This window comes from Schistocerca cancellata, chromosome 10 (genome assembly GCF_023864275.1).
Source record: "Schistocerca cancellata isolate TAMUIC-IGC-003103 chromosome 10, iqSchCanc2.1, whole genome shotgun sequence".
NCBI classification, from domain to species: domain Eukaryota; kingdom Metazoa; phylum Arthropoda; class Insecta; order Orthoptera; family Acrididae; genus Schistocerca; species Schistocerca cancellata.
In genome coordinates, this window is record NC_064635.1 from 25,554,562 (window position 1) to 25,698,740 (window position 144,179).

The 144,179-nt window shown below is 44.9% G+C and overlaps 1 protein-coding gene and 1 pseudogene across 2 annotated transcripts; both read right to left on the reverse strand.

Moving 5' to 3' along the window:
- Positions 1 to 779: 779 nt before the first annotated feature.
- Positions 780 to 89,164, reverse strand: LOC126106584 (cytochrome P450 4g15-like). 2 transcript variants are annotated; one of them, XM_049912930.1, is made up of 7 exons: positions 89,056 to 89,164; positions 88,101 to 88,350; positions 83,625 to 83,826; positions 66,950 to 67,177; positions 49,167 to 49,322; positions 29,114 to 29,314; positions 780 to 4,589 (listed from the first exon to the last, which is right to left on the reverse strand). In XM_049912930.1, the coding sequence occupies exons 2-7, from the start codon at positions 88,313 to 88,315 to the stop codon at positions 4,161 to 4,163; spliced, it is 1,431 nt and encodes a 476-aa protein (XP_049768887.1). In that variant the 5' UTR covers positions 88,316 to 88,350; positions 89,056 to 89,164; the 3' UTR covers positions 780 to 4,160. The 2 variants fall into 2 exon arrangements, with proteins under 2 accessions (XP_049768887.1, XP_049768886.1); XM_049912929.1 differs by having other exon boundaries at positions 49,167 to 49,397.
- A 20,043-nt stretch (positions 89,165 to 109,207) lies between these two features.
- On the reverse strand, positions 109,208 to 109,325 carry LOC126107176 (5S ribosomal RNA; annotated as a pseudogene).
- Between the last annotated feature and the right edge of the window lie 34,854 nt (positions 109,326 to 144,179).

The following is a 144,179-nucleotide window of genomic DNA, read 5'->3' on the forward strand; positions in this document are numbered from 1 at the left end:
TGGGATGGCTATTAACAACCAGGGCAAAAACATTTCGTGTAATGCTTTGTCTTTTACAGCAGGAACGCAATTTATCTTTGCAACAGGATCATTTATTGCACTTATAACATTATCTTCTTCTTTTTGATTATGAATACCTTCCTTAGAATTGCCACTGATAGTCGGCAAGTTTGCTAAATCATCTAGAACACTAATTTCAGTTTTGCTATATCTCACAGTTAAGACTGCTGGTGCTACAATTACAGTTGTATTTGTAACTTCATGAAATGAACTGAATATTATTTTTGCTTCTTGAGCCAAACTTTCGAGCTGCTGTGTAGAATTGTGTAATGTTTTTACGTCTTGACTCAAATTTCCAAGGTGTTGTCTCACAGCTTTAGAATTCTCTTCACTTTTTAATACGGACTGATTATCTGACTGTTTGATAACCACATTTGGCAGCTCCACTGCTTGACTCAGCTTTATAGATTGGTTAACTCATTTATTCAGTGTAATTACCAGCTTTTTTTAAATTCTGAATATCCCTGTCCTTCAGTGATTTTTGAAAGTTTTAATTACGCACAAAGTAGAACAAAGAAAACAATATTTTTATGTTTCACATGCCTATCTGCTGCAATTGTTGACAGAGCCAAAAGTCTGTTTATTGTTCATTGCAAATTCCTGTCCACCATTTCTGATTGTTAGGTGAGTATCAATCTGTCCAGTTTTTGCACTGGCGCTGCTTTCTATGTAAATTCGTTTGAACTGCGATGATGAAATGAATAACAACACAACACAGGTCTGTATAATATACTTTATTAATGAAAGGAACATACACGTCAGAGACATCTTAACAAATTTCTAAGGCAGACTAACAATTAAAGAGTTCTTTGTGATGTGCCGGTCAAGAACCAGCGACAATGGTGGTCGACACAGTGTTTCCACAGAGACCAACCCCCCCCCCTCCTCTCTACCCCACAGTGTGGAGCACTGTGGGGTAGTCTGTGTGAAGTGAAGTGTGAGTGAGGTCAGCAATATCGATGTCGTGTGGTACTTTGACAGGTCTGCAGATGAGCCATGTGATGGGGCCGTTTGCAATCTGGTGGGCTGCGAGGTGACCTTTGTATGAGAATGCCATTGTCTTTTTCTTTGGGAGGACGACTTGGGCGTCCAGTCATAATTCAAAGGCTGACGGTACAGCGTCGATGGTGGGAGGGTCTAAAGGTGTAGCAGAGGGGAGAACTTGGCAAGTGTTATCGGCTGGTGAGCTGTCTTGTTTCAGTCTGTTTACAGACAATGTTGTAGGTTTACCATTCAATAATGTGTGGAAGGTACGATCGTCTCTTCGAAACGTCTTGTGGTGGCCCGAGTATGGTGGGTGCAGGAGAGGTTGTACTGTGTCATCTCGTAACATTGTGAAATAACACTCTGTAAGTGCCTTATGTGGAAAGATTTTGTCCACCGAGAAGCGGCTGAGGCATATGGAGGTGAGCAACGTGTGCCCTGACACAAGAGACTAGGTCAGGTTATTCTGCGGGCATAACTGACGGCTCTTGGAGCGCAAAGTCCAATAGCAAGGATATAGCTTCACTATATGGCATTTCAGCCAATGAGGCTGAAACGGCCTGTTTTTGTGCTGTGTGGACTCTCAAAAGTACCCATGGTGGTGGCTGAGTAAGTAGTCTTTTGTGGGAAAGGAGGACTGCCTTTAATGTGTGTTGCCACCGGTCAAAAAGACCACTGCTTTGTGGATTCTATGAAATATCCTAGTGCCTGTCATATGAGAAAGTTCCAGGAAGATGGGAAATTCGACTGCCAGCCCTTGTCACTGAAGCAGCGGAAGTACGAGACCTGTATTTCAGTGAATGCTTTGGTGGTAGATTGAGTCATTACCTCTTTTAGCAGTATAGCTTGAACCCATCACACAATAGATCGCCAAATGAATGTAGCGATAGCCATCGGAGACAGGTAGTAGGCCGACGAGATCGATATGTAAGTGTTGAAAGCACTTTTTTTGTGTTCCGAAGCGACCTTAAGGTGGTTGTGTGTGATGTGGTGTGATTAGTTTGTTGACACAGGACACATGCGTGAGCCCATAGTTTACAGTCTTTCTTTATGTCAGGCCATCCTAATCAGTCTGACACCAGGTGAATGGTTGGCCGAGTACCGGGCTGTGCCAAATTAGGAAGTTTTTTTGAAGAAGACAGTGGAATTCTTGAGCAACAAGGGGGCGTGTCCAATTTTGTGAGACGTCACAGGGTGAGTCGCACCTGGGATTCATCTAATTCCAATGCATAGGTTTGTGGACAGGTCATGAATGAGGCCTTGTAACTGTTGATCTTGTTGTGCCTCAGCGAACTGTTTGTAGTCGAGGTGAGAGCACAAAATGCTGATATGCTAGAAATAGTCTGTCACAATGTTCTCCGCGTCTTTCAGGTGTGGTGGACAGCCATTATAAACTGAACAACGTATTTTAAGTGCTGAAACCATTGGTGGCTTTGGTTCTTCGGCGGGTTTGGAATAGAGCCTGCAAGCATATGATGATCAATGTAGTAATTAATCAGGGGATGCCCTTCTAAACCTTGCCTGAAGTGGTGCATTGCTTCATAGAGTGCTTTTAGTTCCCTGTCATACGCAGACCACTTGTTTTGTGATGGCTTGAGCTTCAGCGAGGAGAAACTTGAGTGGCTGTTGGATGACCCCCGTCTCTTGTTGCAGCATAGCACCAATAGCCGGGTCACTTACGTCTGCTGTTAAGATCAGCTGTGCATCAGGGAGAGGGTGTGCCAAGGTAATGGGCTGGATAAGGCCCTCATTAATAAGTTCAAAAGCGGATTGCATCTCTATCTTCTACGTGAGTCTGTGTTTGCCATTGGTGTTCTTGCTGCTGAGGGTTTGCATTAGCGATACTTGGAGGGAGGCTGCTTGTGGAAGACATCTTCTGTAGAAACTCATCACGCCTAAGAACAAACATACGTCCTGGTAGTTTTGTAGTGCTGACAGCTGCTGAATAGTCTATGCATTTTGGTGTGGGACAGGTGCTCAAAGCATTTGCGATATGTCCAAGGAAGAGCGTGTCAAGAACTTGCTTGAGGTGTAAGTCGTGGAAGACATCATCCAGTGATAAAATTAAAATATCGTCAAGATAAATGTAATAGAATGGGAACTTGAATAGTAAACCATCAATAAAGCATGTTTGTCTCAAGTTCATATGACATATGACCGAAAAACGTGATAATGGCCATTTCGTGAATGTGTCCTGGACACACAGATATTTGTAGGTATGCCTTCTTATCGTCAATGACACTAAAAACAGAGTTGTTCTAAACCTCAAAAATCTACATGGCTATCTGTATAGTCATCCAAAAACCACCTGCAAAAAGTGAAATTACAAGAACAGAAAAATCAAAATGCCCATAAGATAGCAGACCTCTGCAATGCTAATGGGATGAACACACGTCGACCATACGTCCCTGTATAGAGGAGCTTGATAGCAATTACTATTGAAGTTGCTAGTGTGCCAAATGAAAAAGAAGTAATCTGAGGTCGCGATGTATTTAGAGGATGTCATTTTGATTTTGGAGGCAGTACTTTGATAACTGCAGCGATTTTTGCGGAAATTTATGCAGATTTTGGAGGTTTAGAAGGATTCTCAGGCAGAGATATTACAGCATGGAAGACACACATGACCATAGAAAGTCGTAAGTTGTTCATACATAATGGTCTGCAGCATGGTGGAGAGAACATTGTCCTCCATGTCCTTTCAGCAGCCCTGCAGAAGGAAGCTGAAGCCTCTCGGGGTATTGGCCTTTAAAACCTTCAGCTTCTGCAGTACAGAGGGCGGTCCTGTGCGCTGGACCCATGCAGGATCACGTGGTAAACCAATATCGTCTTGACAGTGTGCTGGCTGGTGGGGAAAGTGTTGACCTCCACATCCTTCCAGCACCTATGTGGTAGGAATGAAAACGGCCTTGTGATATTTGTCAGTAGTTCTGTTGAGGCTGGTCCGATGTGCTGGGCACTCACAGAGGCCTGCCAGAGACGTGATCATCTTGACTGTGTGTTGAATGATGTAGAGTGCATTGTTCTTCAGATCCACAAAGTGTCCGTGTAGTAGGAAGCAGTAGCGCCTCATGGTAGTGGTCAGGAAGACCTTCACTTCAGCAGTGTGAAGGATATTCTTATGTGCCGTGTTCATGCAGGGGCACGCAGGAGACCTTGATTGGCTTAACCGGCTGATGGCTGACAGTAAGTATGCATTCCTCCAGATCCTCCCGGCAGCTCTGTGGCAGGATGCGGAAGCGCCTCAGAACATTTGAAAGGAAGACCTTGAGCTGCAGGCGGGCGTACTGGGAACCCACGCAGTTGCGTGCACCTACCCCAAATGGTATATAGCTACACACGTGCTCCTTGCCGCCACGGTTCTCCAAGAAGCGTGAAGGGTCGAACTTCTGTGGGTCCGGGAAGAACTCTGGCAGGCGATGGGTGATGAAGGGCATGAAAGTCAATGTGGTGCCCTTGGGGACCAGCACCCCCACCCTCGATAGCCAGAGGTCCTCCGTGGCGTCCCGAAGCATCATCGGGACGGCTGGGAACAGTCGCAGCGTCTCCTGTGGGTCACACCAGAAGAGAGTTCAAATGAGATTTCAACTTTACATAGTGTTCGCACTTGTAGAGTTAAATAAACTCCTTATATGTAAAACAAGACTTTAACTGTAGATATTTTAAATGTATAGTCAACCGCCAGGTCACGTCTTTGAAGTGCTGATGGTGTTTCAAGAGCACTACTGCCCAATGTCTGCAGGTTCCCGCAGCTGTCGATTACTGGACAGAAAATACTATAGCAGGCAGCTCAAAAGAATGCTTGTGAGGGCTGAGGTGCGGGAAGGGGCAACAATTGTGGCCATCACTCCCTTTCGCCATGCAGCTGACCGTGGTCTGTGTTGTTAAACCAAACTCCGTGCAAACAGACCGTGAAGGCCCAACGGGACTGACCGGCCGCCATGTCATCCTCAGTCCACGGGCATCACTGGACACGGATATGGAGGGGCATGTGGTCATCACACCACCATATATCAGTTTACGAGACTGGAGCCGCTACGTCTCAATCAAATAGCTCCTCAGTTCGCCTCACAAGGGCTGTGTGCACCCCGCATGCTAACAGCACTCGGCAGACCGGACCCATTGGGCCCACCCAAGTGCTAGCCCAGCCCGACAGGCTTAACTTCGGTGATATGACGGGAACCGGTGTTACCACTGCAGCAAGGCCATTGGCGGTCTGCGTTGTTGCCTGTATAAAATATATTGTCTTCCTAATGGACTACTATGCGATAATATTCTGTGTCGTTGTTACCTGGTATAGTCACCAATTTTCTGTTGTTTTTCAGAGCCTAAGGAGAAAATTGTCGTGCATCATGAAATCGGACATCAAGCCCCGTTAATAAACTTGGAAAAGTTGTAGAAACACTGTAACTGACGATGTTTTCACTAAAAAAGGAAATGTGTATCATAATGAAAAAAGCATTTTAGGAATTCCACACAAAATAATAAGCCACAGCTGCAAAATACTAACACGAATTCTTTACAGACGAATGGAAAAACTAGTAGAAGCCGACCTCGGGGAAGATCAGTTTGGATTCCGTAGAAATACTGGAACACGTGAGGCAATACTGACCTTACGACTTATCTTAGAAGAAAGATTAAGGAAAGGCAAACCTACGTTTCTAGCATTTGTAGACTTAGAGAAAGCTTTTGACAATGTTGACTGGAATACTCTCTTTCAAATTCTAAAGGTGGCAGGGGTAAAATACAGGGAGCGAAAGGCTATTTACAATTTGTACAGAAACCAGATGGCATAACAGTCGAGGGGCATGAAAGGGAAGCAGTGGTTGGGAAGGGAGTGAGACAGGGTTGTAGCCTCTCCCCGATGTTATTCAATCTGTATATTGAGCAAGCAGTAAAGGAAACAAAAGAAAAATTTGGAGTAGGTATTAAAATCCATGGAGAAGAAATAAAAACTTTGAGGTTCGCCGATGACATTGTAATTCTGTCAGAGACAGCAAAGGACTTGGAAGAGCAGTTGAACGGAATGGATGGTGTCTTGAAGGGAGGATATAAGATGAACATCAACAAAAGTAAAACGAGGATAATGGAATGTAGTCGAATTAAGTCGGATGATGCTGAGGGTATTAGATTAGGAAATGAGACACTTAAAGTAGTAAAGGAGTTTTGCTATTTGGGGAGCAAAATAACTGATGATGGTCGAAGTAGAGAGGATATAAAATGTAGACTGGCAATGGCAAGGAAAGCGTTTCTCAAGAAGAGAAATTTGTTAACATCGAGTATAGATTTAAGTGTCAGGAAATTGTTTCTGAAAGTATTTGTATGGAGTGTAGGCATGTATGGAAGTGAAACATGGACGGTAAATAGTTTGGACAAGAAGAGAATAGAAGCTTTTGAAATGTGGTGCTACAGAAGAATGCTGAAGATTAGATGGTAGATCACATAACTAATGAGGAAGTATTGAATAGGATTGGGGAGAAGAGAAGTTTGTGGCACAACTTGACCAGAAGAAGGGATCGGTTGGTAGGACATGTTCTGAGGCATCAAGGGATCACCAATTTAGTATTGGAGGGCAGTGTGGAGGGTAAAAATCGTAGGGGGAGACCAAGAGATGAATACACTAAACAGATTCAGAAGGATGTAGGTTGCAGTAGGTACTGGGAGATGAAGAAGCTTGCACAGGATAGAGTAGCATGGAGAGCTGCATCAAACCAGTCTCAGGACTGAAGACAACAACAACAACAACAACACAAAATAACAATATTAACAAACATTGTATCCATGTAAATAAAAATCAGCTTGCGCATGTACAGGGTTACCATTATTGAAGTATATGAAATAAAATCGTCATAACTTCTGAACGGTTTGCGTTAGGAGGTTCAAACTGTGTGGTTGGCCACGGGGCATGCATATTAGTATATGCATGGATGGTTTGGTGTAGCGACGAAATCCACTTTCATTTGTATGGGTCCGTCAATAAACAAAATGGCCGCATCTGGGGAACTGAGAACCCGCATTTCGATATTCAGAAGTCTCTTCACCCTCAACAGATGACTGTATGGTGCACAGTGTCCAATCACGGAATAATCGGTATGATATTCCTTGATGGCACGGTGACTACCGAACGGTACATGAAGGTTTTGGGAGATTATTTCATCCCCATTATCCAAAGGACCCTTATTTCGACAAGGTGTGGTTCATGCAAGACGGAGCTCGACCCCATCGAAGCAGGAGGGCGTTTGATGTCCTGGAGAACTTTGGGGACGGCACTCTGGCTCTGGGTTACCCAGAGGCCACTGCCATGGGCCTCGATTGGTCACCATATTCTCCGGATCTGAACATATGCAATTCCTTTTTGGGGGGCAATATTAAAGACAAGGTGTACAGCAATAACCCCAAAGCCATTGCTGAGCTGAAATCAACTATTCACGAGGTCATCGACAGCATCGATGTTCCGACACTTCAGCGAATCATGCTGAATTTTGCTATTCGTCTGCACCACATCATCATCAATGATGGCAGTCATATCGAGCATGTCATAACCTAAATCCGAATATCTGTAGTGACATTTACATGTTGAATAAAGAGTGTGCACGCTGTAGTTTGTAACTAATTACTTTTTTTTTCATTTGTTGAATAATTGTCACCCTGAATGAAAGATCATCACTTGCGAAAGGCTCGGCCGTTTTGGCTGACGTTTTTGTGACCACAAGTGTCAGGACAAGGTTTGTATGGAAGAAAATTTTTGGAAAATACATCAGAAAAATCGGAAATGTGGATAGCATTTGTGTATGAAAATCTCAATGAAAGAAATGTAACGGTCGGTTTGAGAGATCTGCTGTCACGTGTTATCGTAACAAAAACAATGTGACGTTCTGGCTGACAGCTCTCCTATTCAGTTTGACAGTTCTGCTGTCGCTTGTTTACATAAAAACAAAAAATTCCGCATTGAATATTGATATTTTGCGAAATAGAATACGATTGAAAGCGATGTTTGAGTGTGTCATCGGCGGTGATCATATCTTTGGCGTATTGCAAAGATTGAATTGATGTCAGTTCGTGGTAATTTAGTGTGTCGCAAACATTCGGTTGGATTCAGTTAGTGGTTTATTTCTTCGGAACCAGTGAAGTGTTGAAATATTGGTCGACATGCGAGGTTTGTCCGGAAAATACGTATAAAAGTTGAATAATGTCTTTATGTTACAAGTTGCAGTCATCGCCAGGTGGGACTACTGCTGTAATTAATCCCATCAACGCTCAGTTCGAGTCAGAGCACTCGGCGTGAAGCTGGGAGTGTGCGGCAGCTTGTTGACAGTCACCCTTTTTCACCTGCCGTCGGCATGGAGCTATCTCTCTGATTGAGGAACAGCGCGTCAACATCAAGTTTCTTGCAAAGCTAGGCAAGAATGGCCGTGAGATTTTTGAGTGTTTGAAACAAGTTTACAGAGACAATTCTCTGAAGGAACCAACCGTGAACAAGTGGTTAAAAAGGTTCCGGGATGGCCGAGAAGAAGTGAACGATGACCCTCGCCCAGGACGCCCGTCGACATCGAGTTCCGATGCAAATGTTGAACGAATTCGGGCTTGTGTTTTTAAAGACAACAGATTGACAGTCAGAATGACTGCTGACGAGCTGTCAGTCCCCAAAACAGTCGTTCACGAAATCCTGTCGCAAAAACTTGAAATGAAGAAATTGTGTGCGAAAATCGTACCGAAGCTCTTGACGCCAGAACAGAAAGCAAAGAGGGTTGAGTGCTGTGAGGATTGGTTGGAAGCAGAGGAACGAGGGGACTTTCTCAACCGAGTCATCACTGGAGACGAGTCCTGGTTTTACGAATTCGATGTGGAGCTCAATATCTCAAAGCAAGGAATGGAAACTAGCAGGAGAACCGAGAACAAAAAAGTCGCGAAAATCAAGGTCCAATGTGAAGACAATATTGATTGTTTTTCTTTGATTCTAGGGGCATTGTTCACAAGGAATTTGTCCCTCCCGGCCAGAGAGAGAGAACGGAAATTTTTACGTTGAAGTTCTGACACGTCTCAGAGCTCGTGTGGCCCGAGTTCGACCGGAGTTGGCAAAAGGGGGCAGGTGGATCCTTCATCACGACAATGCGCCCGCTCACACGTCGCTCGTTGTGCGCGAGTTTTTGGCCCGAAGCTCAATCACCGTGACAGACCACCCGCCTTATGCAGCCGATTTAGTCCCGTGTGACTTCTTCACGTTCCCGAAATGCAAAATGGTGCTTCGGGGGCGGCACTTGGGAGATGTGGAAGCAATCAAGGCGGAAACGACACGGCAACTGAACAACATCACAACTGAAGACTTTCAGCAATGTTATCAACAGTGGAAACGGCGTTGGCAGAAGTGTATCGCGACTCAGGGCGAATAATTTGAAGGAGACCATATTGTAATACCTGAATAAATGTAAAATAAAGTTATTATTGAACTTTTATACGTATTTTCCGGAGAAACCTCGTACGTGCAACGCGAGCCAGCTACATGATCGTCGAGTGAACGAGACTGAGGAAGAACGAAAACAGCATTTGGAGGCAAATCGATTAAGAATTTTTCAAGAGCGTTACGTTATGACTCTGGAACGATAGCAAAAGGTCAAAGACAAGGGGGGAGAAGGAGATGGACAGAAAAGGGGGAGCAAATGGGTATAAAGGAGGGGAAGAAGGAGGGAGGAGGAGATGGAGAGATAGAGAGAGAGGGTTGTGAGATGTACAGGAAGTGGGGTTGACAGAATTAGGGACGATAAGGAGGAGATAGAGACAAGGAGAGGGGGGGGGGAGAAGGAGGGGTTTAGTGAGAGAGTGGAGAATTAGATTAGGATGCATATCCAATTTCCATGGATATTAAGCAATTACGAAGCATTGCCTGGTTCGCTAATACAACTTATAAATGAAGAATATGACTGATACCATTTCTGAAGTGGCAAAATGCTGAAATTGTGTGATGATTTAGTGAATTTATATCGGTCGAAGCTGATCTAGTCTGCCAGAGTTGCAGTGTTAACGTAACTGCCTACATGAGAATGTTTTCAGAATAACGCTTATTATTCTGCGTTAGACTGTGTGACAGTGCACACCCGACTCGCTACCACATTCCTGCTGCACATATTCTTCTTAACAGTGGTTACTAATCGTCATTATCAAACTGATATTGTGAACAGAATTCATGTGTTCAAGCGAATATAGTCGCCAGAAATGTAAAGGACAGAGCTGTAACGATCCTTACAGATCGTAAACGATTTTTATTTTTTTTCCTTTGTATACAATTTTTTAAGGTTTATACTCATGGTGTAAGAGACGGCGTGTAGCTAGTTACAACCACGGATAGCGGTTATAGCTGAAAGAATTAGTTTTCGGTTATACTGATTTTCTCAAAGCCAGTTTAACAAGACTATTACAAGCGCTCAGAATAAACTGTTTCTGAAATAACCGATTTTCGTTTCTTTATTCCTGTTATTTTCTGTAATAAACTTAGAAACCGAACAAAGATTGAAAATTTTGGCCGCCTTTGTTTCAAGACTTATAGAATCAAAATAAATTAACAAAAGCTTTAAGGGGCTCCGGAACGCCCTATACTTGCAATATTAAAATAACGCTTGTTGAACTTTTTACAGATTATTTATTGGAATATGGGCTACAACTTAACACAGGGATTTTACAAAATTTTAGTTCAGTTATTAAAGATGATTTTTTTTTCAATTGTAATGAAAATTCACAACATTTTTTTTGCAATTTTTTATTTATATATTCAAAAATATACAGTTTTTTTGGAAAAAGGCTGTGTTAAATTATGCAGAAGGTACTGTGTAACATTTACTGAAAGTTTGAAACAAATATGTTTGGAAGATCCTTAGAAAACATGTAATTAGTATGAGAAAATAAAAGTTTTGGGAATCGAGCGACAAAGATTGGATTAACTTTTTAGTGCATTCCAGGTCCATAGGATGGATTATCTTCATCCTCTGCAAACTCCTCCTCCAGCTTCCTCTTGTTCCTCCTCCTGTTTACTCTTGCTTGTATTTCTAGACTCTTTACAGCCCTGTCTGCAGCCCGAAGGCGTTCCTTGTCTAAAGCAAGCATCGCTCGTACCATGTTAGAACCTATCTTCATTCCCATATTTCTAAATACCTTGCACCTTACAATGTTGCCATCATTGAAAGTCGCAACAGCATCATACACACCAAAGTGAAGTGTTTCTATTCCAACAAATACAGTCTTGGGGATTCTCGACCGTATAACACTACTTACACTTTCATTGGGGTTTTGAGTTTTTCCGTGAATACACTTTTTCAACAGCGATATATATTGAACCATCACAGGTTAGCCACAACACATACTTTACCTCACATCACTAAAATGTACCTGATGAACACGGGCGTTAATAATAACACCATTTGACAGCAGTTTAACAGCGCCACAGTGGGTCACGCCCATGTAGAAAACATTTCAAAAAAAATTTAAAAATAATTGTAGTCTTCGGAATTAAATAAATTATATATCTATTAAAAGGTAATAGTCCGCAGATTCAGAAAATGAAAAAAAGTAAAAATTGAACTTTTCATGATTTTGAGCCTTTCCGGAGCCCCTTAACCATCCGTCGTTCACTGCTTTTCTCGAAAAGTGATAAATGTTTGTGTGTGTGTGTGTGTGTGTGTGTGTGTGCGCGCGCGCATTGTGTATTAAACCGGGGACCTAGAAACGACAGAGAGGCTTCGTACTGCCTTAGCCCTCAGTGGTTCACAGCCCCACAACAGGTCACAGCAGTCCACCCACCCCACCGCCGCCCCACACCAAACCCAGGGTTATTGTGCGATTCGGTCCCCAGTGGACCCCCACCCTCGGGAACGTCTCATACCAGGCGAGTGTAACCCCAAATGTTTGCATCATAGAGTAATTAAGATGTACACGTATGTGGAGACAGTGTTTGCGCAGCTATCACCGACATAGTGTAACAGGTGAAATAAGGGGAACCAGCTCTGATTCCCTTAGGCAGATGGAAAACCACCTTACAAACCATCCACAGACTGGCCAGCACACCGAACCTTGACACTAATCCGCCGGGCGGATCCGTGCCAGGGACCGGCACGCCTTCCTGCTCGGAAAGCAGCGCGTTAGACCGCGCGGCTAGCCGGGTGGGCTAAGTGATAAGTGGTTAACTACCACAAAAAATATTCTTCTATCGATTCTAGTTTTTTGAAACTCTGCTGAAAAATCACGTCGCAATTGGGGACCATACCACTATATAGACATTAAATGTAGTCAGAGCTAAAGGACGAAAAGTGAGGTTGAATAACTTGTAATGTCTCTTAGCAAAAGTCATATTATGTAATAAAGAGAAAACATTGTGTGTCATGTTTTGTTCTTGTATAAAATTATGTACTGTTTTTTTTATTTATTTTAGATAATATCTGTGTCGGCGAGTACTGAAACCGCCACAGACGATACTTATTAAATATCAAACAAAGATGAGAATATGTGACTAGTATAAATAATACAGAACGAGCATTAATTTCTCTGTCGTGTTCTTGGAGTTACGGGAGTAGGATAGCCTGTGACGTGATAGTGTACGCTAGCATAGCATTCTTTTGTCAAGATCGAGAGATGTACGCCATTACGTACTCATTGTAAAGGTGTGTAATAATTAATATACACTCCAGGAAATTGAAATAAGAACACCGTGAATTCATTGTCCCAGGAAGGGAAAACTTTATTGACACATTCCTGGGGTCAGATACATCACATGATCACACTGACAGAACCACAGGCACATAGACACAGGCAACAGAGCATGCACAATGTCGGCACTAGTACAGTGTATATCCACCTTTCGCAGCAATGCAGGCTGCTATTCTCCCATGGAGACGATCGTAGAGATGCTGGATGTAGTCCTGTGGAACGGCTTGCCATGCCATTTCCACCTGGCGCCTCAGTTGGACCAGCGTTCGTGCTGGACGTGCAGACCGCGTGAGACGACGCTTCATCCAGTCCCAAACGTGCTCAATGGGGGACAGATCCGGAGATCTTGCTGGCCAGGGTAGTTGACTTACACCTTCTAGAGCACGTTGGGTGGCACGGGATACATGCGGACGTGCATTGTCCTGTTGGAACAGCAAGTTCCCTTGCCGGTCTAGGAATGGTAGAACGATGGGTTCGATGACGGTTTCGATGTACCGTGCACTATTCAGTGTCCCCTCGACGATCACCAGTGGTGTACGGCCAGTGTAGGAGATCGCTCCCCACACCATGATGCCAGGTGTTGGCCCTGTGTGCCTCGGTCGTATGCAGTCCTGATTGTGGCGATCACCTGCACGGCGCCAAACACGCATACGACCATCATTGGCACCAAGGCAGAAGCGACTCTCATCGCTGAAGACGACACGTCTCCATTCGTCCCTCCATTCACGCCTGTCGCGACACCACTGGAGACGGGCTGCACGATGTTGGGGCGTGAGCGGAAGACGGCCTAACGGTGTGCAGGACCGTAGCCCAGCTTCATGGAGACGGTTGCGAATGGTCCTCGGCGATACCCCAGGAGCAACAGTGTCCCTAATTTGCTGGGAAGTGGCGGTGCGGTCCCTTACGGCACTGCGTAGGATCCTACGGTCTTGGCGTGCATCCGTGCGTCGCTGCGGTCCGGTCCCAGGTCGACGGGCACGTGCACCTTCCGCCGACCACTGGCGACAACATCGATGTACTGTGGAGACCTCACGCCCCACGTGTTGAGCAATTCGGCGGTACGTCCACCCGGCCTCCCGCATGCCCACTATACGCCCTTGCTCAAAGTCCGTCAACTGCACATACGGTTCACGTCCACGCTGTCGCGGCATGCTACCAGTGTTAAAGACTGCGATGGAGCTCCGTATGCCACGGCAAACTGGCTGACACTGACGGCGGCGGTGCACAAATGCTGCGCAGCTAGCGCCATTCGACGGCCAACACCGCGGTTCCTGGTGTGTCCGCTGTGCCGTGCGTGTGATCATTGCTTGTACAGCCCTCTCGCAGTGTCCGGAGCAAGTATGGTGGGTCTGACATACCGGTGTCAATGTGTTCTTTTTTCCATTTCCAGGAGTGTATTTAAATGTTTTGAATAGAGTTACTTAGTGAAACCTTGCATTATGATTTATGATAAGCTTGCCTGGTATTTTATCCCATCCCTTTAAGACATTTTCCGGTATTTAAATATTATTCGTGGTGCAGAGCTGCGCTACGAACGAACGAGCCGTTGCCGCGGCGCATTCAAATTTCATTGAATGAAATCTATCATACCGCAAAGAAGCGGGCAGGTAATAGTGAGGTAAAAATTATTTCTTTCAGCTTTCGAAGTTGCAGTGCAGAGCAGCAGATTTTATGATGTGTTTTACAGGTTGACGCGGGCTGCTGATAATATATTACTAACAGTGCAAAAAGATAATTTACTTTCATCACATAAAAGAAATCTTGCTGTGCGTAGTTCTGGTCTGGCAACCTTATAGTAAAAACATCTTTTTTCTCCGATAATAGTCTCATGTTCTCGTGTTAGTCGTGGTACTTATTGTTGTTTTACTGTTAACAAAAATCCACTGCAAAATTATGATGTTGAACAATCATTGCGTACTGTAACATCAGTATTGATAACGAAGTAATTTTCATTAACCTTTTCGATAACTATAAAGTAAGGAGGATAGGTTGAACTTTATGGCGAGTTACAGTAACGAAAAAATGTTCCTTTAATAGAAAACCGGATCCAGAACAATAAGAACATAATATATTTTGTTTTGTTGAAAATTAATGATCCAAAGAAAGGCATAGCACAGCATCACTAAAAGGTATTTCGGGTCTCTTTTCGTAGTAACATATTTTATCTCATACGTTAGTTGTTACGCGAATAATAATAATAAAACAAAACAAATAGAAAAGAGACGAAGCGAAAAACTCTATTTCTCACGTTAATTTGTCCGTTTTCAAGGGCTACAACCAGATAAAGGCATATTATGGAGACGCAGGCAGCATATCAGTAACTTTCAATTTTTATTGTAAACTGTGAATGGAACCAGTTTTTACTTTTAAAGTGGTGGTGGTGGTGGTAAGTTCCTATGCGACCAAACGACTGAGGTCATCAGTTCCTAGGCTTACACACTGCTGAATCTAACTTAAACTAACTTACGCTAAGGACAACACACACGCACCCATGCCCGAGGGAGGACTCGAACCTCCGATGGAGGAAGCCGCGCGAACCGTGGCACTTCTAAAACGAATGGAGAATAATACTTCACTATTACCGAAGTTCGTAAAATACTTCCAGACTAGAGGTGCCGCCATTCTGCAATACCACTGATGTCTGACGGCGACATTGAGAAACTGCCGTACAGACCAGACGGGGCAGCTCTTGAACACTACAGGTGCACTCGTATCATCTAAGAGACCACATAACATGGTAACCGATCATTATTGTCTCAGAAAAGTTGTACCTGTTCTTAAGCCACAAGTTGTTGCTCGTTTTTGTTAAATAGCACTGATCGCTTCTCCCATTTTCTATAATAACGTAATATTTCAAGGCAACGCAAATTCCACTTATAAAAATTACTCGTTCTTTAAAAGAGGATTATTTAAAAACGAAAAATTTTCGTACTTCTGCTATGGCTAATTGATATTTTGTTTTTTTAGCCAGTTATTAGTAAAAAACAAAAACACTTGCTGTAACCAAGACCAAACAAATACCGAAACCGAAAAATACCGGTTATTCAGAACTAAAAAACCGATACCGGTTTTAACCGGTCGGGGTTTTTCCTATTCCTAGTTGCAACCTTTGCTGACTCATGGAACGTGCAACGAGCCCCTTCTGAAAGTGTCGTTCGTGGTTCGAATGTAATGATGTATATTGAAGAAATAGAGATAAGTTATTACAACTAAAAACTGCAATAATTTTATGTTAATGTTGTAAGAAACACTAATCGGCCAGTCTACATAAATTAAAAGAATGGATGAAAGTGAATGAGGGATGCCTCACATCTTGCAGTTAGCCAGTGTCACATTCCCTTCCAGCTGCGAAGTAGTCCCCTGGGGCAAAAAGGAATAACATACCACGTCTCTCTCTCTCTCTCTCTCTCTCTCTCTCTCTGTGCGCGTGTGTGTGTGTGTGTGTGTGTGTCCAGTGATCAATTTGACGAAATATAGGCGTTAAGCGCTAAGCATGAATGACACAAATCGCTACTAACAAGGAAAACTTCCCATTGCACCCCCCTCAGATTTAGTGGTAAAATGGCCCAGTGGGTAGCCCTTCAAAATCTGAAAATACATCAAGCATGAAAACAGGAAGAAGATGTACTGAACTGTGAAAAAAAAAAGAAGCAAAATAGAAACAGTGGACGGTTGAAGTTCAAGATGTGCACCATCTAAAGTGCGCGTCATTTATGACGGCGGCCGAGTTTAGGTTCGTTCTGCGCATCTGACGTCACAAAACACAGTCAGCCAATGAACAGAGAACGACGTTGCCAGAGCTCGACTGCAGTGCAGAGCACGGACGAGTGCCTTCAGTTTTAGAAACGTTCAGTCATAAATAAAGTAATTGAACAAAATCAGTGTCTTGGTAGCAGACATTCTTTTATAGAAAGTTTGGAAAAAGCATTCTTTATACCAATTGCTTCATATTCTATTAATTAATTAAACCAAACAAGCAATAAGCCTCCTAATTCAGGCGATAGCAAGGAAAGGTGTTTGTATCATTCTCACTAACCGCTTTGTCGCAATAAAGAACAGCGGTAATTGTTTATTTCCTATTGTTCTTCGACGAAACATGAGTAATTCATAGTCATATCAACAGTGTTTGTCGGTATTTTGCGTGACCTTTTAAAGTCCTCCGGGAGATATAATGAATGACAAGCTGCGTTAGCGTAATGGTTAAAGTGTATGGCTGCTAAGTGAAAGGTTCTGAGTTGAAGCCTCGTTCAGTGCTTAATAATTTCTTTATTTAAAAACAATTTCGAAGTGTCTTCATGAATTTTATTCGTTTGAATGTAATTTTTTGAAATTTCTAGTGGCAACTAAAATCGAGCATATAGATACGCTATGCACTTTTACCTCTGCAAACTCTTCAAAATTTTGTGCAATGGTTTACTACATCTAATGCTGCACAATAACTGCTTTGAACTTCGAAACAAAATTAAAGTCATATATGGGGGGGGGGGGGGGGGAAGGTATCGGTCAAGAAGATGTGTAAAAATCAAATTTTTGGACCAAATAGTTTTTGTGAAATCGAATGATAAGATGTGTCAAAGCAGACGGAACACCGTGTGTCTGCACAGGCGAGCAGAGCAATGATGACAAAATCGCGCACATCGCGGAATGCGGGCAGCACGTCTCTGTAGCAGCGAAAGGGTTAATGCGGCTGTGGTGGCTTTACTTCATAAACTGCGCGCTCCCCCCTAAAAGTAAGATTGCGAACTACACAGGGTGATTCAAAAAGAATACCACAACTTTAAAAATGTGTATTTAATGAAAGAAACATAATATAACCTTCTGTTATACATCATTACAAAGAGTATTTAAAAAGGTTTTTTTTCACTCAAAAACAAGTTCAGAGATGTTCAATATGGCCCCCTCCAGACACTCGAGCAATATCAACCCGATACTCCAACTCGTTCCACACTCTCTGTAGCATATCAGACGTAACAGTTTGGATAGCTGCTGTTATTTCTCGTTTCAAATCATCAATGGTGGCTGGGAGAGGTGGCCGAAACACCATATCCTTAACATACCCCCATAAGAAAAAATCGCAGGGGGTAAAATCAGGGCTTCTTGGAGGCCAGTGATGAAGTGCTCTGTCACGGGCTGCCTGGCGGCCGATCCATCGCCTCGGGTAGTTGAACCAATTTCAGATGATAAGGTTTCATAACTAACCTTTTTCGTAGGACTCTCCATACAGTTGATTGTGGAATTTGCAGCTCTCTGCTAGCTCTGCGAGTCGATTTTCCTGGGCTGCGAACAAATGCTTGCTGGATGCGTGCTACATTTTCATCACTCGTTCTCTGCCGTCCAGAACTTTTCCCTTTGCACAAACACCCATTCTCTGTAAACTGTTTATACCAACGTTTAATACACCACCTATCAGGAGGTTTAACACCATACTTCGTTCGAAATGCACGCTGAACAACTGTCGTCGATTCACTTCTGCCGTACTCAATAACACAAAAAGCTTTCTGTTGAGCGGTCGCCATCTTAGCATCAACTGACGCTGACGCCTAGTCAGCAGCGCCTCAAGCGAACAAATGTACAACTAAATGAAACTTTATAGCTGCCTTAATTCGCCGACAGATAGTGCTTAGCTCTGCCTTTTCTCGTTGCAGAGTTTTAAATTCCTAAAGTTGTGGTATTCTTTTTGAATCACCCTGTACTATGGCGCTGCTTCTCTTGGTGCATACAACTGGCAACACAGCAATCTCCCACGTCTGGGCGCGCATGCGCAAACCGCCAAGATAAAAGAATGAAACTACAGCAAATCGCAGGAACAGAGGCTTCGTGGCTGTGTGGTTACGGTGTTCGCTTCAGAAGCGACAGATCCGGGTTCAGATATCCCTCGTGGCGAATGTTTTGTTTACAAAATGTGAACTTTTCATCTGGTCATTTACGTATCTGTTTTTCTTTTGTAGTGTTGGCAGTTTTTATACTGTAAATTGGTTATACAATGTGAGTCATGTAGTAAGAATGTATTACTGTCCAAGGAAATGTGATTAATAGTGAGAGCAGGCGAGATGCAGCATAAACCTCTCACAAAATTGAATAGAACAAATAAACGGATTTGAACTATGTTTCAACAAAGGACTTGAAGGGCGAAACTTCCAAAATGGAAAGCAAGAGTTATTACATTTGGTACTTGTGTACAACAAATAGGGGGTACGTATGCCTGGGGGTCCCTTCCTTATATCCCGCTGTTGCAAATGGACTTTACACCACTACACTGACCCAAATTTGAATACGGCCAACAGTCACGTCAGTGACTGGATGGACAGTTCATAATTTTCTGAAAAAAAAGGGCCACGACGAAGATTTAAACACGGACTCCCCTATTGTAGTACAACACCGTAGCCACACAACTATGACGTCCCAGCTAGTCACATTTGCTCGTTGTTGCACACCTTTTGAGCTTGGACCATTCACTGTTTCTATTTTGCTTCTTTTTTCACAGTTCAGTAGAACTTGTTCCTGTTTTCATGCTTGATCTGTGCTCCGGTTTTTACAGGCTATCCACTTAATCTGAGGGGGATGTGATGCCGAGTTTCCCTTTGGAAATGGGAAATTTCTGGTAAATCCCTATGGGATCAAACTGCTGAGGTCATCGTTCCTTAGGCTTACACAGCACTTAATCTAACTTAAACTAACTTACGCTAAGGACAACACACACACCCACGCCCGAGGGAGGACTCGAACCTCCGACAGGAGGAGCCGCGCGAACGGTGGCAAGGCGCCCCAGACCGCGCGGCTACCCTGCGCAGAGTTTCCCTTGTAAGTTACCTCGGCTCTTAGAGGCTGTAGCTGACATCTACACTTCGAGAACCTTACTCTGAGTCAGTAGCCATATTCAAACTAGTGTTACTAAGAACAAATCATCTGCCAATTTGTCGCACTTAGTTCTCGAGAGAGAGTTTAAGGAGATGGCAGAGATGTCTAAGGGTTCAAATAGATGTTTGGAGCTGTCCTGCAGATAAAGGATTCAAATTCTTAATGATTAACAGTACACAATGCCTGACGAAAAAAAGCGCCACCATGAGCGAATGGGGAAACGAAATGAAACTTCGCCGGCTGGAGGGCTATGTAATTTTATTTCAGAGTTTACAGGATAGGAAGGACTCGACAGTATGAGTCCACTAATCAATCACAAATTGCACACCATGTGACCTGGGTGCATACGCTGACTAGATTTGGAATGGTATACTAACTCCGTTGTTCCTTCTCCCGAGCAAGCTATACCACAGCATTGTGGACGCTGGCCTGGTCAGATGAGTCCCAATTTCACTTCGTTAGAGCTGATGGTGGGTTTCGAATGTGTCGGAGACCCCAAGTTGTCAACAAGGCACTTGCAAGCTGGTGGTGGCTACATAATGGTGTGGGCGGCGTTTACATGGAATGGACTGGGTCCTCTGGTGCAGCTGAACTGATCATTGACTAGAAATGGTTATGTTCGGCTACATGGAGACCATTTGCAGCCATTCGTGGATTTCGCGTTCCCAAACAATGATGGAATTTTTATGGATGACAACGTGCCATGCCAAAACTGAGCCGTGGTGCGCCTTTTCTGGCACACCAGCTCTTTGGCACGACGCTATCGATTACCCGGCTGTACTAGCATCTTTGCCCCTGTTGTGATCTCGCGGATGTTTCGCGCTCGCGGGAGTGGGTGTTGGACTCGCTACGAGGTGCAAGGACGTGCTTGCGTGGACGGAGGAGGAAAACAAGCGTGCTGGGCCAGCAGCGACACGGCGTGTTTACCTCGTAAAACGGTCGGGAGTTTGAGGTGGACCTGCCTGATTTCAACTCCGGGCGCTGTTCGTTGCATTGCCTCGGTGCCTGTTTCTCGGAGAGACCCATCCCTGGGGACCATCTCGAGCAACGTTCTCCATCGACGGTGTAAGTGATTTTGGTGCCTTCGTTTCGTTGAGCCATTTGCGTTGCAGCGAGTGTACTTGTTGCTTGGTTGCCCTAATGTACGCGTTGTTGAAGCAAGAGCAGCCGGCAAAGTGTGTGACCGCATGGAGACGAGCAGTTACTACTTCTTTTTAAAAATCCGCTGGTTGGATTGCTATCAGGAAGCTGATTAGCACGAAGGTGTGTGTGTTATATTTTGGGTTTTTGGGACAGTATCCAGAAGTTTATGTATTGTCTGTATGAGATTTTCAGTATATACAGGGTGTCCCAGCTATCTTGTCCACCCAAAATATCTCTGGAACAATAACAGCTATTGGAAAAGGACTTTCACCGGTATCAATGTAGGACTGGGGCCCAAGAATGTACATATTTGGAAACATTCTAAAACGAAAGCATATGTGTTTTTTAATTCAAACTTATGTTTTTTTAAATTGACCTCCTATATTTTTTCTTCAGCAATCCATAGCATGACAAAGCACATACACAATGGCGTTAATTGCATCGAAATATTCCCATTACATCCCGAGATATTGAGACGCGAAGTTGACGCTTGAAACACCCGACATGCGCTGCTAGCGCACGTCCTGAGGCCCAGATATGCTCAGTAACGTTCATGTCTGGGGAGTTTGGTGCCCAGCGGAAGTGTTTAACCTCAGAAGATTGCTCTGTAGCAATTCTGGTCGTATGGGATATCGCATTGTCCTGCTAGAACTGTCCAAGTCCGTCGGAATGCACAATGGACATGAATGGATGCAGGTGATCAGACAGGATGATTACGTATGTGTCACCTGCCAGAGTCGTATCTACACGTGTCAGGGGTCACATATCACTCCAACTGCACGCGGCCCACAACGTTACAGAGCTTCCACCAGCTTGAACAGTCCCATGCTCACAAGCAGGGTCCTTGGATTCATGATGTTGTCTCCATACCTGTACACGTCCATCCGCTTGGTACAATTTGAAACGAGACTCGTTCCAGCAGGCAACATGTTTCCAGTGATCAACAGTCCAATGTCGGTGTTGATGGGCCCAGGCGGGGAGTAAAGCTTTGTGTCGTACAGTCATCAAAGGTACACGAGTGAGCCTTCGGCTCTGAAAGCCCATATCGATGGTTTGCATGCTGACACTTGTTGTTGGTCCAGCATTGAAACCTGCAGCAATTTGGTGAAGGGTTGCACTTCTGTCACATTGAACGATTCTCTCAAGTCGTCATTGGTTCCGTTCTTGCAGGATCTTTTCCCGGCCGCAGCGATGTCGGAGATTTGATGTTTTACCGGATTCGTGATAGTCACGGTACACTCGTGAAATGGTCGTACGGGAAAATCCCCACTTCATCGCTACCTCGGAGATGCTGTGTCCCATCGCTCGTGCGCCGAATATAACACCACGTTCAGACTCACTTAAATCTTGATAACCTGCCATTGTAGCAGCAATAACCGATCTAACAACTGTGCCAGACACTTTTTGTGTTATATAGGCGTTGCCGACCGCAGGGCCGTATGCTGCCTGTTTACATATCTCTGTATTTGAATACGCCTGCCTATATCAGTTTCTTCGGCGCTTCAGTAGAGTATCCTTTGGTTTTAATTTGTACAGTTGTTCCTTAGCGCCGCCCAAAAGGAAGAAGCCGAATAGCATTTGATGAGGACTGTGTGCAGGCCATTCTTTCGGTCCTCGGTGGCCAATCTGTCTGCCAGAGAAACCGTCATCAAGCCATTCTCTCAATGGAATTGCGTAGTGGGGCGTAGATCCATCTTGCATCAACAGCAATTCCCTTCCATTTTCCCATTCTTGAATGGCAGGCCATACGTTTGAAGCATCTCCAAGTATCGAGCACCATTGGTAGTGTCACGTAGAACATTTTTTTCAACAGTTACGTTTGAATCCAAATTTGACGAATAATGACAAGTGTAACGGTTCACGAACCCTCCGACGTGAAATACCACAGTATATTGTCGTTCAGGCCGCGCGGTATTAGCCGAGCGGTCTCAGGCGCTGCAGTCATGGACTGTGCGGCTGGTCCCGGCGGAGGTTCGAGTCCTCCATTGGGCATGGGTGTGTGTGTTTGTCCTTAGGATAATTTAGGTTAAGTAGTGTGTAAGCTTAGGGATTGATGACCTTAGCAGTTAAGTCATATAAGATTTCACACACATTTGAACATTTTTTTATTGTTATTCAGTTTGGGATAATCATCTTCCCAATCTCGCAAAATTCCATTCTCCCCGTCGCAACCTCATCGAGCAGTTGTTGCACTTAATGTGGCTTCCAAGGTCGAAAAAGTAGTTCACTTTTTGAAATGGTCGTTGCCGTGTGACATGAGAATTCCGTTTCCTTAGCAGGTTGTCTTGTTGACTTTGAAGAGCCCTGTTCAGAGATGTGCAGAACAACATTCCAGTTGTCTTCCGACTTGTATGTTGAGAGTCTTCCATACCGCCTTGCATTTTCCACACTACCGGTTGTCATTAGTTTCTTATGCTAGCTTTTTATGGTCTTGGGGGTTAAGTGTTGCATTCCTACCTCGCTCTTGGCTCAACTACATCTGAACTTGCTCCACTGACCACCAAACTTCGTACCTGACAGCAGTCAGATTAGAGGTGAAAATTTGTCAGTTCCAGGAGAAGCCCATACTGACAATATTCCCCCGGCACCGGGTTAAGGCCAGAAGGGTGAGCTGTCCACCAGCTCATATCAAAGGGCCGTGAGTGCGACCAGAAACCTTGTCACTTTGTCGTTTGCGTGAAGGATTTCAGGGCGTCCTGGCAGGGGCCACGTGAAGAGAGAGACGTCTACAGACGTTAAAGTAACCTCTGGCGTGCCACAGGGGAGTGTTATGGGACCATTGCTTTTCACAATATATATAAATGACCTAGTAGATAGTGTCGGAAGTTCCATGCGGCTTTTCGCGGATGATGCTGTAGTATACAGAGAAGTTGCAGCATTAGAAAATTGTAGCGAAATGCAGGAAGATCTGCAGCGGATAGGCACTTGGTGCAGGGAGTGGCAACTGACCCTTAACATAGACAAATGTAATGTATTGAGAATACATAGAAAGAAGGATCCTTTATTGTATGATTATATGATAGCGGAACAAACACTGGTAGCAGTTACTTCTGTAAAATATCTGGGAGTATGCGTGCGGAACGATTTGAAGTGGAATGATCATATCAAATTAATTGTTGGTAAGGCGGGTACCAGGTTGAGATTCATTGGGAGAGTCCTTAGAAAATGTAGTCCATCAACAAAGGAGGTGGCTTACAAAACACTCGTTCGACCTATACTTGAGTACTGCTCATCAGTGTGGGATCCGCACCAGATCGGGTTGACGGAGGTGATAGAGAAGATCCAAAGAAGAGCGGCGCGTTTCGTCACAGGGTTATTTGGTAACCGTGATAGCGTTACGGAGATGTTTAACAAACTCAAGTGGCAGACTCTGCAAGAGAGGCGCTCTGCATCGCGGTGTAGCTTGCTCGCCAGGTTTCGAGAGGGTGCGTTTCTGGATGAGGTATCGAATATATTGCTTCCCCCTACTTATACCTCCCGAGGAGATCACGAATGTAAAATTAGAGAGATTAGAGCGCGCGCAGAGGCTTTCAGACAGTCGTTCTTCCCGCGAACCATACGCGACTGGAACAGGAAAGGGAGGTAATGACAGTGGCACGTAAAGTGCCCTCCGCCACACACCGTTGGGTGGCTTGCGGAGTATAAATGTAGAAATGTAGAAAGAGGTGGCTGAGAAAATTCAGCACAGGACGCGACTGCTGGAACACTCTCTTGCTCGCCATGCTGCCTTGTCTTGATAGTGCCTGAGTGCTGAAGCGTGCTACATCACACATGGATTGTACCAAGTGTGTACACCCCCACGTGGGATGGAGTGTGATGGACTGTGAGCAAGTGTGGTGTTTAACAGTAATTGGCCCCCTGTGTGGTGCGTCACAATGAATGGAAGGCGGCTGCTGGATGGGCTCTAAACTCTTGTGACGTGTGTTTCACTGATGATCTACTGGAATTTCATCGACGTAACTGGATCATGTAGAACCTGTTGAATCTTTATTTTTTACATCTGTGTCACTGGTTTCGATCCACAGGAGACCCATTCTATTGTAATGTACCCAGCCGCACTTCGCCAAACTAATAAAATAGGAGTAACACAGCTAGAGCTTATCAACGTGGTTTATAAGGGTTTTTCGTGTGATCAGGCCAATTTGTGTTTGGTTATTTCCCGAGAAACTCATTAGTTTTAAGACCATGCATTAAGTCTTGTCTTCGGTATTACATGGACTTCCCTTGTGTACAGGAACTGGTAAAAATTATGTATAATGTCTTCCACGCCCTGTGGCGTGCCAAGTGTTGATTAGCCTGTAATTATTTTCGATACATTTTTCCTGTTCCGTGGCTGTGTACTGCTCTGACGAAATTACATTTATGGCACGTGTGTAACACCGACTTCTTTGCTGTGGCGTAATGTACCCAATTAGCGCAGGTAGCCTTCATAATTTGTAAATTACACGCACACCTATACCCAGCAACCCTTAACTGATGGTTTGAAACAGCGAAACAGTGAAGCAGATTGGAAATCTGTCATTACTTTTAATCATTGAAATTTTGATTATGTCTCTTAACTCTGCTGATGAAGGGTTTTACTTTATTGAAGACTGCTTTTACGAGGGTTGTTTTTTTAAGTAAGGGCCGCTTTTATTTTAAAAAAAAGATACTAATACTTTTGTAAAAAAACTTTTATTTTCTGATTCTACACACTTTTACCTATTTTTCTACATAGTCGCCTTGTTTATTTCAGCACTTGTCATACCGTACAACTAAGTTTTTAATTCCCTCTTCAAAGAATTCGGCCGCCTGCTCCGACAGCCAAGAGTTCACGGCCGCTTTCACTTCATCGTCGTCATTGAAGCGCTGCCCGCCAAGATGGTGTTTCAGGTACTGGAAAAGGTGAAAATCGCTAGGAACAAGGTCGGGGCTGTATGGTGCATGGTCCAAAACTACCCAGCCAAATCAATCAATCCCGAGTCTTTTGAGAGGCGTGAGGCCTAGCGTTATCGTGCAGGAGCAAAACTCCTTTTGTCAGCATGCCGCGCCTTTTGTTTTGAATTGCTCTGCGGAGCTTCTTTAGAGTTGCACAGCAGGCATCTGAGTTGATTGTCGTTCCTCGTGGCATAAAGTCTACTAGCAAAACACCACGCTGGTCCCAGAACACAGTTGCCATAATCTTGCGCTCTTTGACAGCGTCCGTTTGGCTTTGACCTTGACGGGTGAGGTTGTGTGTCGCCATTCCATCGATTGTCGCTTGCTTTCGGGAGTGATATGGGATACCCATGTTTCATCTCCAGTGACAATTTGACTCAACATGTCATCCCCTTCTTCCTCGTAACGAATCAAAAAGTCCAATGAAGTGGCAAATCTCTTCCCTTTGTGGTCCTCTGTGAGGAGTCTGGGTACCCACTGAGAACACAGTTTCTTAAAGTTTAGGTTTTCAGACACAATTTTGTACAAAACCGATTCCAAAGGAAGAGTGGAAATTGTGAATCTTCTGTCCTCACGAATCTTTGTTTCGACTGCAGCCACCAAATCATCAGTGATCACAGAGGGCCGGCCTGAGCGTTCTTCGTCATGGACGTTTTGACGGCCATTTTTAAACTCTCTAACCCATTGACGCACTTTACCTTCACTCATTGCATTCAAGCCATAAACTTCTGTTAACTGACGATGAATTTCTGCAGCTGATAGGCTTCTCGCGGTCAAAAAACATATCACTGACCGTATCTTACACGCGGCGGGCGATTCAATAATCATAAACATTATAAAGTAGCACAGCGATGCGTACACGTCAGCTACAGAGCTGCAACTTGCATCAGTGTGAACGGGAAGGACGCCGTCAAGTGGCGCGGTTGCTTGTTGCGGCGTCCGCGCGAACTACGGGACTATGCGCGCGAACGGCCCTTACTTAAAAAACAACACTCGTATAAATGTAATAAATTAATGGAAGAATATTTGTTGAAGTTATTGTAAAATTTCTTTCAATATTCCTTTAACTGTTAAATTGGTTTTTGCTTGTAAATTATTTTTCTTAACCTGTTTTAACATGGATTATTGAATATCTTTTTTTAAATTATGCCGAATTCCGTTGTTAGTACCTATGCAGATTGTGAAAGAACTTTATTTTTCTGGAGATCAGTACCTCGCCGCTCTGTGCTCCATGCATTGGTACATCTTACCACTTAGGCTGCTACTTAGTTGGAGTCAATACCCTGGCAGCACTGCCAATAACGACAAACAGAAGTGAATTCTCTAAAAGGTGTCCACACTGGGAACCTTGGGGAGCATTCTCACATGGCATGCCTTCTGAGGGCAGTCTTGGGAAATAGTAGCCGAAATGAGTGATTATTCACCAACATTTTGTTATTCGCCACCACCACCACTAACAGCAACAACAACATCACCACCGCCGGCCGGAGTGGCCGAGCGGTTAAAGGCGCTACAGTCTGGAACCGCACGACCGCTACGGTCGCAGGTTCGAATCCTGCCTCGGGCATGGATGTGTGTGATGTCCTTAGGTTAGTTAGGTTTAAGTAGTTCTAAGTTCTAGGGGACTGATGAACTTAGCAGTTAAGTCCCATAGTGCTCAGAGCCATTTGAGCCAACATCACCACCAGCATAATCATCAGTATCACAAAAGAACAGTGACAACAATAACAAACTAAACGGAAGTCCCGAAGACGTTGTTCGCAAGCCGGCCGGAGTGGCCGAGCGGTTAAAGGCGCTACAGTCTGGAACCGCACGACCGCTACGGTCGCAGCTTCGAATCCTGCCTCGGGCATGGATGTGTGTGATGTCCTTAGGTTAGTTAGGTTTAAGTAGTTCTAAGTTCTAGGGGACTTATGACCACAGCAGTTGAGTCCCATAGTGCTCAGAGCCATTTTTGTTGTTCGCAAATTGAAATTGAGGGCACTATTGTGTACCACACCTTAGACTGTAGTCTTCGGATGCAGCAGCGTGAGGGCAACTTCTCTCATAGATATTCGTACCCAACCCCACGAACAAACCCGCCACTCACACCTTCAGTAACAGCAATAACATAAAAATTGTCATGTGGCTAAGCCATCGCCCTGCAGGATCTTGATCGATTTAATACCTGAAGCACATATTTCACTTATAGGTTTCCTGCTGTGTGTGCCTTTCCCATGACATCGCTGTGCTACTCTGCTCTGTGCGTGGAGAAACTGATATGTTGTTGCACCCATCCAAGAAATGAGCCATCTGGCAGTTTTCTTTGGGGATTTTCATTGTCACTTCAGAGTCCTGCAGCTTGCGTATTAGTTTGCTGCACACGTAAGTAACCCTCCCATCCTAAGGGCAGAATGAGACTGACAAGTAAGGATTACTCTGACCCTGACATGTCTAATGTAAAAGACAAATTAAAAAAAAAACTACGTACAGTGCTGCAAATGCTTCTGAAGCTGATACTCAGCTTGGCTCTAACACTGTGGCATTATCAACAGAAAACACCTCCAATGAACTCACTCACATGCAGTCTGCATACAGAATCTTGGACTTATAGTACAGCAACCTGGCTCATGATTACAGTCTTGGGGCACAGAAGCTAGTTGGTCACAGTTCACATAGATTTTGGTACCCAACGCCACAAACACAATCAACAGAAAACACCTCCAATGAACTCACTCACATGCAGTCTGCATACAGAATCTTGGACTTACAGTACAGCAACCTGGCTCATGATTACAGTCTTGGGGCACAGAAGCTAGTTGGTCACAGTTCACATAGATTTTGGTACCCAACGCCACAAACACAATCAACAGAAAACACCTCCAATGAACTCACTCACATGCAGTCTGCATACAGAATCTTGGACTTATAGTACAGCAACCTGGCTCATGATTACAGTCTTGGGGCACAGAAGCTAGTTGGTCACAGTTCACATAGATTTTGATACCCAACGCCACAAACACAATTACCACCACCACCGCCGCCGCCGCCACCACCACTAGCACACTGTCACCACCACTAACACTACCAAAAGTTCTAGTTCTCATACATAATCTTGGTGTTTTTCTATCACACCTCACCTTATAACTGCAATAGTGAGCCACTGCAGATTGTGGGAGAAAGTTCGGCTTGTGTTATTATGCATTACCCCTGTGGCACACAACAATCTAAACTGTAGCCTTAAAGAAGTTGTGGTCCAGATACGGAACCTTAAGGGCATCTTCTTAGTATGCCTGGTGCCTGAAGGTGTGGGACACAGCAGACACAGACCTGTTACCTTACTGGTGCTATGCTACCTAGTATCATCACCACAACAACAACCTAAACAGGTCCCCTCTATGCTGGTCCACAAATGGAACTGTAGAGGCACTCTCTCATGGAACTCCTCTCTAGCACACCCGCTAGGCCTCGGGTAGTGGCTCACCTTTACGATGCTCTCCAACACCTTGAGGCAGCCCAGGTCAGCGGCGCTGGCAGCCCGCAGGAAGTCGCCGCCCTGGCCGAAGACTTCCCTCAGCTCCTGCCGGGCTGCGTCCTGCCACTCTGGATGGAGGGCCAGCAGAGCCAGCACGAAGCCCATTGTCACGGCCGTCGTCTCAGTGCCGGCCAGCGCCAGATTCATGATCTGAAAATCGTTTCACTTAGATTAGCCTGGGTGCACTTTTCATCCTGTGTGCTAATTAATCGGAGTTCCACATCTAAATCTACATCTACATCTACATTTATACTCCGCAAGCCACCCAACGGTGTGTGGCGGAGGGCACTTTACGTGCCACTGTCATACCTCCCTTTCCTGTTCCAGTCGCGTATGGTTCGCGGGAAGAACGACTGTCTGAAAGCCTCCGTGCGCGCTCTAATCTCTCTAATTTTACATTCGTGATCTCCTCGGGAGATATAAGTAGGGGGAAGCAATATATTCGATACCTCATCCAGAAACGCACCCTCTCGAAATCTGACGAGCAAGCTACGCCGCGATGCAGAGCGACTCTCTTGCAGAGTCTGCCACTAACCCTGTGACGAAACGCGCCGCTCTTCTTTGGATCTTCTCTATCTCCTCCGTCAACCCGATCTGGTACGGATCCCACACTGATGAGCAATACTCAAGTATAGGTCGAACGAGTGTTTTGTAAGCCACCTCCTTTGTTGATGGACTACATTTTCGAAGGACTCTCCCAATGAATCTCAACCTGGTACCCGCCTTACCAACAATTAATTTTATATGATCATTCCACTTCAAATCGTTCCGCACGCATACTCCCAGATATTTTACAGAAGTAACTGCTACCAGTGTTTGTTCGGCTATCATATAATCATACAATAAAGGATCCTTCTTTCTATGTATTCGCAATACGTTACATTTGTCTATGTTAAGGGTCAGTTGCCACTCCCTGCACCAAGTGCCTATCCGCTGCAGATCTTCCTGCATTTCGCTACAATTTTCTAATGCTGCAACTTCTCTGTATACTACAGCATCATCCACGAAAAGCCGCATGGAACTTCCGACACTATCTACTAGGTCATTTATATATATTGTGAAAAGCAATGGTCCCATAACACTCCCCTGTGGCACGCCAGAGGTTACTTTAAGGTCTGTAGACGTCTCTCCATTGATAACAACATGCTGTGTTCTGTTTGCTAAAATCTCTTTAATCCAGCCACACAGCTGGTCTGATATTCCGGAGGCTCTTATTTTGTTTATCAGGCGACAGTGCGGAACTGTATCGAACGCCTTCTGGAAGTCAAGAAAAATAGCATCTACCTGGGAGCCTGTATCTAATATTTTCTGGGTCTCATGAACAAATAAAACGAGTTGGGTCTCACACGATCGCTGTTTCCGGAATCCATGTTGATTCCTACATAGTAGATTCTGGATTTCCAAAAACGACATGATACTCGAGCAAAACTCTTGCACACTCTAAGCCTGAAATTAGTATAGTATGCTACGATGCATCAGCACGGCTTTAGGAAGCATCGCTCCTGCAAAACGCAACTCGCCCATTTTTCACACGTTATCTTGCGATCCATGGATGAAGGGTATCAGACGGATGCCATATTCCTTGACTTCCGGAAAGCGTTTGACTCGGTGCCCCATTGCAGTCTTCTAAATAAGGTACGAGCATATGGAATTTGTTCCCAAATATGTGAGTGGCTCAAAGACTTCTTAAGTAATAAAACCCAGTACGTTGTCCTCGATGGTGAGTGTTCATCCGAGGTGAGGGTATCATCTGGAGTGCCCCAGGGAAGTGTGGTAGGTCCGCTGTTGTTTTCTATCTACATAAATGATCTTTTGGATAGGGTGGATAGCAATGTGCGGCTGTTTGCTGATGATGCTGTGGTGTGCGGGAAGGTGTCGTCGTTGAGTGACTGTAGGAGGATACTAGATGACTTGGACAAGATTTGTGATTGGTGTAAAGAATGGCAGCTAACTCTAAACATAGATAAATGTAAATTAATGCAGATGAATAGGAAAAAATATCCTGTAATGTTTGAATACTCCATTAGTAGTGTAGCGCTTGACACAGTCACGTCAATTAAATATTTTGGGGTAACATTGCAGAGCGATGTGAAGTGGGACAAGCATGTAATGGCAGTTGTGGGAAAGGCGGATGGTCATGTTCGGTTCATTGGTAGAATTTTGGGAAGATGTGGTTCATCTGTAAAGGAGACCGCTTATAATACACTAATACGACCTATTCTTGAGTACTGCTCGAGCGTTTGGGATCCCTATCAGGTCGGATTGAGGGAGGACATAGAAGCAATTCAGAGGCGGGTTGCTAGATTTGTTACTGGTAGGTTTGATCATCACGCGAGTGTTACGGAAATGCTTCAGGAACTCGGGTGGGAGCCTCTGCAGGAAAGGAGGCGTTCTTTTCGTGAATCGCTACTGAGTAAATTTAGAGAACCAGCATTTGAGGCTGACTGCAGTACAGTTTTACTGCCGCCAACTTATATTTCGCGGAAAGACTACAAAGATAAGAGAGATTAGGGCTCGTACAGAGGCATATAGGCAGTCATTTTTCCCTTGTTCTGTTTGGGATGGGAGTTGTGGTACGAAGTACCCTCCGCCACGCACCGTATGGTGGATTGTGGAGTATGTATGTAGATGTAGATGTGGATGTAGACAATTGTTTTTGCAGGTCTTAATATACAGGAAGATTCCGTGATGATATTAAAAAACTTTCACAGATGACGCGCAAGAGTATAAATGTATCAATTTGACGTAAGGAACTCTAGTCCGGAAACGACCGAAACGAAAGGTATAAGCGGAAACATATTGAAGTTCCGCCTTATTTAAGTGCAGATTTCAGGCTAAGGGTTCCAACTTCTCAACACTGATCATTACTTACAGAAGTTCCAGCCCACCCAGTTAGCCGTTTGGTCTAACGCACTTCCGGGCGGGAAGGTGTGCCGGTCCCTGGCACGAATCCGCCCAGCAGATTAGTGTCGAGATCCAGTGTCCTGGCCAGTCTGTGGAAGATTTTTAAGGCGGTTTTCCACCTGCCTCGGGTGGTTCCCCTTATTCCACCTCAATTACACTATGTCGGCGATTGTTGTGCAACCACTTTCTCCAAGTACGCTTACTCCATAATTACTCTACCATGCAAACATTGGGGTTACACTCGTCTGGTGTGAGACATTCCCGGACGAGGGGGGGGGGAGGGGGGGGTCCACTGGGGACCGATCCACACAGTGACCCTGGGTTCAGTGTGGGGCGGCGGTGGGGTGGGTGGACTGCTGTAGCCTGTTGTGGGATTGTGAACCACTGAGGGCTATGGCGGGGACAAAGCCTCTCCATCGTTTCTTGGTCACCAGTTCCATATAATACAATACAATACAATACAAATACAGAAGTCATACTGAATACTCTCCAGTACTTTCAGACAACTACATCTACATCTACATGATTACAGTTCGCAATTAAGTGCCTGGCAGAGGGGTTATAGAACCACCTTCAAGCTGAAACTTCCTGGCAGATTAAAACTGTGTGCCCGACCGAGACTCGAACTCGGGACCTTTGCCTTTCGCGGGCAAGTGCTCTACCATCTGAGCTACCCAAGCACTACTCACGCCCTGTACTCACAGCCTTACTTCAGCCAGTATCTCGCAGGTTCGCAGGAGAGCTTCTGTAAAGTTTGGAAGGTAGGAGACGAGATACTGGCAGAAGTAAGGCTGTGAGTACCGGGCGTGAGTCGTGCTTCTGTAGCTCAGATGGTAGAGCACTTGCCCGCGAAAGGCAAAGGTCCCGAGTTCGCGTCTCGGTCGGGCACACAGTTTTAATCTGCCAGGAAGTTTCATATCAGTGCACACTCCGCTGCAGAGTGAAAATCTCATTCTGGAAACATCCCCCAGGCTGTGGCTAAGCCATGTCTCCGCTATATCGTTTCTTTCAGGAGTGCTAGTTCTCCAGGTTCGCAGGAGAGCTTCTGTAAAGTTTGGAAGGTAGGAGACGAGATACTGGCAGAAGTAAGGCTGTGAGTACCGGGCGTGAGTCGTGCTTCGGTAGCTCAGATGGTAGAGCACTTGCCCGCGAAAGGCAAAGGTCCCGAGTTCGAGTCTCGGTCGGCCACACAGTTTTAATCTGCCAGGAAGTTTCATATCAGCGCACACTACGCTGCAGAGTGAAAATCTCATTCTGGCACCTTCAAGCTATTCCTCTGCTGTCCTATTCTCGAACAGCGTGTGGAAAAACGAACACTTAAATCTTTATGTGCAAGCTCTTATTTTTCTTCCTTTATTACGATGATCACCCCTCCCTTCGTAGGTGCGTGCCAACAAAATACTTTCGCACTCTGAGCAGAAAGTCGGTGACTGAGAGTCTATGAGAAGATCCTTCCGCAAAGAACAACGCCTTTGTTTTAATGATTGACACCCCAATTCACGTTTCGTATCCGTGGTACTCTCTCCCCCATTTCGCAACAGTAAAAAATGAGCTGCCCTTCTTTGAACTTTTCTGATGTCCTCCGTCGATCCCATCTGATGCAGATTCCACATCACACAGCAATACCCCAGAATATGACTTATTACATGCGTGGTGCAGGCAGTCTCCTATAGTAGACCTGTTGCATTTTCTCAGAGTTCTGCCAATAAATCGTACGCTTTGGTTTACTTTACCTACAACATTAGCTTTGTGATCGTTCCAACTTAAGATATTCGTGATTGTAATCCCCAAGTATTTAGTTGTATTTATAGCCTTTAGATTTGTGTGATTTATCATGTAACCGAAATTTAGCGGATTCCTTTTGGTACTCATGAGAATAACTTCATACTTTTCATTACTGAGAGTCAATTGCCACTTTGCGCCCCGTAGAGATATCTTATCTAAATCGTTTTGAAATTCGTTTTGATTATCCAATGACTTTATAAGATGGTAAATGACAGCATCATCTGCAAACAACGGCTCAGTGCTACTCAAATTGTTTCCTAAATCGTTTATGTGCAACGGTAACAGCAGGGGGCCTATAACACTTCCTTGGGGAACTCCAATTATTACTTCTGTTTTACTTGGTGGCTTTAGGACGACTGCTACGAATTGTGAAATTTCTGACACGAAACCACGAATTCTGTGGCACTAGTGAGACGATAATACTTATGCACGCAATTTGAGTAGAAGCTGCTTGTGAGGTACGGTGTCAGAAGTCTTCTGGAAATCTAAAAACATGAAATCAATTTGACTTCCTCTGTCAACAGCACTCATTATTTCGTGAGAATAAGGAGCTACTTGTGTTTCACAGGAACGATTTTTTCTGCTTCTGTGCTGGCTGTTTGCCAACAGATCATTTTCTTCTGGGTAACTCATAATGTTCGAACGCAGTAATTGTTCCATAATCCTACTGCAAATCGACGTTAGCGATGTTGAGCTATAATATAGCAGACTACTCCTAATTTCTTTCCTTGAGTGTTGGTGTGACCTGTACAACTTTCCAATCTTTAGGTGCAGATCTTTCAACGAGAGATCGGTTGTATATGATTGCTAAACATGGAGCTATTGTATGAGCATACTGTGAGAGAAACCTGACTGGTACACAGTCAGGACCCGAGGCCTTGCCTTTAAAAGTGATTGAAGTTGATTTGCTACACCTAGGATATCTACATGTAAGTTACTCGTTTTGGCAGTTGTTGGTAGGCTTGTAACAGTGCACGTAACATAAAGTCAGAGAGACTTAAAATCCTAAGTCTACTGTATGGTAATAATGAATTCCACTTACCTGCGCAAGTTTCAAAACATCCTATATTTTCAACAGTTGTTCAAAATGGCGTCCCCCAGCGTCAACGTAGGTATGTCACCGTTGTACAAAGTTGTGTCGTAACTGTTCTAATATGTCGTCAGAGCAATGTCACAGATAGTAACAATTCTCGCCTGGAGATCCATTCAGTCTCAACAGGTGTCTCATACACAAGACTTTTGACATGGTCCCACAAGAAGAAATCAAGTGAGTTGAGATCAGGTGACTGTGTCTATCCAGTTTTCAGGAAATGTCTAATCCACGTGTTCACAAACCCTCAGTCGAAAGTGAAGTGGGGCTATGTCACGGTGCAACCACATCCGTTGACGAAAAACAAGTTGGATATTTTTCAGGAAGGTAGGTAGTATGTGTCAGAGGAATATCGTGTACACTGGCGGATTTAAGTAGGGAAGAATAAGTTATGGGCCTGGTATGTAGTTGATGTCTATTCCTGCCCATACACTGACGAATAAACTGTGTTGATGGCTCTTCACAGCTGTTGTGTGCTGCTTCTCATGACTCCATTTGGTTAGGGCTGTTTGATGTTGGTAGTTCAACTTGGAGTCTACTGAAGTACAGACATTGTATACATGACTACTGCAACTATTTAACAATCCGTATCTACTGTAACAGCTCCGTCCGTGTAAAGTGCATACGCAGGAAAGTGAGGATCGACTGTAAAGTGTTGCAAGAACCATTGGCTGAACACAACATGAGATCAAAAATCAGTTGGAGTCAAAATATGCGATGTGATGGAGGGGTGTAGCTGCATCTAGCTTAATACGCAACAGACAGTACTCTGTGAAAAGTTCATTTGGCATGCAAACGATCGAATGCTGATTACAGATGCCTCAATCACTCGAGCAAGCACGGGATTTTCTAATTTGGGAGTCCATGTAGTTCATCGTCCTCCTTGGTTCTTGTAGTGTGGTACCAATTACGTGGTCCACTTAATCGCTAGAGCAGTCCTGGAAACATGGTGTGTGCCAGATGTCTTCTACACGGGCATTTGGTCCTGTTCAACCATTATACTTCTCTCCTGCTTCCATTTGCTTGCCCATACACGAAAATGAAGCCTGCAAGTTCCGTCACCAGGCACATCTACATTTGTTAGGGCTGGTCGATTGTTAGTACCTCATCTTACAGTCTACTACAGTACAGACATTGTATACAAATGCTGCTCATGTCAGTACACAGTTCGCCATCTGCATTGGATTAGTTGCGTTACCATCCCAACTTCTACACCTAAGTGCTCATCAGGGTTGCCTACCCAAATGCTTGCCAATGACAGTACCGATACATGTATTCCACTGTCAGAGGTATCAAAATGATTTTTGCTTACAGCTTTCGACTTGGTCGTTCCAAGACCGGGGTCCCTTACCTGAAATTGGTACATTTACCCTCTCATGCCTGAAAGTTTGTAACATCACAGAATCAACCTGTATACAGGGTGTCCCAGTATTGTTGCGACAAACTTAGAGGGGTTGAAGAGGGATAAAAACCCTTGTTTGTAAATTTCATCTAACGACGCTACAGAGCGATGAGGTTATATAGGTGCTGGTGCCTGCTTCTAGGCCACCCTTTCGGCAGCAAACGTACCTTATAATGCTGATGGACCATAGACAGAACGTCTCGCAATGTTGTTTGTTATTCAGTGATCGCTGCTGACTGCCATGAGGGCGGTTTCCCAAAGGCAGAAGTGTTAAGTAATTGATCGATTTAATTAAGTAGATAATTACTTTGATATCAAAAGTGTGTTTGTATCAGTGAGGGGGAGGGAGGAGGCTTGGAGGTTTCCAGAGGGGTGTGAGGAGGAGGAGGAGGAGAAGGAGGAGGAGGAGGAGGAGGAGGAGGAGGGTTAGTGGGAGGTGTGGGGGAGGTTTTTCAGAAAGTTTATCCCCAGGGGGTCATAATCCACTTAGCAGAGCAATATGTTAAGGACCTGTCAATCAAAGGAGAACAATGGGTTTGCCGCTGATTGTATGCTAGCCCCTGATGTAGGCCACTTGCATTAACAAATCGTCCTGGTGCCCTTTTGCCCCACTACTTGTCTCCTACGAATGTGAAGCTCAGTTACCTCGGTGGATGACAGTTTCAGATACGGGTTTTGATCTGCAATTTGTTTTTCTCCTGGAACCCTGTAAAATCTCCAGTGATTTTCGGTGTACAGGAGAAAAATAAACTGCAGAAGGAAACTCACGTCTGTAACCACCATCCATCACGGCAATAGAGCATTGCATTCATAGCAGATAAGGATTGTCTGCAAGCAGCTTACTTCATCTTCTCTTACCTACTCTAGAGTCTCGACAACAATGGTACCGTTACATGTATTTCACTATCAGAGGTTACAGAACGATTTTCGTCCCTTACGACAAAGTGATATATCTACTCTTTTGCATCATCCCTGAATAATCTACAACATCACTACAGGTATCACCTTGTATACAGGTTGTCCCAAAATGTTGCGAAGAACTTCGAGGGGTTGTAGAGAGTGTCTTGAGGAACAAATCGAGGACAGAAAACCGTGTCTGGAAACACGTGTCCAGAACTGTTATCCATTAAGGCAACAGAGCATCGCATTCATAGGAGACAAGGGCTGTCTACTCAGTACCTAGCTCCATCTTCTCTGTCCACAGCTCGTGGTGTAGTGGTTAGCGTTGCTGCCTCTGGATCAAAGGTTCCCGGGTTCGATTCCCGGACGGGTTAGGGATTTTCTCCTCCCGGGCACTGGGTGTTCGCGTTGTCCTCATCATTCCATCATCATTCGCGAAAGTGGCGAGATTGGATTGTATAAAGATTGGGAAGTTGTACGGGCGCTGATAACTGCTCAGTTGAGCGCCCTGCAAACCAAACATCATCATCACCCAACTCCTCTACTTAGGCCAGCCGAACAGACAAAGAAACGCTCTATTTTTTTGTTGAATACCACATCTGGGTGCAGTATCCAAAATAGTAGGCAGATCTATGAGAAGTAAAAGCATTATTCCAGCGTATTTTACTTTTTCGTACCTAGACAGTAAACTAAGGTACAAGAAAAAAGCTGTGGTAAGTCGATATAATGAAGCAGCTGTATACTGCATTACATGCGATGATTTCCGTCAGAATTATACAAAACAAACCGATAGGTTATTTCGAATAAGATTTGAGGAACTCAATTTAAATAATCCCCGATCTGCATTAACAGCGCACTAATGCAAAGAGGGTCACAGCATCATAAGCCCTTCAGAAAGTTTAAAAATACTTCATAAAAAGGAAAAAGCTGTATTCTGAAAGTGTTAGAGAAAGTAGAAATTTTTAGATATAAAAAATAAAATGCACAGTTCACATTGAATAACCAGTTGTAATTAAATCATCATAGCATTCAGGCTAATTTTAATTGTTTATTCGACCAGATATTAGTACGTAATAAAATTCTGTGTTATTCTCGGTTATGAAGGTAGTGATCCAGCGCTCCTAGTCGTGAGTATATGACGTCACACTGTCCACATGGACAGCTTCCCTTCAGCCAGCCAGCTAGTCTCCCTTACTTGTTCGGGCGGCCCCCTTTTACTTTGCCCAACACTGAGTTGCCTTGCTGTCACACTTTTAAGGCACTGCCACCTGATACATTCCACACAGTGATATGCATAGTGCCGCTAATAAGTACACTACTGGCCATCAAAATAGCTACACCACGAAGATGACGTGCTACAGACGCAAAATTTAACCAACAGGAAGAATATGCTGCAATATGCAAATGATTAACTTTTCAGAGCATTCACACAAGGTTGGCGCTGGTGGCAACACCTACAACGTGCTGACATGACGAAAGTTTCCAATCGATTTCTCATACGCAAACAGCAGTTGACCGGCGTTGCCTATTGAAACGTTGTTGTGATGCCTCGTGTAAGGAGGAGAATGCGTACCATCACGTTTCCGACTTTGATAAAGGTCGGATTGTAGCCTATCGCGATTGCGGTTTATCGTATCGCGACATTGCTGATCGAGTTGGTCGAGATCCGATAACTGTTAGGAGAACATGGAATCGGTGGGTTCAGGAGGGTAATACGGAACGCCGTGCTGGATCCCAACGGCGTCGTATAACTAGCAGTCGAGATGACATGCATCTTATCCGCATAGCTGTAACGGATCGTGCAGCCACGTCTCGATCCCTGAGTCAACAGATGGAGACGTTTGCAAGACAACAACCATCTGCACGAACAGTTCGACAACGTTTGCAGCAGCACGGACTATCAGCTCGGAGACCGTGGCTGCGGTTACTCTTGTCACTGCATCAGAGACAGGAGGGCCTGCGATGGTGTACTCAACGACGAACCTGGGTGCACGAAAGCCAAACGTCATTTTTTTCGGATGAATCCCGGTTCTGTTTACAGCATCATGATGGTCGCATCCGTGTTTGGCGACATCGCGGTGAACGCACATTGGAAGCGTGTATTCGTCATTGCCGTATCACCCGGCGCGATGGTATGGGATGCCATAGGTTACACGTCTCGGTCACTTCTTGTTCGCATTGACGGCACTTTGAACAGTGGACGTTACATTTCAGATGTGTTACGACCCGTGGCTCTATCCTTCATTCGATTCCTGCGAAACCCTACATTTCAGCAGGATAATGCACGACCGCATGTTGCAGGTACTGTACGGGCCGTTCTGGATACAGAAAATGTTCGACTGCAGCCCTGGCCAGCACAATCTCCAGGTCTCTCACCAATTGAAAACGTCTGGTGAATGGTGGGCGAGCAACTGGCTCGTCGCAATATGCCAGTCACTACTCTTGATGGCCGGCCGCGGTGGTCTAGCGGTTCTGGCGCTGCAGTCCGGAACCGCGGGACTGCTACGGTCGCAGGTTCGAATCCTGCCTCGGGCATGGGTGTGTGTGATGTCCTTAGGTTAGTTAGGTTTAAGTAGTTCTAAGTTCTAGGGGACTTATGACCTAAGATGTTGAGTCCCATAGTGCTCAGAGCCACTACTCTTGATGAACTGTGGTATCGTGTTGAAGCTGCATGGGGAGCTGTACCTGTACACGCCATCCAAGCTCTGTTTGACTCAATGTCCAGGCGTATCAAGGCCGTTATTACGACCAGAGGAGGTTGTTCTGGGTATTGATTTCTCAGGATCTGTGGACCCAAAATATTTGTCCAATGAATACCCATTTATCATCTGCATTTCTTCTTGGTGTAGGAATTTTAATGGCCAGTAGTGTACGTTAGGAGTGTCAATTTTGATCGCCAACTGGGCCCTTTTCAAAAATATTTTTTGGGCGCTGTCACCATCAAATAATTATCTTCCTTTTAGATGTAGGCAAATTTCAAAACATGGCTCTGTAAACACAAGTTTTACCTATCAGAAATTTGTCCTACATGAATGGAGCATGTCTTCATTACCTTTCGTTTGGCATAGTGTTGACAATATTTGCTGAACAGTAAATTTTGACTAGGAGCGATGGGTATGTATACGGCCTTTTAACATTGTGCGTATATTTCAGACATTCCTTTATTTTAATGTCCACAAAGTGGTGGCACTGTACAATGCTCCTTGTCGTGCAGATTGCACCTGATGATCCTGCTTTAGGCCGCAAAGCTGGTTGTATTTCATGAACAACCATTTTACCAGCTGTTTGTTGTTCCTAACATCATGCTTTTCAACAGCTACTGATGTCTGGAATATAAAATAGTTCCATCTTCTCCTCCACTGGCGATCGTTGCAATCATTCGCGATCACTGAATAACGAAAAACATTGCGAGACGTTCTGCCTACATTCCATCAGCCTACTAAGCCACAATTTCTGCTGGAGATGTGGCCTATTGGCAGCCGCTGGCGCCTATAACTTCGACACTCTCGAATGTCGTTGGTTGATGTGTCTGGACATGGTTTCCTATTAGCGATTTGTTCCTCAAGACTTCCTCTAAAATACCTCGAAGTTTGTCACAGCACTTCTTGGACACCTTCAATAGAAAAAGTTCTTACAATGAATAGAATATGATGTTCCTTCTGCACTTTGCGCGAATTTGTCAACAGTTCTGACAGGTTTAAGAGAGGTAGTAAACTATCAAAATGACGCCTATGTAAGACACTCGTTGCAAGCAACATGCTGTAATTGAATTGCTGGTTGTGGAAAAAGTAACTGTGGCGAACACCCCAAAATATTTGTCTACAGTGAATGGTAATGATATAGTTGATGGGAATACTATTAGGCGACGACTAAGGAAGTGCAGAAAATGAACTCCATGGTCAACCGCACTTGGGATGTCCTATCACAGCCACTGCTCCTGTCATGGTGAACCGTGTGGATACCATAGACTGGTGCGTCACTGCTCGACAACAGGCCGGTATATTGATACACTCCTGGAAATTGAAATAAGAACACCGTGAATTCATTGTCCCAGGAAGGGGAAACTTTATTGACACATTCCTGGGGTCAGATACATCACATGATCACACTGACAGAACCACAGGCACATAGACACAGGCAACAGAGCATGCACAATGTCGGCACTAGTACAGTGTATATCCACCTTTCGCAACAATGCAGGCTGCTATTCTCCCATGGAGACGATCGTAGAGATGCTGGATGTAGTCCTGTGGAACGGCTTGCCATGCCATTTCCACCTGGCGCCTCAGTTGGACCAGCGTTCGTGCTGGACGTGCAGACCGCGTGAGACGACGCTTCATCCAGTCCCAAACATGCTCAATGGGGGACAGATCCGGAGATCTTGCTGGCCAGGGTAGTTGACTTACACCTTCTAGAGCACGTTGGGTGGCACGGGATACATGCGGACGTGCATTGTCCTGTTGGAACAGCAAGTTCCCTTGCCGGTCTAGGAACGGTAGAACGATGGGTTCGATGACGGTTTGGATGTACCGTGCACTATTCAGTGTCCCCTCGACGATCGCCAGTGGTGTACGGCCAGTGTAGGAGATCGCTCCCCACACCATGATGCCGGGTGTTGGCCCTGTGTGCCTCGGTCGTATGCAGTCCTGATTGTGGCGCTCACCTGCACGGCGCCAAACACGCATACGACCATCATTGGCACCGAGGCAGAAGCGACTCTCATCGCTGAAGACGACACGTCTCCATTCGTCCCTCCATTCACGCCTGTCGCGACACCACTGGAGGCGGGCTGCACGATGTTGGGGCGTGAGCGGAAGACGGCCTAACGGTGTGCGGGACCGTAGCCCAGCTTCATGGAGACGGTTGCGAATGGTCCTCGCCGATACCCCAGGAGCAACAGTGTCCCTAATTTGCTGGGAAGTGGCGGTGCGGTCCCCTACGGCACTGCGTAGGATCCTACGGTCTTGGCGTGCATCCGTGCGTCGCTGCGGTCCGGTCGCAGGTCGACGGGCACGTGCACCTTCCGCCGACCACTGGCGACAACATCGATGTACTGTGGAGACCTCACGCCACACGTGTTGAGCAATTCGGCGGTACGTCCACCCGGCCTCCCGCATTCCCACTATACGCCCTCGCTCAAAGTCCGTCAACTGCACATACGGTTCACGTCCACGCTGTCGCGGCATGCTACCAGTGTTAAAGACTGCGATGGAGCTCCGTATGCCACGGCAAACTGGCTGACACTGACGGCGGCGGTGCACAAATGCTGCGCAGCTAGCGCCATTCGACGGCCAACACCGCGGTTCCTGGTGTGTCCGCTGTGCCGTGCGTGTGATCATTGCTTGTACAGCTCTCTCGCAGTGTCCGGAGCAAGTATGGTGGGTCTGACACACCGGTGTCAATGTGTTCTTTTTTCCATTTCCAGGAGTGTATTTTTTCTGTCGTCATATAGTATATCGATAGTTTTTTTCTATATATTGGGCGCTGATAATGATACTTTTTTTAAATATCGATGTATCGGATTCCCGATTTTTTTAAAATGTCAACAGTCCTACTTGTTACCAGGCACATCGGTGGATTAGCCGCCTTGATTCAACCTTGGGTCTGGGAGTAACAACTATTCGGCTGACTCTTTCTGCAGGGCGCCGCTCGCTGTACGGCTGCAGAGTCATCTGCTTGGTCGGTATCGGTGGCATTGGCGATTGTTACAAACATTAATGTTATATGTGTACTAGTTGGCGTCGATAGTTAAGAAAGCTTGCATGCTGGTGACCGAATTCGGTAGGCGCTGCTGAATGGTTTGGCTGATCTTTCGTATGGCGACTGTGGCCTGTTACTGTACGTAGTTAGGGGCCTATGGTATCTTATTGCAAGCCATGTTGACTGAGGTGTAGCTGCATAAAATTACTGAGGATGGAGGGGAGGGTAGCGCGTTTTCAAAAATGAGAACGATGCCAAATTGTAATATTCTACCAAGTAACGTTGTCTGTATTGCTGGGAGAACTACTTGTTTCTTGCATGGATAATAACATACTGGTTAGTTGGGTGTATCGTGAAATACACTGAGGCGACAAAAGGCGTGGGATACATGTGAATATCGCTGCGGACCACTCTTTTGGCCGGTATAGTGCAGTGACTTGGTGTGGCGTGGACTGAACAAGTCGTTGGAAACCCTTGCAGAAATAATGAGCCATGCTGCCTCTACAGCTATCTATAACTAAGAAAATATTCTCAGTGCAGGATTATGTCCCATAGATGTTAAATGGTTGGCCAAATCACTGTCTAGAATTGTCCAATGTGGTATTCAAACCAATCGTGAATAAATGTGATCCAGTGATATGGTACAATGTCATCCATAAGAATTTCATCGTCGGTGGGCAACATGAGTTCCATGAATGGCTACAAATGGTATCCACGTATCCGAAAATAACAATTTCTAGTCAATTATCGATTCATTTGGACCAGAGGATCCACTTTAGCCGGCCGGAGTGGCCGAGCGGTTCTAGGCGCTACAGTCTGGATCCGCGGGACCGCAACGGTCGCAGGTTCGAATCCTGCCTCGGGCATGGATGTGTCTGATGTCCTTAGGTTAGTTAGGTTTAAGTAGTTCAAAGTTCTAGGGGACTGATTACCTCAGAAGTTGAGTCCCATAGTGCTCAGAGCCATTTGAACCATTTTTGATCCACTCCTTTCCATACAAACACAACCCACAACATTGTTGAGCCATCACCAGCTTTCACAATGCCTTTTTGACAGCTTGGGGTCCATGATTTTGTGGTGCCTGCGCCACACTTTAACCCTGGCATCAGCTCTTACCAACTGGAAGCGGGACTCTTGTGAACGGGCCACGGTTTTTCAGTCGTCTACGGTCCAACCGTTACGGTAACGATCCCAGAGGAGGCACTGCAGGGGATGTCATGCTGTTGGCAAAGGAACTCGCGTTGGTCACCCACCGCCACAGCCCATCAACTGTCCTAACGAATACGTTCCCTCCTACGCCCCACACTGATTTCTGTGGTTATTCCACGCAGTGTTGCGTGTCTGATAGCACTGACAACTCTACAGAAACGCCGCTGCTGTCGGTCGTTAAGCGAAGGCCGTCGGCCACTGCGTTGGCCGTGGTCAGAGGTATAACGTCTGAAATTTCGTATTCTGGGCAAACCCTTGACACTGTCGATTTCGGAATATTGTATTCCCTAATGATTTCCGAAATGCAATGTCCGATCATTCCGTGTTCAGAGTCTGTTAATTCTCGTTGTGCGGACACAATCACGTCGGAAATTTTTTCACCTAAATATAGATGACAGGTCCACCAATGCAAAACCCTTCCGTACATTGTGTACGCGACAATCCCGTCATCTGCATGTGTGCACGTCGCTATCCCATGACTCTTATCATCTCAGAGTACCGCACGCTGTACCTGCTATACAGTATTCTCACGCCAAAACCTCTTCAATGAACCTTTTCCTGGTAGGTGTAATGTTCAAATTCCTGTTTCTAAATAACCGCGTGGTAGGAAAAATATCTGTACAAAGTGTACAGAGTAAGTTTAACCTCTCGTTTCCTCTGAAAGTAAAGGTCCCACGAGCTCCGTAATTTCAAACAGAATACGTAGGGACGGCGTATTCTGATTTTATGGTTTTCCATGCTCGCTCTCTGTGCTATGGTGCAAAGTGCATATTACGTGTAAGTGGCAGTGCTGAGCTAGTATTAGTCAGAGTCGTAGGAAAGGGGAATTTCGTTAAAAATTCAGCAATGGCACGGTTGGGTGGCGAAGTCTGGCGTCGCTGGCAGTGTGTGGAAATAGTCAGCAGCCAATAGGCCAGGCAGGGTAAATGTGGGGTGGAGGTGCAGCGGCGTATTGCACGCACGATTTGTTTGGAGTGGAGCAACAGCAACGCAGGGAACTGCAGCATTGCTTTAAGTTACTGTGATGTATGAGGCGAGGCAGCAGGTCAGAGACGGGAGTGGCGATATGTAAGTGGCTAACTTTTGGGAATTTACCCCTGCCACAGTTTCTGTCTCCCTCTGACGCTACGTCAGAAGCGAGGGAAAAAGCAGTATAAATAGTCAGGAACTTTAAGCTTGAGGTAGGTGTGTGCCAGGTCAGTCGAGAGTCGGGTCGGACCTGTGCTGGTCTACGCTTATAGGGGCCAGTCTGGCAGCGATGTTGTAAATATTCTGTGTAAACCTGTACTTTGTTTCTATGTACTTAGATGGGTCGATCACGTAACTAATGACGAGGTATTGAATAGAATAGGGGAGAAGAGGAGTTTGTGGCACAACTTGACAAGAAGAAGGGACTGGTTGGTAGGACATGTTCTGAGACGTCAAGGGATCACAAATTTAGCATTGGAGGGCAGCGTGGAGGGTAAAAATCGTAGAGGGAGACAAAGAGATGAATACACTAAACAGATTCAGAAGGATGTAGGTTGCAGTAAGTACTGGGAGATGAAGAAGCTTGCACAGGATAGAGTAGCATGGAGAGCTGTATCAAACCAGTCTCAGGACTGAAGACCACAACAACAACAACTTGTTCGGTCTGTATGCTGCCTCCAGGGGCACAACACCAGGGCAGGACAGAACGGCAGCTGGGCTTTGGAGATTGCACGGAGAAGGACGGCAGTGACAGCAGTTTGCAGCGGGTTCAGGATGGACCCACCTGGCGTACCAGGGTCTGGGCGAGTCATACGCTGTGGGAGGCACAGCAGCGCTGGTGCAGCGCCAGGCTTGGCGGTGCATGTTGCCGTCCGGCAAGCACCACTAGCAGCAAGTTGTGGCACTGCATCCAGGAGGACGGGGGTTCGAGTCTGGTCCTGTCCTACGAGCAGCAGCAGCCCAATGGCCACGGTTGACCAGTACAACCACCTTCATCCCATAGACTGACAGAGCAGGCCAAATGGGGCAGAGGGCGGCAGGGATCAGGGACTGTAACAGTCCCTGGAATTGCAGGCAGTGGAGCGCCGCCAGTGACTGTGCCTCGGAGGGTGGCGACTTAGTGAGCGCAGCTGACTTCCATCGTGTCAGGTGGCCTTGAAGACGGCAGCAGTGGTGTCAGCAGTCCAGGAGTGCTGAGGCAGTCGGACTCACGGAACAGCGCGTGAGCGGTGCGCCGACATTATGCTTCTGTAAACCAGCTGAATAAAGGAATACTTCCAGATACCACTGTATCACTCTGCACTGCCCCTTGACGCTATTGAACTTGCTTGTCCTCCTGACAAAAAATGGCGCAGTGGGCCCCAGCTTCAGCTGTGCCAACTGGAGTCCCGGGCTCATCCATCGATGGGCCACAATAGCAGCATCATTTATCAAGCAAGAATTTTTATAGGCAACCTAACCTCCACAGCAAATTGTCTTAGTCGATACTGGATTCTGTACTTGCTGCTACGCTGATCAATTTCCTTTCCAGCTCTAAAATCTCTCGACGTAATGCACCTGTATCGAAGAAGAGCATACTGACTGGTGGCGTTCCTGTAATAAGGAGAGCAAGTGGATCTGATAGAAGGCAACTGGAAGCTGTGGGTGATTCGTGAACCTGAGGTACCAACAGCAGGCTAAAAATAGATAGCATTCAGTATTGACTATACAATTAAGTTCTCAGACAATCTTCAAGCTTTTGAACCACATAGAAAGGAAGCTATGTCGATGGAAACAGTTTGTAGCTGACACGGCAACTACATCACCTATAAAGTATTTCATAGTTATGGGTAATGTTTTCCATTCAGCAAATTCTTCTTTATTAAACACTCACATCCTGTTTGAGCATATTTCTAATTAATTCTGCAAGGTAATCAGATTTTCACTTCTATAACAATTCACAAGCTGTTGTAGTCAAATGATGTAGAACAAAAGGACTCCAGAGCTAAATCATACTTATTGTGTTTCAGTACTTAATTAGTGTGAAAGTTAAATATCACGAAGACATCACATTTTATGGAATTAATTGACATATTTCAGTCAGATTTGCTACATAACATTTCAGAGAAGAAGAATTAACAACCAACAAATCCTAGAGGTTCATCTTATGCCGTATTTTCCAGTAGATATACTGCTGGCAATTTATTGAAAATTTAATGTTCAGAATAATGAACATCTACTTGGACTAAAGAAAGAGTCTTCCTGTTTATAAGCTGATTGTTCTTATTCTAATAGTTTCATTAACCAACTCACATGTTACACACCAGAACAAAACTTTCTTAGGTCACAGGGATTGTGTTGATAAGAACGGAAAGATGGCTTTATTGACAGACCTTAATAAATCACAATTAGTAATGGAATCTACCGAGTGAAATAATTACATGGGCTTTTTATAAAACGTTTTAGTATTAACTTAAAAAACAACTCATTCACTGCCAAGCAGAGAATTTTTCAAATTACACATTTAGTTTGTAAGAACATATATTTTTGTGTATGACAAATAAAGAAGAAGGGTGAAATGAAGAGGTATAGTTGGAGTGGGAGAGAGAAAAAGAGGGAGGAGGAAAATGAGTAGGAGAAGCCAGAGCAGAGGGCTTGGAGGAGTAAGCAAAAATAAGAAGAAGAAATATAAGAAGACTAAAAATACTGGGAAGAGGAAAAGAAATATCTATGAATACATGGAGGGGGAAGTGGAGTAGTAGGAGAAGACTGACGAGAAGATAAGAAGAAGAAGAAGAAGAAGAAGAAGAAATAGAAAAGAGATCAGGAAAGAACTGGGAGAAGAAAGTTGATTCAAAGCGATAGCAGGCAGCAGAGAACTATAAAATGTGAGTAAGGGTTGAAAATGAAGCAAGGAAGGATGAGGATGAAAATTCAAGAAAGTATAATGTGAAGGCAGGTTGAAATAGGAAATGAAGAAAGGGGTAAATAAAGATGGTAATGAATCAAAGAATTAGGAAAGGGTGAAAATGAAATAAAGATTTGGGAAAAGAATACAGGATGAAAAGAGAAGTGGAAGAAGGAGAAGAATACATGATGAAAAAAGAAGTGGAAGAAGGGCAATGATAAAGATGAAAAAGAAGCGAAGTGGAATATAGTAAAAGAGGATGATGTAAAGGTAAAGGATGGGAAAAGGATGTGAAGGGTGAAGATAAGGTACAGGAGGAAGATTTTGTTGTATTGATGGAGGAAGAAAGAAAGAGAAGTAGCAACAGGTCAAGGATGAATTGAGGAAGGAGGAAAAGAGGTGATGATGAGGAAAAGGGAAGCAGAGTAGGGATATGAACAGAAGAAGATGAGTATGATGAGATGGGAATAGGGCAGTCGAGAATGAGCAGGAGGTTTGAATGAAATGGTGAAGGAGAATAAAGGAGAAGTAGAAATAGGAGAAGAATAAAGTGAGAGAGGAGGAAGAGAGGTGAAGTGGAAGTGTGGTAGATGTAGGCACTGAGGAAGATGAGGATGAATAACGCAGTGGAGGACGAGCAGAAGGAGCAACAGTTAGATGAAGTAACAGAGGAAAAATGAAGGAAAATAGAAGAGAAGGAAAAGGATAAAGTGAGTGAGGAGGAAGAGAGAGGAGGATTACGAAAAGGAGTTCGAGAGAATGAGGATGAAATGAAGCTGAATAAGGTAATGGAGGATGGGCATGAGGAGAAACATTTGGAAGGATTGGCGGAGGAACAATGAAGGAGAAGTAGAGAAAGAGCAAGGATAAGGTGAAAGTATGGGAGTAGGAATAGAGGTGCAGATGAGGTAAAGGAAGTGGAACAGAACAAAGAGCAGAAAAAGCTGTGTAGAAGTGGAAGAACAAGGCAGACTAAAGCTGAAGAAGGACGAGGAGCAGGAGGAGGAGGAGGAGGAGGAGGAGGTGAAAGAGGAGGAGGAGAAGGAGGAAGCTAAAGATGTGGATGAATTGAAAAACGAGGAAGAAGCATGGAATAATCGAGATGAAGAGAATAATGAAGAGGAAGCCTACTTGGCTGTCTCTGCCACTGACTCACCTCATCCCGAATCTCGCTGAGTGGCATTACTGGCTGCCCTCCTGGCTTAATTAGAGAGTCCACAAGGTTCAGGCGCTTGCTGGTAAACCCCTCCTCTGTGGTCGCTGACCTCATGGTGATGAAGTTCATGGTCGCATCCTCTAGCATCCGCTTCATCTTGAACACATGACGACCTTTGGAGGTCAGCTTCAACACGAACTTGCTATGTAGCCACGGCCGCGTCAGCATACTCTGTAAACACCAAACGCAATGCAGCACACGTCAATATTACACTCTCTTTCGAAGAGACTCAGTGCAACACTGGCCTCTGTTAATCAGGAGATACAAAAGTTACAAATACTGTCACAACGCCGGCCAGAGTGACCGAGCGGTTCTAGGCGCTACAGTCTGGAACCGCGCGACCGCTACGGTCGCAGGTTCGAATCCTGCCTCGGGCATGACTGTGTGTGATGTCCTTAGGTTAGTTAGGTTTAAGTAGTTCTAAGTTCTAGGGGAGTGATGACATCAGCAGCTGAGTCCCATAGTGCTCAGAGCCATTTGAACCACTTTTGAACTGTCACAACGCCCTAGGGAAAACCAAAAATATAAGAGCTACAGTGTACGTCATGACCAAAGTTAAAACATTAATCAAGCAAATAAAGAGGAAGATTTTGTTGTATTGGTGGAGGAAGAAAGAAAGAGAAGTAGCAACAGGTCAAGGATGAATTGAGGAAGGAGGAAAAGAGGTGATGATAAGGAAAAGTAGTAACATGTCAGACTTTTGATGTCATCAGTCCCCTAGAACTTAGAACTACTTAAACCTAACTAACCTAAGGACATCACACACATCCATGCCCGAGGCAGGATTCGAACCTGCGACCGTAGCGGTCGCGCAGTTCCAAACTGTAGCGCCTGCAATCAAATCAAAGCGACGTGGATTGCTGTCCGCAGGTGTCTTTTTGCAACATGACAATGCAAGGTACCACACTGACCGTCCAACAGTTGCAACAATCACAGCCCTGCATTTTGAGTGTCTTCCTCATCCATCATACTCACCAGACCTTGCCCCAATTGACTTCCATATGTTTGGACCACTCAAAGACGCAATGGGAGGAAAGAGGTTCCGTTCTGATGAAGAGGTACGCCACGCGGTGCATGAGTGATTGCGCGGACTACCTAAAGAATTTTTTTCTAAAGGAGTTTATGCACTCTGTAAGCGTTGGGGGAGATTATGTTGAAAATTGATACAGTTTTGTACCACTTCTGCACAATAAATAATATTTTAAAAATTTCATTTGACTCACACTCATATAAATCGATTGTTGTAATGACTGTGGTGCTTGTTTTTCAATCCAGTTGCAGGATCCGAGAGTTTTTTGAAAGTAGCTGGATTGTTACAGCACTCTGGGTTAGCGGTATAGAAGAAGTGTATGTAGTAGATGCCTTACGGACCACCTGTACATTTTTCTATCTATTCAAGACGACATGTAATAAGCCAACATGGTTCAAGATGGACAGGTTGAGCACAATCGATATCGTGCCCCGAAGAGCACCTGATCTCAGTTCTCTGTACTTTTCTCTCTGGGATCATCTAAGAAGTGAATTGTACTGCACTCTTGTTGATAGGGTTGAAGAACCAAAGCATCCAATTGTACAGACGTGTCAAGATACTTCTGATGATCCGGATGTATTTGTAACATTTTGTAACTCACTGCTGAGAATACAACACTACCAGTTATTACTGCGTAAGTAATCCCCGATAATGATACTCTTCTAAAGGAATTAAAAGTTTGACTGCGAATGTGCTAATGGGAAAGAATCGGACTACGCTTCGTTACCTGAAAGGTTATGTTTTGACAGGGGCACTAGTTAAGTCAATGGGGCTCGAACCAATGGTATTTAGGTTGTAAAGTGAAACTGTAGTTGCCTAATTAGCCAAAATTATTTCAGGCAAATGCACTGTTAATCAAGAAAACTGACTGTTTCATATGAGTTTAAGTTGGTTGGTTGGTTCATTTGGGGAAGGGGACCAAACAGCGAGATCGTCGATCCCATCGGATTAGGGAAGGACAGGGAAGGAAGTCGGCGCGCTCTTTCCAGTATTTGCCTGAAGTGATTTAAAGAAATCACGGGAAACCTAAATCAGGATGACCAAACACGAGTCTGAACCGTTGTTCTCCCGAACGCGAGTCCAGTGTGCCAACCACTGTGCCACCTCGGTCGGTGACTTTGCTTTAAACTGGAATCTGTTTTGAAACTAGATACCAAACTATAGCACAATCCAGCTAGAATTTGTAATGTAGTTAATCACGAGCATAACATACAGAGATTAAATATGCCCTAGTTTGTTGTCATCTCTCACTGACGCGCACTGTCTGTTTTAAAGTAAGAAATGTAATGTTCATTACACGGTACTGCTTCATAGAAAAGGAGCACAGCTAAATTGGACGTGAGGTGGCTATAACACTAAACAAGTGCAAGATAGTTGTTAAACTCTTATTCTCATTAATGTGACTACTCCGCAGACGTGACAAAAGTAAGGTTGATGATGAAATGATAATTAAATCGAAACCCTTAGCTGCCGACAGTTGTTGTTGATATTCATCAATGGGGACTTTAATGAAATGCATGAAATTTTTTCATTAGAGAATAATAATAATCAGTTACACTTTTTTTAAATTTTTGCTTTTAGTTAATTAATTTGCCTTTCTTTAACTTTCTTCTGTAAGTACGAACTTTGTTGTAGAACCTTTCTCTTATTTACGTGTGGTAATAAAAATTCATTTTCAAAAGAATTACGTACATTTAAAAATTACGTGAACTCATATTAACTGATTAAGAATATTTAGTTGAGAATTAAATCCTTTACATAATTCGGCCTTGGCACACATTTTCTAAATGCAGTGGTTTTTTTTTTAAATATTTACTGAATTCTTTCCCGGCGTTAGCTATGGAACACAAGACTGTCTCTATTAGCAGAAAATGGTTAAATATTGCCAAGCCGACATTTAATTCTCACTGATAAAACACACTTCGCTATTACATTGTTAAATTTCAACATTAACTATCCGTCTACGAATGCACAAATGTGTAACTAGTTAAAATTCATCAGTCTCAGGATCACTGTAAAAGAAGAACATTTTCTTAATTCACTGCTAATTTTTATCTGTTCCCGATTTACGGGTTTGGTTAATTTTCCTTTAGCGGAACAATTTTTTAAATGTGCCGCCGCTGCAAATCGATCGGTCGCGGCACAGCCCAGCAACACCGCTAAAAATGCTGAAAATTCTTTAAATAAATATTATAGATGACATGGGCAAGCTAATTTACATTAATAATACACACTTTTGATAAATTATGATATATTTAGACCCAACAATAATTCAACTCACATTAGTTTGTAATTTCTCCTCTAATGGCGGCTAAATCTAGATACAGACAAAAGAAGTCTACCCATTCATAAAACGCTTCGTCACAGCTTCCTCTCGCATTCAGCTCTACACGGAGATGACCAAAGAATACACAGTACGTGGTGCTTTTATACTACTGCTGACTATTAACATTTCTTTGTAATCTCATAACATTATTTTCCTCTGGCTGAATTTCACATCTCTGTTATCGCAGATATTGACGCATTTCGCAATTACATAATGAATATAGAAATATTACCATCCTAAATACAGAAAGAATATTACTACAAAAAATATTGCAATAATAACAAATGTCTTTTACACAAAATTCAATAATATTTTTTGTTAAATAATTACAGTATATTCAAATTGCTCAGAGCGGCGTATATGGTACAAATAAATTTTAGTTTATTAACAGCGTGAGTTAGCCAGGGAACGTTACAGGACAGCTGAAAATGTGTGCTCCGACAGGGATTCGAACCCGAGATCCCCTGCTTACATGGCAGACGCTCTAACGATCTCATTTTGTTCGTTTTTGTTCGTTGTATGTGGTCGGGGCGGACGTTGCAAGACACCCGTTTCAGTTCGTCGTTGATCCGTGGACTCAGTTTTTTTATTGCAGAGGGCAGCTAACCCTCTGACCGAACCCGCTGAGTTAGCGTGCCGGCTTCCAGGTGAGCCACCGAGGGCACAGAGGATACTGCGACTGCAGGGACTCATCCCGTGCACGCTTCTCGTGAGACCCACATTCCCAACTGTCCACAACCTACATTCGCAGTGTTCCTAATGGATATTTGCCCATTCACTCATTACTGTGTTTTGATCTTCTGATGACTTTATTAGTCGATAAACGACAGCGTCATCTGCAAAGAACCTGCGACGGCTGCTCAGAATGTCTCCAAAATCGTTTATATAGATAAGGAACAGCAAAGGGCGTATAACACTACCTTGGGGAACGCCAGAAATCACTTCTGTTGTACTCGATGACTTTCCGTCAGTTACTACGAACTGTGATCTCTCTGGCAGGAAATCACAAATCCAGTCACATAAGCGAAACGATATTCCATAAGCACGCAATTTCACTACGAGCCACTTGTGTGGTACAGTGTCAAAAGCGTCCCGGAAATCCAGAAATACGGAATCGATCTGAAATCCCTTGTCAATAGCGCACAACACTTCATGTGAATAAAGAGCTAGTTGTGTTTCACAGGAACGACGTTTTCTAAACCCAGGTTGACTTTGTGTCAATAGACCGTTTTCTTCGAGGTAATTCATAATGTTCGAACACAATATATGTTCCAAAATCGTGCTGCATATCGACGTTAACGATATGGGCCTGTAATTTAGTGGATTACTCCTACTACCTTTCTTGAATACTGATGTGACCTGTGCAACTTTCCAGTCTTTGGATACGGATCTTTCGTCGAGCAAACGGTTGTATATGATTGTTAAGTATGGAGCTAACGCATCAGCATACTCCGAAAGGAGCCTAATTGGTATACAGTGTGGACCAGAAGAGTTGCTTCTGTCAAGTGATTTAAGTTGCTTCACTCCTCCGAGGATATTTACTTCTACGTTACTCGTGTTTAATCCGGCCTGGTACGGAACCCAAACACTCGAGCAGTACTCAAGAGCAGGTCTCACCACTGCCCTATATGCAGCCTCCTTTACAGGTGAACCAAACTTCCCTAGAATTCTCCCAATGAACAGAAGTCGACCATTCGCCTTCCCTACCACAATCCTTACATACTCGTTCCATTTCATATCGCTTTGCAACGTTGCGACCAGATATTTAAACGAGGTGGCTGTATCGAGCAGGACACTACGAATGTTGTATCTGAGCTTTACGAGACTCTTTTTCCTACTCATCCGCATTAACTTAGGTTTTTCTACACGCAAACCTAGCTGCCATTCATCACGTCAACTAGAAAATTTGTTCAAGTCATCTACGAGGGCAGTTCAATAAGTAATGCAACACATTTTTTTTCTCGGCCAATTTTGGTTGAAAAAACCGGAAATTTCTTGTGGAATATTTTCAAACATTCCCGCTTCGTCTCGTATAGTTTCATTGACTTCCGACAGGTGGCAACGCTGTACGGAGCTGTTAAAATGGCGTCTGTAACGGATGTGCGTTGCAAACAACCAGCAGTGACCGAGTTTCTTTTGGCGGAAAACCAGGGCATCTCAGATATTCATAGGCGCTTGCAGAATGTCTACGGTGATCTGGCAGTGGACAAAAGCACGGTGAGTCGTTGGGCAAAGCGTGTGTCATCATCGCCGCAAGGTCAAGCAAGACTGTCTGATCTCCCGCGTGCGGGCCGGCCGTGCACAGCTGTGACTCCTGCAATGGCGGAGCGTGCGAACACACTCGTTCGAGATGTGTTCTGAAGTGTATTGTGCTACTCTTCAGAAATTGAAGAAACGACTTCAGCGTGTTAGTAGGCACAAAAATCTGAACGAACTTCTTCTTCATGACAACGCAAGACCTCACACAAGTCTTCGCACCCGAGAGGAGCACAAAACTTCAGTGGACTGTTCTTCCTCATGCACCCTACAGCCCCGATCTCGCACCGTCGGATTTCCAAATGTTTGGCCCAATGAAGGACGCAATCCGTGGGAGGCACTACGCGGATGATGAAGAAGTTATTGATGCAGTACGACGTTGGCTCCGACATCGACCAGTGGAATGGTACCGTGCAGGCATACAGGCCCTCATTTCAAGGTGGCGTAAGGCCATAGCATTGAATGGAGATTACGTTGAAAAATATTGTGTAGCTAAAAGATTGGGGAATAACCTTGTGTATTTCAATGCTGAATAAAACAACCCCTGTTTCAGAAAAAAATGTGTTGCATTACTTATTGAACTGCCCTCGTAGTATCCTCCTATAGTCACTCAACTTTGGCACCTTACCGTACACCACAGCGTTATCAGAAAACAACCGCAGATTTCTGCCCATCCTGTCTGCCGAATCATTTACGTGCATAGAGAATAGTTGCAATTCTACTACACCCTGTATGGCACTCCTGACAAAATATTCTTGCCTCTGATGAACTTTCGCCGACGAGGACAACATACTGTCTACTATTTAAGAAGTCTTCGAGGCACTCAGATACCTGTGAACTTATTCCGTATGCTCGTTATCTTCGTTAACAGCCTGCAACGGGGTACCGTGCCAGATGCTTTTCGGAAATCTGGAAACTCGGAATGTGACTGTTGCCCTTCATCCATAATTCTCAGTATATAATGTGAGAAAAGCTCAAGCTGAGTTTCGTACGAGCGATTCTTTCTAAAACCATGCTGATTCGTGGACATAAGATTCTCGCTCTCAAGAAAATTTATTGTTTTCGAACTGAGAACGTGTTCATGGATTCTGCAGCAAACCGATGTTAGGGATGTTGGCCTTTAATTTTGTAATTTTGCGATCTGATCATTTGCTCTTCTTATATACAAAGTCACCTGCGCTTTTCTTCAGTCACTGTGCTGGGCGAGACATTCGAAATAAATGCAAACTTGGTAAGTGGCCAATACTGTAGAGCACTCTTTGAAAAATCTGAATTGTGATTCCATCCGGACCTGGTGACTTATTTGTTTTGAAATCTTTCAGTTTTTTCTCTACGCTAGTGATGTTTATTACTATGACGGTATATTTGTAAGATTCTCCTTCGTGAACGATTTATTGGGCGTGAAATTTAAAACTTCCGCCTTCGTTTTGCTATACTCAACTGACACACCACACTGGTCAACAAGTGGCTGCAGAGAAGCCTTACACACACTTAGAGATTTTACATAGGACCAGAATTTTCTCGGGTTCTCTTGTCGTGTCCCACTGACGTGTCCTGAGAGGGAGTGGAAGGACTGCGTTGGTGCGCGTCAGAGAACTTACTTGGCATGAGGTCTCGGTGGTGTGGGCCGCCAACTCCTCACTGCTCCGTTGTAGAGAAGGCTGCACGGTGAGCTAGAGTACGGAACTCGGATAGGATCTTAGGGAAGCTTTCATGTATGAACACTCGATGTATAGAACGATTATACTGGAAGTACCCCTGGCACTTGTGATTTAATTAGGATTCTATATACAGTCTCCAATGATTGTCCATCTGGCTATGCAGTTGCCATCCCTAACTTCCCAAACCTAAGTCCTAATACAGCAGAGGCGAGCGCACCAGACTAAGTGTCAGCTGTGTCGATTCAGCCTAAGTCCCTACTTGTTGCTGTGCTCAATACTCTCCTGCAACTCTTGCAGCATCCCGACGCCGACTAACGTGGACCGGCGTCCTAAGTACCTCACTCCATCACTGTCCTTCGATCTAGCGGCTATCCGCTTTTATAGGGGGTAGTGCACCCGGCACCACTTGTTCTAGAAGGTTCTAGCAGGTTCTAGCACCCCCGAACTTTGAGCCCTGAGTAGGCTAGTCACGCGGCAGCATGTGATGCCTACGTGATGAACTAGCCATTCTCCACTGTTTGCTGTGTCCAAGGGTTGCCACTAACTGTGCTTGAGCCTCGTGATACTGCATACTCCGCTCTTGTTAGTCGAGTACACATTACACATTACACATGAGATAGTCTGGTCACCCCCCCATGAACCACGGACCTTGCCGTTGGTGGGGAGGCTTGCGTGCCTCAGCGATACAGATAGCCGTACCGTAGGTACAACCACAACGGAGGGGTATCTGTTGAGAGGCCAGACAAACATGTGGTTCCTGAAGAAGGGGAACCGGCTTTTCAGTAGTTGCAAGGGCAACAGTCTGGATGATTGACTGATCTGGCCTTGTAACAATAACCAAAACGGCCTTGGTGTGCTGGTACTGCGAACGGCTGAAAGCTATGGGAAACTACGGCCGTAATTTTTCCTGAGGGCATGCAGCTTTACTGTATGATTAAATGATGATGGCGTCCTCTTGGGTAAAATATTCCGGAGGTAAAATAGTCCCCCATTCAGATCTCCGGGCGGGGACTACTCAAGAGGATGTCGTTATCAGGAGAAAGAAAACTGGCGTTCTACGGATCGGAGCGTGGAATGTCAGATCCCTTAATCGGGCAGGTAGGTTAGAAAATTTAAGAAGGGAAATGGATAGGTTAAAGTTAGATATAGTGGGAATTAGTGAAGTTCGGTGGCAGGAGGAACAAGACTTCTGGTCAGGTGACTACAGGGTTATAAACACAAAGTCAAATAGGGGTAATGCAGGAGTAGGTTTAATAATGAATAGGAAAATAGGAATGCGGGTAAGCTACTACAAACAGCATAGTGAACGCATTATTGTGGCCAAGATAGATACGAAGCCCACGCCTACTACAGTAGTACAAGTTTATATGCCAACTAGCTCTGCAGATGACGAAGAAATTGAAGAAATGTATGATGAAATAAAAGAAATTATTCAGATAGTGAAGGGAAACGAAAATTTAATAGTCGTGGGTGACTGGAATTCGAGTGTAGGAAAAGGGAGAGAAGAAAACATAGTAGGTGAATATGGATTGGGGCTAAGAAATGAAAGAGGGAGCCGACTGGTAGAATTTTGCACAGAGCACAACTTAATCATAGCTAACACTTGGTTTAAGAATCATGATAGAAGGTTGTATACATGGAAGAACCCTGGAGATACTAAAAGGTATCAGATAGATTATATAATGGTAAGACAGAGATTTAGGAACCAGGTTTTAAATTGTAAGACATTTCCAGGGGCAGATGTGGACTCTGACCACAATCTGTTGGTTATGGACTGTAGATTAAAACTGAAGAAACTGCAAAAAGGTGGCAATTCAAGGAGATGGGACCTGGATAAACTGAAAGAACCAGAGGTTGTACAGAGTTTCAGGGAGAGCATAAGGGAACAATTGACAGGAATGGGGGAAAGAAATACAGTAGAAGAAGAATGGGTAGCTTTGAGGGATGAAGTAGTGAAGGCAGCAGAGGATGAAGTAGGTAAAAAGACGAGGGCTAGTAGAAATCCTTGGGTAACAGAAGAAATATTGAATTTAATTGATGAAAGGAGAAAATATAAAAATGCAGTAAATGAAGCAGGCAAGAAGGAATACAAACGTCTCAAAAATGAGATCGACAGGAAGTGCAAAATGGCTAAGCAGGGATGGCTAGAGGACAAATGTAAGGATGTAGAGGCTTATCTCACTAGGGGTAAGATAGATACTGCCTACAGGAAAATTAAAGAGACCTTTGGAGATAAGAGAACCACTTGTATGAACATCAAGAGTTCAGAATGTAACCCAGTTCTAAGCAAAGAAGGGAAAGCAGAAAGGTGGAAGGAGTATATAGAGGGTCTATACAAGGGCGATGTACTTGAGGACAATATTTTGGAAATGGAAGAGGATGTAGATGAAGATGAAATGGGAGATACGATACAGCGTGAAGAGTTTGACAGAGCACTGAAAGACCTGAGTCGAAACAAGGCCCCTGGAGTAGACAACATTCCATTGGAACTACTGACGGCCTTGGGAGAGCCAGTCCTGACAAAACTCTACCATCTGGTGAGCAAGATGTATGAAACAGGCGAAATACCCTCAGACTTCAAGAAGAATATAATAATTCCAATCCTAAAGAAAGCAGGTGTTGACAGATGTAAAATTACCGAACAATCAGTTTAATAAGCCACAGCTGCAAAATACTAACACGAATTCTTTACAGACGGATGGAAAAACTGATAGAAGCCGACTTCGGGGAAGATCAGTTAGGATTCCGTAGAAATACTGGAACACGTGAGGCAATACTGACCTTACGACTTATCTTAGAAGAAAGATTAAGGAAAGGCAAACCTACGTTTCTAGCATTTGTAGACTTAGAGAAAGCTTTTGACAATGTTGACTGGAATACTCTCTTTCAAATTCTAAAGGTCGCAGGGGTAAAATACAGGGAGCGCAACGCTATTTACAGTTTGTACAGAAACCAGATGGCAGTTATAAGAGTCGAGGGACATGAAAGGGAAGCAGCGGTGGGGAAGGGAGTAAGACAGGGTTGTAGCCTCTCCCCGATGTTATTCAATCTGTATATTGAGCAAGCAGTAAAGGAAACAAAAGAAAAATTCGGAGTAGGTATTAAAATCCATGGAGAAGGAATAAAAACTTTGAGGTTCGCCGATGACATTGTAATTCTGTCAGAGACAGCAAAGGACTTGGAAGAGCAGTTGAACGGAATGGATGGTGTCTTGAAGGGAGGATATAAGATGAACATCAACAAAAGCAAAACGAGGATAATGGAATGTAGTCGAATTAAGTCGGGTGATGTTGAGGGTATTAGATTAGGAAAGGAGTTTTGCTATTTGGGGAGCAAAATAACTGATGATATTCGAAGTAGAGAGGATATAAAATGTAGACTGGCAATGGGAAGGAAAGCGTTTCTGAAGAAGAGAAATTTGTTAACATCGAGTATAGATTTAAGTGTCAGGAAGTCGTTTCTGAAAGTATTTGTATGGAGTGTGTAGCCATGTATGGAAGTGAAACATGGACGGTAAATAGTTTGGACAAGAAGAGAATAGAAGCTTTCGAAATGTGGTGCTACAGAAGAATGCTGAAGATTAGATGGGTAGATCACATAACTAATGAGGAGGTATTGAATAGAATTGGGGAGGAGTTTGTGGCATAACTTGACAAGAAGGAGGGACCGGTTGATAGGACATGTTCTGAGGCATCAGGGGATCACAAATTTAGCATTGGAGGGCAGCATGAATGGTACAAGTTGTAGAGGGAGACCAAGAGATGAATACACTAAGCAGATGCAGAAGGATGTAGGTTGCAGTAGGTACTGGGAGATGAAGAAGCTTGCACAGGATAGAGTAGCATGGAGAGCTGCATCAAACCAGTCTCAGGACTGAAGACCACAACAACAACAACAACAGTCTGGTCACGTCCGCCTCGCTTGATCTGTAGCAATAATTTTCCAGCCTACAGCCTACATGATTTTAATTCTATCTTCTACTATTCGCGACACTCTGCCGGATCTTTTGCTAAGGTATAACGGTGGTAGTAGTTGTATGCTTCGCGCATAAATATTTTCAGAGACGCACGAATTTCTATTAACCCTTTCTATACTGACGTTGTCGGTAATGTCGTCCTATTTGTTACTAAAAGGCCTAAGGAATACCCTGTAAGAGGTCCATGACTAAGGAATTTATTGCTGGCGCACTCGAGCAGATGTCACTTCGATGGATTGCTCACGCGCTGCCTGCGGTGTGTATGCTACAATAGAATCGCAGACCAGAGAGCAGTGCCGGCAGCCGTAGTAGCAGTAGCTCGCAGTCGGGCGGTTGGGTCAGGTCGCTCGTAGAGAGCAGTTGTCGAGTTGTTTAGCTCACAGAGAGCACTTGTGTCCTGTATGGAATTACCAAGGCTGGTCGTGGAGAACGGTGGGGGTGCATGAGCGATGTAGTATAAGGCAAAAGCAAAAATTATGATTATTTATTGCCGCCCTCATATGTAATTTGCAAGAACTCATTTTGTACTATTGTTGTATCCAAGTCACATGTAAATAATTTTTCAATAATAATCTTTCTTATAAAGATAACTGCTCGCACCCTGCTGAAGGAACGGCCACCTGTCCACTCAGAGAGTGAATAGGCGAGACCAGCCGGCCAGTCTCCACATTGGCCCCCTGTGTCGAGCGACACGAATGTCTTGCCACCCGCCACTGACTCTGCTGTGAGGGTACACTAGGAGATGCATCGGTAGCAGAGCCCGTGGGCGAAACAAGTCACACCTGAAGTGTCCGCTACCGTTACAAGTCGAGGCAGCAGCCAGAAGGCGAATGACCGTAGCCCAGGGCTTCACAACATACGTGCTCGCGGAGCAGGCTGTGAGCAGCAAGGCGCGAGCACGGAGCAGCGCGGGCACGCTACCCCCACTACCGGACCAGAGCGGAGAGTGGGGAAAGTCACGTGGGGCACACAACAGCTGCCGCCAGTCAATGTAAATCCGCGGCCACCTGCAGGGATACCTCTCACGAATTATTACTGCGACAAATGAAACAAATAAAGGAGAATGTACACATGCGACATAATTTTATTAGCTTAGTGTATGCCTCTACATTCGCATTAATTTGTGAACTGTTACACAATAAAAGGTGTCACTGAAATGTGGTATTCTCGGTTATCTTGTACTTTTTGCCCTTTACAATTGCGTCTATGTTCGGAGTAATTGTTCTTGTGCGTTTTAGGCGCAGCGTGCAGTTTAAATTTCGATCAGACAATGCGTTTCTCAGGCGCGTCTTGTTACATTTCATTGCAGAGAACAGTTGTTCACAAACATACGTGGAATCGAACATTGAAATTATTGTAGCCGCCAGTTTGTGCAAACGAGGAAATCTATCCTGAGGGAAGTGTCTGTAGAATTCCAAAATGTTTTTCTTGTTCTGAAATTTGTCTCTGTATTCTCTGTCACACTGCAGGTCAATAATTTCTTGCTGCAGCTCAGGAGGAATCTCTTAAATATTCGCTGAATATGGAGAGAACGTTAACTGGAATACTCTCTTTCAAATTCTGAAGGTGGCAGGGGTAAAATACAGGGAGCGAAAGGCTATTTACAGTTTGTACAGAAACCAGATGGCAGTTATAAGAGTCGAGGGGGATGAAAGGGAAGCAGTGGTTGGGAAAGGAGTAAGACAGGGTTGTAGCCTCTCCCCAATGTTATTCAATCTGTATATTGAGCAAGCAGTAAAGGAAACAAAAGAAAAATTCGGAGTAGGTATTAAAATTCATGGAGAAGAAGTAAAAACTTTGAGGTTCGCCGATGACATTGTAATTCTGTCAGAGACAGCAAAGGACTTGGAAGAGCAGTTGAACGGAATGGACAGTGTCTTGAAAGAAGGATATAAGATGAACATCAACAAAAGCAAAACGAGGATAATGGAATGTAGTCGAATTAAGTCGGGTGATGCTGAGGGAATTAGATTAGGAAATGAGACACTTAAAGTAGTAAAGGAATTTTGCTATTTAGGGAGTATAATAACCGATGATGGTCGAAGTAGAGAGGATATAAAATGTAGACTGGCAATGGCAAGGAAAGCGTTTCTCAAGAAGAGGAATTTGTTAACATCGAGTATAGATTTAAGTGTCAGGAAGTCGTTTCTTAAAGTATTTGTCTGGAGTGTAGCCATGTATGGAAGTGAAACATGGACGATAACTAGTTTGGACAAGAAGAGAATAGAAGCTTTCGAAATGTGGTGCTACAGAAGAATGCTGAAGATAAGGTGGGTAGATCACATAACTAATGAGGAGGTATTGAATAGGATTGGGGAGAAGAGAAGTTTGTGGCACAACTTGACTAGAAGAAGGGATCGGTTGGTAGGACATGTTTTGAGGCATCAAGGGATCACAAATTTAGCATTGGAGGGCAGTGTGGAGGGTAAAAATCGTAGAGGGAGACCAAGAGATGAATACACTAAGCAGATTCAGAAGGATGTAGGTTGCAGTAGATACTGGGAGATGAAGAAGCTTGCACAGGATAGAGTAGCATGGAGAGCTGCATCAAACCAGTCTCAGGACTGAAGACCACAACAACAACAATGGAGAGAACAGATCAAAATCACTGTCTAGTGCTGTCAGATCTTGAAAGCGCTGATCAACTGAACTATGTGAATAACGTTCACAGTCTTTCAGAACATCTTGCACGGATGATAATTTAGGAAAATGAGCTAGGTTTCCTGTTTCCAGCTGACTCACCCAAAGTGTCAATTTCATTTTAAAAGCTCGTATTCGATCTATGAAATGAGTAGTTAGCAGATATTTACCTTGTAGTAAAATGTTCAAAGCATTCAGATGGCTAGTTAAGTCTGCTAAGAACACGAAATCACATTCAAAAGTGCGCGCGCATTTCCCCTCCCTCCCCTCCCTCCCTACTCCGCGACCTTGCACCTGCTCGCGAGCACGTGCCTGAGCAGACGCGAGTACTCGCGCTCAAAACCGGCCAGTTGTTAAGCCCTGCCGTAGCCAAATTGCACTCAGCTATTCATGAGGTGCCGCCAGCTCTTCCTGCGTCCGCAACAGCGTGCTCATGTCCTACCAATCCTAGAAAGACTAACTGAAGAAGTAAGGTATAAAAGCAGACAGAATACCGGATACGCAACTTTCTACTGTCCTGATGTGTCACCAATGGACGTTGATGCCTTACTGAGCCATGTAGCTGGCTCTTCAGAAGAAATGCAAACTGTGCTACAGACTGCATGAATTTACACACACAAAATGCGAGCATACATCTCTTACACAGAGAAATACGCACGAAATTTGAGAAATATACTACGAGTAAAACATAGGCAAGCATAAACACTTAACTTGCCGTAGTGTATATACAGGGTGGTCCATTGATAGTGACCGGGCCAAATATCTCACTAAATTAGCATGAAACGAAAAAACTTCAAAGAACGAAACTCGTCTAGCTTGAAGGGGGAAACCAGATGGCGCTATGGTTGGCCCGCTAGATGGCGCTGCCGTACGTCAGACGAATATCAACTGCGTTTTTTTAAAATACTAAACCCCATTTTTTATTACATATTCGTATAGTGCGTAAAGAAATATGAATGTTTTAGTTGGGCCACTTTTTTCGCTTTGTGATAGATGGCGCTGTAATAGTCACAAACGTATAAGTACGTGGTATCACGTAACGTTCCGCCACTTCGGACGGTATTTGCTTCGTGATACATTACCCGTTTTAAAATGGACCGTTTACCAATTGCGGAAAAGGTCGATATCGTGTTGCTGTATGGCTATTGTGATCAAAATGCCCAACGGGCGTGTGCTATGTATGCTGCTCGGTATCCTGGACGACATCATCCAAGTGTCCGGACCGTTCGCCGGATAGTTACGTTATTTAAGGAAACAGGAAGTGTTCAGCCACATGTGAAATGTCAACCACGACCTGCAACAAATGATGATGCCCAATTAGGTGTTTTAGCTGCTGTCGCGGCTAATCCGCACATCAGTAGCTGACAAATTGCGCGAGAATCGGGAACCTCAAAAACGTCGATGTTGAGAATGCTACATCAACATCGATTGCACCCGTACCATACTTCTATGCACCAGGAATTGCATGGCGACGACTTTGAACGTCGTGTACAGTTCTGCCACTGGGCACAAGAGAAATTACGGGACGATGACAGATTTTTTGCACGCGTTCTATTTAGCGACGAAGCGTCATTCACCAACAGCGGTAACGTAAACCGGCATAATATGCACTGTTGGGTAACGGAATAACCACGATCTCTGCGACAAGTGGAACATCAGCGTCGTTGGCGGGTTAATGTATGGTGCGGCATTATGGGAGGAAGGATAATTGGCTCCCATTTTATCGATGACAATCTAAATGGTTCAATGTAAGCTGATTTCCTACGAAATGTTCTACCGATGTTACTACTAGATTTTTCACAGTATGACGGAATGGCGATGTACTTCCAACATGATGGATGTCCGGCACGTAGCTCGTGTGCGGTTGAAGCGGTATTGAATAGCGTATTTCATGACAGGTGGATTGGTCGTCGAAGCACCATGCCATGGCCCTCACGTTCACCGGATCTGACGTCCCCGGATTTCTTTCTGTGGGGAAAGTTGAATTGCATTTGCTATCGTGATCCACCGACAATGCCTGACAACATGCGTCAGTGCATTGTCAATGCATGGCGAACATTACGGAAGGCGAACTCCTCGCTGTTGAGAGGAATGTCGTTACACGTATTGCCAAATACATTGAGGTTGACGGACATCATTTTGAGCATTTATTGCATTAATGTGGTATTTACAGGTAATCACGCTGTAACAGCATGCGTTTTCAGAAATGATAAGTTCACAAAGATACAGGCATCACATTGGAACAGCCGAAATAAAATGTTCAAACGTACCTACGTTCTGTATTTTAATTTAAAAAACCTACCTGTTACCAACTGTTCGTCTAAAATTGTGAGCCATATGTTTGTGACTATTAAGCGCCATCTGTCACAAAGCGAAAAAAGTGGTCCAACTAAAACATTCATATTTCCTTACGTACTAAACGAATATGTCATAGAAAACAGGAGTACCTATTTAAAAAAACGCAGTTTATATCCGTTTGACTTATGGCAGCGCCATCTAGCGGGCCAACTATAGCGCCATCTGGTGTCCTCCTTCAAGCTAGACAAGTTGCGTTCTTTGTAGTTTTTTCGTTTGACGCTTATTTCGTGAGATATTTTGCCCAGTCACGATCAATGGACCACCCTGTATCTGTCACCCGAGAGCTGGATCTTCACTGACTGGCTTACTGATCTAATCGACGCTTGCCTTCAAAACAAAACAGATTAGGAACTACTGCAGAATATGGTTCCCAAGTGCGACATTCCGTTTTGCAATGACTTTTGCAGCTTTCGTCCCGTTATTGTTCATTCAGTTCTCTTCAATGACTGTCTATCAACACACATTTTTGTCCGCGTAGTGACAGCGGATGATGTTATTCCTCTGTCCCTCTATGTGGCAGAAATTTTCGATACACCACACTTGCTAGGTGGTAGCCTTTAAATCGGCCGCGGTGCGTTAGTATACGTCGGACCCGCGTGTCGCCACTATCAGTGATTGCAGACCGAGCGCCGCCACACGGCAGGTCTAGAGAGACTTCCTAGCACTCGCCCCAGTTGTTCAACCGACTTTGCTAGCGATGGTTCACTGACAAAATACGCTCTCATTTGCCGAGACGATAGTTAGCATAGCCTTCAGCTACGTCATTTGCTACGACCTAGCAAGGCGCCATTACCAGTTACTATTGATGCTGTAAAACATGTACCGTCAAGAGCGACGTTCACCATTTATGGATTAAAGTTAAGTATTCCACCAGCTACGTCAGTTTTTCCTACAGTCTAATTTCCTTGTCCTGTTCCAGACCTCACGTCAGCCTGAGTGAGCTAAAACGCGTGCCTTTCGGCTTCCTCTCATACCGGCGTTGGCTCTCCTGCCAACCCACAACAGTTGAAACATCAAATACTTTTCTGCCTTGGTTACAGAAGCATCCACCATATGAACACCAGCAATTTGCCTACGTTAGAATAACTGAACTCCGACATAGTGCACTCACGACTACAAAAAACACTTTTCTTAGCACAGGTGGCACTTGTGACGTATTGATACCATTCCACAGGCGCCGTTCATGGTCAAATTCAGCAGCGCAACGTGCAGGTATGGCTAGCTTCTGCATTCATGTTCAAGCAGACATTTCTTTCGATTTTTCCATAGTTTTGTCCACCCCGTGTCTCCCACATTCCCTGGGGACACGTGAAGACACCACCGTCTCCGATGAAAACTTTCCAGCCAGGACAACATACAGATTTTCGTATTATACAACACATAAGGTGGCTTAATGGATACACAAGTAGGAGCGCTAACAGAGAAAGCTGTTGTTGGGATGTGAGTCTGTAAACTCGCTGCTTTAATCGACCTTACCGTTATGGAAATCATGGCATCACTCATGGCGACAGCCATATCATCCTCCGATACGTCTTCTGGTAACAGCAGGTCATGGTTGATGCCAATAACGGTGTCGTAAATGTTCCGCAGGGCTGCCTTGAGTGCTGGATTGTAGATCTCGGTGGCGGTGCCTCCAGCGTTGGCAAGGCGCTCGCACAGGTAGAGGCCGCCCTCGTGGAAGGCCTCCAGAAATCCCTCCAGCAGCTGGAACCAAGCAGCACACTCTCAACGTGTGTCTTCTCCACTCCGACTGGCAGAAGATGGAGTTTATCCCATCTACATGATAGGTAGCAGTTCGTGAGTGGAGCGAATCAGGGACTGCGGTGTGTACCACAGGGTTCTGTCTTGGGTCCTTAGTTACTCCTAATATACAGGGTGTTTCAGGATCTCGCTGACAAACCTTGAGGAATGACAGGTCGCTTAAAGAGCAACACTTTTTTTTATTAAGGAATATACAATCTTAAACGCAGTATTAGTTATAATGATGAATACATAAAATTGCTCAATAATTTATATTTATTATTAGTCATGTTCTGACAGAAATTTACATGAATGGTTGGGTTGGGTTGGTTGGGTTGGTTGGGTTGTTTTGGAGGAAGAGACCGAACAGCGAGGTCATCGGTCTCACCAGATTAGGGAAGGACGGGGCAGGAAGCCGGCCGTGCCCTTTCAAAGGAACCATCCCAGCGTTTGCCTGGACTGATTTAGGGAAAGCACGGAAAACCTAAATCAGGATGGCCGGACGCGGGATTGAACCGTCGTCCTCCCGAATGCGAGTCGAGTGTGCTAACCACTGCGCCACCTCGCTCGGTTTTCACGAATGGTTCAAAACAAACCACTCTGTGCCTCAATATGTGCTCCACATCTTCATATGAATGCCTGCCCAACTCTGGAGGTCATGTCCATATTCTGTCGGATGCGATGGAATGCATCAGTGATTGCGGCTGTCAGATCGCCCTAGCGGGAGTTGGAGTAATGTCTACCATACATGCCTCCAAAGAAAATAATCAAGGTGCACCAAGTCAGGTGGATGTGATGGCCACACCACAGGGCCTCCTCGTGCTATCCAGTGTTCCAAAAAACCAGTTAGCTCTGCTCGTCCATCAACACTGAAGTGTGCTCTGGCTCCATCGCGCTGGGATCAGAGGTCCCTGCGCACAGGAAGTGGTATAGTGTCCAGCAGTTCTGGAAGTGTGGTCTGCAGGAAGTGTAAGATGCTCCAGTTAACCTGTGTGGGAGTATTACAGGTCTTGGAGATGATTTTCGACAATTTATACCAACACGTGTATGAAGAGCCTCTGCTGGTGAGATCTAAAAGCAGCAGCATGAGTGGATTCGTTGTCCCATATGTGGCTCTTGCTGCTGTTAAAATAACCACCATGTGTAAATAAAACTTCATTTGTAAATAAAACATGCCTGTGAAAGGCAACATGATTTATTCTTTGGTGTGTGAACTACTGCGCAAGCTGCATACAACATGCGTAATGGACTGGCACTAAAACCCGCACCCTTTGAAGATGGTATCCATTTAGCTTGTACTTTTTCAATACTTAAGAAATACACTCCTGGAAATGGAAAAAAGAACACATTGACACCGGTGTGTCAGACCCACCATACTTGTTCCGGACACTGCGAGAGGGCTGTACAAGCAATGATCACACGCACGGCACAGCGGACACACCAGGAACCGCGGTGTTGGCCGTCGAATGGCGCTAGCTGCGCAGCATTTGTGCACCGCCGCCGTCAGTGTCAGCCAGTTTGCCGTGGCATACGGAGCTCCATCGCAGTCTTTAACACTGGTAGCATGCCGCGACAGCGTGGACGTGAACCGTATGTGCAGTTGACGGACTTTGAGCGAGGGCGTATAGTGGGCATGCGGGAGGCCGGGTGGACGTACCACCGAATTGCTCAACACGTGGGGCGTGAGGTCTCCACAGTACATCGATGTTGTCGCCAGTGGTCGACGGAGGGTGCACGTGCCCGTCGACCTGGGACCGGACCGCAGCGACGCACGGATGCACGCCAAGACCGTAGGATCCTACGCAGTGCCGTAGGGGACCGCACCGCCACTTCCCAGCAAATTAGGGACACTGTTGCTTCTGGGGTATCGGCGAGGACCATTCGCAACCGTCTCCATGAAGCTGGGCTACGGTCCCGCACACCGTTAGGCCGTCTTCCGCTCACGCCCCAACATCGTGCAGCCCGCCTCCAGTGGTGTCGCGACAGGCGTGAATGGAGGGACGAATGGAGACGTGTCGTCTTCAGCGATGAGAGTCGCTTCTGCCTTGGTGCCAATGATGGTCGTATGCGTGTTTGGCGCCGTGCAGGTGAGCGCCACAATCAGGACTGCATACGACCGAGGCACACAGGGCCGACACCCGGCATCATGGTGTGGGGAGCGATCTCCTACACTGGCCGTACACCACTGGTGATCGTCGAGGGGACACTGAATAGTGCACGGTACATCCAAACCGTCATCGAACCCATCGTTCTACCATTCCTAGACCGGCAAGGGAACTTGCTGTTCCAACAGGACAATGCACGTCCGCATGTATCCCGTGCCACCCAACGTGCTCTAGAAGGTGTAAGTCAACTACCCTGGCCAGCAAGATCTCCGGATCTGTCCCCCATTGAGCATGTTTGGGACTGGATGAAGCGTCGTCTCACGCGGTCTGCACGTCCAGCACGAACGCTGGTCCAACTGAGGCGCCAGGTGGAAATGGCATGGCAAGCCGTTCCACAGGACTACATCCAGCATCTCTACGATCGTCTCCATGGGAGAATAGCAGCCTGCATTGCTGCGAAAGGTGGATATACACTGTACTAGTGCCGACATTGTGCATGCTCTGTTGCCTGTGTCTATGTGCCTGTGGGTCTGTCAGTGTGATCATGTGATGTATCTGACCCCAGGAATGTGTCAATAAAGTTTCCCCTTCCTGGGACAATGAATTCACGGTGTTCTTATTTCAATTTCCAGGAGTGTAGATACACGATCTGCTTTCATTGCAGGTGCGCTGCTTGAAGGTTCATTGCTAAATCTACAGATCACTTCACCCTCAAAATCTGGGGTTCTCATGTCATGCCTAACATCACCAATATGCTGAACATGCAAACTGGCAGTTTTCCTAAGTGTCCATGAACTACAGCAAAGAAACTGTGGTATGAATGTGTTCTGTTAGGCAACCGATTTTCGTAGAAACAAAGAGCTGCTCTTTCATTTCCATGTGCCTCAGTGTAACACAAAATCATGTCAGTCAGCTCATCAGAACTATACTGCACGTTTCTGAGCTGTGTGCATTACGTATCGGGGCCACTTTCTTATACCGACAGTAGCTGTTTTTGGCGAATGTCTGCGACCAGTTGCTGGGTAACCGATGGACGCCTTACCGCCAGGCGTCGCCGAGCAGCATTCAAGGTCTCGTCGATGGAACTGTGATAGTTCGGGGTCCGCTGTCACAGCAGACATGTTGACATCCATGTGGGCTGAACATCGCGTAAATTCAGCAGCCTGGACTGGAATGCGTATTGATGGCGCCAAGACGCTGGTTGAATTTCGAAGGTCAGCGACTCGAGCATTTGGGAGAATCAAACATGACTTGGGAGTCCGTTTCACCAGAGGACTGTGGATTTTATGATAATCACCCATTCCCAGCTACAGACAGCAGTTCTGAATTTGATAAGTAACGGTCCTAACCAGTCCTAAGCAAAGAAGGCAAAGCAGAAAGGTGGAAGGAATATACACTCCTGGAAATTGAAATAAGAACACCGTGAATTCATTGTCCCAGGAAGGGGAAACTTTATTGACACATTCCTGGGGTCAGATACATCACATGATCACACTGACAGAACCACAGGCACATAGACACAGGCAAAAGAGCATGCACAATGTCGGCACTAGTATAGTGTATATCCACATTTTGCAGCAATGCAGGCTGCTATTCTCCCATGGAGACGATCGTAGAGATGCTGGATGTAGTCCTGTGGAACGGCTTGCCATGCCATTTCCACCTGGCACCTCAGTTGGACCAGCGTTCGTGCTGGACGTGCAGACCGCGTGAGACGACGCTTCATCCAGTCCCAAACATGCTCAATGGGGGACAGATCCGGAGATCTTGCTGGCCAGGGTAGTTGACTTGCACCTTCTAGAGCACGTTGGGTGGCACGGGATACATGCGGACGTGCATTGTCCTGTTGGAACAGCAAGTTCCCTTGCCGGTCTAGGAATGGTAGAACGATGGGTTCGATGACGGTTTGGATGTACCGTGCACTATTCAGTGTCCCCTCGACGATCACCAGTGGTGTACGGCCAGTGTAGGAGATCGCTCCCCACACCATGATGCCGGGTGTTGGCCCTGTGTGCCTCGGTCGTATGCAGTCCTGATTGTGGCGCTCACCTGCACGGCGCCAAACATGCATACGACCATCATTGGCACCAAGGCAGAAGCGACTCTCATCGCTGAAGACGACACGTCTCCATTCGTCCCTCCATTCACGCCTGTCGCGACATCACTGGAGGCGGGCTGCACGATGTTGGGGCGTGAGCGGAAGACGGCCTAACGGTGTGCGGGACCGTAGCCCAGCTTCATGGAGACGGTTGCGAATGGTCCTCGCCGATACCCCAGGAGCAACAGTGTCCCTAATTTGCTGGGAAGTGGCGGTGCGGTCCCCTACGGCACTGCGTAGGATCCTACGGTCTTGGCGTGCATCCGTGCGTCGCTGCGGTCCGGTCCCAGGTCGACGGGCACGTGCACCTTCCGCCGACCACTGGCGACAACATCGATGTACTGTGGAGACCTGACGCCCCACGTGTTGAGCAATTCGGCGGTACGTCCACCCGGCCTCCCGCATGCCCACTATACGCCCTCGCTCAAAGTCCGTCAACTGCACATACGGTTCACGTCCACGCTGTCGCGGCATGCTACCAGTGTTAAAGACTGCGATGGAGCTCCGTATGCCACGGCAAACTGGCTGACACTGACGGTGGCGGTGCACAAATGCTGCGCAGCTAGCGCCATTCGACGGCCAACACCGCGGTTCCTGGTGTGTCCGCTGTGCTGTGCGTGTGATCATTGCTTGTACAGCCCTCTCGCAGTGTCCGGAGCAAGTATGGTGGGTCTGACACACCGGTGTCAATGTGTTCTTTTTTCCATTTCCAGGAGTGTATATAGAATGTACAAAGGCGATGTACTTGAGGGCAAATGATAGAGGACGTAGATGAAGATGAAATGAGAGATATGACACTACGCGAAGAATTTGACAGAGCAAGAAGGCCCTGGGAGTAGACAATAGTCCGTTAGAACTACAGACAGCTTTGGGAGAGCGAGCCATGACAAAACTCTTCCATCTGGTGAGCAAGATGTATGAGACAGGCGAAATACCTTCAGACTTCAGGTAGAATATAATAATTCCATTCCCAGAGAAAGAAGACGTTGACAGGTGTGAAAACTGCCGAACTATCAGTTTAATAAGTCACGGTTGCAAAATACGAACACGAATTCCTTATAGACGAATGGGAAAACTGGTAGAAGCCGACCTCAGGGAAGATCAGTTTCGATTCGATAGAAATGTTGGAACACGCATGGCAATACTGACTCTACAGCTTACCTTAGAAAATAGGTTAAGAAAAGGCAAACCTACATTTCTAGCATTTGTAGACTTAGAGAAAGCTTTCGACAATTTTGACTGGAGTGAAATTCTGAAGGCGGCAGGGATAAAATACTGGGACCGAAAGGCTATTTACAATTTATACAGAAACCAGATGGCAGTTATAAGAGTCGAGGGGCACAAAAGGGAAGCAGTGGTTGACAACGGAGCGAGACAGGATTGTAGCCTATCCCCGATGTCGTTCAATCTGTATACTGAGCAAGCAATAAAGCAAATATAAAAATTTGGAGTAGGAATTAAAATCCATGGAGAAGAAATGAAAGCTTTGAGGTATGCCGGCGACATTGTAATTCTGTCAGAGACAGCAATGTATCTGGAAGAGTAGTTGAACGGTCTTGAAAGGAGGATATAAGATGTACATGAACAAACGCAAATCGAGGATAATGGAATCTAATCGATTTAAATTAGGTGACGCTGAGGGCATTAGATTAGGAAACGCGAGACTTATAATACTAGAAAAGTATGGAATGTAGTCGAGTTAAATCGGGTGATGCTGAGGGAAAGAGATTAGGAAATGAGACACTGAAAGAAATGGATGAATTTTGCTATTTGGGAAGCAAAATAACTAATGATGGTCGAAGTAGAAAGGATATAAAATGTAGACTGGCTCTGGCAAGGAAAGTGTTTCTGATGAAGAGAAATTTGTTAAGGGGCTCCGGAACGCCATATACTTGCAATGTTAAAATAACGCTTATAAATTACATCTTTCCTCACAAAGTATTTGAGGTAGGAAGTTGAACTTTTTACAGATTATTTATTGGAATATGGGCTACAACTTAACACAGGGATTTTACAAAATTTTAGTTCAGTTATTAAAGATGATTTTTTTCAATTGTAATGAAAATTCACAACATTTTTTGCAATTTTTTATTTATATATTCAAAAATATACAGTTTTTTGGAAAAGGGCTGTGTTAAATTATGCAGAAGGTACTGTGTAACATTTACTGAAAGTTTGAAAGAAATATGTTTGGAAGATCCTTAGAAAACATGTAATTAGTATGAGAAAATAAAAGTTTTGGGAATCGAGCGACAAAGATTGGATTAACTTTTTAGTGCATTCCAGGTCCATAGGATGGATTATCTTCATCCTCTGCAAACTCCTCCTCCAGCTTCATCTTGTTCCTCCTCCTGTTTACTCTTGCTTGTATTTCTAGACTCTTTACAGCCCTGTCTGCAGCCCGAAGGCGTTCCTTGTCTAAAGCAAGCATAGCTCATACCATGTTAGAATGTTATTATTTACAGTAATAACACATACCTTTGGCTTTCCAACATTTCTCCTTTTCTTAAAAGCCTTCAGAGGATTTCTAATAACTTTACTTTTACTCATTATTATACTTCAACAAAACAGAGACTCAAGAAACACAATTAATTACGAATATTTCCGAGATAACGACAGAGTAAATAAACATGAAACAATCGACAATCACACCAGCGATATATATTGAACCATCACAGGTTAGCCACAAAACATACTTATCTCACATCACTAAAATGTACCTGATGAACACGGACGTTAATAATAACAAAATTTGACAGCAGTTTAACAGCGCCACAGTGGGGCACGCCCATGTAGAACACATTTCAAAAAAAATTTAAAAATAGTTGTGGTCTTCGGAATTGTATAAATTATATGTCTATTAAAAGGTAATAGTCTGCAGATTCAGAAAACGCAAAAAAGTAAAAATTGAACTTTTCATGATTTTGAGCCTTTCCGGAGCCCCTTAACATCGGGTATAGATCTAAGTGACAGGAAGCCTTTTCTGAAAGTATTTGTATGGAGTGTATCCTTGTATGGAAGTGAAACATGGGCGATAAATAGTTTAGACAAGAAGAGAATAGAAGCATTCGACGTGTGGTGCAGAAGAAGAATGCTGAAGATTAGATGGGTAGATCATGTAACTAATGAGGAGGTGCTGAATAGAATTGGGGTGATGAGTAATTTGTGGCACAACTTGACTAGTAAAAGGGATCGTTTCGTAGGACACGTTTGAGGCATCAAGGTATCACTGGTTTAGTATTGGAGGGCAGCGTGAAGGGTTAAAATAGGATAGGGAGAACAAGAGATGAATACACTAAGCAGATTCAGAAGGATGTAGGCTGCAGCAGGTACTTGGAGATGAAGAAGCTTGCACAGGATAGAATAACATGAAGAGCTGTATGAAATCAGTCTCTGAAGTGAAGACCACAACAACAAAAAATAACGGTTGTGGCCCCAGGCAGCCTGGTTATCTTTCTAGCAAGCGAATGATTTTCCTGTGGCTGGCCTAATATAATGTGGGACGAGTACAGGTTCGTTTGTTTCTGTGATGGGCTATCTGTAGCGGTTTTGAGCAGGTTTCGCGACATTTGGCAAACGTGAGCTAATCATTAAATTTACTACTCGCAGTTTACAGTTTTGCTGTCGTGCTGCTGAGAAAAAAAAAGAAAAGAAAAAAGGGACGAAAAACCGGGGTTCGAGTCCCGTCCGATAGAAATTTTCACTATCGTCATTCCATTATATTATACAACTGGACGTGATTCTTACTCGCAACCGCGAATATATTTTATGTCTTTCATAGCAGCTGAAGTAGCCGCGTCGTAATTCTACAGAGCACAGGCACTGCATTTTCGTATTCGTGATTATGGCTACGCCGCTAACTTAGTGGTTCAAGAGTATTATTATTAGTAGTATTATACACTCCTGGAAATTGAAATAAGAACACCATGAATTCATTGTCCCAGGAAGGGGAAACTTTATTGACACATTCCTGGGGTCAGATACATCACATGATCACACTGACAGAACCACAGGCACATAGACACAGGCAACACAGCATGCACAATGTCGGCACTAGTACAGTGTATATCCACCTTTCGCAGCAATGCAGGCTGCTATTCTCCCATGGAGACGATCGTAGAGATGCTGGATGTAGTCCTGTGGAACGGCTTGCCATGCCATTTCCACCTGGCGCCTCAGTTCGACCAGCGTTCGTGCTGGACGTGCAGACCGCGTGAGACGACGCTTCATCCAGTCCCAAACATGCTCAATGGGGAACAGATCCGGAGATCTTGCTGGCCAGGGTAGTTGACTTACACCTTCTAGAGCACGTTGGGTGGCACGGGATACATGCGGACGTGCATTGTCCTGTTGGAACAGCAAGTTCCCTTGCCGGTCTAGGAATGGTAGAACGATGGGTTCGATGACGGTTTGGATGTACCGTGCACTATTCAGTGTCCCCTCGACTATCACCAGTGGTGTACGGCCAGTGTAGGAGATCGCTCCCCACACCATGATGCCGGGTGTTGGCCCTGTGTGCCTCGGTCGTATGCAGTCCTGATTGTGGCGCTCACCTGCACGGTGCCAAACACGCATACGACCATCATTGGCACCAAGTCAGAAGCGACTCTCATCGCTGAAGACGACACGTCTCCATTCGTCCCTCCATTCACGCCTGTCGCGACACCACTGGAGGCGGGCTGCACGATGTTGGGGCGTGAGCGGAAGACGGCCTAACGGTGTGCGGGACCGTAGCCCAGCTTCATTGAGACGGTTGCGAATGGTCCTCGCCGATACCCCAGGAGCAACAGTGTCCCTAATTTGCTGGGAAGTGGCGGTGCGGTCCCCTACGGCACTGCGTAGGATCCTACGGTCTTGGCGTGCATCCGTGCGTCGCTGCGGTCCGGTCCCAGGTCGACGGGCACGTGCACCTTCCTCCGACCACTGGCGACAACATCGATGTACTGTGGAGACCTCACGCCCCACGTGTTGAGCAATTCGGCGGTACGTCCACCCGGCCTCCCGCATGCCCACTATATGCCCTCGCTCAAAGTCCGTCAACTGCACATACGGTTCACGTCCACGCTGTCGCGGCATGCTACCAGTGTTAAAGACTGCGATGGAGCTCCGTATGCCACGGCAAACTGGCTGACACTGACGGCGGCGGTGCACAAATGCTGCGCAGCTAGCGCCATTCGACGGCCAACACCGCGGTTCCTGGTGTGTCCGCTGTGCCGTGCGTGTGATCGTTGCTTGTACAGCCCTCTCGCAGTGTCCGGAGCAAGTATGGTGGGTCTGACACACCGGTGTCAATGTGTTCTTTTTTCCATTTCCAGGAGTGTAGTTAACGCTTGACATGAAGCACTTGGCCGCAGATATTGGTTTTTGTATTTTATTTTAGGTGCTGCTGTACTTATGCAACTATTCGTGATTTTAAAATTTTGAATATTGTAGTTACTTGTTTTTGAGTTAATTTTTTTTCTTAAATGTTATTGACTTTCCACATTAATTTTCATCCTTTTTCGTTATCTGATGGTTTTGTTACAGAAATAATAAGTTTTTATTTATGGAAATACTATTTAATTCGCAAAGTACCTTAGCACTCTCCAATCAGCTATGGAAATACTATATAATTCGCAAAGTACCTTAGCATTCTCCAATCAGCTACCCATCACTTCACTTTGACTGAGAACTAACTGCAAGAAAATCTGATATACGGTGGCCCGTGCAATGCTCACATCACCCGTAAAAACTCTAGATTAAGGTGTTCAAACATGCAGACAGGCAGGTACGACGGTCTTAGACAAAACTTTGTATTGTGATATCTGTTCAGAGCTTTGGAGGACTTACGGTCAAATAAGGCAGAAGGGATAGCTAACATTCCATCAGAATTTCTAAAATCATTGGGGGAAGTGGCAACAAAACGACTATTCACGTTGATGTGTAGAATATATGAGTCTGGCGATATACCATCTGACTTTCGGAAAAGCATCATCCACACAATTCCGAAGACGGCAAGAGCTGACCAGTGCGAGAATTATCGCACAATCAGCTTAACAGCTCATGCATCGAAGCTGCTTACAAGAATAATATACAGAAGAATGGAAAAGAAAATTGAGAATGCGCTAGGTGACGGTCAGTTTGGCTTTAGGAAAAGTAAAGGGACGAGAGAGGCAATTCTGACGTTACGACTAATAACGGAAGCAAGGCTAAAGAAAAATCAAGACACTTTCATAGGATTTGTCGACCTGGAAAAAGCGTTCGACAATATAAAATGGTGCAAGCTGTTCGAGATTCTGAAAAAAGTAGGGATAAGCTATAGGGAGAGACGGGTCATATACAATATGTACAACAACCAAGAGGGAATAATAAGAGTGGACGATCAAGAACGAAGTGCTCGTATTAAGAAGGGTGTAAGACAAGGCTGTAGCCTTTCGCCCCTACTCTTCAATCTGTACATCGAGGAAGCAATCATGGAAATAAAAGAAAGGTTCAGGAGTGGAATTAAAATACAAGGTGAAAGGATATCAATGATACGATTCGCTGATGACATTGCTATCCTGAGTGAAAGTGAAGAAGAATTAAATGATCTGCTGAACGGAATGAACAGTCTAATGAGTACACAGTATGGTTTGAGAGTAAATCGGAGAAAGACGAAGGTAATGAGAAGTAGTAGAAATGAGAACAGCGAGAAACTTAACATCAGGATTGATGGTCACGAAGTCAATGAAGTTAAGGAATTCTGCTACCTAGACAGTAAAATAACCAATGACGGACGGAGCAAGGAGGACATCAAAAGCAGACTCGCTATGGCAAAAAAGGCATTTCTGGCCGAGAGAAGTCTACTAATATCAAATAGCGGCCTTAAATTGAGGAAGAAATTTCTGAGGATGTACGTCTGGAGTACAGCATTGTATGGTAGTGAAACATGGACTGTGGGGAAACCGGAACAGAAGAGAATCGAAGCATTTGAGATGTGGTGCTATAGACGAATGTTGAAAATTAGGTGGACTGATAAGGTAAGGAATGAGGAGGTTCTACGCAGAATCGGAGAGGAAAGGAATATGTGGAAAACACTGATAAGGAGAAGGGACAGGATGATAGGACATCTGCTAAGACATGAGGGAATGACTTCCATGGTACTAGAGGGAGCTGTAGAGGGCAAAAACTGTAGAGGAAGACAGAGATTGGAATACGTCAAGCAAATAATTGAGGACGTAGGTTGCAAGTGCTACTCTGAGATGAAGAGGTTAGCACAGGAAAGGAATTCGTGGCGGGCCGCATCAAACCAGTCAGTAGACTGACGACAAAAAAAAATAAAAAAAATAAAAAAAAAAAATAATCTGTTCTCCCATGATCCTATTTTGACGAAATGAAAGCCTTTACCGTGCCCCACGCTATCCTGAAGTACCTGTGAAAATGTGTGAAAGTTCGTCAAGCAGATAAGTGTGTTCAGACAGACAAGACTGATCTAGTAAATTTTGAATCACGATATCTTTTAGTTCCATGATCCGCTTTTGGTGAACTAAAGTCTGTGTGGTGCCCCGAGCTATGCTCAAGGTACCTGCAAAACCCCGTGAAATTTCGTCTAGTAGTTTTGGAGAAGTGTGTTCAAACAAATAAGCAGGCAGACGTGACATTTTTACAGTTTATTACTAGTATACACTGATGAACCAATACATTATGACCATCTGCATAACAGCTTGTTTGTCCGTCTTTGGAACGAAATACATCACTGATTCCCGCGTATCAGGGATCCGACCGCTTGTTGATGGATTTGTGGACGTACGTGTCATTAGATGTCTCCGCACAGGTCATGTAATTCGCGTAAACATCGTGGGGCTGATTTGCGTACGCGATGATGGTGCCAGGTAGCGACCCAGAAGGATTTTATAAGATTTACATCAGGCGCATATGCTAGCCGAGACATCAACTTCAGTTCACCATAATGCTCCTCAAACCACTGTAGCACGGTTCTGGCTCCTAGACGTAGATAATTATACTGCTGAAAGACGACACCGCCATCGGGAAGCCATCAAAGCATGAAGGGATGCTGGTGGTTCGCAGCTGCTAGCGTGTCTTCGATTACTACTACAGGTCTCGTGCATGTGCAGGAGAATGTCTGCCATACGAGATGCGGCAATAAAATAATGAGACTGATTTTCCAGAATGAGATTTTCACTCTGCAGCGGAGTGTGCGCTGATATGAAATTTCCTGACAGATTAAAACTGTGTGCCAGACCGAGACTCGAACTCGGGACCTTTGCCTTTCGCGGGCAAGTGCTCTACCAACTGAGCTACCCAAGCACGACTCACGACCCCCCCTTCCCCCCCCCCCCCCCCACAGCTTCAATTCTGCCAGTACCTCGTCTCCTACCTTCCAAACTTTACAGAAGCTCTCCTGCGAACCTTGCAAAACTAGCGCTCCTGAAAGAAAGGATATTGCGGAGACAGAATGAGATTTTCACTCTGCAGCGGAGTGTGCGCTGATATGAAATTTCCTGACAGATTAAAACTGTGTGCCAGACCTAGACTCGACTTCGGGACCTTTGCCTTTCGCGGGCAAGTGCTCTACCAACTGAGCTACCCAAGCACGACTCACGACCCCCCCCCTTCCCCCCCCCCCCCCCGGTCACAGGTTCAATTCTGCCAGTACCTCGTCTCCTACCTTCCAAGCTTTACAGAAGCTCTCTTGCGAACCTTGCAGAATTAGCACTCCTGAAAGAAAGGATATTCCGGAGACAGAATGAGATTTTCACTCTGCAACGGAGTGTGCACTGATATGAAACTTCCTGACACTTGCCCGCGAAAGACAAAGGTCCCGAGTTCGAGTCTCGGTCTGGCACAGAGTTTTAATCTGTCAAGAAGTATTGAGACTGATTTTCTTTGCAAGATGTGGCAACCCTGCGGGCTTTCGTAGGCATAATATCTTTGACCTTGGTCTATAAGCTGCTTCTAGTCCAAGTAGCACATCGATGCAACTGCTCAGTCGTGAGTTGTGCTATAATAAGTTAACACGTGTTTGGTGTCTCTCGTCACAGACATGTAATTGCATAATATTGGGCAACGGTATGCCTTTTTTTGCGTCAAATTGGTTGAAAAACGCGACGACAACTTACGGTAAGCTTCAGAAGGCTTTTGGAGAGGAGGTCACGTCAAGAGCTCCAGTTTTTCGTTGGCATAAAATGTTTAGTGAAGGCAGAACGAATGTTGAGGATGAAGACCGCAGTGGACGACCATCAACCTCATGGACGGATGTCTACTTGGCCAGGGTGCGTGAACTCGTACGAACTGATCGAAGATTAGCCGTGAAAATGATTGCAGGAGAACTGAACATCAATCGAGAAACGGTTCGTTTAATAATAACTGAAGATCTCGGTATGAGAAAGATTTGTGCAAAAATGGTCCACATACTGCTCTGTCAGTACAGCAATTTTTAATCTCAAAACAAATTTCAGTACTACCGCAGCCACCTTATTCACCAGATATCGCTCCGTGCGACGTTTTTTTCTATTTCCAAGAGTCAAAGCGGTGGTCAAGGGACACCATTTTCAAACAATACAGGATGTCCAAAAAGCTTGTGACGAGGGTGTTGGAGGATATTACAGAAGATGAGTTCCAGAAATGTTACCATCTATGACAGAAGCGCTGGAAAAAGTGTGTGCAATCAGAAGGGAACTACTTTGAAGGAGACAACACTAAACTAGACTAAAACGGTAAGCAACATTTTTTTCACATCAGTCTCATTACTTTATTGTCGCACCTAGTAGCATAATACTGCTCCCACCTGCACGTTTTGAGCCGCCTTTTACCTAGATGACGGCGTTTGTGAAGACGACCACTGACCTATTGTAGCAAAAATACACTCCTGGAAATGGAAAAAAGAACACATTGACACCGGTGTGTCAGACCCACCATACTTGCTCCGGACACTGCAAGAGGGCTGTACAAGCAATGATCACACGCACGGCACAGCGGACACACCAGGAACCGCGGTGTTGGCCGTCGAATGGCGCTAGCTGCGCAGCATTTGTGCACTGCCGCCGTCAGTGTCAGCCAGTTTGCCGTGGCATACGGAGCTCCATCGCAGTCTTTAACACTGGTAGCATGCCGCGACAGCGTGGACGTGAACCGTATGTGCAGTTGACGGACTTTGAGCGAGGGCGTATAGTGGGCATGCGGGAGGCCGGGTGGACGTACCGCCGAATTGCTCAACACGTGGGGCGTGAGGTCTCCACAGTACATCGATGTTGTCGCCAGTGGTCGGCGGAAGGTGCACGTGCCCGTCGACCTGGGACCGGACCGCAGCGACGCACGGATGCACGCCAAGACCGTAGGATCCTACGCAGTGCCGTAGGGGACCGCACCGCCACTTCCCAGCAAATTAGGGACACTGTTGCTCCTGGGGTATCGGCGAGGACCATTCGCAACCGTCTCCATGAAGCTGGGCTGCGGTCCCGCACACCGTTAGGCCGTCTTCCGCTCACGCCCCAACATCGTGCAGCCAGCCTCCAGTGGTGTCGCGACAGGCGTGAATGGAGGGACGAATGGAGACGTGTCGTCTTCAGCGATGAGAGTCGCTTCTACCTTGGTGCCAATGATGGTCGTATGCGTGTTTGGCGCCGTGCAGGTGAGCGCCACAATCAGGACTGCATACGACCGAGGCACACAGGGCCAACACCCGGCATCATGGTGTGGGGAGCGATCTCCTACACTGGCTGTACACCAGTGGTGATCGTCGAGGGGACACTGAATAGTGCACGGTACATCCAAACCGTCATCGAACCCATCGTTCTACCATTCCTAGACCGGCAAGGGAACTTGCTGTTCCAACAGGACAATGCACGTCCGCATGTATCCCGTGCCACCCAACGTGCTCTAGAAGGTGTAAGTCAACTACCCTTGCCAGCAAGATCTCCGGATCTGTCCCCCACTGAGCATGTTTGGGACTGGATGAAGCGTCGTCTCACGCGGTCTGCACGTCCAGCACGAACGCTGGTCCAACTGAGGCGCCAGGTGGAAATGGCATGGCAAGCCGTTCCACAGGACTACATCCAGCATCTCTACGATCGTCTCCATGGGAGAATAGGAGCCTGCATTGCTGCGGAAGGTGGATATACACTGTACTAGTGCCGACATTGTGCATGCTCTGTTGCCTGTGTCTATGTGCCTGTGGTTCTGTCAGTGTGATCATGTGATGTATCTGACCCCAGGAATGTGTCATTAAAGTTTCTCCTTCCTGGGACAATGAATTTACGGTGTTCTTATTTCAATTTCCAGGAGTGTATGATTCACCCGAACAGTCGACACCTTTACATTGATCGACGGTCGAATTCCGAGGGTTCCGCGCCCACTGCAGTCACAATTGACGATGTCGGGTCGACGTGTGAACACGTAGGGATGGTCTGCTGCAGAACTCTAATGTTCAATAATGCATGGTGAGCAGTGTGCTCGGAAACACTTGTTCGTGCAGCAGCACTGTGCTCTTTCGGCAGAGATGCCACAGACGACCATGTATCCTACTTTACCGAACAGACAAGATTCCGAACCCCACGTTTTTTAAGAGTCGCGGTTAGGGAAATTTTCACTGTCCTACCTGTTCCCGTAGATGCTGACGACAACAACATGTGAACATTCGACCACCTTTGCAGTTTTCAAGACATTCCTTCAAAGGCTCTGAATAATCTGGCCTTTGTCAAAGTCGCTCATCTCAATGGAGTTCCACATTTGCAGCGCGTGATCAGCTGTGCGTGTCTGTTCCACTTACACACTTTTGTTACGGCGTCACGTGACCATAACGCTAGCGGGCAGTCTCGCAGTGGTCAGTGGTCAGAATTTTTTGGCTTATCAGTGTAGATTCAACACGACGTTAGGACAGCCGGAAAAGCTACAAACCCCCCGAAGACGTCCCCTGTAACAGAGCACGAAACAGCCGCCCACGGTGGCCGAGCGGTTCTAGGCGCTTCAGTCAGGAACCGCGCGACTGCTACGGTCGCAGGTTCGGACCCTGCCTCGGGAATTGATGTGTGTGATGTCCTTAGGTTACTTAGGTTTAATTAGTTCTAAGTTCTAGGGGACTCATGACCTAAGATGTTAAGTCCCATAGTGCTCAGAGCCATTTGAACCATTTGAAGAGCACGAAACATTGGGTTTCAAAAGGAATTTCCTCCAGCCACGGGGTAACAGCCTCGATAATTTTAATAAGTCTTACCTGGGCTGGTTAACTCACCTCAGAGTGAAATGTAGGGTTGATCAGTTTTCGGTGAAATTTCCATGGGCGACCGCCAAGGGTGAGTAAACCATCTCCGCCAAAGATCCGGAGCACGCGTCTGACGAAGTATGTGCGGTCTACCATCTTTGATGTTAGCAAGACGTGCTGCACATCATCTGGGTGCAGCACGATCACCACCAACTTTGGCCCCAAGTAGAACCTGTCGTCAGCACAACAAGGGTACCAACTTGTTCACTTTTTTTTTTTACGGGAGACAGCTGTACACATACAGTTAACTAAAATCAGTGTAGCACAACAGTTCACATACCCGACGATACACCAGTGAGGAACTTAACACGACTGAACAAGGAATGTGCAATTCCCTAGGAAGTCATTAAGAGATGCTGTCTCCGTGTACTGCAAACATAGCCTCGAAAACCTGCGCAAAATTTTAGCTGTGGCCTGCGTCTGTTACTGGAGGTCTGTCTCAACAGGTTTTAGACACACTGACGGAAAAAAAATCTCAACACAAAAAAAACACTCCTCGAAATGGAAAAAAGAACACATTGACACCGGTGTGTCAGACCCACCATACTTGCTCCGGACACTGCGAGAGGGCTGTACAAGCAATGATCACACGCACGGCACAGCGGACACACCAGGAACCGCGGTGTTGGCCGTCGAATGGTGCTAGCTGCGCAGCATTTGTGCACCGCCGCCGTCAGTGTCAGCCAGTTTGCCGTGGCATACGGAGCTCCATCGCAGTCTTTAACACTGGTAGCATGCCGCGACAGCGTGGACGTGAACCGTATGTGCAGTTGATGGACTTTGAGCGAGGGCGTATAGTGGGCATGCGGGAGGCCGGGTGGACGTACCACCGAATTGCTCAACACGTGGGGCGTGAGGTCTCCACAGTACATCGATGTTGTCGCCAGTGGTCGGCGGAGGGTGCACGTGCCCGTCGACCTGGGACCGGACCGCAGCGACGCACGGATGCACGCCAAGACCGTAGGATCCTACGCAGTGCCGTAGGGGACCGCACCGCCACTTCCCAGCAAATTAGGGACACTGTTGCTCCTGGGGTATCGGCGAGGACCATTCGCAACCGTCTCCATGAAGCTGGGCTACGGTCCCGCACACCGTTAGGCCGTCTTCCGCTCACGCCCCAACATCGTGCAGCCCGCCTCCAGTGGTGTCGCGACAGGCGTGAATGGAGGGACGAATGGAGACGTGTCGTCTTCAGCGATGAGAGTCGCTTCTGCCTTGGTGCCAATGATGGTCGTATGCGTGTTTGGCGCCGTGCAGGTGAGCGCCACAATCAGGACTGCATACGACCAAGGCACACAGGGCCAACACCCGGCATCATGGTGTGGGGAGCGATCTCCTACACTGGCCGTACACCACTGGTGATCGTCGAGGGGACACTGAATAGTGCACGGTACATCCAAACCGTCATCGAACCCATCGTTCTACCATTCCTAGACCGGCAAGGGAACTTGCTGTTCCAACAGGACAATGCACGTCCGCATGTATCCCGTGCCACCCAACGTGCTCTAGAAGGTGTAAGTCAACTACCCTGGCCAGCAAGATCTCCGGATCTGTCCCCCATTGAGCATGTTTGGGACTGGATGAAGCGTCGTCTCACGCGGTCTGCACGTCCAGCACGAACGCTGGTCCAACTGAGGCGCCAGGTGGAAATGGCATGGCAAGCCGTTCCACAGGACTACATCCAGCACCTCTACGATGGTCTCCATGGGAGAATAGCAGCCTGCATTGCTGCGAAAGGTGGATATACACTGTACTAGTGCCGACATTGTGCATGCTCTGTTGCCTGTGTCTATGTGCCTGTGGTTCTGTCAGTGTGATCATTTGATGTATCTGACCCCAGGAATGTGTCAATAAAGTTTCCCCTTCCTGGGACAATGAATTCACGGTGTTCTTATTTCAATTTCCAGGAGTGTATTACACACGAAGAACAACGATGCAGAAGGTTAATAACGTTCGTTTTATTTAAATCGCATTCAGATTTTCCACATAAAACGTTCAGAGGCTTTACTCTCCTGCATGCCCCCTTAAGTGACAAACACCTTGTAACGGCTGTGTCTGGTAAAATGTTATTACTTGACATTTAATTATGACAAATTGTACGAAAAACGACGCGTTATTGCTAGACCGCCACTTTGCCGTAGCAATGAAACGTTTACTTTCGTAGCATACCATTTGTAACAATAAAATCCTCAAACACAGGAAGCCTTTAACTACTAACATGTGATCTGCTGTCATTTTATTTAATAAAATCGTAGCTAAAACGATGCGTTTACGAGATATCCTTAATATACACCTGCTCTTTAAGAGCTTACATTCATACCAGGTTCTCTATTATTAAAAAAAAAAAACACCCGAAATGGAGTTTAACTAGATGCAATATGGCGTCCCCTAAGTTGCGCGTCTAATATAAAATCGATGAAGGATCTCAATGGCCAGGTTCCCCTCACGGGTAATATACCGGATTCTTCATTTTACGCTTCACAATCTAGTGAAACGTGGAATGCTATACTGTGACGTCACCAGGTTCTCGTCCACGGACATTTTCATGTCCTGTGGGAGGACGGCTTTAGGCTTATTTCATGAAGTATCTGTACTGGCAGGACGCGTCACGCAGTTTGCAGCGAGTCAGTATTGTGTGTTTTTCAAATGATATACGGCGTCCATTGCACAGACGGTCCCAATAAGACCTTCAACCTGCAGTGTGTGGATGGTGAAGTACCAGATAGAGGTGGTTCTGCCGTATTTTGGATTTGTTTTGCATATCACGACGTGGTCCCACGCATTCACGTTATCGTGAACATGAACCGTAATGAAACTTTCCTGGCAGATTAAAACTGTGTGCCGGACCGAGACTCGAACTCGGGACCTTTGCCTTTCGCGGGCAAGTGCTCTAACCGAGCTACCCAATCACCACTCACACCCCGTCCTCACAGCTGTACTTCTGCCAGTACCTCGTCTCCTACTTTCCTAACTTTACAGAAGCTCTTCTGCGAACCTTGCAGAACTAGCACTCCTGAAAGAAAGGATATAGCGGAGACATGGTAGAGCACTTGCCGGCGAAAGGCAAAGGTCCCGAGTTCGAATCTCGGTCTGGCACAACGTATTAATCTCCCAGGAAAGTTTCATATCAGCGCACACTCCGCTGCAGAGTGAAAATCACATTCTGGAAGCAACCGTAATGTTTATTCCGGCATTTTCGGTGTCCAAGTGATGCCCTTTCTTCTATATGTTCCTAATGAATCTTCTGTCTTCCAAGCCGAGAACAACCAGATTCACAGCGCTGCACCATACGTTCCTGGTTTAACGAACACTAGGGAACCCAGTCCCTCTTCAACTGGCCCTCTGAACAACCCACCTTAATCACGTACAGAATGTCTGAGATTATTTGTAACAGCAAGTAGCAGTTTATTTTTCGAGTGATAATTTAGACTTTATGACTGCCTTTGGACAGTTACTAAATGTATTGGATTCAGAACAGAACCTTGAGGGTTACCTCATTCTACATCACTGCAGTATCACTCAAGTCAGCCTCCTTGTTTTTTGGCGCTAGAGGAAAACCTTCAATTTTAGTTTATAGGTGTGAAAGTAGCCATTCTTCAATTTTTGCCTAAATTCCGTAATGCTACAACGTTGTTCTTGTTGTGGTCTTCAGTCCAGAGACTGGTTTGATGCAGTTCTCCATGCTACTCTATCCTGTGCTAGCTTCTTCATCTCCCAGCACCTACTGCAACCTACATTCTTCTGAATCTGTTTAGTGTATTCATCTCTTGGTCTCCGTCTGTGATTTTTTCCCTCCACGCTGCCCTCCAATACTAAATTGGTGATCCCTCGATGCCTCAGAACATTTTCTACCAAACGATCCCTTCTTCATGTCAAGTTGTGCCACAAACTTGTCTTCTCCCCAATTCTGTTCAATACCTCCTCATTAGTTACGTGATCTACCCATCTAATCTTCATCATTCTTCTGTAGCACCACATTTCGAAAGCACCTATTCTCTTCTTGTCCAAACTATTTATCGTCCACGTTTCACTACCAGACATGGCTACATTCCGTACAAATAGTTTCAGAAACGATTTCATGACAAATCTATACTCGATGTTAACAAATTTCTCTCGCTCAGAAACGCTTTTGCTTGCCATTGCCAGTCTACATTTTATATCCTCTCTACTTGGACCATTATCAGTTATTTTGCTCCCCAAATAACAAAACTCAGTTACTACTTTAAGCGTCTCATTTCCTAATCTAATTCCCGCAGCATCACCCGATTTAATTCTACTACATTCCATGATTCATGGAAAGGGGGGGGGGGGGGGGTGCTTCAACGTATGCAAAAGTATTACATTGTACACAATTATGCTATTGGTTTCGAGTCATCAGACAACATGAAATCTTTACTTGTGCTATATTAAGGCAGACCAGGCTCCCCTGGGCAGTCATAAGCTCACCTGATCAAGTCTCCATACTCGCGGTGCAAGTCTCGCGCGTTGCGGATTTTGACAGGCACCTCGCGGAATTCCGGAATGTTGCCGAGGATGGGCACTGTGGGCGGCCCTGGCAGGTCCACACGCAGTCTGGTGAGCCACAGCCACCACAGCACCCCTAGCACGCCAGCACAGCACCACACCACCAGCTGCACCAAGGGCCACCACCACCACGCCATGGCTCAACAGCTAGCCGGGGCTCCCAGTGTCCAACCTGCAGGCAGAAGCACAGCTGCTCACTCATTGGCGTCGTTCCCAATACCCTGCATAGTGTAGTTCATACAGAATGGTAAATACGAGACGTTCCAATCAGCAGTATTGATGTTTTAAGGCTTTTGCATTCGTAAAGAGTGCTGCATGTAAAAAGCAGTTGTGCAAATAAAGCCATATACACTCATGCTCATAAATTAAGTTAATGCTGATACATGATGAAACAACGCTCCGGTGAGCGGTTTGCGGGTTTAAATCACCTCGGGGTATGACCATGCGGTGAATTTGACCTGCGGTCTTCGCGCGGTGGCGAAGGGATGAAATTTGCTACGGTGATATTTCCACAAAAGCGTAAGAGGCATGATTAATAAAAACTTTGGAATCCAGCCACCAGAATCGCTTATCGATCAGAAAGACATTCGGAAAAGACCATGCTCATATGATATTAATAGCGAGAAAAGCTCACGTGTTGCAATTTGTGAACAACATAAAAATTCGATTAAATAAAAACAAAAACAAAAAAAGTCTCTGCAGGCCGCAAGTCTACGCGAGCGAAGCAGCGAACGCTATGCTAGTTCTTAAATGTACAAAGAAGGCCAGTACGAACGGTCACAGCTTTGTTTGACCAATTGGAGGGCGTTAGAGAGACCGAAAAATGAACTTGCACACGCTTCAAAGTAGAAAGACGCGCGGAAGTCGGCTCACTCACCGTGCGGACTGGCTCGCGAACTGGGCACGCAGACTGCGACAGCAGGCAGACACAGAAAGCTACTGAATGGAGGATCGCCTTATGCGCTCTGCACGTTACGGGTTACGCGATGTCTGTAGGCGTGGTTTAGTTTGGCGCAGACACGAAACCCATCATACCGGTTTGCCACGCCTGACCTCGCCTCTAGCTACAGACCGCCAGACGCGCTGGGTAATTTCCAGAAAATAAAAGTAGCAAATTCCCGGTGTGCGAAGGAGAAATATTTCAATTGACCGACGAAAAAAGGGAATACAAATATGTTCGGGGACATTCAGGAATACAGAAATATACGTCACTTAGGGATAAAATAAATAGCAAGTGCATGAAGGCTAAGGTGAAATGGCTGCATGAAAAATGTGAAGAAATCAATGATTGGCTGAAGGACAGACTCAGCATATAGAAAAGTCAAAACAGCCTTCAGTGAAATTAAAAGCAAGGGTGGTAACATTAAGAGTACAATAGTTATTGTTGTTGTTGTGGTCTTCAGTCTAGAGACTGGTTTGGTGCAGCTCTCCTTGCTATTCTATCCTGTGCAAGCTGCTTCATCTCCCAGTACCTACTGAAACCTACATCCTCCTGAATCTGCTTAGTGTATTCGTCTCTCGGTCTCCCTCTACGGTTTTTGCCCTCCACGCTGCCCTCCAGTACTAAATTGGTGATCCCTTGATGCCTCAGAACATGTCCTACCAACCGATCCCTTCTTCTGGTCAAGTTGTGCCACAAATTTCTCATCTCCCCAATTCTATTCAGTACCACCTCTTTAGTTACAAGCTCTACCCATCTAATCTTCAGCATTCTTCTGTAGCACCACATTTCGAAAGCTTCTATTCTCTTCTTGTCCAAACTATTTATCGCCCACGTTTCACTTCCATACATGGCTACACTCCATACAAATCCTTTCAGAAACGACTTCCTGACACTTAAATCTATGCTCGATGTTACAAAACAAATTTCCCTTCTTCAGAAACGCTCTCCTTGCCACTGCCAGTCTACATTTTATATCCTCTCTACTTCGGCCGTCATCAGTTATTTTGCTCCCCAAATAGCAAAACTCCTTTACTACTTTAAGTGTCTCATTTCCTAATCTAATTCCCCTAGCATCACCCGAATTAATTCGACTACATTCCATTATCATCGTTCTGCTTTTGTTGATGTTCATCTCCTATCCTCCTTCCTAGACGCTGTCCATTTCGTTCAGCTGCTCCTCCAAGTCCCTTGCTGTCTCTGACAGAATTACAATGTCATCGGCGAACCTCAAAGTTTCAATTTCTTCTCCATGGATTTTAATTCCTACTCCGAATATTTCTTTTGTTTCCCTTACTGCTTGCTCAATATACAGATTGAATAACATCGGGTATACCCTGTCTCCCTCCCTTTCCAACCACTGCTTCCCCTTTCATGCCCCTCGACTCTTAGCTATTCCACTAACAAACGCAGAGGAGAGAATGGATAGGCGGAAAGAGTGCATCGGAGGCTTCTATGGGCGGAAGACTGCTCTGATGATGTGACAGAAGAAGAAACTGGAATCGCCAGGGAAGAGAAGGGGATACAGTATCCGAATCAGAATATATAAGAGCTTTTGAAGTCTTAAGATTGAATAAGGCAGAAGGGATAGATACCATTGCATCAGAATTTCTGAAATAATTGTGGGAGGGGGGGGGGGGTAGAAGTGGCAACAAAACGACTATTCACGTTGTGCAGAATGTACGAATCTCGTGATATGCCATCTGACTTTCGGAAAAGCGTCATCCACACAGCTCCGAAGACTGGAAGAGCCGACAAGTGAGAGAACCATCGCACAATCAGCTTAACAGTTCTTGCATCCAAGTTGCTGGCAAGAATAATATACAGTAGAACGGAAAAAAAATTGAGGATGGGTTATATGACGTCCAGTTTGGCGCTGGGATAGGTAATGGAAGCAAGGCTAGAGAAAAATCAAGACACATTTGTCGGAAAAATCGTTCGACATTGTCAAACGGTGTAAGGTGTTCGAAACTCTGAGGAAAATAGGGGTAAGCTACAGGGAGCAACAGGTAATATGCAATATGTACAAGAGGGAATAATAAGACGTCCAAGAACGACGTTCTCGGTTCAAAAAGGGTATAAGACAAGGGTGTAATCTTTCGCCCCTGCTATTCAATTTACACATCGAAGAAGCGACGACGGAAATAACAGAGAGGTTCGAGAGTGGAATTAAAATTCAAAGGGAAAGGCAATCAATGATAAGAGTCGCTGATGAGACTGCTATGCTCAGTGAAATTGAAGAAGAATTACATGATCTGCTGAATAGAATGAACAGTCTAATGAGTAAAGTATGTGGATTGAGAGTAAATCGAAGAAAAATGGTAGTAATAAGAAGTAGCACAAATGAGAGCAGTGAGAAATTTAACATTAAGATTGGTGGTCATGAAGTAGATGAAGTTAAGGAAATCTGATACCCATGTCCGACGGAGCAAGGAGGACATAAAAAGCAGACCCGCACTGGAAAAAAGGGCATTCCTGATCAAGATTGATCGACTAGTATCCATATAGGCATTAATTTGAGGAATAAATTTCTTAGATTATATGTTTGAAGCAAATCATTGTATGGTAGTGAAACATGGACTGTGGAAAAACCGGAAAAAAGAAGAATCGGAGTGTTTGCGATGTAGTGCTACAGAGGAATGTTGAAAATTTGCTGCACTGATAAGGTGTGGAATGAGGAAGTTTTATGCAGAATCGGAGAGGAAAGGAATGTGTGGAAAACTCTGACAAGGAGAAGGGACAAGAAGATAGGGCATCTGTTAAGACATCGGGGAATGACTTCCATGGTACTGGAGGGATCTGCAGAGGGCAAACACTGTAGAGAATGACACAGACTGGAATACAGCCAGCAAATAATTGAAGACGTAGGATGCAAGTGCTACTCTGAGATTAAAAAGCAGGCACAGGAGAATACTATGTGATCGGCTGCATCAAACCAGTCACAAGACTGCTGCTAAAAAAGAAGGATAAAGAGGCAGGACTATAAAAGTGGTCTCCGACGATGCTGTTGTCATCACCCGGGTAATATAGTCTTTAGACGATAGCAAATAATTGCAAACAGTTTGCACAATTTTTTTACTATGTGTAATGAATGGCAGTTCTCTTTAAATGTGAATAAATGAAATACTATCGCCTGTAATAAAGAGGCAGAGCCCGACAATGTGTGATTAGTATGTCATCGGCTAACCTCAAGTTTTTGATTTCTTCTCCCTGAACTTCATTTCCCTCTCCAAATGTAATCTACATTTTCTTTACTGCTTGGTGGAGCTGCGCTCTACCAACACCAAGGTACCGTAGTTTTGGTACCATACACAGATGAAAACAGCATTACCGGTGGTATTAACAGAACTGGTAGGAAAAGAAACACGAATGCGTAAGAGAGAAAATGGGAGCCGATGATTTATCTTTTTCTTGTCTTGCATATAATTAGAACGCACGTCATTCAGTTTTAGCTCATTATGCACTTTACCTGCCTTGCCGCAGTGGCTACATCGGCTCCCGTGAGATCACCTAAGTTAAGCGCTGTCGGGCGTGGTCGGCACTTGGATGGGTGACCATCCGGGCCGCCATGCGCTGTTGCCATTTTTCGGGGTGCACTCAGCCTCGTGATGCTAATTGAGGAGCTACTTGACCGAATAGTAGCGGTTTCGGTCAAGAGTACCATCATAACGACCAGGAGAGCAGTGTGCTGACCCCATGCCCCTTCTATCCGCATTCTACACTGAGGATGACACGGCGGTCGGATGGTCCCTGTAGGTCACTCGTGGCCTGAAGACGGAGTGCTTTTTTATGTACTTTACCTGAGGTGAGAAAAATTATGGCATAGCGATATGCACATATTCAGATGGCGGTAGTGTCGCGAACACAAGGTATACAAAACCGAGCGAGGTACCGCAGTGGTTAGCACACTGGACTCGCATTGCATTCGGGAGGACGACGGTTCAATACTGCGTCTGGCCATCCTGATTTAGGTTTTCCGTGATTTGCCTAAATCCCTCCAGGCAAATGCCAGGATGGTTCCTTTGAAAGAGCACGGCCGACTTCCCCAATCCGATGAGACCGACGACCTCGCTGCTTGATCTCTTCCCGCAAACAACCCAACCCCAACCCAACAAGGTATACAAGGGCCGTGCATCCTGATTTAGGTTTTCCGTGATTTCCCTAAATCCCTCCAGGCAAATGCCAGGATGGTTCCTTTGAAAGAGCACGGCCGACTTCCCCAATCCGATGAGACCGACGACCTCGCTGCTTGATCTCTTCCCGCAAACAACCCAACCCCAACCCAACAAGGTATACAAGGGCCGTGCATCCTGATTTAGGTTTTCTGTGATTTCCCTAAATCCCTCCAGGCAAATGCCAGGTTGGTTCCTTTGAAAGAGCACGGCCGACTTCCCCAATCCGATGAGACCGATGACCTCGCTGCTTGATCTCTTCCCGCAAACAACCCAACCCCAACCCAACAAGGTATACAAGGGCCGTGCATCCTGATTTAGGTTTTCCGTGATTTCCCTAAATCCCTCCAGGCAAATGCCAGGATGGTTCCTTTGAAAGAGCACGGCCGACTTCCCCAATCCGATGAGACCGATGACCTCGCTGCTTGATCTCTTCCCGCAAACAACCCAACCCCAACCCAACAAGGTATACAAGGGCCGTGCATCCTGATTTAGGTTTTCCGTGATTTCCCTAAATCCCTCCAGGCAAATGCCAGGATGGTTCCTTTGAAAGAGCACGGCCGACTTCCCCAATCCGATGAGACCGATGACCTCGCTGCTTGATCTCTTCCCGCAAACAACCCAACCCCAACCCAACAAGGTATACAAGGGCCGTGCATCCTGATTTAGGTTTTCCGTGATTTGCCTAAATCCCTCCAGGCAAATGCCAGGATGGTTCCTTTGAAGGGGCACAGCCGACTTCCCCAATCCGATGAGACCGATGACCTCGCTGCTTGATCTTTTCCCGCAAACAACCCAACCCCAACCCAACAAGGTATACAAGGGCCGTGCATTGGTGGAGCCTGGCATTTGTACTCAGGCGCTCGGTGTGAAAAAGCTCCCGACGTGATTACGGCCGCAGGACGGGAATTAAAAGACTTTGAGCACGGAATGATAGTTGGAGTTAGACACATGGGACATTGTATTTCGGAAGTCGTTAGGAATTCAATATTCCAAAATCCACAGTGTCAAGAGTGTGCCGAGAATACCAAATATCGGTCGGCCGGAGTGGCCGTGCGGTTCTAGGCGCTACAGGCTGGAGCCGCAAGACTGCTACGGTCGCAGGTTCGAATCCTGCCTCGGGCATGGATGTGTGTGATGTCCCTAGGTTAGTTAGGTTTAAGTAGTTCTAAGTTCTAGAGGACAGATGACCTCAGAAGTTGAGTGCCACAGTGCTCAGAGCCATTTGAACCAATAGCAAATATCAGGCATTACCTCTCATCACAGGCAACGCAGCGGCCAACGACCTTCACTTAACGGCCGAGAGCAGCCGCGTTCGTGCAGAGTTGTAAGTCTTAACAAACACGCAAGACTGCGTGAAGTAACCGCAGAAATCAATGTGAGACGTAAGACGAACGTACCCGTTGGGACAGTGTGCTGAAATTAAAGGGCTATGGCAGCAGACGACCGACGCGAGTGCCTTTGATAACAGCTCCGCATCGTGTGCCGCGTCTCTCCTGGGCTTGTGACAGTATCAGTTGGACCCTAGACATGTTCAGATGAGTCCCAATTTCAATTGGTAAGAGCCAATGGTGCGGTTCGAGTGTGGCGCAGACCCCACGAAGCCATGGATCCAGGTTGTCGACAAGGCATTGTACGAGGTGCATTCAAGTTCTAAGGCCTCCGATTTTTTTCTCCGGTCTGGAAAGAGATAGAAACATGCGCATTGTTTTAAAATGAGGCCCCGTTCATTGTCAATACGTCCCAGAGATGGCAGCACCGTATGGCAGTTGGAATTTTACCGCCAGCGGCGAGAATGAGAACTGTTTTAAATACTTAAAATGGCGACGTTTTCCTTACTTGAACAGCGTGCAATCATTCGTTTTCTGAATTTGCGTGGTGTGAAACCAATTGAAATTCATCGACAGTTGAAGGATGGATGTGGTGATGGAGTTATGGATGTGTCGAAAGTGCGTTTGTGGGTGCAACAGTTTAATGAAGGCGGAACATCGTGTGACAACAAACCGAAACAACCTCGGGCTCGCACAAGCCGGTCTAACGAGACGATTGAGAAAGTGGAGAGAATTGTTTTGGGGGGATCGCCGAATGACTGTTGAACAGATCGCCTCCAGAGTTGGCATTTCTGTGGGTTCTTTGCACACAATCCTGCATGACGACCTATAAATGCAAAAAGTGTCATCCAGGTGGGTGCCACGAATGGTGACGGACGACCACACGGCTGCCCGTGTGGCATGTTGCCAAGCAATGTTGACGCGCAACGACAGCACGAATGGGACATTCTTTTCGTCGGTTGTGACAATGGTTTGAGACGTGGATGCCATTTTTCAATCCAGAAACAAAGCGCCTGTCAGCTCAATGGAAGCACACAGATTCACCGCCACCAAAAAAATTTCGGGTAACTGCCAGTGCTGAAAAAATGAAGGTGTCCATGTTCTGGGACAGTGAGGGCATAATCCTTACCCATTGCGTTCCTAAGGGCACTACGGTAACAGGTGCATCCTACGAAAATATTTCGAAGAACAAATTCCTTCCTGCACTGCAACAAAAACGTCCGGGAAGGGCTGTGCGTGTGCTGTTTCACCGAGACAACGCACCCGCACATCGAGCTAACGTTACGCAACAGTTTCTTCGTGATAACAACTTTGAAGTGATTCCTCATGCTCCCTACTCACCTGACCTGGCTCCTAGTGACGTTTGGCTTTCTCCAACAATGAAAGACACTCTCCGTTGCCGCACATTCACCAGCCGTGCTGCTATTGCCTCAGCGATTTTCCAGTGGTCAAAACAGACTCCTAAAGAAGCCTTCGCCGCTGCCATGGAATCATGGCGTCAGCGTTGTGAAAAATGTGAACGTCTGCAGGGCGATTACGTCGAGAAGTAACGCCAGTTTCATCGATTTCGGGTGAGTAGTTAATTAGAAAAGAAATCGGAGGCGTTAGAACTTGAATGCACCTCGTACAAGCTGCTGGTGGCTACACAATGACTGGGCTGTGTTTACATGCAATCGGCTGTGTCCTCTGGTCCAACTGAAGCAATCATTTGCTGGAAACGATTATGTTCGGCTACTTGGAGACTATTTGCAGCCATTTGTGGACATCATGCTCCCAAACAAAGACAGAAATTTTATGGATGGCAATGCGCCCTGTCGTCGGGCCACAAGCGTTCACGTCCGGTGTGAGTAACGTTCTGGACAACTTGAGCGAAGGATCTGGCCGCCCAGATCACTCGACGTGAGTCTCATCGAACACTTATCGGCCACAATCGAGAGGTCAGATCGTGCACAAAATTCTGCACCGGCAACACTTTCGAAATTGTGGACGCCTATAGAGGCAGAATGGCTCAATATTGCTGCACCGGACTTTCGACGACATTTGCGTCCATGCCACCCCGAGTTGCTACAGTACGCCAGAAAAAAAGGAGTTCGTTTATTTTACCTTTTTGTTGAAATTGCGTTTTCCAGCGCTTTATGATAAATGGGATGAGAAGTTCCGCCTTATGCAATACACCTTATTTCTTTTGTTTCACCCATACATGTTTCAGCACTTTTGTGCTATCATCAGTGGGTTCTATTTATTTTTAACTTACATTATATTATTGTCCTCTTGTTTTGGTAGCTGTTATGCTACACAATATACAACATGTCATAGTTTTGAAGTTGTGGTAGGTTTTCCTGTTTTGTTGGCGAAGTAAATGGGCTTACTTCTTTGCCTGTGTTCGTGTGGCAATGCAGTTTATCGATTATTCAAAACATAGGCGGAGTTTTCGCTGCCATTACGTGTTGTTGTGGTTGTGTGGCGTTCATTTCAACTATGACATGTTGTATATTGTGTAGCATAACAGCTACCAAAACAAGAGGACAATAATATAATGTAAGTTAAAAATAAATAGAACCCACTGATGATAGCACAAAAGTGCTGAAACATGTATGGGTGAAACAAAAGAAATAAGGTGTATTGCATAAGGCGGAACTTCTCATCCCATTTTCTTAGCAAGCACAGAGACAACAAGAAGAACTGCACCACAAGATGATTATTTATGATAAATCTTTACTGTTTTCTTTAGTTTTACACCAAGATCCCTCTGCTTCACGTTACAATTCAAGAATTCTCGCATAAAATCTGAATTAAACACTTACATTGAGTCCCATAGTGCTCAGAGCCATTAAACATTTACAATTTCAGGAGGATACCTACGTAGCTCAGTGCCATAATCACACTTCGTTGTATTACTACATAGTACACTACTGGCCATTAAAATTGCTACACCACCTAGATGACGTGCTACAGGCGCGAAATTTAAACGACAGGAAGAATATGCTGTGATATGCAAATGATTAGCTTTTCAGAGCATTCACATAAGGTTGGCGCCGGTGGCGACACCTACAACGTGCTGACACGAGGAAAGTTTCCAAACCGATTTCTCGTACACAAACAGCAGTTGACCGGCGTTGCCTGGTGAAAGGTTGTTGTGATGCCTCGTGTAAGGAGGAGAAATGCGTAGGTTACAGTACGCTTGTTCGCCCACTGCTTGAATACTGCTCAGCAGTGTGGGATCCGTACCAGATAGGGTTGATACAAGACATAGAGAAGATCCAACGCAGAGCAGCGCGCTTCGTTACAGGATCATTTAGTAATCGCGAAAGCGTTACGGAGATGATAGATAAACTCCAGTGGAAGACTCTGCAGGAGAGACGCTCAGTAGCTCGGTACGGGCTTTTGTCAAAGTTTCGAGAACATACCTTCACCGAAGAGTCAAGCAGTATATTGCTCCCTCCTACGTATATCTCGCGAAGAGACCATGAGGATAAAATCAGAGAGATTAGAGCCCACACAGAGGCATACCGACAATCCTTCTTTCCACGAACAATACGAGACTGGAATAGAAGGGAGAACCGATAGAGGTACTGAAGGTACCCTCCGCCACACACCGTCAGGTGGCTTGCGGAGTATGGATGTAGATGTAGATGTAGATCACGTTTTCGACTTTGATAAAGGTCGTATTGTAGCCTATCGCGATTGCGGTTTATCGTATCGCGACATTGCTGCTCGCGTTGGTCGAGATCCAATGACTGTTAGCAGAATATGGAATCGGTGGGTTCGGGGCAGTAATACGGAACGCCGTGCTGGATCGCAACAGCCTCGTATCACTAGCAGTCGAGATGACAGGCATCTAATCCGCATGGCAATAACGGAACATGCAGTCACATCTCGATCCCTCAGTCAACAGCTGGGGACGTTTGCAAGACAACAACCATCTGCACGAACAGTTCGACGACGTTTGCAGCAGCATGGACTATCAGCTCGCAGACCATGGCTGCAGTTACCCTTGATGCTGCATCACAGACAGGAGCGCCTGCGATGGTGTACTCAACGACGAACCTGGGTGCGCGTATGACAAAACGTCATTTTTTCGGATGAATCCAGGTTTTGTTTACAGCATCATGATGACCGGATCCGTGTTTGGCGACATCGTTGTGAACGCACGTTGGAAGCGTGTAGTCGTCCTGTACATGTCTTTCTGGATAGAGAAGATGTTCGACTTCTGCCCTGGCCAGCGCATTCTCCAGATCTCTCACCAATTGAAAACGTCTGGTCAATGGTAGCCGAGCAACTGGCTCGTCACAATACGCCAGGCGCTACTCTTGATGACCTGTGGTATCGTGTTGAAGCTGCATGGGCAGCTGTACCTGTACACGCCATCTAAGCTCTGTTTGACTCAATGCCCAGGCGTATCTAGGCCGTTATTACGGCCACAGATGTTTGTTCTGGGTACTGATTTCTGAAGATGTATACACCCAAATTGCGTGAGTATGTAATCACATGTCAGTTCTAGGATAATATTTTTGTCCAATGAATACCCGTTTATCATTTGCATTTCTACTTGGTGTAGCAATTTTAATGGTCAGTAGTGTATTTTGCCATAGGCCAGCCGTGACTAAGCAAGTACTGAAACCTGGTAGTCAAGAGAAGGTAGGATTCGTTTGCGATTGTGGACCGGGCCGTAATCAGTTACTACTATTGGTTGCCTTTGTACAGTTACACACAATTTATTTTAAACCAGTTATTCCAGACTCAACAATAAATAAAAATACCACACGTTATTAATGAAGCAATGAAGAACTGTGTAAATAGTAGTGTTTTCAGTGAGTTACAATTTAGCAAATCACCATTAAATACAGATACAGCAGATAATGTTTTAAAAGCAAGCCACTGTGATCTGGACAGAAGGCCTTACACGCCAGGAATGGCAATGAATTAAGAATAGTTTAAAACTCGCTGCAACGTACAAATTACAGGTATTGAAATATTAAAGCCAAATCGCCATAAACACAGCAGAAGGCATCAGACACCAGGAATGGCAGTAAATAAGGTTTTAAGGCTTACTGCTAAAATACAAATACCAAATGAGAATTTTAAGACAAATGACCACATTCACAGCGGAAGGCCTTACACGCAAGGAACGGCAATAATATAAAAATTTAGAAACCTGCAGTAAAACAGCAATACAAAGCAAAGGTTAATTAAAAAAACACGCTATTGATCCCCCACCGGGTGAAATAAGCTGATGGCAAACTTTGTAACACAATCATTAACATCCACTGAACACTACACTCCTAGATCTATTCCAGAAGGCGACCAAAACTATTAACCAGACATATATAACCTTTAATGTAGGGATTACAAGGTACTGTAATAAATAATACAATAATAAAACACAACGACCTGTACATAAGTTCCTTAAAGGGTACTGAGGCAGATTATACCCGCAGAAGGCATGGGCTGTAGGAGCGTTACACTGAACTACTGTGCATCAGACCTCCTATTATAACACACATGTCTTACAAGAACCAAGGGGCCACAGAGAGTGCTCCAGGAATCGACCTCTGAGAAGGTTCGCCGAGAAACACTTTCGCGAGTCGCGAGTGATGGGATAGGCAGCCAAGAGTTGCATTCACTTCACAAGATGGTAACTCAGGCTTATGGCAGTCTAACGAATGACTAATGATAACTTGAAACTTCCTGGCAGATTAAAACTGTGTGCCCGACCGAGACTCGAACTCGGGACCTTTGCCTTTCACGTGCAAGTGCTCTACCCTCTGAGCTACCGAAGCACGACTCACGGCCGGTACTCACAGCTTTGCTTCTGCCAGTACCTCGTCTCCTACCTTCCAAACTTTACAGAAGCAGGAGAAGTGGAGAAAGACTAACTATTTTCTGCAATAAATTTCAGTTAGTAATAACGAATACTCTGTTCAAGGATCACAAGAGGAGGAGGTATACTTGGAAAAGGCCGGGTGATACGGGAAGATTTCACTTATGTTACATCATGGTCATGCAGGGATTCTGAAATCAGATATTGTACTGTAAGGCACACACAGCAGCAGATATAGGCTCAGATCACGATTTAGTAACGATGAAGATCTGGATGAAGTTTAAGAGACTAGTCAGGAAGAATCAATGGGGAAAGAGGTGAGATACTAAAGTACTAAGGAATGAAGAAATACATTTGAAGTTTTCTGGCGGTATAGATACTGCGATAAGGAATAGCTTAGCAGGCAGTTCAATTACAGAAGAATGGACATCTCTCGAAATGCCAATCACAAAAGCTGGAGAGAAAAACGTAGTTATAAGGAAGGTAGCTGTGAAGAAACCATGGGTGACAGAAGAAATACTTCAGCTGATCGATGAAAGAAGGAAATGCAGAAAAGTTACCGGAAATTCAAAAATGCTGAAATACAAATCACTGAGGAGTGCAATAAATAGGAAGTGTAAGGAAGCTAAAACGAAGTAGCTGTATGAAAATGTTGATGAGGCCGAAAAGAAATAATTGTCGGGAAGACTGACTCAGTACGTAGAAAAGTCAAAACAACTTTCTTTGAAATAAAAAGCAAGTGCGGTAATATTAAGAAACATTGGGACTCCCACTGTTAAAAGCAGAAGACTGACTCAGTATGTAGAAAAGTCAAAACAACTTTCTTTGAAATAAAAAGCAAGTGCGGTAATATTAAGATACAATGGGACTCCCACTGTTAAATGCAGAGGAGAGAGCAAATATGTGGCCGCTATGGGGGGGATGACTTATCTCTTGACGTGGCAGAAGAAGAAACAGAGGTCGATAGGGAAGAGATATGGAATCCAGCATTAGAATCAGAATTTAAAGAAGCTTTGGAAGACTTAAAATCAAATAAGGCAGAAGGTATAGACAACGTACATTCGGAATATGTCAAATATTGGAGGAATTGTCAACAAAACGGTTGCTATCATTTTTGTGTAGAACCTATGAGACTGGCGACGTAATATCAGTCTTCAGTACACAACTCCCAAGCTTGCGAGAGCCGAAGAATGCGAGAATTATCGCACATTCAGCTTAAGAGCTCGTGTACCCAAGTTGCTGACAAGAATAATATACAGAATAATGAAAAAGAAAATTGAGGATGTATTAGATGACGATCAATCTGGCTATAGGAAAGGTAAAGGCATCCCAAAGACAGTTCTCACGTTGCGGTTGAAAACTGAAGAAAAATCAAGAGACATTTGTGGGATGTGTCAATCTGGAGAAAGCATTCGACAAAGTAAAATGGTGCAAGATGTTCCAAACCCTGAGAAAGATAACGATTAGCTGTAGGGAAGACGGATAAGATATAAAACGTATAAGAATCAAGAGTGAACAACATGAGTGAAGGACCAAGACCGAAGCGAACGGATTAAAAAGGGTTTGGGACAGGTATGCAGACTTTCGTCGCTGCTGCTGAGACTACACGTCGAAGAAGCAATGATGGAAATGAATGACAGGCTTAAGAGTGGGATTGGTGCTACAGGAGGATGCTGAAAATTAGGTTTACCGATAAGGTAAGTAATGAGGAGGTTGTCCGAAAAATCGTCGAGGAAAGGAATAAATGGGAAACAAGAACATGTTCAACATTTGTCGTACATTTCTGGCGCATTTCCCGACGTCTGCGACGCTGTGTGTCTTATATTAAATTAGTTTTCTCAGCGTCATGTGCGTCGCCTCGAAGGTTGTTAAACGTTAATAAGAATCACCACATATATAGGGTGTATCACAATTAATGGCATAAACGCATACAGTTGAAAGTAAACGATACTAGAAGCAAAAAATCTCAGTAAACATAGGGTCATAAATGAATACCTAAGAGCTACAAGTTCTTTGCTTTCTATATTTTGGAAACTGGTAGTATGGACCAAAATAAGGAAAAAATGTTCAGCAAACATGTGCCCTAAAACGCATACCTTAAGAGTTACGAGGACTTGATCATTAGACGCCATGTGTTTCAAAGTAGCAAAGATAAACAAGTGCTCATAGGTCTTAAGGAATGCATTTTAGAGCAGATGTTTACTGGACTTCTTTTTCTTGTTTTGGTCCATACTACCAGTTCCCAAAATATGGAAAGCAATGAACTTGCAGTAGAAGAGATTTGTTTCTCAGTATCGAAGATTAAAAATTGCTCGTAGCTATTAAGGTATGCATTTTCGATCCCATGTTTACGGAGACTTTTTTGCTTCTAGTATCGTGTACTTTCAATTGTATGCGTTTATGCCATTAATTATGATATATATAGCTGACATACGTAAAAGGAAGTTACATTTCTCTTACAGATGATAAGCCCCGTTACTTCCACACTTTTCATTTTTAGTTCAGTATCCGTATAAAACATACAGGTGAACAATTTTTGAACTTTTTTCACAAAAAAATGGTTCAAATGGCTCTGAGCACTATGGGACTTAACATCTATGGTCATCAGTCCCATAGAACTTAGAACTACTTAAACGTAACTAACCTAAGGACAGCACACAACACCCAGCCATCACGAGGCAGAGAAAATCCATGGCCCCGCCGGGAATCGAACCCGGGAACCCGGGCGTGGGAAGCGAGAACGCTACCGCACGTCCACGAGACGCGAGCTTTTTTCACAAAACGATTAGATATTTGAAACTTCCTGGCAGATTAAAACTGTGTGCCCGACCGAGACTCGAACTCAGGACCTTTGCCTTTCGCGGGCAAGTGCTCTACCATCTGAGCTACCGAAGCACGACTCACGTCCGGTACTCACAGCTTTACTTCTGCCAGTATCTCGTCTCCTACCTTCCAAACTTTACAGAAGATCTCCTGCGAACCTTGCAGAACTAGCACTCCTGAAAGAAAGGATATTGCGGAGACATGGCTTAGCCACAGCCTTCGGTAGCTCAGATGGTAGAGCACTTGCCCGCGAAAGGCAAAGGTCCCGAGTTCGAGTCTCGGTCGAGCACACAGTTTTAATCTGCCAGGAAGTTTCATATCAGCGCACACTCCGCTGCAGAGTGAAAATCTCATTCTGGAAACCTCCCCTAGGCTGTGGCTAAGCCATGTCTCCGCAATATCCTTTCTTTCAGGAGTGCTAGTTCTGCAAGGTTCGCTGGAGAGCTTCTGTAAAGTTTGGAAGGTAGGAGACGAGATACTGGCAGAAGTAAAGCTGTGAGTACCGGACGTGAGTCGTGCTTCGGTAGCTCATATGGTGAGCACTTGCCCGCGAAAGGCAAAGATCCCGAGTTCGAGTCTCGGTCGGGCACACAGTTTTAATCTGCCAGGAAGTTTCATATCAGCGCACACTCCGCTGCAGAGTGAAAATCTCATTCTGGATTAGATATTTATCTCACTGTTCATTTACAGACGAATCTGAAACAGTTTTGTTAATGGAGGTATGACCAATGGAAAGATGACAGGTTTCGAATCACCCGGTTTGTCAGTCCTGCAGGCATTCAGTCCTGCAGGCATGAGGTGTTCAAGTTTCATGGAATAATCGTGCAGTGTGATCAAAAACCTTTTTGAACAACTCATAGCGGTTGTACCGAAATAAAAGTCGTTATTAGAAAATACGCAAATTTTTCGATACAATTTGGATGTAGATCATGTGGGAAATATGTATAGAGCTGGGAGATACGTGCCTTACCCACGCCATCGTTCGTGATTCCGGTAACAACGTTCATAACAGGCACAGCAGGCGTCCTTGTTAAACCAGTTTTCGTTTTTACCTTGATCGTATAATCCGAACAGTTTTCTAACGGCGGGACACTCACCAACCATAATTTTTATGACAGGCACAGCAGGCGTCCTTGCTAAACCTGTTTTCGTATTTATCTTCATCGTGAAATCCGAATAGTTTTTCAACGGCGGGACTCCCATGGCCACGATTATCGTCGGCCATACTTGCAGATAAGTTTAACATCAAGCCGGCGACACAACATTGTGGCTACTGTGAACGCGTGTTTCTGTGTGTGTGGAGCGGCTCGTCGTTCTGCTTAAGGGCAAATCTTTTCCACACCTCGCACCACAATCAGCCAGCTTCTCACGGTACTGAACTAGAGACGGGACAAACCGACCGGTTGAAATCGAAACCGATACGACAGTCCCAGGGCAACGAGACCATTTGGGATTCGTGCCAAGCATTTGCTTGAGTCCCTTGGTGTGGAGCGTGTGGCCCCCCAACTCCAGGGTTTTACTCGCCTGCCTCCCTGGTTGCTCCAGAGGCCCAGCGTGCTTTTAGACTTGTCTGAGTACCGGAGGAGCTGCACTCCTTGTTTTATGATATTTTAAACCAGCATCCCGACCATGTACCAGTATTTACGGATGGCTCTAAACAGGGGGACTCTGTTGGTTGTGCTGTTGTTTTCCCTGATCGAGTCGTCAAGTTACGGCTTCCTGCGGCGTTCACCATCTTTGATGCCGAATTGTTTGCGATCTTGCGGGCCTTGGAGCAGATGAGGTGTGTTCCCAGTCTTAAGTTCCTCATCTGTTCTGACTCCCTGAGTGCCCTTCAGACCATGCAACACTTGTACCCAGCGGAAACGGTCGTTCAGAACATCCATGATGCCCTCCTCCACCTGCAACGGCAAGGGAAGGAGGTTTCCTTCTGCTGGGTGCCGGGGCACTTGGGTGTTAGGGGAAACGAACAGGCGGATGTGGCTGCCAAAGATGCATGTACCCTCCCTCACGTTGTTGAATGTGCCGTCCCCGTCCATGTTGTTACCTCCCTCCTGCGTTTTCGCGTTATGCGTCAGTGGGAAGAGGAGTGGCTAGCAGTCGGTGAAAATAAGCTGCGTCTGGTCAAGGCCACCACGCGGCCATGGCGTACGTCCTACCAGTCATGCAGGCGGGATGAGGTTCTCCTCACTCGCCTCCGCATCGGGCACAGTCCCTTAACGCACGGTTTTTTACTCCGGCGGGAGGACCCCCCAATCTGCAGTTCTTGTGGCGTCCAGATTACTGTCCGCCACATTTCACTTGACTGTCTTTTATTCTCTGACCAGAGGGCGGTGGTTTCTTTGCCACCGGATTTGCCCTGTATTTTAGAAGATGACGCAACGACTGTAGTTAAGGTCTTACGGTTTTGTGTCCTGTCCAATTTGTTGCCTCGGAATTTAGGGAGAGGGTTATAATGTGCTGCTGGGTGACTGGTTCACCCAGGTTTTAGGTAAGAGGTCAGCCAGTCACGATTACCTCCTTGTTTCCCTTCGGTTTCTGTTATCTTTTCCTTGCGTTTCCTTTCCATTTTAGTGTGTTCCTTCTCCTCTTGTTTTGCCACTGTATGTGAGGATTTGGAACTGCGTCAGGTCTGTGCCTTTTAGCCGTTCTCCTTGTTCGGTGTCCGTCTTCGCCCCTTCACTGCCTGTGTTCCTGTTTTTATGCGTTTGGGCGCTGATGACCACGCTGTTTAGCGCCCGAAAACCTCAAACCACACACACACCGATACGACAGTTCTGAATAACCGGTATTTTTCAGTATTTGTTCGGTTACAACAGACGTTTTTCGTTTTCACTAAGAACTAGCTACAAAACGGAAATATCAATTAGTCGTAGTAGCAGTGCTAAAAGTTTTCGTTTTTAAAATGACCTTTTTCAAAGAACGAGTAATTTTTATTCGTGAAATTTTCATTGCTCTGAATTATTTGATTGTTTTAGAAAATGGGAAAAGTGATAAGTGCTGTTTTAATAACTATGGCGTCAGAAACGAGCAACAAACACGTGGCATAAGAACTGGTGAGGTGTTCCTGAGACAATAAGTTTCCTGTTACCGCGTGGCGTGGCCTATTAGACGGTACACATGTACAGGGCTATTACAAATGATTGAAGCGATTTCATAAATTCACTGTAGCTCCATTCATTGACATATGGTCACGACGCACTACAGATACGTAGAGAAACTCATAAAGTTTTGTTCGGCTGAAGCCGCACTTCAGGTTTCTACCGCCAGAGCGCTCGAGAGCGCAGTGAGACAAAATGGCGACAGGAGCCGAGAAAGCGTATGTTGTGCTTGAAATGCACTCACATCAGTCAGTCATGACAGTGCAACGACACTTCAGGACGAAGTTCAACAAAGATCCACCAACTGCTAACTCCATTCGGCGATGGTATGCGCAGTTTAAGGCTTCTGGATGCCTCTGTAAGGGGAAATCAACGGGTCGGCCTGCAGTGAGCGAAGAAACGGTTGAACGCGTGCGGGCAAGTTTCACGCGTAGCCCGCGGAAGTCGACGAATAAAGCAAGCAGGGAGCTAAACGTACCACAGCCGACGGTTTGGAAAATCGTACGGAAAAGGCTAAAGCAGAAGCCTTACCGTTTACAATTGCTACAAGCCCTGACACCCGATGACAAAGTCAAACGCTTTGAATTTTCGGCGCGGTTGCAACAGCTTATGAAAGAGGATGCGTTCAGTGCGAAACTTGTTTTCAGTGATGAAGCAACATTTTTTCTTAATGGTGAAGTGAACAGACACAATGTGCGAATCTGGGCGGTAGAGAATCCTCACGCATTCGTGCAGCAAATTCGCAATTCACCAAAAGTTAACGTGTTTCGTGCAATCTCACGGTTTAAAGTTTACGGCCCTTTTTTCTTCTGCGAGAAAAACGTTACAGGACACGTGTATCTGGACATTCTGGAAAATTGGCTCATGCCACAACTGGAGACCGACAGTGCCGACTTCATCTTTCAACAGGATGGTGCTCCACCGCACTTCCATCATGATGTTCGGCATTTCTTAAACAGGAGATTGGAAAACGGATGGATCGGTCGTGGTGGAGATCATGATCAGCAATTCATGTCATGGCCTCCGCGCTCTCCTGACTTAACCCCATGCGATTTCTTTCTGTGGGATTATGTGAAAGATTCAGTGTTTAAATCTCCTCTACCAAAAAACGTGCCAGAACTGCGAGCTCGCATCAACGATGCTTTCGAACTCATTGATGGGGACATGCTGCGCCGAGTGTGGGAGGAACTTGATTATCAGCTTGATGTCTGCCGAATGTTTCTCATTATGCGAGAAAATATGTATTCATCCCTAGTCTATATACACGTGCATCGCTGGAGTAGCGGGCATATTATAATGCCCTCTCAGTTCTCACAAGAACCATTAACTAATTGGCTGGTTCGTTCCTCCACAGTTGGAGCTCAACGATGCTACAGCTGATTTCTAGCTGGATATCAGCCGCTGTGAATTCAGTGTTCACCCAAATTTCTTCTCTGCATTGCACAGAGCGTTATGCGCTCCGTTCTCCACTTGACGCCAATTCAGAGAAGAGTGCCCCTCAAAATTTTCGTCTTGTCTTTCTCATAGCTGAACTGTCTCCTCACAGCATTTTTCGACCAATACGACCGTTCCTCTTATTTTGTGGAAACTCTCTCTACCAATCGCAAGGGCCCTACCAATAAACTGCGTCGAAGCTTCGGCTCTTTACTCCTTCCTAGTGCGTTTCCACCAATCGGGCGTTTTGCGCCCACACCAGACGTCAAAATGCGCACATTGTCTCTCACGTGTGTATCACTCGCTGGACATGTGATCGAAAATGCATCACTGGTCTTGTTAGTATCCATTTGGAATTCTGAAACGATGTTTTTTAAAAGCTTTCTTTCCTGTCCTCCCTCAGATGGCCCACTAACTCGCTCTTCCCGTCTAAGTCACCCGGTCGGCCATTGACCTGGCTTGGGACGCCTCTGTGATTTCCGTTGTATCTCCCGTGGCTCGGCCTTGCCTCTGCTCTCGCCCCTCTGAATTTCCAGCTAAAATGCCTGTCACTGCTTGTTGCGCATGCTGCTCATAGACATGCATTATATAGGAACGGTGTGCTAATTACCGTCGATTGAGTGTCATACATTTTTGCATTACATACTGATAAGAAAATTTGCTCATAACCGCCGAATTAAGTTAGGTGCCATGTTCACCTTCCCGTTGCGATGTATAAGGCTCTCATGTAAGGTGCGAATCTAACCTTCATTTATTCTGCCACCTTACAAATTGGCATGGAGTTTTTCTGAGAAAAGGATGTAATATTATTCTCACTCTAACCACAGTGCCTCGAACAATTATTTTCAGGTGCACTCTTTGTTTTCAAGAATTTTATCTTAATAATCTGATAATATTTACCATCTGGGTTTAGTATTAAATCAGCTACGATATCTTTGCCCTGAGTCCACAAATATTATTTACCCATAGACTTTTCTTTGGGTAAATACTATTTGTGGACTCAGGGAAAAGATATCGTAGCTGATTTAATATTAAACCCAGATGGTAAATATTATCAGATTATTAAGATAAAATTCTTGAAAACAAAGAGTGCACCTGAAAAAAATTCTTCGAGGCTCTGTGGCAAGAGTGAGAATAACAAAGCCTACATCCACGACAAAGTAATCGAATCATGCTATCTCAGTTCAGAAGAATATGATATGATACGCGCTCCGTCTTCAGGCCACAAGTGGCTCATCAGGACCGTCCGACCGCCATGTCATCCTCAGCTAAGGATGCAGATAGGAGGGGCGTGTGGACAGCGCACCGCTCTTCCAGTCGTTACGATGGTTTTCTTTGACCGGAGCCAATACTAGTCGCTCGAGTAGCTGCTCCATTGCATCACGAGGCTGAGTGCACCCCGAAAATTGGCAACAGCGCGTGGCGGCCCGGATGGTCACCCATCCAAGTGCCGGCCACGCCCGACAGCGCTTAACTTCGGTGATCCGACGGGAACCGGTGTATCCACTGCGGCAAGGCCGTTGACTTGTCCAGACGAATAACCATAATTAGTAAACATAGTTATGAAGTATTTTCATGCATTTGATGAAAAACCAGGCATAATACATTAAGGCGACAAAACTGAAGGGGCACCTCCCAATATCGTGTTGGACCTCCTACTACCCAGCATAGAGCAGCAGGTCAACGTAGCTTGGGCTCAACAAGTCGCTGGAAAACCCCTGCAGAAATACTGAACCATGCTGCCTGTACAATGTCCACAACTGCGAAAGAGTTGCCAGTGCAGGACTTTGAGCACGAACTCACCTCTTGATTACGCCCATAAATGTTCGATGGAATTCACGTCGGGCAATCTGGGTGGCAAATCATTTGCTCGAATTGTTCAGAATGGCCTTCAACCAAATTGCGAATAGTTGTGGCTCGGTGACGTGCCGCATTGCCATCATCATCATCATCATCATCATCATCATTTAAGACTGATTATGCCTTTCAGCGTTCAGTCTGGAGCATAGCCCCCCTTATACAGTTCCTCCATGATCCTCTATTCAGTGCTAACTTTGGTGCCTCTTCTGATGTTAAACCTATTAATTAAAAATCATTCTTAACCGAATCCAGGTACCTTCTCCTCGTTCTGCCCCGACTCCTCCTACCCTCTACTGCTGAATCCATGAGTCTCTTGGGTAACCTTGCTTCTCCCATGCGTGTAACATGACCCCACCATCTAAGCCTTTTCGCCCTGACTGCTACATCTATAGAGTTCATTCCCAGTTTTTATTTGATTTCCTCATTGTGGACACCCTCCTGCCATTGTTCCCATCTACTAGTACCTGCAATCATCCTAGCTACTTTCATATCCGTAACGTCAACCTTGTTGATAAGGTAACCTGAATCCACCCAGCTTTCGCTACCATACAACAAAGTTGGTCGAAAGATTGAACGGTGCATGGATAACTTAGTCTTGGTACTGACTTCCTTCTTGCAGAAGAGAGTAGATCGTAGCTGAGCGCTCACTGCATTAGCTTTGCTACACCTCGCTATGTTGCCATCCTGTGAGAATATGCATCCTAAGTACTTGAAACCGTCCACCTGTTCTAACTTTGTTCCTCCTATTTGGCACTCAATCCGTTTATATTTCTTTCCCACTTTGCCATCCATAAAAATTGCATCGTGGCTGCAAATGGTCCCCAAGTAGCCGGACATAACCATTTCTACTGGAAGACCCTGTTCATTCCATGTAAACATAGCCAACACCATTACAGGGCCACCACCAGCTTGCCTTGCTGACAATATGGGTCCATGCCTTCGTGGGGTCTGCCCCACACTCGATCCCTACCGTCAGCTCTTGACAGCTGAAATCGAGTCACATCTGACAAGGCCACAGGGAGTAGCGTCTTTGATTAGTAAACGCCCTCGGTCCCGGATTCGAATCCCAGCACCGCTTAAATGCTGAATAAAGATCAGTAGCAATGGCGGCCAAAGGCTTCTGGCATAAGAAGTCAACGGCCTTGTCAAAGAGGGCGGAGGAGCGGACAGAGGTTTGGGAGAACCTCTTGTCCTTGGGGTGGGAAACTGGCCCTAAAGGCGGAAGAATGAGCAATGATCAACGGCATGAGGATGAAGAAGACAGAGGAAATCATTGCATTAACGACACATAATGTGTATCCACAGGAAATTCGGCCTGTAAATGAGAAACTGTCATGATGGTTGGTCTCTCCTTTGGCAAAAGATTCCATACTAGTGCCCCATTCGGATCTCCGGGAGGAGACAGCCAAGGGGGACGTGACCATGACAAAAAGACTGAATAACCAACGAAAGGGGTTTGATTGAAATGTTTTTGGGAAAGGAGACCAAACAGCGAGGTCCTCAGTCTCATAGGATTAGGGAAGGACGGGGAAGGAAGTCGGCCGCTTTCAAAGCGGAAAACCTAAATCAGGATAGTGCGACGCGGGATTGGACCGTCGTCCTCCCAGTCCCGATCCCTTCTTCTAGTCAAGTTGTGCCACAAACTTCTCTTCTCCCCAATCCTATTCAATACCTCCTCATTAGTTACGTGATCTACCCACCTTATCTTCAGCATTCTTCTGTAGCACCACATTTCGAAAGATTCTATTCTCTTCTTGTCCAAACTAGTTATCGTCCATGTTTCACTTCCATACATCGCTACACTCCATACAAATACTTTCAGAAACGACTTCCTGACACTTAAATCTATACTCGATGTTAACAAATTCCTCTTCTTGAGAAACGCTTTCCTTGCCATTGCCAGTCTACATTTTATATCCTCTCTACTTCGACCATCATCGGTTATTTTACTCCCTAAATAGCAAAACTCCTTTACTGCTTTAAGTGTCTCATTTCCTAATCTAATTCCCTCAGCATCACCCGACTTAATTTGACTACATTCCATTATCCTCGTTTTGCTTTTGTTGATGTTCACCTTATATCCTCCTTTCAAGATACTGTCCATGCCTTTCAGCTGCTCTTCCAAGTCCTTTGCTGTCTGATAGAATTACAATGTCATCGGCGAACCTCAAAGTTTTTATTTCTTCTCCATGGATTTTAATACCTACTCGGAATTTTTCTTTTGTTTCCTTTACTGCTTGCTCAATATACAGATTGAACAACATCGGGGATAGGCTTCTTAAATAAGTCGTAGGGTCAGTATTGCCTCACGTGTTCCTATATTTCTACGGAATCCAAACTGATCTTTCCCAAGGTCAGCTTCTACCAGTTTTTCCATTCGTCTGCAAAGAATTCGTGTTAGTATTTTGCAGCCGTGACTTATTAAACTGATAGTTCGGTAATTTTCACATCTGTCAACGCCTGCTTTCTTTGGGCTTGGAATTATTATGTTCTTCTTGAAGTCTGAGGGTATTTCGCCTGTCTCATACATTTTGCTCACCAGATGGTAGAGTTTTGTCTGGACTGGCACTCCCAAGGCTGTCAGTAGTTCTAATGGAATGTTTTCTACTCCGGGGCCTTATTTCGACTTAGGTCTTTCAGTGCTCTATCAAACTCTTCACGCAGTGTCATATCTCCCATTTCATCTTCTTCTGCATCCTCTTCCATTTCTATAACATTGTCCTCAATACATCGCCCTTGTATAGACCCTCTATATACTCCTTCCACCTTTCTGCTTTCCCTTCTTTGCTTGGAACTGGGTTTCCATCTGAGCTCTTGATATTCATGCAAGTGGTTCTCTTTTCTCCAAAGGTCTCTTTAATTTTCCTGTAGGCAGTATCTATCTCACCCCTAGTGAGATAAGCCTCTACATCCTTACATTTGTCCTCTAGCCATGCCTGTTTAGCCATTTTGCACTTCCTGTCGATCTCATTTTTGAGACATTTGTATTCCTTCTTGCCTGCTTCATTTACTGCATTTTTATATTTTCTCCTTTCGTCAATTAAGTTCAATATTTCTTCTGTCACCCAAGGATTTCTACTAGCCCTTGTCTTTTTACCTACTTGGTCCTCTGCAGCCTTCACTACTTCATCCCTCAGAGCTACCCATTCTTCTTCTACTGTATTTCTTTCCCCCATTCTTGTCAATTGTTCCCTTATGCTCTCCTTGAAACTCTGTACAACCTCTGGTTTAGTCAGTTTACCCACGTCCCATCTCTTTAAATTCCCACCTTTTTGGCTTTAGGAAAGGTAAAGTCATCAGAGAAGCAATTCTGATGTTGCGGTAGATAAAAATCTATACATCGAAGAAGCAATGACTGAAATATAGATAATACCCAAGTTTAGTATTTGAATACAGTATAATGTTACCCTCTGGGGGGATTTTTACAGATTTAACTATGAAATGCGTAAAGAATTTTTGCTTATCGGACTTAAAATTAATGTTACGTAAAGATATAGGAAGTGTCAGTTCCAATTTAGATAATGTTTTTAACTAATCAAATTTATTCAAAAGAAAAGGAATACAGCCTCCAGCCTAATTAGGCATAGAAGTGTGAAACATTTCTTTTTTTAAAAAAAGTAAATAGTTTTGGTGGAAAAAACACCACTTATACTCCTTTCTTACGAAAGTGCAATGTACCCTATCACAAGCAGAAAACTGTTATAGTGGATTAAAGCAGTTATTGTGAGATATTCAAGTTCTCACAAACACAAATGAGCCCTTAGATCGCAGCGGCACGTCGACGATATTTTGCTGGCCTTCGTGGCAAGTCTTCCTGGGCTTACATTTCAACACAATAATGCCCGCCCGCATACGGCGAGAGGTTCTATCGCTTGTCTTGGCGCTAACCAAATCCTACCATGGCCAGCAAGGTCACCGGATCTTTCGCCAGTTGAGAATGTTTGGAGAATTATGGGCGGGGCCCTAAACTCAGGTGGGGATGTTTACGGTCTAACACGCCAGTTGGACAGAATATGGCATGACATCCCTCAGGAGAGAATCCAATAACTCTCTCAAATAATACCAAGCCGAATAACTGTTTGCATAACGGCCAGAGGTGGACCAACGCGTTGTTGACGGGCTCAGTTTGCGAAGCACTTTCTTTTGAATAAACGTGAGACGCCCTGCCAAACCCGCACGACAGGACACGTAGTAGGAATTGTGGAAGGGGGCCAGAATGAGCGGCTGTCAGTTACACTCCAAGCATAACACTTTATTTAGATGTCCAAACATTTCAGCGCAAGTTCTAAGCTTGACTATCGACAGAAAACGTCTTTAATTCTAAAACGGCTGAAGGCCCATGAATTAAATACAACTGCTATAACTTTTCTTCAGACAGATATTATTAAATTTGAGACTTATTACTTTGCCTTTTATCACCATATCATCTTCAACTATTATACATACTGTAGTTCAAGTATCTACAGACACCACAGAAAGATATTTGGGTATTATGTACACTACTGGCCATTAAAATTGCTACACCAAGAAGAAATGCAGGTGATAAACGGGTATTCATTGGACAAATATATTATATACACTAGAACTGACATGTGATTACATTTTCACGCAATTTCGGTGCATAGATCCTGAGAAATCAGTACCCAGAACAACCACCTCTGGCCGTAATAACGGCCTTGATACGCCTCGGCATTGAGTAAAACACAGCTTGGATGGCGTGTACAGGTACAGCTGCCCATGCAGCTTCAACACGATATCACAGTTCATCAAGAGTAGTGACTGGCGTATTGTGACGAGCCAGTTGCTCGGCCACCATTGACCAGACGTTTTCAAGATCTGGAGAAATGTAGGGTTTCGCCGGGATCGAATGAAGGGTAGAGCCACGGGTCGTAACACATCTGAAATGTAACGTCCACTGTTCAAAGTACCGTCAATGCGAACAAGAGGTGACCGAGACGTGTAACCGATGGCACCCCGTACCATCACGCCGGGTGATACGTTAGTATGGCCATGACGAATATACGCTTCCAATGTGCGGTCACCGCGATGTTGCCAAACACGGACATGACTATCATGACGCTGTAAACAGAACCTGGATTCATCCGAAAAAATTACGTTTTGCCATTCGTGCACCCAGGTTCGTCGTCGAGTACACCATCGCAGGCGCTCCTGTCTGTGGTGCAGCGTCAAGGGTAACTGTAGCCATAGTCTCCGAGCTCATAGTCCATTCTGCTGCAAACGTCGTCGAACTGTTCGTGCAGATGGTTGTTGTCTTGCAAAGGTCCCCATCTGTTGACATAGGTATCGAGACGTGGCTGCACGATCCGTTACTGCCATACGGATAAGATGCCTGTCATCTCGACTGCTAGTGATACGAGGCCGTTAATATTCAGCACGGCGTTCCGTATTACCCTCCTGAACCCACCGATTCCATATTCTGCTAACAGTCATTGGATCTCGACCAACGCGAGCAGGAATGTCGCGATACGATAATCCCAATCGCGATAGGCTAAAATCCGACCTTTATCAAAGTCGGAAACGTGATGCTACTCATTTCTCCTCCTTACACGAGGCATCACAACAACGTTTCAATAGGCAACGCCGGTCAATTGCTGTTTGTGTACGAGAAATCGGTTGGAAACTTTCCTTATATCAGCACGTTGTAGGTGTAGCCACCGGCGCCAACCTTGTGTGAGTGGTCTGAAAATCTAATCATTTGCATATCACAGCATCTTCTTCCTGTTGGTTAAATTTCGCGTCTGTAGCACGTCATCTTCGTGGTGTAACAATTTTAATGACCAGTAGTGCAGTTAGCGAGCAGCGACCTTCACTTTCAGCCATCTTTAGATTAGACATACCTTTAGTTCCACAGCTTATTCACATAGTGTGAGAGAAACTGATCTTCTCAACATTCTCTTCCAGTCGCTGGGTCTGCAGCTCGTGGTCGGGCGGTAGCGTTCTCGCTTCCCACGCCCGGGTTCGCGGGTTCGATTCCCGGCGGGGTCAGGGATTTTCTCTGCCTCGTGATGACTGGGTGTTGTGTGCTGTCCTTAGGTTAGTTAGGTTTAAGTAGTTCTAAGTTCTAGGGGACTGATGACCATAGATGTTAAGTCCCATAGTGCTCAGAGCCATTTGAACCATTTTGAACCAGTCGCTGGAATGGTCAAATTACGTTTCTGAATCAGGCACAGACATTATTCATATCAAAGTGTGGCACAGTTTGAAGCCGGCCGCAACACGTTTATTTAATGGCAACAAGAACAAAGTCTTTGACTTGTTGAGTGAATGCCCCAAGCGTACACATTAACTGAACGTGGTTGTTCTCTCTAGCCCTTGCTGACATTTGACTAAGGGGTACCATTATTATTCTGTTTAAATTGCCTACAATTAACATAACGTTACCCATATACACTTGCTTCCACGTGGGCTGGCATCGCACTAGTTACGTTTCAGTAGGGAGCTGGTTCTACAGCAGACACAATCTATAGTAAAGCATAGTAGTAGAGGCTACTTTCGGTATCTCTGTTATATTATTCACAATAGATCAACCAGTTACCTAGTTACAGCAGATATTTATTTAGTCGGCAGCAATCAGATCGATTTCCATCTATTTGCCACTAGTACTAATTTCCAGTGGTTTTATGAATATTTCATTTTAAATTAGGCTCACTGATTCTGTTTTATCTCGGACTCATACACTATAAGTTTCCCTTACTTACTGAACCACGAAATTTCATTCCAGGGTCACTTTATATCTACATCATACTCCGGAAGACACCTAATGGATATCTGTTCCACTCGCGAATAGTGCGTGGGAAGAATGATTGTCGGTAAGCCTCTGTATTTGCTATAATTTCTCTAATTTTCTCCTCGTGGTCAATACACGAGACGTACGCGGGGGGGGGGGGGGGGGGGGGGGGGGGAAGTAATATGTTGTCTGACTCCTCCTGAAAAGTGCTGTCCCGAAATTTCAGTAGTAAATATCACCGTGATGCACAACATCTATCTTGTAACGTCTGCCAGTATAGTTTGTTTAGCATCTCCGTAACGCTCTCTCGCCAGCTACAAGGTCCCGTGACGAAACGCGCCGCTCTTCTTTGGATCTTCTCTGTCTCCTGTCTCAGTCCTACCTGACAGGGATCCCACATAGATGAATAATACTCAAGAATCGGGCGAACAAACGCCTTGTAAGCCACTCCTTTCGTGGATGAGTTACATTTCCTTAAGATTCTTCCGATGAACTACGGTCGCAGGTTCGAAATGGTTCAAATGGTTCAAATGGCTCTGAGCACTATGGGACTTAACATCTGAGGTCATCAGTCCCCTAGAACTTAGAACTACTTAAACCTAACTAACCTAAGGACATCACATACATCCAAGCCCGAGGCAGGATTCGAACCAGCGACCGTAGCAGCATCACGGTTCCGGACTGAAGCGCCTAGAACCGCACGGCCACAACGGCCGGCCTCGCAGGTTCGAATCCTGCCTCGGGCATGGATGTGTGTGATGTCCTTAGGTTAGTTAGGTTTAAGTAGTTCTAAGTTCTAGGGTACTGATGACCTCAGATGTTAAGTACCATAGTGCTCAGAGCCATTTTTTGAGTCTGGCGTCTGCTTTTCTCACTATCTGTTTTATATGGCCATTCCACTTACGGTCGCTCTGGATAGTTACACCCAGATATTTTACAGCAGACGCTGTCTCCAGCTGCTTGTCATCAATAGTGTAGCTGTACAGTAGAGGATTTCTTTTCCTATGAAAACACAATATGTTACATTTATTTACGTTCAGGGTCAACTGCCAGAGTCTGCACCATTCATGAACTCTCTGCAAGTCGTTCTGCAAATTCTTACTATCTTCAGGCGTTGCTTCTTTGGTATAAACTACTGCATCCTCTGCGAATAGCCTTAAAGAGAATTCGTCGCTTTCTATCGCTTTCTCTATCAGATAATACCGAGGTGAATAACTGGTTCCATAAGGGCCAGAGGAGGACCAACGCGTTATTGGCGGGCTCAGTTCGCGAAGCTCTTTCTTTTGAATAAATCATCTACTTTTTATGAAGCTATAACCATTTGTTTGTGTTACATGTACATCACATTCACCGATTTCCGTCTCATTCCTATTATTACTTGGCTGGTGTGTCTTTTTTTTTCCTTGGACTGTAATTTGTTCGCTTAGATGATCACATATTTCATTTCTACATTTACGTGTCCCTATTTCTTTTAAATCATGTTAAGTCTATGCTTACATGTTCTAGCCTGAACAGCAGACTTCACTACCCGTGAGGGGTCATTTTCTAGGCTCACTTCTCTGGGCAAGCAGGGACTTGTTTTGGAATATTGAGAATCCAATTAATACATTATAGCTTAAACCATAATACCTATTATGTCGTCTACGTCCATTCGGCATTGACATAAAATACGGGTACCACTTTCTAAATAAACTTAACAATTTGTCACTAGTAGGTTTGCAAAACTGCAGGTGTTCTAAAGCAATAACAGCTGCCAAATACGCTGACAAGAGAAAACGCATCACCTTCGAGGACTGTGTTCAGTGGCACCACTATGGGCATACTAGGGGGTCGTACATAGCCTTAGCGGTTCATTTGTCACGGACGATGAGGTGGCGCTGTGGCAGCCTGTCTGTGCACCCTCTATTTCGGCTCTGCAGGCTGAGCTCAGGGGTGGAAAGTGTTTGCAACATTCACTCTAGCGTATAAACATGTCCCGCTGATGAGGACATGCTCCGGTTGATCAGCTTCAGCCATTTGAACAGGATCGCATTATTGGCCAGTAGGAATGTGGATGGACGTATCGCACAGGTTGGTGACGATGCATTTGTGCATTTTCAGCAGTGGTCTCGAGAACATCGCTACATCCATATACCTGGTTCTGGACATTCACATCGAAATCAACGCTTAGTGGGAGGAGCAGTTACCGACCGAACATCACCCGGTGAAGAAATCTGAGCACAGGTTGCACCCAACGTGTCACCAAGGACCAATGAGAACCGTCTGCTTGCAGACAGCCTAAGTTCATGTTTTCTTCTGGTCAGGTTACTATCGACACCACAACATTGCCAACCATCGAGTGGAGAGTGGAATGGCTCTCTTTTGTCTTCAGTGATGAGAGTAGGTTCTGTCTGTACGCGAGAGATGGACGTACACGTGTACGTGCAGGCTGCATTTGAGCATCACACACAAAGGTCGCATTCCAGACTTGATCTGTAGAGAGCCACCATTTGGTGCTCCCGCAGCGTAAAACAACCAATGCCCGCTATGTTGCCCGGGATGTAATCCCCGCGCTACTGCCATTTCTTTGACACGATAGCGATGTGATTTTTCAGCACGATAATGCACTTGCACGCACGACTGTTGTGACGCGATGTGCCCTTTATACTGTACAACAACTACCCTGGCCAGCAAGATCAGCAGATCACCCACCAATCTAACACTTGTGAGACATGGTGCAGTGGGAACACTCCAGATCCTGAAAGATTGCCGAATTGCAACAAACGGTACAAGATACCCGAGAGAATCTGTTGCAGGATGTCATTCGGGACCTTTGTGACCACTTGCACTGTTTTCCAGAAGGCTAGGTGGAAGATGTTTTCAGTTATAACGTACAGGATATTTGAAGTACGATAGAAGCGCAGCACTGGAACGAATATACTGGGGAGGATCCTCCGATCACCGTATGACGGTTCAGATGGCTCTGAGCACTATGGGACTTAACATCTGAGGTCATCAGTCCCCTAGACTTAGAACTACTTAAGGGGCTCCGGAACGCCCTATACTTGAAATGTTAAAATAACGCTTATAAATTACATCTTTCCTCACAAAGTATTTGAGGTAGGAAGTTGAACTTTTTACAGATTATTTATTGGAATATGGGCTACAACTTAACACAGGGATTTTACAAAATTTTAGTTCAGTTATTAAAGATGATTTTTTTTCAATTGTAATGAAAAGTCACAACATTTTTTTGCAATTTTTTATTTATATATTCAAAAATATACAGTTTTTGGAAAAAGGCTGTGTTAAATTATGCAGAAGGTACTGTGTAACATTTACTGAAAGTTTGAAACAAATATGTTTGGAAGATCCTTAGAAAACATGTAATTAGTATGAGAAAATAAAAGTTTTGGGAATCGAGCGACAAAGATTGGATTAACTTTTTAGTGCATTCCACGTCCATAGGATGGATTATCTTCATCCTCTGCAAACTCCTCCTCCAGCTTCCTCTTGTTCCTCCTCCTGTTTACTCTTGCTTGTATTTCTAGACTCTTTACAGCCCTGTCTGCAGCCCGAAGGCGTTCCTTGTCTAAAGCAAGCATCGCTCGTACCATGTTAGAACCTATCTTCATTCCCATATTTCTAAATACCTTGCACCTTACAATGTTGCCATCATTGAAAGTCGCAACAGCAACTTTACTTTTACTCATTATCATACTTCAACAAAACAGAGACTCAAGAAACAGAATTAATTACGAATATTTTCGAGATAACGACAGAGTAAATAAACATGAAACAATCGACAATCACACCAGCTATATATATTGAACCATCACAGGTTAGCCACAACACATACTTTATCTCACATCACTAAAATGTACCTGATGAACACGGACGTTAATAATAACACCATTTGACAGCAGTTTAACAGCGCCACAGTGGGTCACGCCCATGTAGAACACATTTCAAAAAAAATTTAAAAATAGTTGTAGTCTTCGGAATTGAATAAATTATATATCTATTAAAAGGTAATAGTCTGCAGATTCAGAAAACGCAAAAAAGTAAAAATTGAACTTTTCATGATTTTGAGCCTTTCCGGAGCCCCTTAAACCTAACTAACCTAAGGACATCACACACATGCATGCCTGAGGCAGGATTCGAACCTGCGACGGTAGCAGCAGCGCGGTTCCAGACTGAAGCGCCTAGAACCGCTCGGCCTCAGAGGCCGACACCGGATGATGCTGCGGAGTGTTATTCTTTGACAGGTGGCAGCACCGCTTTTGCATCTGGCACGGAGAGAGGTCCGAGAAGGTGGCACAGCACCGTTCAGAACACCACACTGTTGCGTAAGTTGTGTCTGCTCACACAGCTGTTCGCAAACCCACGCTGATACGTTACGGAATAAGAGCGGTCCACAGACTGACCTGTTCAGACACTATTGCGGTTGCACTATGGAGGGGTTGATCCTGCAACGCTCTCCTTTTTGTCTCATGAAAAACTGTTGCATCTCTCAACGTATGTGAAGTCTCAGAAAAATCGCTCTATGGTCTGTAAATCGTCATCAGTTGAATGATGAGAAAATGACTTTATTGAACAATTTATGCAGCACGATTATTTCACCGATCTTATTCTACCAAACCATAATTCATTTCACACACACACACACACACATTATACACACAAACACACACACACACACACACACACACACACACACACACACACACATATATATATATATATATATATATATATATATATATATATATTTGTAATAACCCTATATATATATATATATATATATATATATATATATATGGTTATTACAAATGATTCAAGCGATTTCACAGCTCTACAATAAGTTTATTATTTGAGATATTTTCACAATGCTTTGCACACACATACAAAAACTCAAAAAGTTTTTTTTAGGTATTCACAAATGTTCGATATGTGCCCCTTTAGTGATTCGGCAGACATCGAGCCGATAATCAAGTTCCTCCCACACTCGGCGCAGCATGTCCCCATCAATGAGTTCGAAAGCATCGTTGATGCGAGCTCGCAGTTCTGGCACGTTTCTTGGTAGAGGAGGTTTAAACACTGAATCTTTCACATAACCCCACAGAAAGATATCGCATGGGGTTAAGTCGGGAGAGCGTGGAGGCCATGACATGAATTGCTGATCATGATCTCCACCACGACCGATCCATCTGTTTTCCAATCTCCTGTTTAAGAAATGCCGAACATCATGATGGAAGTGCGGTGGAGCACCATCCTGTTGAAAGATGAAGTCGGCGCTTTCGGTCTCCAGTTCTGGCATGAGCCAATTTTCCGCGGGCTACGCGTAAAACTTGCCCGCACGCGTTCAACCGTTTCTTCGTTCACTGCAGGCCGACCCGTTGATTTCCCCTTACAGAGGCATCCAGAAGCTTTAAACTGCGCATACCATCGCCGAATGGAGTTAGCAGTTAGTGGATCTTTGTTGACCTTCGTCCTGAAGTGTCGTTGCACTGTTATGACTGACTGATGTGAGTGCATTTCAAGCACGACATACGCTTTCTCGTCTCCTGTCGCCATTTTGTCTCACTGCGCTCTCGAACGCTCTGACAGCAAAAACCTGAAGTGCGGCTTCAGCCGAACAAAACTTTATGAGTTTTTCTACGTATCTGTAGTGTATCGTGACCATATGCCAACGAATGGAGCTACAGTGAATTTATGAAATGGCTTCAATCATTTGTAATAGCCCTGACTATATATATACATATATGAATTATGGTTCGGTAGAATAAGAGCGGTTATATATATATATATATATATATATATATATATATATATATATATATACAGGGTGAGTCACCTAACATTACCGCTGGATATATCTCGTAAACCACATCAAATACTGACGAATCGATTCCACAGACCGAACGTGAGGAGAGGGGCTTGTGTAACTGGTTAATACAAACCATAAAAAAATGCACGGAAGTATGTTTTTTAACACAAACCTACGTTTTTTTAAATAGAACCCCGTTAGTTTTGTTACCACATCTGAACAGATAAACAAATACGTAATCAGTGCAGTTTGTTGCATTGTAAAATGTTAATTACATCCGGAGATATTGTAACCTAAAGTTGACGCTTGAGTACCACTCCTCCACTGTTCGATCGTGTGTATCGGAGAGCACCGAATTACGTAGGGATCCAAAGGGAACGGTGATGGACCTTAGGTACAGAAGAGACTGGAACAGCACATTACGTCCACATGCTATCATCTTTTTATTGGTCTTTTTCACTGACGCACATGTACATTGCCATGAGGGGTGAGGTAAACGTACACACGTGGTTTCCGTTTTCAATTACGAAGTGGAATAGGGTGTGTCCCACTGGAAACGCGTCGACGTATGTGGTATCAGCATGATGGTGCACCTGCACATTCCGCAATTAACACTAGGCTGACCCTTGACAGGATGTTCGACGGACGTTTCATAGGACGTGGAGGACGCATAAATTGGCCAGCCCGTTCTCCTGATCTTACACCTCTGGATTTCTTTCTGTGGGGTACGTTAAAGGAGAATGTGTACCGTGATGTGCCTACAACCCCAGAGAATATCTACATCTACATCTACATCTATACTCCGCGAGCCACCTTACGGTGTGTGGCGGAGGGTACTTATTGTACCACTATCTGATCCCCCCTTCCCTGTTCCATTCACGAATTGTGCGTGGGAAGAACGACTGCTTGTAAGTCTCCGTATTTGCTCTAATTTCTCGGATCTTTTCGTTGTGATCATTACGCGAGATATATGTGGGCGGTAGTAATATGTTGCCCATCTCTTCCCGGAATGTGCTCTCTCGTAATTTCGATAATAAACCTCTCCGTATTGCGTAACGCCTTTCTTGAAGTGTCCGCCACTGGAGCTTGTTCAGCATCTCCGTAACGCTCTCGCGCTGACTAAATGTCCCCATGACGAATCGCGCTGCTTTTCGCTGGATCATGTCTATCTCTTCTATTAATCCAACCTGGTAAGGGTCCCATACTGATGAGCAATACTCAAGAATCGGACGAACAAGCGTTTTGTAAGCTACTTCTTTCGTCGATGAGTCACATTTTCTTAGAATTCTTCCTATGAATCTCAACCTGGCGCCTGCTTTTCCCACTATTTGTTTTATGTGATCATTCCACTTCAGATCGCTCCGGATAGTAACTCCTAAGTATTTTACGGTCGTTACCGCTTCCAATGATTTACCACCTATAGCATAATCGTACTGGAATGGATTTCTGTCCCTATGTATGCGCATTATATTACATTTATCTACGTTTAGGGAAAGCTGCCAGCTGTCGCACCATGCATTAATCCTCTGCAGGTCTTCCTGGAGTACGTACGAGTCTTCTGATGTTGCTACTTTCTTGTAGACAACCGTGTCATCTGCAAATAGCCTCACGGAGCTACCGATGTTGTCAACTAAGTCATTTATGTATATTGTAAACAATAAAGGTCCTATCACGCTTCCTTGCGGTACTCCCGAAATTACCTCTACATCTGCAGATTTTGAACCGTTAAGAATGACATGTTGTGTTCTTTCTTCTAGGAAATCCTGAATCCAATCACAAACCTGGTCCGATATTCCGTAAGCTCGTATTTTTTTCACTAAGCGTAAGTGCGGAACCGTATCAAATGCCTTCCTGAAGTCCAGGAATACGGCATCAATCTGCTCGCCAGTGTCTACGGCACTGTGAATTTCTTGGGCAAATAGGGCGAGCTGAGTTTCACATGATCTCTGTTTGCGGAATCCATGTTGGTTATGATGAAGGAGATTTGTATTATCTAAGAACGTCATAATACGAGAGCACAAAACATGTTCCATTATTCTACAACAGATTGACGTAAGCGAAATAGGCCTATAATTATTCGCATCTGATTTATGACCCTTCTTGAAAATGGGAACGACCTGCGCTTTCTTCCAGTCGCTAGGTACTTTACGTTCTTCCAGCGATCTACGATAAATTGCTGATAGAAAGGGGGCAAGTTCTTTATCATAATCACTGTAGAATCTTAAGGGTATCTCGTCTGGTCCGGATGCTTTTCCGCTACTAAGTGATAGCAGTTGTTTTTCAATTCCGATATCGTTTATTTCAATATTTTCCATTTTGGCGTCCGTGCGACGGCTGAAGTCAGGGACCGTGTTACGATTTTCCGCAGTGAAACAGTTTCGGAACACTGAATTCAGTATTTCTGCCTTTCTTCGGTCGTCCTCTGTTTCGGTGCCATCGTGGTCAATGAGTGACTGAATAGGGGATTTAGATCCGCTTACCGATTTTACATATGACCAAAACTTTTTAGGGTTCTTGTTTAGATTGTTTGCCAATGTTTTATGTTCGAATTCGTTGAATGCTTCTCTCATTGCTCTCTTTACGCTCTTTTTCGCTTCGTTCAGCTTTTCCTTATCAGCTATGATTCGACTACTCTTAAACCTATGATGAAGCTTTCTTTGTTTCCGTAGTACCTTTCGTACATGATTGTTATACCACGGTGGATCTTTCCCCTCGCTTTGGACCTTAGTCGGTACGAACTTATCTAAGGCGTACTGGACGATGTTTCTGAATTTTTTCCATTTTTGTTCCACGTCCTCTTCCTCAGAAATGAACGTTTGATGGTGGTCACTCAGATATTCTGCGATTTGTGCCCTATCACTCTTGTTAAGCAAATATATTTTCCTTCCTTTCTTGGCATTTCTTAATACACTTGTAGTCATTGATGCAACCACTGACTTATGATCACTGATACCCTCTTCTACATTCACGGAGTCGAAAAGTTCCGGTCTATTTGTTGCTATGAGGTCTAAAACGTTAGCTTCACGAGTTGGTTCTCTAACTATCTGCTCGAAGTAATTCTCGGACAAGGCAGTCAGGATAATGTCACAAGAGTCTCTGTCCCTGGCTCCAGTTCTGATTGTGTGACTATCCCATTCTATACCTGGTAGATTGAAGTCTCCCCCTATTACAATAGTATGATCACGAAACTTCTTCACGACGTTCTGCAGGTTCTCTCTGAGGCGCTCAACTACTACGGTTGCTGATGCAGGTGGTCTATAGAAGCATCCGACTATCATATCTGACCCACCTTTGATACTTAGCTTAACCCAGATTATTTCACATTCGCATTCGCTAATAACTTCACTGGATATTATTGAATTCTTTACTGCTATAAATACTCCTCCACCATTGGCGTTTATCCTATCCTTGCGGTATATATTCCATTCTGTGTCTAGGATTTCGTTACTGTTCACTTCCGGTTTTAACCAACTTTCCGTTCCTAATACTATATGCGCACTATTTCCTTCAATAAGAGATACTAATTCAGGACCCTTGCCCTGGATACTCCTGCAGTTTACCAATATTACGTTAACTTTTCCTGTTTTTGGTCTCTGAGGACGGACGTTCTTTATCAACGATGATAATGTCCTCTCTGGTAAGCCGTCAGGTATTTTATCGTTTCGCCCAAGGGGGGGTCCCTCTAACCTAAAAAACCCCCGTGTGCACGCCACACGTACTCTGCTACCCTAGTAGCTGCTTCCGGTGTGTAGTGCACGCCTGACCTGTCTAGGGGGGCCCTACAGTTCTCCACCCAATAACGGAGGTCGATGAATTTGCAACCATTATAGTCGCAGAGTCGTCTGAGCCTCTGGTTTAGACCCTCCACACGGCTCCAAACCAGAGGACCGCGATCGACTCTGGGCACTATGCTGCGGATATTAAGCTCAGCTTGCACTCCGCGTGCGATGCTGGTTGTCTTCACCAAATCAGCCAGCCGCCGGAAGGAACCAAGGATGGCCTCAGAACCCAAGCGGCAGGCGTCATTCGTTCCGACATGTGCTACTATCTGCAGCCGGTCACACCCAGTGCGTTCAATAGCTGCCGGAAGGGCCTCCTCCACATTACAACAATATGAAACAACGTATTGTGGCAGCCTGCGGCGACATTACACCAGATGAACTGCGGCGTGTACGACATTCATTACGCCAGAGATTGCAATTGTGTGCAGCAAATGATGGCCACCACATTGAACATCTATTGGCCTGACATGTCGGGACACACTCTATTCCACTCCGTAATTGAAAACGGAAACCACGTGTGTACGTTTACCTCACCCCTCATGGCAATGTACATGTGCGTCAGTGAAAAAGAGCAATAAAAAGGTGTTAGCATGTGGACGTAATGTGCTGTTCCAGTCTCTTCTGTACCTAAGGTCCATCACCGTTCCCTTTGGATCCCTACGTAATTCGGTGCTCTCCGATACACACGATCGAACAGCGGAGGAGTGGTACTCAAGCGTCAACTTTAGGTTACAATATCTCCGGATGTAATTAACATTTTACAATGCAACAAACGGCACTGATTACGTATTTTTTTATCTGTTCAGATGTGCTAACAAAACTAACGGGGTTCCATTTAAATAAAAACGTAGGTTTGTGTTAAAAAACATACTTCCGTTCATTTTTTATGGTTTGTATTAACCAATTACACTAGCCCCTCTCCTCACGTTCGGTCTGTGGAATCGATTCGTCAGTATTTGATGTGGTTTACGAAATATATCCAGCAGTAATGTTAGGTGACTCACCCTGTGTATATATATATACACAAAGTATATCAAAAGTATCCGGAGACCTGGCTCAAAATGACTTACAAGTTCGTGGCGCACTCCATCGGTAATGCTGGAATTTAGTATGGTGTTGACCCACCCTTAGGCTTGATGACAGCTTCCACTCTCGCACGGATACGTTCAATCAGGTGCTGGAAGGTTTCTTGTGGCATGGTAGCCCATTCTTCACGGAGTGCTGCTCTGAGAAGAGATATCGACGTCTGTTGGTGAGTCGGTCGGCGGGTCGCCGTTCCAAAACATCCCAAAGGTGTTCTGTAGGATTCAGGTCAGGTCAGAACTCTGCGCAGGCCAGTCCATTACAGGGATGTTATTGTCGTGTAACCACTCCGCCACAGGCCGTGCATTATGAACAGGTGCTCTTCAACGGTGGGAAGCAAGAAAGTCCTTAAAAGATCAATGTAGACCTGAGCTGTGATAGTGCCATGCAAAACAACAAGGGTTGCAAACCCCCTCCACGAAAAACACGACCACACCATAACACCACTGCCTTCGAATTTTACTGTTGGCACTACACACGCTGGCAGATGATGTTCACCGGGCATTCACCACACCTACACCCTGGCAACGGATCGCCACATTGGGTACCGTGATTCGTCGCTCCACACAACGTTTTTCAACTGTTCAGTCGTCCAGTGTTTACGCTCCTTTCACCAAGAGAGCCATCGTTTGGCATTTACCGGCGTGATGTGTGGCTTATGAGCAGCCGCTCGACCATGAAATCCAAGTTTTTTTCATCTCCAGTCTGTCATAGTACTTGCAGTGGATCCTGATGCAGTCCGGAATGCCTGTGTGATGGTCTGGATAGATGTCTGCCTATTACACATGACGACCCTCGTCAATTATCGGCGGGCTCTGTCAGTCAACAGACGAGGTCGGCCTGTACACTTTTGTGTTGTACGTGTCGCTTCACGCATCCATTTCACTATCACATCGGAAAAGTGGACCTAGGGATGGTTAGGAGTGTGGAATTGTAGCGTACAGACGTATGACACAAGTGACACCCATTCACCTGATCACATTCAAAGTCCGTGAGTTCCGGGGAGCGCCCCATTCTGCTGTCTCACTATGACTACTGAGGTCACTGATATGGAGTACCTGGCAGTAGGTGGCAGCACAAGGCAAATGCACCTAATATGAAAAACGTATGTTTTTGGGGGTGTCCGGATACTTTCGACCACCAATTGTGTGTTAAAGAAGAAAGGTTCACACACACACACACACACACACACACACATATATACATATATATATATATATATATATATATATATATATATATATATTACAAATGATGGAAGCGATTTCATTAATTCACTGTAGCTCCATTCATTGACATATGGTCACGACACACTACAGATACGTAGAAAAACTCATAAAGTTTTGTTCGGCTGAAGCCGCACTTCAGGTTTCTGCCGCCAGAGCGCTCGAGAGCGCAGTGAGACAAAATGGCGACAGGAGCCGAGAAAGCGTATGTCGTGCTTGAAATGCACTCACATCAGTCAGTCATAACAGTGCAACGACACTTCAGGACGAAGTTCAACTAAGATCCACCAACTGCTAACTCCATTCGGCGATGGTATGCGCAGTTTAAAGCTTCTGGATGCCTCTGTAAGGGGAAATCAACGGGTCGGCGTGCAGTGAGCGAAGAAACGGTTGAACGCGTGCGGGCAAGTTTTACGCTTAGCCCGCGGAAGTCGACGAATAAAGCAAGCAGGGAGCTAAACGTACCACAGCCGACGGTTTGGAAAATCTTACGGAAAAGGCTATAGCAGACGCCTTACCGTTTACAATTGCTACAAGCCGTGACACCCGATGACAAAGTCAAACGGTTTGAATTTTCGGCGCGGTTGCAACAGCTCATGGATGAGGATGCGTTCAGTGCGAAACTTGTTTTCAGTGATGAAGCAACATTTTTTCTTAATGGTGAAGTGAACAGACACAATGTGCGAATCTGGGCGGTAGAGAATCCTCACGCATTCGTGCAGAAAATTCGCAATTCACCAAAAGTTAACGTGTTTTGTGCAATCTCACGGTTTACAGTTTACGGCCCCTTTTTCTTCTGCGAAAAAAAACGTTACAGGACACGTGTATCTGGACATGCTGGAAAATTGGCTTATGCCACAACTGGAGACCGACAGCGCCGACTTCATCTTTCAACAGGATGGTGCTCCATCGCACTTCCATCATGATGTTCGGCATTTCTTAAACAGGAGATTGGAAAACCAATGGATCGGTCGTGGTGGAGATCACGATCAGCAATTCCTGTCATGGCCTCCACGCTCTCCCGACTTAACCCCATGCGATTTCTTTCTGTGGGGTTATGTGAAAGATTCAGTGTTTAAACCTCCTCTACCAAGAAACGTGCCAGAACTGCGAGCTCGCATCAACGATGCTTTCAAACTCATTGATGGGGACATGCTGCGCCGAGTGTGGGAGGAACTTGATTATCGGCTTGATGTGTGCCGAATCACTAAAGGGGCACATATCGAACATTTGTGAATGCCTAAAAAACTTTTTGAGTTTTTGTATGTGTGTGCAAAGCATTGTGAAAATATCTCAAACAATAAAGTTATTGTAGAGCTGTGAAATCGCTTGAATCATTTCTAATAACCCTATATATATATATATATATATATATATATATATATATATATATATAACACCTTCGAATATTTATTTCATGCAAGACGATGCAACAACACACACTGCCTATGTGTCTGTGGCAGCTGTTCGTTGTGGTCTTCAGTTAAGAGACTGGTTTGATGCAGCTCTCCACATTACGCTATCCCTTGCAAGCCCAACCGCGCTGTGTAGCCACGCGGTCTGGGGCGCCTTGCCACAGTTCTCGTGGCTCCCTCCATCGAAGGTTCGAATCCTCTCTCGGGCATGAGTGTGTGTGTGTGTGTGTGTGTGTGTGTGTGTGTGTGTGTGTGTTGTCCTTAGCGAAAGTTAAAGTTAGATTAGGTAGTTTGCAAGCCTAAGGACCGATGACCTCAGCAGTTTGGTCCTGTAGGAACTTACTACAAATTTCCGAAATGTACACACCTCTTCATCTGCGATCAAGTACTGCAGCTTACTTCCACAGCCAACGACACTATCACAGCTGTAACACCGGTTCCGTCAGATCACCGAACTCAGACGCTGTCGGGTTTGGCTAACACTTGGAATGGATGACCGTCTGGGTCTGGAGAGCGCTGCTGCAAACGGTTGCTCTCCACTGTTCAAAGTGCTGTCAATGCGAACAAGAGGTGACCGAGACATGTAACCAATGGCACCCCGTACCAGCACGCCGGGTGATACGCCGGTATGGCGATGACGAATACCCGCTTCCAATGTGCTTTCATCCCGATGTCGCCAAACACGGATGCGACCATCATGATGCTGTAAACAGAATCTGGATTCATCCGAAAAAATGACGTTTTGCCATTCGTGCGCCCAGGTTCGTCGTTGAGTACACCATCGCAGGCGCTCCTGCCTGTGATGCAGCGTCAAGGGTAACCGCAGCCACGGTCTCCGAGCTGATAGTCCATGCTGCTCCAAAGGTCGTCGAACTTTTCGTGCAGATGGTTGTCGTCTTGCAAATGTCCACATCTGTTGACTCAGGGATCGAGACGTGGCTGCATGATCCGTTACAGTCATGCAGATAAGATGCCTGTCATCTCGACTACTAGTGATACGAGGCCGTTGGGATCCAGCACGGCGTTCCGTATTACCCTCCTGAATCCACCGATTCCATATTCTGCTAACAGTCATTGGATCCCGACAACGCGAGCAGCAATGCCGCCATAGGATAAACCGCAATCGCGATAGGCTTCAATCCGACCTTTATCAATGTCGGAAACGTGATGGTACGGATTTCTCCTCCTCACACGAGGCATCACAGCAACGTTTCACCAGGCGACGCCGGTCAACTGCTGTTTGTGTATGAGAAATCGGTTGGAAACTTTCCTCGTGTGAGCACGTTGTAGGTGTTGTCACCGGCGCCAACCTCGGTTGAATGCTCTGAAAAGATAATCATTAATCATTTGCATATCACAGCATCTTCTTCGTGTCGGGTAAATTTCGCGTCTGTAGCTCGTCATCTTCGTGGTGTAGCACGCAGCTACCGGGGGTGGACACCACAATGGATAAAAAGAAAGTATCATTGACGTGGTCATCTCACTTCGACATTGCGTGACTACGTGCCACACACGCTGCCTTGTGATCGTCCATCAGCTCTCGTGGCACACACTTGGAGGATATACAGGGTGATTCAAAAAGAATACCACAAGTTTAAAAATGTGTATTTAATGAAAGAAACATAATATAACCTTCTGTTATACATCATTACAAAGAGTATTTAAAAAGTTTTTTTTTCACTCAAAAACAAGTTCAGAGATGTTCAATATGGCCCCCTCCAGACACTCGAGCAATATCAACCCGATACTCCAACTCGTTCCACACTCTCTGTAGCATATCAGGCGTAACAGTTTGGATAGCTGCTGTTATTTCTCGTTTCAAATCATCAATGGTGGCTTGGAGAGGTGGCCGAAACACCATATCCTTAACATACCCCCATAAGAAAAAATCGCAGGGGTTAAGATCAGAGCTTCTTGGAGGCCAGTGATGAAGTGCTCTGTCACGGGCTGCCTGGCGGCCGATCCATCGCCTCGGGTAGTTGACGTTCAGGTTTCATAACTAACCTTTTTCGTAGGACTCTCCATACAGTTGATTGTGGAATTTGCAGCTCTCTGCTAGCTCTGCGAGTCGATTTTCCTGGGCTGCGAACAAATGCTTGCTGGATGCGTGCTACATTTTCATCACTCGTTCTCGGCCGTCCAGAACTTTTCTCTTTGCACAAACACCCATTCTCTGTAAACTGTTTATACCAACGTTTAATACACCACCTATCAGGAGGTTTAACACCATACTTCGTTCGCAATGCACGTTGAACAACTGTCGTCGATTCACTTCTGCCGTACTCAATAACACAAAAAGCTTTCTGTTGAGCGGTCGCCATTTTAGCATCTACTGACGCTGACGCCTAGTCAACATCGCCTCAAGCGAACAAATGTACAACTAAATGAAACTTTATAGCTCCCTTAATTCGCCGACAGATAGTGCTTAGCTCTGCCTTTTATCGCCGCAGACTTTTAAATTCCGAAAGTTGTGGTATTATTTTTGAATCACCCTGTATTTCGCATTTTCGGGACTTCATGCAAGACTGTGCGGACAGATCCCACGGAAATGCCAACTTTTGGTATTCCACACTCATTCGGCGGTGTCCCAAAACAACTGTCTTTACTTCCTCGATCATGTCATCAGACTGGCTGGCGCGAGCCCGAGATCGTATTGGTCTGTCGTCAGACAACATTCTGCCTTCTTTGAACCGTCGCTCCCACGAATGCATATGAGACACATCCATGACGTCATCATCACAGTTAAATGGTAATGAATTTCCATCGGTGTCACACGACGCCACTGGAGAAAACAAATGGTTACACGTTGTTCTTGTAAATGATAAGTCGTCATTTTAAGTATCAAAAACAATCGTCAGTTTTGCCACTGCCACTAAAGTTCTGTGTGCTGTCATCTGCTGTCATACACTCACAACGAGTGCACGCGTATTTGAAAAAAAAAAACGCACGTTTCTATGTTTCCAGCGCTGAGAAAAAAATTGGAAGTGTTATAATTGGAAGTGTTTATAACTTGAAGGGACCTCTTGTAAGACATTGCTACTTCGATTGAATAGAATATTTGAACTTCAGCCTTGCTGCAGTGGTAACACCGGTTCCCGCCAGATCGCCGAAGTTAAGCGCTGTCGGTCTGGGCTAGCACTTGGATGGGTGACCAACTGGTCTGCCGAGCGCTGTTGGCAAACGGGGTGTACTCAGCCCTTGCGAGACGAACTGAGGAGCTACTTGATTGAGAAGTAGCGGCTCCGGTCTCGGAGACTGAGCTACGGCTGGGAGAGCGGTGTGCTGACCACGTGCCCCTCCATATTCGCATCCATTGTCCATTGTCATGATCTGAGGCATGTGTGAAGCAAAGGATTCTAAGACCTCCTCTGCGTAATTTTGACCGTGAATTTACATGAGAAGTTGACATGGAAAAGCGTGATGAACAAAATTTTGATTGTTTCGACTCAAAATTACCCGTTTTCACTGTAAGACAATAAATGAAAAGAAAAAATGGCGAACCACGAATGAATTATCCGAATGGAACGGAAAGTGGCAGATGTTTTGAACATGTGCAGACAAATAGATGATTACAATTTCAGAAAAACTGAATGATTTATTCAGGTGCAAGAGCTTCACAAATTGGGCAATTGGTCCACCTGTGGCCTTTATGCAAGAAGTTGTTCACCTTGATATTGACTGACATAGTTGTTGATTGCCCTCCTGAGGCGTACCAAGCCAAATTCTGTCCAATTAGCTCCTTAGATTATCATACTCCCGAGATGTTTTCCCTGAGAATCATTTATTTATTTATTTATGCATTTATTTTACATGGAAAGATTAGGGCCTTCAGGCCCTCTCTTACACCTAACCAGGTATATTCAGATTGATCGAACTTCAGTTTGTACACAACATTATGGACATACCACGTGTTATACAGTATTAATGTCAGAGAAAAAATAGAGATTATAACAGTAGTAGAAGCATAATTATAACAATCAAAAAATAATTATAACAATCAAGAATAATAATAATAGTAGTGACTATGTATATGAAAGTAAACATAGTTTTCTTTTATGAATGTCAGTCCTATTGCTAGTTGGGAATTTTCTCGTTATGTTCTCGCAACTTGTGAGTTATTCACATCGAGCAGAGACGATAGAATGGGGTGAAAGAGATATAGAAGAGGTAGCTAAGTTAGAGGAAGAGAAATAGAATGGTAAAATTCGAAGCTATGATGCAGAGGAGAAAGAGATGAGAGGGGCACAACAATGGTGGCTATACCGTCCCTAATATGTAAGTTTTGAGTTCCCTCTTGAATTTTGAGTGGTTCTTCTGGATGAGACGCAGATCACAGGGGAGCACGTTCCATAATCGTATGGCTGAGATGGAGCATGACACGGAGAAAGATTTTGTGCTATGTAAAGGTACAGCCAAGATGCTAGACGTATCCGATCTGGTATTGCGGTTGTGGAATGGTGATAGGTGTTTAATGTGAGAAGATAAGTATTGGGGGCCCCAGTGACTAAGAAATCGATGAAGTAAGCACATCGTGTGGAGATCTCGTACCTTATGTGGGCGTATCCAACCTAGCTGGGAGTATGAAGGACTGATATTATCATACAACCGTATATTGCACACGTATCTAACGCAAGCATTCACCACTAGCTCGAGGCATCTCGAATTTTCGCTATTTGTGCCGTGTTGAACTTCATAACAGTAGTAAAGATTAGGCAAGACTAGTGTTTGGACTAATTTTTGTTTAACATGGGTTGGAAATATTTTTCTAAATTTTTGGATTGCATGTAGGGAGGAGAGGGATTTTCGGCAAGCTGTGACTGTTTGTTCTTCCCAGTTTAAGTGTTCATCCAAGATTATTCCAAGGTCTTTTACTGTTTTTTGGTGTGGTAGTTAGATACCATTGAGGATTATTTGAGTGACTGTTTCGCGAAAGTACAGGCTGATTAACTTTGGATGAAATATAAGAATGACCTGGGATTTCGTGGGGTTTAGTTTCAGACCTAGGTTCTGTGCCCATCGAGAAACAGAGCAAAGATCTGGGTTCATACTCGCTACTGCGTCAGCAATGTTCTTGGGGCCTGCACTTATGTACAGTTGGATGTCGTCGGCATATAGATGGTAGCTGCAGGAGTGAATCACTGAAGAAATATCATTAATGTACAGTGAGAAGAGTAATGGACCAAGGAACTTAAGAGCGCACTTTGAACAATTAGTTTATGAGACCACACGAATTGTAAATGGTTGCGAAGATACAGTTGACCTCTTAGCCACAAATAATCCTGATGTAATACAGAGCGTCATGACGGATACAGGGATTAGTGAAAACAAGGTCATTGTAGCGAGGCTTAAAACCATATCAACCAAAACCACTAAAAATAAACGCAAAATATTTCTATTTAAAACAGCAGATAAAAATTCGTTTGATGACTTCCTAAGAGAGAGTCTCCATTCCTTCCAAGCTAATTATGTAAGTGTACACCAGATATGGCTCAAGATACAGTATCGACAGCAATAGATTCATAACGCATAAGTTAATAAGAGACGGAACAGATCCACCATGGTACGCAAAACACGTCAGAACACTGTTGCAGAAGCAACGAAAAAAGCATGCCAAATTGAGAAGAACTCAAAATCCCCAAGACTGGCTAAGTTTCACGGAAGCTCGAAATTTAGTCAATACGAGATGCTTTTAATAGTTACACCAGTGGCACAAATCAGTCAATACCGTCACTGCGCGATAGCTATGGAAAATTTACCGATGATGATGCCACTAAAGCAGAGTTACTAAATACAGTTTTCCGTAATTTATTCACGAAAGAAAACGAAGTAAATATTCCAGAATTCGAAACCAGAACAGCTGCTAGCATGAGTGACAGAAAAGTAGATATCTTAGGCGTTGCGAAACAAATCACTTAAGGGGCTCCGGAACGCCCTATACTTGCAATGTTAAAATAACGCTTATAAATTACATCTTTCCTCACAAAGTATTTGAGGTAGGAAGTTGAACTTTTTACAGATTATTTATTGGAATATGGGCTACAACTTAACACAGGGATTTTACAAAATTTTAGTTCAGTTATTAAAGATGATTTTTTTTCAATTGTAATGAAAATTCACATCATTTTTTGCAATTTTTTATTTATATATTAAAAAATATACAGTTTTTTGGAAAAAGGCTGTGTTAAATTATGCAGAAGGTACTGTGTAACATTTACTGAAAGTTTGAAACAAATATGTTTGGAAGATCCTTAGAAAACATGTAATTAGTATGAGAAAATAAAAGTTTCGGGAATCGAGCGACAAAGATTGGATTAACTTTTTAGTGCATTCCAGGTCCATAGCATGGATTATCTTCATCCTCTGCAAACTCCTCCTCCAGCTTCCTCTTGTTCCTCCTCCTGTTTACTCTTGCTTGTATTTCTAGACTCTTTACAGCCCTGTCTGCAGCCCGAAGGCGTTCCTTGTCTAAAGCAAGCATCGCTCGTACCATGTTAGAACCTATCTTCATTCCCATATTTCTAAATACCTTGCACCTTACAATGTTGCCATCATTGAAAGTCGCAACAGCATCATACACACCAAAGTGAAGTGTTTCTATTCCAACAAATACAGTCCTGGGGATTCTCGACCATATAACACTATTTACACTTTCATTGGGGTTTTGAGTTTTTCCGTGAATACACTTTTTCAACAGTTCAGGTGCTGCTAAGTCTCTGAAAATAGGCTTAGCCACAACACATACTTTATCTCACATCACTAAAATGTACCTGATGAACACGGACGTTAATAATAACACCATTTGACAGCAGTTTAACAGCGCCACAGTGGGTCACGCCCATGTAGAACACATTTCAAAAAAAATTTAAAAATAGTTGTAGTCTTCGGAATTGAATAAATTATGTATCTATTAAAAGGTAATAGTCTGCAGATTCAGAAAAAGCAATAAAGTAAAAATTGAACTTTTCATGATTTTGAGCCTTTCCGGAGCCCCTTAAGAAAGACAAGTCTTCCGGTCCAGAGGGTATGCCAATCAGGTTCCTCTCGGAGTATGCAGACACAATAGCGCCTTTCTTGGCAATCATATACAACCGCTCACTGGACGAAAGGTCTGTTCCTAAAGACTGGAAAGTAGCACAGGTCACACCAATATTCAAGAAAGGAAATAGGAGTAACCCATTGAATTACATATCCACATCACTGACCTCAATTTGGAGTAGCATTTTGGAGCATATACTGTACTCGAACATTATGAATCACCTTGAAGAAAACGACTTATTGATAAATAACGAACACGGATGCAGAAAATATCGTTCTTGTGCAACACAGCTAGTCTTTATTCCCATGAAGTAATGAGTGCTGTCGACAAGGGATCTCAGATCGATTCCACATTCCTAGATTTCCGGAAGGCTTTTGATACTGTTCCTCACAGGCGACTGTTAATCAAATTACGTGCATATGGAGTATCGTTTCAGTTTTGATCCGTGATTTCCTCTCAGAGAAGTCACAGTTCGTAGTGATAGACGGTAAATCATCGAGTAGAAGTGATATCTGGCTTTCCGCAAGGTAGTGTCATAGGCTCTCTGCTGTTCCTGATTTATATATATGATCTAGGTGATAATCTGAGCAGCCCCCTTAGATTGTTTGCAGCTGACGCTGTAATTTACCTTGTAGTAAAATTATCAGATGATCAATTCCAATTGCAAAATGATCTAGAGAGAATTTCTGTATGGCGCGAGAAGTGGCAATTGGCACTAAACAAAGAAAAGTGCGAGGTCATCCACATGGGTACTAAAAGAAATAGGACACATTTTGGGTATACGATAAATTGCACAAATGTAAGGGCTGTCAATTCGACTAAATACCTAGGAATTACAATTACGAGCAGCTTAAATTGGAGAGACCACATAGATAATATTGTGCGGAAGGTGAAACTAAGACTGCGCTTTGTTGGCAGAACACTTAGAAGATGCGACAAACCCACTAAAGAGACGGCCTACATTACACTTGTCCGTCTCTCTGCTGGAATATTGTGCACGGTATGGAATCCTTACCAGGTGGGATTGACGGAGGACATCGAAAAGGTGCAAAGAAGGGCAGCTCGTTTCGTGTTATCGCGCAATAGGGGTGAGAGTGTCACTGATATGATACGCGAGTTGGGGTGGCAGTCACTGGAACAAAGGCGGTCTTCTTTGCGGCGAGATCTATTTACGAAATTTCAATCACCAACTTTCTCTTCCGAATGCGAAAATATTTTGTCGACACCCACCTACGTAGAAAGAAATGATCATCATAAGGTAATAAGAGAAATCAGAGCTCGAACGAAAAGATTTAGGTGTTCCTTTTTCCCACGCGCCATTCGAGAGTGGAATGGCAGAGAAGTACACTACTGGCCGTCAAAACTGCTACACCAAGAAGAAATGCAGATGATAAACGGGTATTCATTCGACAAATATATTATACTAGAAATGACATGTGATTACATTTTCACGCAATTTGGGTCCATAGATCCTGAGAAATCAGTACCCAGAACAACCACCTCTGGCCCTAATAACGGCCTTGATTCGCCTGGGCATTGAGTCAAACAGAGCTTGGATGGCGTGTACAGGTACAGCTGCCCATGCAGCTTCAACACGACACCGCAGTTCATCAAGAGTAGTCACTGGCGTATTGTGACGAGCCAGTTGCTCGGCCACCATTGACCAGAAGTTTTCAATTGGTGAGAGATATTGAGAATGTGCTGGCCAGGGCAACAGTCGAACATTTTCTGTATCCAGAAAGGCCCGTACAGGACCTGCAACATGCGCTCGTGCATTATCCTGCTGAAATGTAGGGTTTCGCAGGGATCGAATGAAGGGTAGAGCCACGGGTCGTAACACATTTGAAATGTAACGTCCAGTGTTCAAAGTGCTGTCAATGCAAACAAGAGGTGACCGAGACGTGTAACCAATGGTACTCCATACCAACACGCCGGTTGACGCCAGTATGGCGATGACGAATACACGCTTCCAATGTGCGTTCACTGCGATGTGGTCAAACACGGATGCGACCATCATGATTCTGTAAACAGAAACTGGATTCATCCGAAAAAATGACATTTTGCCATTCGTGCGCCCAGGTTCGTCGTTGAGTACACCATCGCAGGCACTCCTGTCTGTGATGCAGCGTCAAGCCACGGTCTCCGAGCTGATAGCCCATGCTGCTGCAAACGTCGTCGAACTGTTGGTGCAGATGGTTGTTGTCTTGCAAACGTCCCCACCTGTTGACTCAGGGATTGAGACGTGGCTGCACGATCTGTTACAGCCATGCGGATAAGATGCCTGTCATCTCGACTGCTAGTGATACGAGGCCGTTGGGATGCAGCACAGCGTTCCGTATTACCCTCCTGAACCCACCGATTACCTATTCTGCTAACAGTCATTGGATGTCGACCAACGCGAGCAGCAGTGTCGCGATACGATAAACCGCAATCGCGATAGGCTACAATCCGACCTTTACCAAAGTCGGAAACGTGATGGCACGCATTTCTCCCCCTTACACGAGGCATCACTACAACGTTTCACCAGGCAACGCCGGTGAACTGCTGTTTGTATATGAGAAATCGGTTGGAAACTTTCCTCATGTCAGCACGTTGTAGGTGTCGCCACAGGCGCCAACCTTGTGTGAATACTCTGATAAGCTAATCATTTGTGTATCACAGCATCGTCTTCCTGTCGCTTAAATTTCGCGTCTGCAGCACGTCATCTTCGAGGTGTAGCAATTTTAATGGCCAGTAGTGTAGTATGAAAATTGTTCGATGAGCCCTCTGCCAGGCATTTAAAGTGTGAATTGCACAGTAACCGTGTAGATGTAGATGTAGATGATTGGAGGGCGCTGCCCATAATGGTCCAAATTTCCTCGACTAGGGAGAGATCCGGCGACCTTGGTGGCCAAGGTAGGGTTTGGCCAGTGTGAAGACAAGCAACAGAATGTCTCGCCCCGTGCGGACGGGCATCGTCGTTCTGAAATATGAGCCCAGGATGGCTTCCCATGGAGGACAACAATATGGGGTGTAGAATATCGTCGACATACCACTGTGCTATGAGGGTGCCGCAGGTGGCAACCAAGCAGCTGCTGCTGTGAAAAGAAGTAGCATCCTAGACCATCAGTCCCGATTACCGGGCGGTATGACGAGCAACAGACAGGTTGGTACCCTAGCGCTGTACGCGGCACCTCCACACGTGACTTCACCGGTCATCGGTCTCAATTTGAAGCAGGACATCACTGAAGGCACCTCTACTCCTGTCAGTGAGATTACAGGCCGAAGACATGTCTTAGAGTGAAGTCAATGATAGAAATCGTGTCAGAATTACTTAATAAACACCGAAAGAACACAAACCAAAAAAAATCATGTAACTAATTTCATAAATAATAATGGAACAAGCTGTAAATTTGCTCAGTTATAACTAACAAGGGGAGGCCGCCAATTGTGAAATTAAGATTCGATTCATACTGCCCATAATAAAAGCTCACGGCCAAAGGTGTAATGTGGCAAAGCACCAAGATGCACTTCTCAGCCGTTGTAGAGAAAATCGACAGTTACAAGAAACCGTTGAGGTATAATACTCTCTACTATTAATAGTTTACAGCGTCGTGGTGCAGCGGTAAGCGCTCGGGTTTGTAATCCGAAGGTCGCCGGATCGAATCTCGCGCCATGCAATTTTTTTTTATTATTAGTTTTTTATAATTCAAATATATATATATATATATATATATATATATATATATATATATATATAGTTTTTTGTAATTCAAATATATATATATTTGAATTATAAAAACTAATAATAATAAAAAATTGCATGGCGCGACCTTCGGAATATATATAAACTATTAATGAATTGCTTATGCATGTTGGTGAAGGCGGATCGCTCTCCAATTGTAGCGCCTCCATTTTTCCGTTTGTTTAACAGGGTGTTCCAAAGCTCTCACGTCCGCACTGATTTTCGACGATGTTACAAGTTGCGCTGGGGACCGCATCTACCTTCTTTCGAAGTTAGCAGGCAACTACGCTGTTATGCGGCGGCTCGTTTCGGCCAATTCAACATCTGTCCTTCAAGTGTCACGAGCGAGTAACGGAGTTTATATTTCATACCAGACACAGCAAATTTGTGTTCGTGGGGTCTCTATTCTAATTCGAACGTTTGACTTACGCTATACGTATTCGTTTCGGAATATCGTTTCTACGTCTTCCGTTAACTATACGTGGTTAACATTATGAAGACAATTAATAACATTTATGAAATACAACTTTGTTTGCGGAAAACATAATGATGTTCGAAGTCGCCAGTTTTTCCACGACAAACGACGTTCAACAACTTATTATATGCATAATTGTTGCAACTGATTGCCGGGAATTATATATATATATATATATATATATATATATATATATATATATATATATATATATTAGAATTACAAAAAACAAACACTAAAAAAAAACGGGGTGCATGGCGCGAGATCCGATACGGCGACCTTCGGATTACGAACCCGAGCGCTTACCGCTGCGCCACTACGGCGCAGAAAATTATTAATCGTGGAGAGTATTTCACGGCAACGGTTTCTTTTAACTGTCGATTTTCTCGACAACGGCTGAAAAGTGCATCTTGGTGCTTTGCCACATTACACCTCTGGCCATGAGCTTTTATTATGCGCAGTATGAATCGAATGTGAATTTCACAATTGGCGGCCTCCCCTTGTAAGAGAACGAAATAACATCGCACTAGGTCACGAGTATGCAGTAATATGACGTTCCAATGAATGTAAACATGTTGTTGTTGCTGTTCTGGTCTTCAGTCCAGAGACTGGTTTCATGCGGCTCTCCATGCTACTCTACCCTATGCAAGCTTCTTCAGATTAGATTAGTACTTGTTCCATAGATCATGAATACGACACTTCCTAATGATGTGGAACGTGTCAGGTTAATAAAAGGTGTCTATACAAGATATTACATTACACAAAATATTACATGACACTTAATATTTTTAATTTTTTTTTTTTTTGGTGGGGGTTGGGGAAATTACGCAGTAACTATATCCAAAAATTCATCTAATGAGTAGAAGGACTTGCCATTAAGAAATTCTTTTAATTTCCTTTTAAATGCTATATATGGCTATCTTTCAGACTTTCGATGCTATTAGGTAAGTGACCAAAGACTTTTGTGGCTGCATAATTTACCCCCTTCTGAGCCAAAGTTAGATTTAACCTTGAGCAGTGAAGATCATCCTTTCTCCTAGTGCTGTAGCCATGTACACTGCTATTGCTTTTGAATTCGTTCGGATTGTTAATAACAAATTTCATAAGGGTATATATATATATATATATATATATATATATATATATATATATATATATATATATATATATATTGTGAGGCTACAGTGAAGATCTCTAGCTCTTTAAATAAGTGTCTGCAGGATGATCTTGAATGAGCTCCAGCAATTATTCTGATTACACGCGTTTGTGCAATGAACACTCTTTTACTTGATGATGAGTTACCCCAGAATATGATACCATACGAAAGCAGAGAATGAAAATAGGCGTGGTAAGCTAATATATGTACACCGCCAGAATATGCAATAACCCTAATAGCATAAGTAGCTGAACTCAAAGGTTTCAGCAGATCTTCAGTGTGTTTTTTCCAGTTCAACCCCTCATCAGTGCATACACCGAGAAATTTTGAATATTCTTTCTTAGTTACCGATTTCTGATCGAAGTCTTTATTAACGGTGTCATTCCATTCACTGTGTGGAACTGTATGTACTGTGTTTTGTCAAAGTTTAATGAGAGCCCATTTGCAGAGAACCACTTCATCTCCAAGTACCTACTGCAACCTACGTCCTTTTGAAACTACGTAGTGTATTCATCTCTTGGTCTCCCTCTACGATTTTTACACTCCACGCTGCCCTCCAATATTAAATCGGTGATCCCTTAATGCCTCAGAACATGCCCTGCCAACAGATCCCTTCTTCTAATCAAGTTGTACCACAAATTCCTCTTCTCCCCAATTCTATTCAGTACCTTCTCATTAGTTTCATGATCTACCCGTTTAATCTTCAGCATTCTTCTGTTGAACCACATTTCGAAAGCTTCTATTCTCTTCGTGTCCAAGCTATTTATGGTCCATGTTTCACTTCCATACATGGCTACACTCCATACAAATACTTTCAGAAACGACTTCCTAACACTTAAATCTATACTCGACGTTAACAAATTTGTCTTCTTCAGAAACGCTTTCCTTGCCATTGCCAGCCTACATTTTATATCCTCTCTATTTCGACCATCATCAGTTATTTTGCTCCCTAAATAGCGAAACTCCTTTACTACTTTAAGTGTCTCACTTCCTAATCTAATTCCCTCAGCATTACCTGATTTAATGCAACTACATTTCATTATCCTCATTTTGCTTTTGTTGTTTTCTTATATCCTCCTTTGAAGACACTGTCCATTCCGTTCTACTGCTCTTCCAGGTCCTTTGCTGTCTCTGACAGAATTACAATGTCATCGGCAAACCTCAAAGTTCTTATTTCTTCTCCATGGAGTTCAATTCCTACTCCAAATTTTTCTTTTGTTTCCTTTACTGCTTGCTCAATATATAGATTGAATAACATCGGGGATATGCTACAATCCTGTCTCACTCCCTTCCCAACCACTGCTTCCCTGTCATGTCCCTCGACTCTTATAACTGCCATCTGGTTTCTGTGCAAATTGTAAATAGCCTTTCGCTCCCTGTATTTGTCCCCTGCCACCATCAGAACATAGTTCACGTAATTAGACGGCTGTCAAATTGAAAGTGTCCAGTGGTAGTGTGCTATGCACCAATAGCGAATGAGCAGCCTTGGCCGGCCGGAGTGGCCGACCGGTTCTGGCCGCTTCAGTCTGGAACCGCGCGACCACTACTGTCCCAGGTTCTAATCCTGCATCGGGCATGGATATGTGTGAAATGGCTCTGAGCACTATGGCTCTTAACATCTGAGGTCATCAGTCCCCTAGAACTTAAAACTACTTAAACCTAAGTAACCTAAGGACAACACACACATCCATGCCCGAGGCAGGATTCGAACCTGCAACCATAGCGGTCGCTCGGTTCCAGATTGAAGAGCTTAGAACCGCACGGCCACACTGCTCGGCATGGATATGTGTGATGTCCTTAGGTTAGGTTTATGTAGTTCTAAGTTCTAGGGGGACTGATGACCTCAGATGTTAAGTCCCATAGTGAACCATTTGAGCAGCCTTGCTATGGTCGGTCTGCGCTCGGAATCTAATGGCAGACGTCACAACGTACGCAAGTTATGACACATCACAACAAAACATGTAGATGCTCCTGATAAAAACACTATATACACGCATAAAAACACACTTCCCGCAACCGCGCAGGGTAGCCGCGCGGTTTAAGGCGCCTTGCCACGGTTCGCGCC

Bases quoted from the DNA above. Each gene is read 5' to 3' on its own strand.
- LOC126106584 (XM_049912929.1), bottom strand. From the start codon at position 88,315: ATGGCGTGGTGGTGGTGGCCCTTGGTGCAGCTGGTGGTGTGGTGCTGT. The intron at 49,398-66,949 runs GTAAGGTCGATT...TGGTGTTTACAG, and splicing joins ATGCCATGATTTCCATAACG to AGTATGCTGACGCGGCCGTG. The intron at 4,590-29,113 runs GTGAGCCACTAC...TGTGACCCACAG, and splicing joins TGTTGGAGAGCATCGTAAAG to GAGACGCTGCGACTGTTCCC.